The sequence below is a fragment of the Caretta caretta genome, chromosome 9 (assembly GCF_965140235.1).
Source record: "Caretta caretta isolate rCarCar2 chromosome 9, rCarCar1.hap1, whole genome shotgun sequence".
Taxonomy (NCBI): domain Eukaryota; kingdom Metazoa; phylum Chordata; order Testudines; family Cheloniidae; genus Caretta; species Caretta caretta.
In genome coordinates, this window is record NC_134214.1 from 19,183,346 (window position 1) to 19,323,201 (window position 139,856).

The following is a 139,856-nucleotide window of genomic DNA, read 5'->3' on the forward strand; positions in this document are numbered from 1 at the left end:
CTTACATATGCAAGCAGTCCTATGTATTTAATTAATTTAGTTTTTCATGTATTCCTTTTCATGTGTAGACAACTGTTCCATAATTCTCATTGCAGTACAGTAGTTAAAACGCAACAACTCGTAGCTCCAAAATAGAAACAAACATTGATGAAATGGATAGCCAGGACTATACAGTTTCCTATATTTATCCCAAGATAACAATAGTAGTAAGGATAATTTTATCTACATCTGGACAGCAGTTCTGATTAAGGATTACTCACATTCATAAAGGATCGGATCCTAAAAGGACAATGGAAACTCAACGGGATATGAAAGAAGCAAATGCAAATGAGAGTTTGGGAGTAGAGGGGAGAACAAGATATAATCAAAGCAAGGATCTGGCCTCTGTATGTTCACCACAAGGGTAAGCACTATTAGCAATTTTTACCATGAAATGGTTTTATTCAGGATCCCAAAGGCATCCATTGGTGTATTAGATTTAGCAGTTTCTAGTGGAGTTACATTCAATGGCAACCAGCCACAGAGCTGTCACACCCTACCCTGTCACCCCATGTTTTCTCATCATGAAACTAACTCAAATTGTAAAGTACAATATTTGTAATGATATACAGAACTTGGGCAATGTGTGCATGATGCTGATGCTGAATGTGAGGGAAAGATAGAGCAGCCACATGAATAAGGAAATGTGTAATGTGAACAGAAACGTTCAGAGCAGGAGGAATAAAAGACTTTTGTAGTGGTGTAAAAATAATGTATGGCTTCACTGAGAAATATGTGTATTGCATCATTTTGAAATTAATACTTCATAGCCACTTTTTCCATGAAAAAGCCTTCATTTGTAAAAAATAGCAATTATGGTATGCAAAGCTTTCAGAATTGATGTCAACATGGATGAGTGCAGGTTAAAGAGAAAGTTTGTTAGACAGAACCTCATCTGCTATAAATTGGTGTAGCTCCATTGAAGTAACTGGAGGTGTATACAGTAGCTGAAGACCTGGTTTTATAGCTCACCAAGGGCCAGATTCTGCATTCATTGTTTATGTTAAACTCCCGCTGATGTCAATATAGGTTTTAGGCATACAAAGAATGGTATATTTGGTAGGCCCCCAATAAATTTGACTGATTTAGCATTCAGGAAAGAAATAGCCTTGTAGTTCAACATGCTGGGAATTTTTTTCTTATATATGTCACATGAGTACTTAGAAATTATTTTGGAAAGCAAAGAATCTTATTTGTTTCTTAATTTAATTTGCAGGAAGATAGATCTCCTCTGAATATTCAAAATCTGGATAAAATTTGTCGGGTGAGAAATCAATGAAGAACTGTGGGTAGATGAGCTAGAGATGATGATGTTATTGTACATTTGATCAGTTAAGCAGGTAATTTGACATTTTGCCAAGATGAATATTTGGCTGTAAGATGGAGAGGATAAAAATGATCAAGGACTCTATTAGTTGTGAGAATTCAGTTTGCACAAAAACAGAGGTGCTCTCTTTTGGTCTGAGGTTGAAGAAAGCAAACAGCCAACTTTTTGGTACAGTCTCCTATTTGCAGAAGTTTTAAATTTGATTATTACTGAAAAAACTTCAAATTCATTTTCACATTCTGTTATTAATATGCTGTTGAAGACTATTTTAGCACTCTATAAATAATAACCAAATAAATTAAAATTTATTAAGTTCACTAAATTCACTACTTATATAACTACATATGTATAGTAGTGAATTTGGTACACTTTAAATTTTTGATGCATCACAAATATTTTATAAACATAGTACATAGCATTTACCTACTGTTTTATGTTTCTAAAGTGCAGTAGAAATATTACCTAAACCTCACAACATGTAAGTAGGAAACTATTTTGGAGCTAAATTCCATGGGAGTCTTCTTTCCATTGACTTCTATGGGCTTTTGATTATGTCATTATCCCCCTTTTATTACTGCTGAAACTGACACGCAGTTTGCCTAATTTTAGCCTCGCTGTTTTGGTTTCTGTGTAACTCTATTGATGTGACTATATTGATTTATGCCAATGTGAATTAAGAAGATTAAGTAATTTAGGCCCAATTCAAAGCCACTCTCATAGATTTCGATGGACTTTGGATCAGGCCCTACTAGGGCCACACAGTGAATTATTAGACAGAAGCAACATTAAAACCATGGTTACCGATCAGTAAGGAGGTAAGGATAAACTCGCTTCTTGGATTAACTGATGTTGCAAAAGCCTGATTGCTTGCAACTCTCTCATCACTGTGTCATCACTTAGTAAACCTAATCATGTGAGCATGTTAGTCAAATCTGACACCACGATTAGCTACAAAACGTTCCCTGTAGCAGGCATTTCCTCTAAATATACAGCAAAAACATAGAAGTCAGCTGACACATGATTGGCTTTTTCTTCTACTCCTTGCTGAAACACAAAACATAATTTGTATAAAAGAGATGTCAAAAAACAAAACATTGCAAAAACTTTCATCACAATCGTCAATGTATGTCTGTGGTCCCAATCATCATAGTATCTATCTGAGCACCTCACAAATATGAATTAATTTCATAGGGATAGGGAAGTATTATTATCCAATGTTACAAATGGCAAACAGGTGCACAGGCCCCAAAATAAGGAGATAAAAAAAAAATACATGTTGGCTTATTTTTTATTTGCCTTTTGATGTTTGAGCCTTTAGATTACATATAGGTCATGTCTCCAAGCTTTTGTCCACAACCATAAGAGCTAGAAACAATATACTTCTTTAAAAATGAAGGCTGAGATTCTCATCACTTGCCTCCAGGAGCTGGGGCTTTAAGAAAATCACCAAATTGTGCAAGACTTACAATAACGTTGTAAGAATTGGCAACACTAATTAAAACTTCAGCCAATAAATGAATTTTGTCACTCAGGTGCACCCCTTACTCATACTGATCCTTACTCATAAGGAGATTTCAGTGGAAATATGCTGATTGGTGTAAGAGCTATAGCACTTCCTCAGTCCAGAGCTTCTATAGTAGTTATTTCTAAATGCAGGTCCTTTCTTGCTTAATACTCACTAATACTAGAATTTTAAAACAGGAGCAGAAGTTTCTCTAATAGTTCTCTCAATACAGAGACTTCTGTGCTCTATCTCTCTAATAGCCTCACAAAAAAGGGCTTTTCTAACTAGGTTTCCATATAACTTTTGCTCAGCACAAAGTCTTTCAATACTAACTATCTGAGCTTTCCTACTCAGCTGTCCATGTCTCAGTTTTATAGCTGAACCCCTATCAGAGGGAACACCTGGGCCTCACAGGTGCAACCCATAAGGGAAACAGCACACAGCCTTGATAAAGCCTAGGGTATCAATCCTAGCTATACAGAACAGACCTCTCCCTTAGAGCAAATTCACTCTTAAGGCAAGATTCTTGGAGACACTACCAATTTTCCCCCAAGACTACTAAACCATAGTGACTAGGTTACAGGTACTCCAGGAGCATCTGTTTTCCCCTGATTTTTTCAGAATATGGCATGTTTACATAATTTTTAAAATATGATTGTCCTTGTTACAGTAAAATTTATTGCCCAATATTCAGATATGCAAATCATGGCATACTAGTCAACAATATATGTATGACAACAGCACCAATGAAAACATTCATTAATATCTGGATTCAGATTATAAACCCCTATTTTTTAGGTTTTTGACTTGACAATAAAAATGTAAGTGAATTTAATATAGTTACTGTAGAAAGTTGTTGCAATGAAGCCCTGGGGAGAAATGTTCTCTAGAGACCAAATCCATAAAGGTATTTAGGGTCCTAACTTCTACAGTAGACTACAGATTTCAGAGTAGCAGCCGTGTTAGTCTGTATCCGCAAAAAGAAAAGGAGTACTTGTGGCACGTTACAGACTAACGAATTTATTTGAGCTTAAGCTTTCGTGAGCTACAGCATCCGATGAAGTGAGCTACATAGTCATTCTTTCTGTGGACAAACACCAATTTAATTATTTGTAGACAGTAGAACAGCTTCAGCAGGAGAGTTTGAGAGAGCTCCACATCAGAATGTTCCAGAGCCCAGTAGTTAGGACAGTAACCTGAGAAATCCATGTTCAAATCCTGGGAGAGGGAAGGACCTGCAAGAGGGGTGCGGGCTCTGGGAGGGAGTTTGGGTGCAGGAGGGGGTTCAGGCTGTGGGAGAGAGTTTGGGTGCAGGAGGGGTAAAAGGTCAGGATCTGGGAAGGAGTTTGGGTGCGGGCTCTGGGCTGGGGTGTGGGAGGCGGTGAGGCACTTACCTCGGGCGTCTCCCGAAAGCGACCTGCACACCCCTCTGTCAGCAACTTCTAGGTGGGGAGCACCGGGGGTCTCCGTGTGCCACTGCCCACAGGCACCACCACCGCAACTCCCATTGGCTGCAGTTCCTATGGCAGAGTCGGTGCTTGGGGTAGGGGCAGCACATGGAGACACCGCCTCCTCCCCCCCCCCGCCCCGGGGCCGCAGGGACATGCCAGACACTTTTGGGAGTGGCGTGCGGCACGAAGCTAGGGCAGGCAGGAAGCCGTTTTAGACCCGCTGCACTGCAGGTGGTGGCAGCAGGGGCCCCTGGGCCCTTTTAAATCGCCTGGGGGCCGGGAGACGCTCCAGGGAAGGTGCACGGGGATGGCAGGTGGGACCAGGGGAGAGACCTGGCCCCGAACATTGATGGAACTAGGCCTCCATGCTCTGAGTATTCCTGGAGCGTGGGCACCATGGGCCCATACAATTCACCACTCCTGACTGAGGGATTTTGGACATCCACAGGTGTAGCAGTGACTTTGTAACAGTTTTGAGTCTCTCATTGGTGCCTAAATTTTAGATTTAGGTGCCTAAAGAGAGACTTAGGCACCTAAATCTATGTTTTTGGAGCTGGCCTAGATATCTCCGGCACAGACACTGCTTAAGAAGTGCAAGCATAATCACAAGCTTTTCCACATAGTACTGCTCATGCACTCAGTCCTAACTTGGAGAGACAAATCAGAGGCCCTGATCCTGCAATGAGTTCTGTGTGGGCAGAGCTTTACACAAGCATAGAGCCCCATTGACTTAATTAGAGCTCTGTGCAAAGCAGATTCTGCCCACATGGAGCTAATTCCACAAGTAGCTATAGGCACTTGAGGGTAGTTCACACTCCATTTTTTTTCACATTGAAAAATTGTTTTCTTCCATGCTGTGAACTTGGAGATCTCTTTCTGCTTCCAGAATGGCACTGTTAGAGACTCTTTCCATTCTGTCTGTCTCTACTTGTTCATATAATCTATATCTAGATTATAAATTATGGTGTTTCTAAGGTCTTAATCACCACAGAAAGTAGATACCAATTGTCAAAAAAACATAGTGACAGTAGTGCACAGGGCTTTTATCACTATAAATGTTTCTCTTAACAATTTCCATAGTGATACATCAGGAGAGTTTTAGAATTACTTAATATTAATATAATGTAACTATATTCCCTCTTCTGCTTCCTGGTTTTGGGTACAAAATCAGTTTCTCACTATAGTTTCATTCTGTCTGGGGACATGGTACTCATCAAACACCTTTGTGAAAAGTTCCATAATTGTGGGGCATTATTCTTGGCAACAGTTGTCTCATTCACTTCTCATCTTTTCCCCCAGTGAGATAGTGAAAAAGCTTTACCTTCATTTCCTCATCTTTATAGCCCATGGTCAGTTCCGTGTACAGACTCTGTTCTTTCTTCCACTGCTGTACAAGGTTTTTTGTCTGAAAATCTAGCAGTCCCTGTACTCTGAGTCCCTCCATGGTGCTTATTTGCTCTGTTTCTAGGTGCTGCTTTTAATCACGATCTCTTTCTTGCTGTGGGTCTCAGTAGAATGATGACCTCTGTAACCATGTTCATGTATTGGGTGCTGGGACTCCATATTTCTGAAATCAAACTAGCTCTTTATTAAGAGAACACTTGACAGACATACTGCAACTGCAAATAGCATTTTAGCCATGTGCAGGCAGACTGATTTCCTGATGCCCCTTGCAACCTGTGCTTCTCCTGCCGTGTTCCATGCAGGTTGCTATAGTGTATTACATATTGTAAGGCAAGTGATCACTTTAGATAAGCTATTACCAACAGGAGAGTGGGTTGGGGGGGGGGAGAAAACCTGGATTTGTGCTGGAAATGGCCCAACTTGATTATCATACACATTGTAAGGAGAGTGATCACTTTAGATAAGCTATTACCAGCAGGAGAGTGGGGTGGGGAGGAGAAAAAACCTTTTGTAGTGGTAAACACCCATTTTTTCATGCTTTGTGTGTATAAAAAGATCTTCTATACTTTCCACAGTATGCATCCGATGAAGTGAGCTGTAGCTCACGAAAGCTCATGCTCAAATAAATTGGTTAGTCTCTAAGGTGCCACAAGTACTCCCTTTTCTTTTTAGATAATCCATTATGAATAATACATAAAATGTGGCTTACAGTCTCTGTTTTTCATCTTTAATGATAGACACATATTATTGTTAATGGTTTAGTGTGAAAATGACGTATTTTTATTTTAGAGTCTGCTTGTCTTTTTCATTCCAATGAGTCAGGTGGTTTTTAGGTTGGGTTGTTTAGTTTGTTTGTTTTTTCATGTTGCTTTATAAAGAACAGTTGATGCATCTTAAAACAATTGTGCCATTTTGAAATGTTCTTTCTTTTCTATTGGTATTTCCTATTATGGACCAGACTGTAGTGCCCTTACTCACTGAGTAATTACTTGGTCCACAAACAAACCTATTGACTTCAGTGGATCTACTCATGCTAAAAGGTTCTATTCAGCCTCATAAGCAAGGCAATAAAACATATATACAAATATAGGTTTTTACAAAGTAGGTAAATAAAAATGTAAATTACTCCAAGTAAGTCAATTTGCCTTCAATAGATAGGCTATAGCCCTGACAGTAGTAGAACGTTCGTTGCGCTGCACTGTAGATATCTGCCATTGGAATGACTCATTGAATTGTACTGGAGATACATGTATATTCTTTATGGTGACTTTTATTATTTTCACCTCACAATGGAAGAAAAAGTGCCATTAAAATCTTGACATTTACCATTCACCTAGTGAAATGTATCCTGGCATTTTCAGTATTCCCATCCTAAGTACAGCAAATAACATAATATTGGCAAGTTCCATAGGAAAGAAAATATCAAAGGCCAGATTATGTCTTTTGACAAGGAAAGAAAAACAGGGAAGAAATCATCTTGTTGAGGATGGCAAAGCTCAGTATTCATTTGCAACCTGGCCCCAAACCTTATTAAGCGGGATGGATTCACAGGAATCCATTACCATCTATGGGAGTCTGTTAAGTTTATAAGATGCACATAGAATCTTTTTAAAGCGGATATGCTGCGTTTATTGAGAGTACAATTTAAGCATTAAAATCAGCATATGCTTCCATTCACACACACCAAAAGGTTCTGCAGCTGGATCTTATAGTTATCAATCCTTCGTGTTGCTCGGTCAGTTCCAGTGGCCAGCTGAAACTACACATGGGGGAGGGGAGCTGGGTCTCTGTTGAACACGTTCGAAGCTCCAATGTTGATGCAGAATGAACCTAAAGTCCCATGGCAATACACCCTTCTTTTATAGTAATAAGTTCCCATACAAGCCTATGGACTTTGCTGTGTCACACCAGAGCTGTCAATCACAAGTTATTCAAGGTTGTTCTTAATCAGCATTATTTTGAGTTATTACCAGGAGGATCCGCAGCTTTTTCTTCTCTCATCCCTCTGGTTCAACTCCTTATTTTGTCCCTGGGGTGTAGGCCTTTGCTTTAGGGTCGTCAACCTGCCATCTGGGTGATTCTGATAATAAAGTTGGTGCCTCTCGACTCCTCCACTCCTCTCTTGACCATCCGGCCCAGCTGTCTCTTCTCAGTTAATCAGTATACCATACATTCTTCACTCACACACCAAACAGTAAATAAGGCAATAATGACAGCCATAAAACTTCTATCCTAAGAACAATCATTAACACAATCAGCAAAGAAGAAACTCAGAACAATTTTGTCTTACTAATTCAAGGCTACAATTTCTTCTTACTAATTCAAAGCTAGCAAAATGGAGTACAATTTACTGGAGACAATTTCTCTCCACTAGGCTTTTGAACTGGCTCAGTGTCCTCAATAGTGTGCCCCACTCTCTGACAGTCTAGCTTCATTGAAGATATGCTGATATGGACTCCCCCTTTCTGCTGCTGACAGAGGCCAACCCCCTTTTAAAAGAGTGATCACCACCAGGTGGGTTGGGGAACAGATAATTCCCAAGATGCCAATCTGTATTCTCCTAGCCCCCAGCCACTGATTCCTCACCTAGACTACCCTTTCCCTGTGCTAATCCTTGGACCAGTGCATCACCCTCCCTAAGCCTGGGGTTGGGCAGACAGTGACATGGGGAAGCTGAATCTCCCTTCATGCAGAAGAGGTAGATATGTAGGTGGAAAATCTCCTCCTTTGTTTAGATTTAAAGGGATTTAATGGTGCCCACTGAACATAAACTACTTATTGTTACCATCCCCAAATAATAAGAAAATTTTACTTTTTAATTTAAATAACATATTGCCACTTTAAAAGAAGCCTGATTGGCCCTTGCCTTATGATCAAGTAATTTTTCATCCAGCTCCTTCTACTGGAAATTGAACTAACTGGAAGACTGTTCTTTTATAATGCATGATAGCTTTGGAAGATATGGTTGTAAACTTGCCTCAGCTGGTAAAGACTATAAATGAACATGCAGCAGCTTCCCCTGCTGAAAATAGCTGTATGTCTTTTAAAATTTTAGTGGGGATTAGCACTTTGTCATTTCAGTGCATCACTCAATATAACATGTAGAATAATGTGCTGAATGATGCAGCATAATAATATGATGCACCGAAAAGATGAAATGACAAATCCTTGACATAAAAATGCATCCTTGTTTGAACCAGTATTTGCCTTTCTGAAATAAAGAGACATTCTCATGATGGAGTACATTGGACGGCTGCCTATTTACTTGCCCATAGACATATTAATCCAGAAGAGAAAGTTAATTAGCCTATCTGTGTGCAAAGCAGTAGACTGTACTTTAGTTGCTAATGATTTTAATAAAGTTAAACACCTGTTGAGAGTACAACTTATTTTCTTCCATTAGTAGGTAAAACAGATGTTAGTTATGCAATATAAGGGAATACAACAAAGCTGAGACTAACTAGATTACAGGTTTTATTCAGTGTGTTTATTGTTATTACAAAAATATATCATTTTTTTGGTATCAGTTTGATCCCAGTTGGTCCATCATTCTTCATATAATACAGGTATTAATCTAGTGCTGATGGTAAGTCATTCCATTTCTCTTAGTTCTTGTCAACTATAGTTCTTCATATTAGATTTTGTACCCCTGTTCTGCAATCCTTACTCTGAGTAACATTGACTTGCACAAACAGTTACACTGGCAAAGAGGGGTTGAACTGAAAAAGAAAGAATCATATATTATAAGTAGAATGGGCCAGATTCTCAACAAATATAAATGGGATTAGCTCAACTAAAGTCAATGGATCTGTGCCCATTTACAACAACTGAGGATCTGGCCAAATATGTGTGCTATCCCTCATAACCTAGATTGCCTCAGCTCTGCTATTATGGCACCATAATCACAATAATATACTGATTTACACCAGCTATAGCTCTTACACCAGCTGAGGGTAACTAAACATATTTATGCATTTGCAAATGTCCACATATGCTTCCAGCTAGTCCTTTAGACAATTTAGTTTGTACACTTAGACTGTAATATTAGATCCTGAGGTAAAGGTATTTCTCAGCAAGTCAAACACTTGAAACACCACCACGACATATTAGCGTGTTCTACCACAGCCTTGAGCAGTAATGGGTGAAATCATGCAAACACTTTGTGAGTATTTGCTAGAATTTCAAAACAAATTTCTTTCACCAGGCTTATTCTTCTCTTTTCCCAGCCAGTTGAGTGATCAAGTTTTGATCTGACAAATACTTATAGAAAGGATTAAGATATTCAATGGGCTGGTGCAAGGTCTATGACCTACTTAAGTTCCTATGTACAGGGCTTTTGCTGGCTGACCCTCTGCATGAACATGAATGTAATCATAAATAAATTTTAAACTCATTCATGAAGTAAGGTGTATATTTCTATATAGGTTTCAGAGTAGCAGCCGTGTTAGTCTGTATTCGCAAAAAGAAAAGGAGTACTTGCGGCACCTTAGAGACTAACAAATTTATCTGAGCATAAGCTTTTGTGAGCTACAGCTCACTTCATCGGTGAAGTAATATTTATGCTCAAATAAATTTGTTAGTCTCTAAGGTGCCGCAAGTACTCCTTTTCTTATTTCTATATAGATAACACATTATTTGCCAGAACAAGTAGACAGGTCCCAAGATCCTTTCCTAGAGCCCTGGCTCACATGCAATTAAAGGCACAAAAGAATCAGCTCTCATCCTTCACAACTAGAACATACATTTATGTGACTGATGAGAGGAAAATTTAAATTCTGCAATCAGAAAGTAAATCTTACATTAGCTTAATTGGAATGATGCTTCTGTTGAGACCTAGGCATGCCAGAAAAGCTTTAACATTTTCTGCAATTCCCTAACTTCCAAGTCTCCCTCAACTGTGTCTTCTCCCTGACATATTGAAAGCCACAGTGACTTCTTCAAGACTTTTTCCTGGGAAAATTATGCTCATGCAATCAGGAAAGAGAAATAATACCTACTCAATTACATGACTAATCAAAACTAACCAACACGGATCAAATTGAAATACTGAGCACTGCACTCTTGCAATGATCCATACAGTAAAATACATTTACAGAATAGTCAAGTGGGACCAATAATGAATACATTTGAGGAAATCACATTTTCCAAGAGCTGAAAAAAGGCTAAATTTGACAAGTAAATTATTCTCTAGAATTTTTTTCATTTCTAATACTGATCATTTTCATTTTAAGCTTGCTGCTATTTTGTCCCTGGGTTATAATACTATAGCGCTACCTATATTTAGAATTAGGGGGATTTATTCATTCATAATGCGTGATGAAAGAAAACGTAATTGCCTTTTGAATTTAGGAAAGATGATCCAATTTCTTTTTACATGCAATTTAACAAAATCACCTCTCTTAAGAACATAGGAACAGCCATACTGGGTCAGAACAAAGGTCCAGCTAGCCCATTATACTGTCTTCCAGCAGTGGCCAATGCCATGTGCCCCAAAGGGAATGAACAGAACTGGTAATCATCAAGTGATTCATCCCCTGTCGGTTATTCCTAGCTTCTTGCAAACAGGCTAGGGCAGTGGTGGGCAACCTGCGACCCATCACAGTAATCCACTGGCAGGCTGCAATACAATTTGTTTACACTGACCGTCTTCAGGCACGGCCACCCCCAGTTCTCAGTGGCCGTGGTTTGCCATTCCTGGCCAATGGGACCTGTGGGAAATGGCGGCCAGCATGTCCCTACAGTCCACACCACTTTCCCTAGCTCCCATTGGCCAGGAATGGCAAACCGTGACCACTGGGAGCTGCGAGCAGCCATGCCTGAGGATGGTCAGTGGATTATGCTGGCAGACCGCGTGTGGCCCGTGGACCACAGGTTGCCCACCACTGAGCTAGGGAAACCATTCCCGCCCATACTGGCTAATAGCCATTGGTGGACCTATCCTCCATGAACTTATCTAGTTCTTTTTGGAACCCTGTTATAGTCTTGGCCTTCACAATGTCCTCTGGCAGGAAGTTCCACAGGTTGACTGTGAGTTGTGTGGAAAAATACTTCCTTTTGTTTGTTTTAAACCTGCTGCCTCTTAATTTCATTTAGTGACCTAACCCTAACCCTAGTTCTTGTGTTATGTCTAATTTGTGGGGAAACAAGAGATAAGGGCTAAACAGTGGGAAATGTTGGATTCTGGGATTAGTGCTGAGAATTCCTGGAGTTCATTTTGCTTATCTGTTTTAAATAATATTGGGGGGGGGGATGTTGTGTTTGTTTCATCTTCCACAATGCTGCATGTATTCATAAAATAACTGGTTTTAGGTTCCTCCCATGACCACCATTATTTATGGTGATGAAAATTATACCAATGAGAATATCATTATCTATTGGTGCCCTTTTTCACATGAGTTGTAAGCCAATATTCACAGAGACTTACAGGGTTGTTTCCATTAAGATGAGAAATTGGAGGTAGGAGTCTGACATGTTCTTGGTGTAGTTCTGTTCCTATACAAAGAATGTACACAAAGTCCTGTTTTTCTCAACACAGTAGGAACAAACAACAGGAGGTAGTTGCCTTGCTCAGAAATCCTCAGTTCTGCCACTGTTATGAGCTTTGTGCCTAATTAGAATTGATTGTGACCATGGGTGACACAGCTTTCTGCCTTCAATACTCAGTCTACAACCAATATCCTAAGTCTTACCTATACTGTGACTATAGTGATGCAAATTGCAGAGCACACCAAAATGTTGTGCTTTTACTGACATGTGTAAATGCTACTGGTGTAAGTTAAGTTACCAAGTTCATGTTAGCATAGTCCTGTTTGTAACAGAGCTACATTGGGAAGTGGGTCGAACTGGCCCAGAACAAATCATGACAAACCAACCTAATAACTTTTTTTTACAGGGTAATAAGTCTTGTGGATGGGGGGGAAGCGATAGACGTGGTATATCTTGACTTTAGTAAAGCTTTTGGTACTGTCTTGCAAGACCTTCTTAGAAACAAACTAGGGAAATGCAATCTAGATGGAGCTACTATAAGGTGGGTGCATAACTGGTTGGAAAACCATTCCCAGAGAGTAGTTATCAGTGGTTCACAGTCATGCTGGAAGAGCATAATGAGTGGGGTCCCGCAGAGATCAGTTTGGGGTCTGGTTCTGTTCAATATCTTCATCAGTGATTTAAATAATGGCACAGAGTACACTTAAAAAGTTTGTGGACGATACCAAGCTGGGAGGGGTTGCAAGTACTTTGGAAGATAGGATTATAATTCAAAATGATCTGGACAAACTGGAGAAATGGTCTGAAGTAAATAGGATGAAATTCAATAAGGACAACTGCAAAGTACTCCATTTAGGAAGGAACAATCAGTTGCAAACACAAAAAATGTGAAATGACTACCTAGGAAGGAGTACTGTGGAAAGGGATCTGGGGGTCATTGTGGACCACAAGCTAAATAGAGTCAAGAGTGTAACACTATTGCAAAAAAAGCGGACATCATTCTGGGATGTATTAGCAGGAGCATTGTAAGGAAGACACAAGAAGTCAGTCTTCTGCTCTACTCCATGCTGATTAGGTGTCAACTGGAATATTGTGTCCAGTTCTGGGCGCCACATTTCAGGAAAGATGTGGACAAATTGGAGAAAGTCCAGAGAAGAGCAACAAAAATGATTAAAGGTCTAGAAAACATGATCTATGGAGGAAGATTGAAAAAATTGGTTTGTTAACTCTGGAAAAGAGAAGACTGAGAGGTGACACAATAGTTTTCAACTACATAAAAAGCTGCTATAAGGAGGAGGGATAAAATCTGTTCTTCTTAACCTCCTGAGGATAGGACAAGAAGTAGTGGGCTTAAATTGCAGCAAGGGCGGTTTAGGTTGGACATTAGGAAAAACTTTCCAACTGTCAGGGTGGTTAAGCTCTGGAATAAATTGCCTAGGGAGGTTGTGGAATCTCCATCATTGGAGATTTTTAAAAGCAAGTTAGACAAACACCTGTCAGGGATCGTTTAGATAATACTTAGTCCTGCCATGAATGCAGAGGACTGGACTAGATGACCTCTCGAGGTCCCTTCCACTCCTATGATTCTATGATCTAATATGTGCCTTCAGCAACATACAATTCTTTTTGATTCATTTTGTTGACAAAAACATTACAGTGTAATGTTGTATATGAAGAGGGAAATACCTTCTTCAGCATTGCTTATGAGTTTCTTAAAACAAAAGCAATACACTTGAGGGCACTGAATGGCTGTTTTCATCTCTATTTTGTTTTATGTTCTTCTTTGATCTAACATGAAAATCATAACAATGTATGAGATAAGACAGCAGATAGACCCCAGGGAATTCTTAGTTATGTAACACCACATCCAATTCATTATTTTGTGAGCCTCTTCCTCAAATAGCTTTCTGAAAGATCAACTCAGTTGAAGCTACCATGGGTTTTTAGCTTTGCTAAAATCTACTATATTACATGCTCAGTGAATTTCCACAGTTTTTGTTTGAGTATCTGACAGCACCTGTCATTTGCCTTTTTATATCTTGAAAGCTGCTGGTGGTAGCATAATCAAAGATGTTGAGTAAAAAATATATCCTAGAGCAGTGGCCTATAAACCAAGTCTGCATGTATTTTAGCATAGACTGTAGATGTCATAATCTGCAGTTTTGCTTTTCTTGTATATATCAGAATTTATTGTGTAGTCAGGTGTCCAAGGAAGTTACTTAATATTAAAGAAGATGTGTTCTCAAACAGCAATATGAAAAAGACAAGCTTATTAAACTTATACAGAAAAGAAAAAAAATTAGTGAACTCCACCAAAAGGACACATTGCAGGAGAAACAAATAAGCCAAGCTTCACCTTTCTTGACTTCAGCAAAATGTTAACAACCCCAGTGGCCTGTTACTTAGGTCTCAGATCTCAAAAAATTATAGCAGCACCAAAGTTTAAGGGGCTGTTCCGCTACAGCAGAAAAGTAACACTTGCCTGTAAAGACTACCTTGGAACAGAAAATCACAAACTAAGCTTACAATTTTATCCATTTTTTTCACTCCTACAAATGTTGAGGGAAAATAGTACAGTATTGGCTTTTAAATTAAAGGACGGGGGGAACATAGCCATTTCTCATCACCTCTTGATGTTCATACATTATCACTTTAAAAAATAAATAGCTGCAGGCTGGTTTATATCTAGCCCCTCCACGAGTGAGCAAGTGCAGAGCGGACCTGAGGAGCCCTTTCCTCTCACTCATGTACAGAGGCAAGACACAGCCTTAGTTCTTCCGCTCCTGGTTCCCCATAAGTGAAGTAATCTAGTGTGGAGCAGACTCCCCAGAGGATCCAGGGTGGGCTGTTGACCATTTTCTTGCCATTCCTTTCCCTGCACTGGCAATCATGCAGAAGGGAGGAGCAAAAGCACTCAGGCCCATTCTCCTACTTACTATCAGAGAAATTATTCATTCCCTCACTCCATCTCCTCCCCTCCCTACCTCAAATGGACTATGACTTCATGCTGGTTCTCCACTCTGTTACACCAATACGATAGTGTGATGCCATTGATCCCAGTGGGGTCACACCAGCATAGAACTAATGGAGTGAAGTGGAGAATCTGGCCCACTCTTTCTTTTAAAATAAGAAAAAACAATTTATTTTAAAATAAATAACAATTTATTTTAAAATAAATTGTTAACTGGGAAGGCTCCAAGGGTTAATATGAACTGTATACTACCTTTAACCTCTCAGTTATTAGTTCAAATCTAGTCCAAGATGGCCATGGTTGAAAGTCATTAATGGATAATGTTTTTTCAAAAGGCTATGTGAAATAAGCTGCTGGCCTCTGTCCAGTTCCTAGTGATATTATTCAAGGATTTGTCTTCACTGCAACATTTAGCTTGAGTTATTACTCTTGTTGCTCCAGTTAAGCTAACCTAACCTAACTGCAGTGAGAGTGGCCATATTTCATGGCCCACTTCTTGAAAGAATCTGAACTTGAACTCCCTGAGAATTCAAGATGCTTTGTACATCTACCATTAAATGGATACATAATTGGTAAAACAACGGCAAACAAAGAGTAACTATAAATTGAATGATATCAGATTGGAGGGAGGTCTCAAGTGAGGTTTCACAGGGATCTGTTCTGGGTCTGGTGTTATTTAACATCTTTATTAATGACCTGGAACAGAGAGCATACTGATCAAATTTGGGAACAGGAATGTAGGAACAGACAGCATACTGATCAAATTTGCAGATGACACAAAGCTGGTTGTTTATAGCCCAGTTCTCCAATTTATCAAGATCCCTTTGAATTTTATCTCTATCCTCCAAAGTGATCTTGATAAATTTAAGAATTGGGCTACAGAGAACAAAATAAAATTCAACAAAGACAAATGTAAGATGCTACACTTAGTGAAGGAAAACAAAATGCACAAATACAGAATGGGGAATAACTGGCTTGGCACAGCATTGCTGAGAAGGATCTGGGAGTTGTGGTAGATCACAACCTCAACATGAGTCAACAGTGTGATGCTGTTGCACAAAATAGTGCATTTTTGGGTTGCATTAACAAAGGCATAGTGTGCAAGTAACAGGAGGTGGTAGTACTCCTCTACTAGGTGCTTGTTAGACCTGGAATGCTGTGTCCAATTTTGGTCTCCTCCATATAGAAGGGATGCAGAAAAACTGGAAAGGATCCAGAGGTGAGCAACAAAGATGATCAAAGGGCTGGAATATAAGCCATATGAGCAAAAGATGAAGGATGGGTATGATTAGTTTGGAAATGAGGAGATTGAGGGGGAACATGACAGTGGTCTTGAAATACTTGAAAGGCTGCCATAAAAAAAGATGGGGAAACATTTTTCTCTTGCCACAGAAGGCAGCACAAGAGGTAATGCATTCTAACAACAGCATAACAGGTTTAGATTAAATCTCAGGAAAAACAGTAGGACAATGGAACAAACTGACTAGGGAAGTTGTGGAAGCTCCTTCACTGGAGGCTTTCAAAAGAGAGGCTGAATAGCTATCTGTCTTGGATGGTTAGACACAACAAATCCTACATCTTGGCAGGGGGTTAGACTAGATGAGCCTTGTGGTCCATTCTAATCCTAAGGTTCTATGATTCTATCTTTATGAAATCATGACCCTGTGGAACGTAGCTGCCATAGATAACTAAATAGTGTTGCCTCAGAATTTGCATTATTTCCTAGGTGTTCTGTATCGAGGAATAGTTATAAAGATAAAAACCACTGATTGTGTGTTATGTCCCTCTTCTTCTGTCCAGTCCACAGAGGATGTGAGCTTATTACTGTAAAGTATCAGATGTACCTAGAACTTTGTGTAGGAGCCTCGTTCCATATTTTTATAAATAACAAACAATTAAATACTGCTACCAGCTAACTGAGTTATTCTTTCAGCTCATTGGATAGAGGCCTGTTATTCTGGGGCCTAGTCAGATGCAGTGACTGGAATTCCATACTCTAAAAACATAGAATTCAATAGAGAATTATTTTCTTTTGTATAGTTGTTGTTTTATATACCCATCCCACAGATTTCCATAGAAGAGATCTAATTCTCCATTTAAATTCTGGTTCATAAACATTTCCTTTGTTTAACTGAATTCTATAAGCCATTTTCATAAGAGTGTTCATTAGTTTGGCCTCCTGACAGAGTAAAGATCAAAATCATCCTTTCACCTTGTTAGGCCATCAGAATAACAAGAAGAAATTGCTACCCCAGTGAAGCTGTAACATAGGTGTTTGTGTTCACAAAGTACAATAAGTGCTAGACCTCATCTGGATTTAACACCAGCTGAAGCTCTTGTGTGTTTGATTTATGCGTGTATTTGCTTGATTATTTCAAGAAGAAAAACACCCAGGGAACTCCTACAGTATGATGACATTCTGTATCTCAGAAGTACTTTACATGCCAGTATCTTGGGATGTAAAGTACTTCTGAGATACAGAATGTCATCTTAAAGTAATATAGAGTGCTATTTTACAGTTTACTCTTGTACATTTTGATCCATAAGAGAGTAGGTAACCATTCACAGGAGAGACATACTAATTTGCATAACTTTTTTCTACAGATTTTGAGTGTCTTAAAAATTCTTTTTAAAGACTGCCCTATAAAAGTTCAAGCTAATGGAGGGGGTGAAGGGGAACTCTCTGTGCATCAAAGTGATATTCTCAAAGATTTCAGAGTAACAGCCGTGTTAGTCTGTATTCACAAAAAGAAAAGGAGTACTTGTGGCACCTTAGAGACTAACAAATTTATTTGAGCATAAGCTTTTGTGAGCGACAGCTCACTTCATCGGATGCATTCAGTGGAAAATACAGTGGGGAGATTTATATACACAGAGAACATGAAACAATGGGTGTTACCATACACACTGTAAGGAGAGTGATCACTTAAGATGAGATAATACCAGCAGGAGAGCAGGGGCGGGGGAGAAAACCTTTTGTAGTGATAATCAAGGTGGGCCATTTCCAGCAGTTGACAAGAACATCTGAGGAATGCAGGGGGGGGGGGCAGGAGGGGAGGGAATAAACATGGGAAAATAGTCTTACTTTGTGTAATGACCCATCCACTCCCAGTCTCTATTCAAGCCTAAGTTAATTGTATCCAGTTTGCAAATTAATTCCAATTCAGCAGTCTCTCATTGGAGTCTGTTTTTGAAGCCTTTTTGTTGTAATATTGCTACTTTTAGGTCTGTAATCGAGTGACCAAAGAGATTGAAGTGTTCTCCGACTGGTTTATGAATGTTATAATTCTTGACATCTGATTTGTGTCCATTTATTCTTTTACGTAGAGACTGTCAGGTTTGGCCAATGTACATGGCAGAGGGGCATTGCTGGCACATGATGGCATATATCACATTGGTGGATGTGCAGGTGAACGAGCCTCTGATAGAGTGGCAGATGTGATTAGGCCCTGTGATGGTGTCCCCTGAATAGATATGTGGACACAGTTGGCAATGGGCTTTGTTGCAAGGATAGGTTCCTGGGTTAGTGGTTCTGGTGTGTGGTTGCTGGTGAGTATTTGCTTCAGGTTGGGGGGCTGTCTGTAGGCAAGGACTGGCCTGTCCCCCAAGATCTGTGAGAGTGATGGGTCGTCCTTCAGGATAGGTTGTAGATCCTTGATGATGTGTTGGAGAGGTTTTAGTTGGGGGCTGAAGGTGACGGCTAGTGGCGTTCTGTTATATTCTTTGTTGGGCCTGTCCTGTAGTAGGTGACTTCTGGATACTCTTCTGGCTCTGTCAATCTGTTTCTTCACTTCCGCAGGTGGGTATTGTAGTTGTAAGAATGCTTGATAGAGATCTTGTAGGTGTTTGTCTCTGTCTGAGGGGTTGGAGCAAATTCTCGTAGATGTAAAATGTTGCCACTTTATGCAGCAGTTAGAAATGTGTGGCTCTTTTGCAACATTCATAAGGGACCATAGTATAATTCTAGGTGTGGGGGGAGGGAAAAGGAAGGAAAGTAGGTTAGACTTGAAAGTTATGCCATATTCAAAAAAGGTTTTCAAAAATGCAAGCACCTGCATACTTTCAAACTGACACATAATGCAAAAGTGTGTCCTGTTTAACAGAACTTATTGGAAATAAATTGAAGTTACACTAAATCTAAATAGAAAAACGGATAAGAATAAGAACACTGTTTAATAACATGACAAGCTTTTTGTAAAAGCAAAGCCAATAACATCCTTTATTCATATTCTCCTTACACTTTTACCCTCAATAACTCCTAGGCAATGCTCATTTTAATGAATATATTGCTGCAAAAGGTTGCCCTCAGTAAATCTGACTCTTGGCACAAAAGTATTAATTATCTTTGTAATGGCTACCTATGGATTTTTTCGCTTTTTGAGACAGATATAGTTTCATATTTAAAAATTCTTTTTTCTCATTCTTTCTGCTTCTCTATCTATATCTATATATTTTTATTATATTTACTGAACTTTTTCTGAGCTTCCTATTCTTCCTCATTTTAAGTGTGTGCATAGGTAGAAGCTGAGATGACAGCACTGGGTGGTATTTTCAACACCTCTAAGCATTACTCTAACTCTGCTCCCATTTAGGTCAATCAGAGGTTTACCATTGACTTTATTAGGAAAAAATATTAGAACATTGTTCTGAGCTTTTGAAAACACCACTCGTATGTGACTGAATGAATGATTTTAAATGAATGACTAATTTCTGTGTCAAGTCCTATCTATCTCTCCATCTAATTGTGGATTTCACCCAAAATGAGAAATTTAACTATGTATTTCTTGGCTATAAAACAATTACATCATCTAAAAGTTATATTACATAATGAGTTTTCCATCATCTTAAAATGTTATTTTATCAATTACCAATAATCACTCAAAACAACATCAGGTGAAAGCTGATTGCATCCCAGGGAAGTACACATTGTAAAAATTTAAATTATCTTCTGACAAACCAGCAAGAGAAACTACTTTAAATTCTTGCTCCAGTGACCATAAGACTTTAGATATTAGAAATTTCTTAGCTACCTAACACACTGGCCAAGTCTGTCCTTATTCCCCTCTAGTGGCTAGAACCATGTAAAGAGGTTAGAAATCTGCTGCTGCCTCTACATTTCATTTTGACCAAAAAAAAATTCAGATATTTTCATAGAAAAATGAAGGGGGAAAAAAAGAGAAACAAAATAAGTTTTGTTCAATTATTTTTCTCCAAAAATAAAAATAAGAATTCCAAACAGCTCCACTTGATGGGCATCAGATTCCTGTGGTTAACTCTATTTCTAGAGCCATGTAAAGCTGGATCCTACAAGGTGCTGAGCACTCTGGCCCAGATTCAGATATGCACTGCAGGTGGTTGGAAGCTGACACTCAGCTAAGCACAAGCAAGACTCCCACACACTGGTGATCCAGGAAGGATCCAAACATTGGATTTTGTGTTGTACTAAGTTGAGCCTCTTTCCACTTCCCAATAGCATAAGACTGAAATGGATATTTGTCTCAGATAATCTGCAACAATGACTATCAATAGCAGTGACAATTTTACAGCAAATGTATTTAACTAATGCATTTTATTCTATTTCATCACCTTCTTGCATTTGTATGAATAGTGCTTCAAATGTGGAGTTTTTCCATTCAACAGTACACCTCCCATTATAAGTTGAGGATGGGTCTGCTGTTAATTATGAACTTTTCAAAAAAATATGAGAACTCTCACAGCAAATTCACTTTCTTATTCTCTCTCTATACCAGCTTCTGGGGGGTGGGGGTGGGGGGTGGGAGTGTGTCTTAGTGAGCAGCATATGAGAGACACTAAAGTCCCGAAAGGCTGTAACAAAGATTTTTTTTCCTGCTGAATTAGAAAATGTCGTGTGAGGATTACATTATTCTAATCCAGCTCTAGAAATATATGGACCATTCATACAGCCTGAAAATCTCTGGACTCCCAAGTGAAAGCAAAGGCTCAAATTAATATTGCAAACTTGAGAGATTTCCATTAAAAGAACAATCAAGCATGGAAAGCATGATCTAACAAATCCAGGTTCTCTCACTCCCTCACCCCCCTGGATTTGTGCAGGAAATGGCCCACCTTGATTATCATACACATTGTGAAGAGAGGTTTCAGAGTAACAGCCGTGTTAGTCTGTATTCGCAAAAAGAAAAGGAGTACTTGTGGCACCTTAGAGACTAACCAATTTATTTGAGCATGAGCTTTCGTGAGCTACAGCTCACTTCATCGGATGCATACCGTGGAAACTGCAGCAGACTTTATATATACACAGAGAATATGAAACAATACCTCCTCCCACCCCACTGTCCTGCTGGTAATAGAGAGTGGTCACTTTGGATGGGCTATTACCAGCAGGAGAGTGAGTTTGTGGGGGGGGGGGGGGGGCGCAGAGGGTGAGAAAACCTGGATTTGTGCTGGAAATGGCCCAACTTGATGATCACTTTAGATAAGCTATTACCAGCAGGACAGTGGGGTGGGAGGAGGTATTGTTTCATGGTCTCTGTGTGTATATAATGTCTTCTGCAGTTTCCACTGCATGCATCCGATGAAGTGAGCTGTAGCTCACGAAAGCTCATGCTCAAATAAATTGGTTAGTCTCTAAGGTGCCACAAGTACTCCTTTTCTTTTTGCGAATACAGACTAACACGGCTGTTACTCTGAAACCTTTGAAGAAAAAGGCATTAATAAATAAGCTACATCTTCCTATATACATGCCCTAGACTCTTCATATACAGTAAGAGCTATAGCACTTCCTGCAGTGTTTTAGCCGCTCAAGCACTCTCCCCTGAGCTATGCTAGCCCTTACTTCGCACTGCAGGTTAACAATAGGTGTACTCCAATCTCCAAAGCCTTTTGAAGTATTCCCCTGTGATATCCAGCCCCTGACAGTGTATACTCACAGAAAATACCAGGTCTGCCATCCGCGAAGGAACTGTATATACACCAGCTTGTAAGATTCAGCTCAGGACCAGTGCTTTACTTAACACCACAGCACTGAGATATATTTATAGTGAAAATAAGAATAAGTGTATAATCAAAGTCGAGATTCAGGAGATAGTGAGTAAGGATATTGGAAACAAATAGTTACATATAAAACAAAATAATACCACACTTTCTAGAGACTAAACTTAACTATCAGGTTAACCTCCTGTCTAAAGCAGTTCATCTCACCAAAAGTATTTTGTAGCTGTTTCAACTGAGGTTGGCTGAGACTGTTTTCATGAATGTAAATGCACTGCCCATTTATTTCCTCGGTGCAGCATGAGGAGGTGTTTTCTTTACCTTCTATATATACCTCAAGTTTGTTGTCTGTACCTGAAGACAGATTAACCAGCCATGGTTTGTTCTCTCCCCTCCCCCCCCTTCTGTTGCTTCCCTGTTGACTTCACATCTTTTCATTAACAATTGTCTTCATATGCATATGGACAGCCATTGTGTTTCTTTACAAAGCTTAATTTACATCCCAACAGAGAGAGATACATTTCTTACCTCCAGGATGAAGGAAAACCTGTTTTTCACCTCTGTTGGCAACTAATGCTTTGATGCAGACTTTACCAACATATATTTCCAGCACACATACATAACTCCTTACGTGGTATCTATACAAACATTTCACAATGATATTAATGACCAGTGTGACCCACATGACATTCTTTGGTGAACCAGAATGGAAATATCAGAAGATTCTTGGGTCACAGGAACCCATTATGGTTCCCTGATTTGGAAGATCAGCCCCAGCAGTGGTGAAATTTAGAGCTACTGCCATGCAACAGACAGAGGTGGAGAGGTGCAGCCCCAGATATGGCAGAATAATGTGCCACAGACAGGAATTCTCTGCTTCCCATTTGCAGCTAGGTTACAGCTCCATTACAATGCCTAGAGTGGTATAAAGAAACCATGCATATACTAGAGAATCTGCCCCAAAAATGTTTTCATGTAAAAACCTCATGTAGCCAGGTAATGCTATTAGAATACTGATATGAAAATAGCAGGAGTTAGTTTGACAAAATATCAGAATTAATATTAGAGACATGAATATATTAAACAAATCAAAACACTATTTTGTGAATCAAATTTTCCAAATTCATCATGCAAAGACAGGAAAGTGGCAGCCCAAGCAGCAACCAGCACAGTAGTGGATGCATAATGACTAGTCCAATAGCAAGCACACTTCTTGGAGGAGTGAAAAAATACAAGTGTCATCACCAATCAACAGGAGTATTGTAAAACACATATCTTTTCCTAACCTCCCCCCCCAAAAAAAGTTATTTAAAATATAGCATTAAACATGTGATCATTTATTTGGCATTTGATTAAACATGGCATCTGGGAGATGTTGGTATAGCAATTGTCAAAGCATCAATATCAAGAAAAGAATGGAAGCCGAAATAAGTGGCAGCAACATGCACAGATGTGTGTGCCCACTCCCACCTGCTTCAGACTACCACACAGTGCTTTTTTTAGACAGAATTGTTTGTGAGACTGCAAAAAATCTGTCAGCCAACATGACTTATTAGAAAACTTTAAATTCAACTGATGCTTCTGCAAAATAGCTCTTTCAAACTTGACATTTGGAAAAACTTACCTGTGAGAATCGGTATCAGTGATATAGACACAGTAATGTATCATGTGCATGCATGTTTCCCCCAGCCGCTACACTTCTGCCATCCTCCATGCCATCTACTGCTCATTTGAACTGGGCTAGTATAATGATCCAATGAAGAAGAGTCAAATTTGGGCTGCAAATCAAGAAAAATATTTTCATGAGGAATTCTGTTAAACCTTGGAATAATCTTGCAAGGGAAATAGAGGAAACCACATTAGTTGAGACATTAACAAGTAAACTGGGTATAAAGCACTAGGAAATGTGCTAAAGAACTGCACTGAGAGAGGAGAGATGACCTCATCCCTCTCTAATTTTTTATGCTTGCTATCATACCTAGAACACACAGAAGGGGGAAAACTGCCATGGCTTTGAAGATGCAGAAACAAGTAGGAGAGGGATGGGGAGGTTAGAAGTTGTTTGGAGGGGACAGATGAAGAGTGTCTTCTAATCAAGCAGAACCTGAGGATACATGAGAATCTTGCTCACCTACCCTAATGATCTCAGGGCAACTGTACAGAATGCCTGTCATTCCATCCTGCTCTCTGGCACTTCATTCTTGGCAAAAAAGCCAGTGTGACCGTGCTGCTGGGAATCTCAAGCTATGAAAGTGCATACACAGTTTCAAACTCTGCTCCTCCAGTCTTCCAAACCCTCCCAACTCTGACATCTAACAATTCTTATTGCCTCAGCTGCTCTCCTTGAAGGGTGAATCTTCAAGAAACAAATGTAGAGGAAGCCAGCTGGAAGGGCAAGGCAGCAGTCAGCCCCCAGGGTTGGTCAGTTTGGATGAGCTATTACCAGCAGGAGAGTGAGTTTGTGTGTGTATGGGGGTGGGGGGGATGTGAGAAAACCTGGATTTGTGCTGGAAATGGCCCACCTTAATTATCATGCACATTGTAGGGAGAATGGTCACTTTGGATGAGCTATTACCAGCAGGATAGTGAGTTTGTGTGTGTGTTTTTTTAGGAGGGGGGTGAGGGGGTGAGAGAACCTGGATTTGTGCAGGAAATGGCCCAACTTGATTATCATGCACATTGTGTAAAGAGTTGTCACTTTGGATGGGCTATCTCCAGCAGGAGAGTGAATTTGTGTGGGGGGGTGGAGGGTGAGAAAACCTGGATTTGTGCTGGAAATGGCCCAACCTGATGATCACTTTAGATAAGCTATTACCAGCAGGACAGTGGGGTGAGAGGAGGTATTGTTTCATATTCTCTGTGTATATATAAAGTCTGCTGCAGTTTCCACGGTATGCATCCGATGAAGTGAGCTGTAGCTCACGGAAGCTCATGCTCAAATAAATTGGTTAGTCTCTAAGGTGCCACAAGTACTCCTTTTCTTTTTGCGAATACAGACTAACACGGCTGTTACTCTGAAGCCCCCAGGGGCTGGACTACTCAGATCAGCGGTACCTAATTGATGGTAGGCTGGCATTTTATTTACACTAGCAATGAACAGCCCTCAGGATGTTACCCAGTGTTATTAACACCCAGGACAACTTTATAAAACTTGGAAAAATATATGGAAAAAAGAACTATTGGAAGGCACTAATCTACGAACCAGAGGCTTCAATTTGATAGTGAATTGTCTCTTTTCATTTTCATGGAAAGGCCAGAACAGTGTTCTCTCCCTTTCTTCATAGATGAGTACTCTTCCATCCCCTTCTTTTTTTACCCTATCTGGTCTGGGAAGGAAGATTTACATGGATGCTCACTGCCACTGGATCTTTGAGAGCAAGAAGCACTAATTCTCTGTACCATAGCTGGCTGGCAGAGAATAGTGGAGCACCATTCATTGAGTTTCACCTGATTCAGAAAGGAGAACACTTTAGCATGTGCTTGTGTGCTGTTGAAGTCCATACATTTTCATTGGATTGAAAAGCCATTTTTGTCTCCTCCCCCCCCCCCCCAAAAAAAAATTGTCAACCAGCTATTTACTATATTATCCATGATTCCTTTCAAGATTTTTCCTGAAAATGGCACTTCAGGTATGATAACAGAATATATAAAGAATCAATTAACTGACAAAGCTGATAAGATAGGCAATAGAATTACAACATAATTGGGAGAAGTAAATATATCTGTCTATTGTTTTGGAAAGTGAGATAGGAAACTGAGTCATGAGTTCATCCAATTCAGACTTAATCAATTTTTGCCTCTATAAATTTTCAGATAGAATTGTCACTTAGTGTCTGAACATATATTTATGCTAGGCAATAAATAAATAAGATGGAGCAGATAGGGGGCTAAGTTTCTCAGTTCTGGGATGTCTGGAAGCTCTTCTCCACTTCATGATGTTGTCTCAGCCTCTGATCTTTGGTCTGGTCCTTTAACTTCTGATCTGGTATTTCTCCACTTTAGGCTTTATTCATTGGCTTCTTATACATTTCCATGTTACATATTCATTACCATTTCTCCAATCAGATTTAACCATTGTCTTACACAACCTGTAAAATATGAATTCACAAGATTCAATTTACGCTTTTGCTGTTTGCACTATTTTCATGTTATATTTTCATGTCATCTGGCTCTTGTTTTTTCCCAGGAAAGGGACTTTTAGTGTTTAGTGTATGTATTATACTAATTAACTTTCCTTTTTTGTAAATCTGTCAACATAATAACCCAACAGTTGGGATGAACACACATTTCTGGTTAAGGGCTTCCCAATTAGGAACTATCTGCCACTAAGATGATCCTGTTAATTGACTTCTATTGTTCTGACTTGCAGGGACTGTGGGCCAGATCCTTACCAAATGTAAATCATTGACTTCAGTGGAGTTATGCTGATTTTCATTTGAGTGAATGATTTATACCAGCTGAGGATCTGGCCTACCTGTTTTTGTGAGACAAATACAGAGCAGCAAAACTGCAGATTTTTAAGGTCAAAGAGAGTGAATATTTTAATACAAACACAACTGTAATAAGATTAGGTTATTTATGGTTACATAAGCAGTTTGCCTACATGCAGATGCTAATTGCAGTGTTTCTTTTAATGTTGTTTGTTTGCATATTTTTCAGTGTATTATACAGCTTGAAAATTCTTATCTAACATTTGGAAACTATTATACACTATTACTTCCCTATAATCACAACAGTTAAATCAGGTCATCCAGCTGGCTAGCATCTGATAAGATTAAAAGCACTGATTCTGATTATATTCTTTCAATTAGGCTAAAAAACTGGAAGACTTGCAATTTCCCTAACATGACATTTTTCTCCCTAAAAATATATATAAGAATTCCCAAACACATCCATAATTTGCAAGAGGTCTTTTAGGTTCTATTGGTACATTATTCCTCTTAACACTAAACTTTTTTTAGCTTATTATAATTATTATAACTTTTGCACTGTAGATGGTTAATACTGTACTAAGTTTCTGTTATTTAGTATGTTGGAACTGTCTACTTTTTCATTAATTCCATCAATCAAACTTAACTCTCTTCCACCTCTAAGAAGGAATTATAATTATTTTTATGACCACATATATGGTAATGAAAGAACTATTTTATGACATTTTAATTAATTCTCAAAATGCTCATGGACTGCAACACTGACATTATCTTGGAATTACCAGTGCAATAGAGGGGGGGAAAGTCAGATTTTAAAAGTTATGCTGGCTAATTAGGATTTTGCAAAAAAAAAAAAAGAAAAGAAAAGTCATTCGCAAATGCAATCAAAGTCATCTTATTTTGATGCCTCCTTTAAATTCAAATGTTACTTTACATAATTTATGGCAATAAATATATCTTTGTTCTCTTTTGCACTAGTCACTAGTTTAAATCTTCAAAGCTGCAATTTTGGAAAGTTTTGTATTCTAACAACTGCGCTACTTTTTAAAAAACAAATAAATTGATAAATGGCTAGTGAAAATGATTTTTCCCCATTATAAAGGAACATGAGTAGGGAAACAAAACACCTTACAAGACTTGAATGTTCAGTTTCAAAGAGCGAAAAATAATATTAAAGGGAGGGGCAATGCTTCTTTCAATATAAATTGTTTATTAATTTTTACCTGATTTTTCTAATCGGTCAGATAACATTAAATCTGTGAATGCAAAGAATATTCATTCTGCAGTATAGCTGAGATTTTTTTGAAGGTGTCTAAAGGAAATTAGAGGTCCAAAGTAGGATTCTTAAAAATTCATAAGTGATTTGGAGCACAAATAACATTGGAACTCAATGGAATGTGCTCCTAAATCACTTGGGCACTTTTAAAAATCCTACCCTTAATTTCTATTATAATTAATAGGAACTGGGCATCCAAATCTCCTTGGTGGCTTTAAAAATCATAGAATCATAGAATCATAGAATATCAGGGTTGGAAGGGACCCCAGAAGGTCATCTAGTCCAACCCCCTGCTCGAAACAGGACCAATTCCCAGTTAAATCATCCCAGCCAGGGCTTTGTCAAGCCTGACCTTAAAAACCTCTAAGGAAGGAGATTCTACCACCTCCCTAGGTAACGCATTCCAGTATTTCACCACCCTCTTAGTGAAAAAGTTTTTCCTAATATCCAATCTAAACCTCCCCCACTGCAACTTGAGACCATTACTCCTCGTTCTGTCATCTGCTACCATTGAGAACAGTCTAGAGCCATCCTCTTTGGAACCCCCTTTCAGGTAGTTGAAAGCAGCTATCAAATCCCCCCTCATTCTTCTCTTCTGCAGGCTAAACAATCCCAGCTCCCTCAGCCTCTCCTCATAAGTCATGTGTTCTAGACCCCTAATCATTTTTGTTGCCCTTCGCTGGACTCTCTCCAATTTATCCACATCCTTCTTGTAGTGTGGGGCCCAAAACTGGACACAGTACTCCAGATGAGGCCTCACCAATGTCGAATAGAGGGGAACGATCACGTCCCTCGATCTGCTCGCTATGCCCCTACTTATACATCCCAAAATGCCATTGGCCTTCTTGGCAACAAGGGCACACTGCTGACTCATATCCAGCTTCTCGTCCACTGTCACCCCTAGGTCCTTTTCCGCAGAACTGCTGCCTAGCCATTCGGTCCCTAGTCTGTAGCGGTGCATTGGATTCTTCCATCCTAAGTGCAGGACCCTGCACTTATCCTTATTGAACCTCATCAGATTTCTTTTGGCCCAATCCTCCAATTTGTCTAGGTCCTTCTGTATCCTATCCCTCCCCTCCAGCGTATCTACCACTCCTCCCAGTTTAGTATCATCCACAAATTTGCTGAGAGTGCAATCCACACCATCCTCCAGATCATTTATGAAGATATTGAACAAAACCGGCCCCAGGACCAACCCTTGGGGCACTCCACTTGACACCGGCTGCCAACTAGACATGGAGCCACTGATCACTACCTGTTGAGCCCGACAATCTAGCCAGCTTTCTACCCACCTTATAGTGCATTCATCCAGCCCATACTTCCTTAACTTGCTGACAAGAATACTGTGGGAGACCGTGTCAAAAGCTTTGCTAAAGTCAAGAAACAATACATCCACTGCTTTCCCTTCATCCACAGAACCAGTAATCTCATCATAAAAGGCAATTAGATTAGTCAGGCATGACTTTCCCTTGGTGAATCCATGCTGGCTGTTCCTGATCACTTTCCTCTCATGCAAGTGCATCAGGATTGATTCTTTGAGGACTTGCTCCATGATTTTTCCAGGGACTGAGGTGAGGCTGACTGGCCTGTAGTTCCCAGGATCCTCCTTCTTCCCTTTTTTAAAGATTGGCACTACATTAGCCTTTTTCCAGTCATCCGGGACTTCCCCGGTTCACCACGAGTTTTCAAAGATAATGGCCAATGGCTCTGCAATCACAGCCGCCAATTCCTTCAGCACTCTCGGATGCAACTCGTCCGGCCCCATGGACTTGTGCACGTCCAGCTTTTCTAAGTAGTCCCTAACCACCTCTATCTCCACAGAGGGCTGGCCATCCCTTCCCCATTTTGTGATGCACAGCGCAGCAGTCTGGGAGCTGACCTTGTTAGTGAAAACAGAGGCAAAAAAAGCATTGAGTACATTAGCTTTTTCCACATCCTCTGTCACTAGGTTGCCTCCCTCATTCAGTAAGGGGCCCACACTTTCCTTGGCTTTCTTCTTGTTGCCAACATACCTGAAGAAACCCTTCTTGTTACTCTTGACATCTCTTGCTAGCTGCAGCTCCAGGTGCGATTTGGTCCTCCTGATATCATTCCTACATGCCCGAGCAATATTTTTATACTCTTCCCTGGTCATATGTCCACTTCTTGTAAGCTTCTTTTTTATGTTTAAGATCCGCTAGGATTTCACCATTAAGCCAAGCAGGTCGCCTGCCATATTTACTATTCTTTCGACTCATTGGGATGGTTTGTCCCTGTAACCTCTACAGGGATTCCTTGAAATACAGCCAGCTCTCCTGGACTCCTTTCCCCTTCAAGTTAGTCCCCCAGGGGATCCTGGCCATCCGTTCCCTGAGGGAGTCGAAGTCTGCTTTCCTGAAGTCCAGGGTCCGTATCCTGCTGCTTACCTTTCTTCCCTGCATCAGGATCCTGAACTCAACCAACTCATGGTCACTGCCTCCCAGATTCCCATCCACTTTTGCTTCCCCCACTAATTCTACCCGGTTTGTGAGCAGCAGGTCAAGAAAAGCGCCCCCACTAGTTGGCTCCTCTAGCACTTGCGCCAGGAAATTGTCCCCTACGCTTTCCAAAAACTTCCTGGATTGTCTATGCACCGCTGTATTGCTCTCCCAGCAGATATCAGAAAAATTAAAGTCACCCATGAGAATCAGGGCATGCGATCTAGTAGCTTCCGTGAGCTGCCGGAAGAAAACCTCATCTACCTCATCCCCCTGGTCCGGTGGTCTATAGCAGACTCCCACCACTACATCACTCTTGTTGCACACACTTCTAAACTTAATCCAGAGACACTCAGGTTTTCCTACAGTTTTGTACCGGAGCTCTGAGCAGTCATACTGCTCCCTTACATACAGTGCTACTCCCCCACCTTTTCTGCCCTGCCTGTCCTTCCTGAACAGTTTATAACCATCCATGACAGTACTCCAGTCATGTGAGTTATCCCACCAAGTCTCTGTTATTCCAATCACGTCATAGTTCCTTGACATCACCAGGACCTCCAGTTCTCCCTGCTTGTTTCCAAGGCTTTGTGCATTTGTATATAAGCACTTGAGATAACCTGTTGATCGCCCCTCATTCCCAGTATGAGGCAGGAGCCCTCCCCTCACAGACATTCCTGCCTGTGCTTCCTCCCGGTATCCCGCTTTCCCACTTACCTCAGGGCTTTGGTCTCCTTCCCCCGGTGAACCTAGTTTAAAGCCCTCCTCACTAGGTTAGCCAGCCTGCTGGCAAAGATGCTCTTCCCTCTCTTCGTAAGATGGATCCCGTCTCTGCCCAGCACTCCTCCTTCATGGAACACCATCCCATGGTCAAAGAATCCAAAGCCTTCTCTCCGACACCACCTGCGTAGCCATTCGTTGACTTCCACGATTCGACGGTCCCTACCCAGGCCTTTTCCTTCCAAGGGGAGGATGGACGAGAACACCACTTGAGCCTCCAACTCCTTTATCCTTCTTCCCAGAGCCACGTAGTCCGCAGTGATCCGCTCAAGGTCATTCTTGGCAGTATCATTGGTGCCCACGTGGAGAAGCAGGAAGGGGTAGCAATCCGAGGGCTTGATGAGTCTCGGCAGTCTCTCCGTCACATCGCGAATCTTAGCCCCTGGCAAGCAGCAGACTTCTCGGTTTTCCCGGTCAGGGCGGCAGATAGATGACTCAGTCCCCCGGAGGAGAGAGTCCCCGACCACCACCACCCGCCTTCTCCTCTTGGGAGTGGTGGTCGTGGAACCCCCAACCTCAGGACATCGCATCTCATGCCTTCCAACCAGCGGAGTCTCCTTCTGCTTTCTCGCCCCAGACATATCATCTGGTCCACTCTCCGCAATGGTACCTGTGGAGAGAACATGAAAGCGGTTAGTTACCTGTGTCTGTGTTACTGGAACCCGGACATTCCGCTTACCTCTTCTGGAGGTCACATGTTGCCAAGCTTCTTCACTGGCCTCTTGCTCTTGCACAACCTGCTCTATATCTTTAGAGCTTTGTGCCCCTAGAAGCCTATCCTGAGTTTTGTCCAGAAAATCCTCAGTTTCTCGTATGCAACGCAGGGTCGTTATCTGTTGCTCCAGACCTTCAATCTTCTCTTCCAATATGGAGACCAGCTTGCACTTTGTACAGACAAAGTCGCTTCTGTCCTGTGGAAGAAAGACAAACATGGCACATCCAGTGCAGGTCACAACAGCTGAACCCCCCCCTTCCATATCACCTTCCTACTATGAGCTTCCTCAGAATCCTTTGCTATATGTTCTGAAATTCTAAGACTCAGTCATCCATACTTAGATGGTTCTTCTTTCATTTGATCACTTAGACACATCTGGCTCCACTGTGGGTGGTGGATCTATTGTGATTCTGCTATGCAAAATAGAGATGGATGAGGAAAAGGAGGGGGCTGTCTGTGAGATTGTGGATCTCTGCTCACCATGACTTCCCAGTGTGACCATCAGGTGGGCTGGTAGCAGTACCAGAGCATCTTCTCTTGATTAGATCCTCTCATCCTATCCACCTACCATGTAGGCCATTGACCAGCTCTGAACCCTCAGGGGGAAAGTCTTCCATTGCTGCCTCTTCAAGCACAGTCCCTGACCTGTTTACTCACGCTGGGTGCTGGGATGTGGGTCTGGCTGATGCTCTTTAGATTTGTTTGTCTTTTGGTCCTTCCTTTCTTTATCCAGTGCCTTGCTTCCCTGTCTTTCCACGTCATCTGCCCTGACATCCCATGGGCGCTCTCTCACAGTTTGATATCCAAGAGACTAGAGGAATTTCTATCCAAAGCACAGTGGAAACCTGAAGTGTCTCAGATACCGCTGCACTGTAATTTGGCAAATGTTTACTTTCTAAAAGCAGCCACTCTAAAGTAGTAAGTGGTATAAAATCTATGTCAAGATTGGCACAAATATTTTTGAATTGAAGAATACCACAGAATATCCTTTCTACTTCTCCTGGTTTTGTCACAGTGTTGCTTTCTGAACTTAGCAAATTCTCACATGGAGAATTTTTCTCACTTGGCCTCTCATCTTGAGTAACCAGATGTATACTATTGGTGGGCAATTTTTTCAGGGTTTTTGGCCACCCACAGCTCCAACCAACTTCACTGTTGGGTGCTTAGCAACTCTAAAAATTAAGCCATAACAATCCAATTTTGGCCACTAAAAGTGTAGGCATCCATTTAATAATTAGCATCTCTCTGTGTTTTTCTCAGTGAGTAGTTTGTGATTTTTTTAAAATTCCAGCCAAATTGATCCATAGACTGTTTGTTTGTCCAGAAGTAGTTTGTTGGGAACAGGGGGGGAATTAAAGAAGGATCTATATATCCAAGGATTCAGAAGTTGGGCTGGATAGCAATCAGGTTTGGATTAAATATGTTAGTTTAAACAAAGTTTGGACAAAAGTATTTGTGGAAGGGATATCAGAGAATGGCAGGGTTCATCATGAGGAGACAATGAAAATATCTTTTATGGATTAGACCTATGTCCCAATTAGTATTAATTCATCACTGGTTATGGTAATGTAGTCTAGACTAGCTAGGATACAGTATCATTTTTGTTCCCTGAGTGGATGAGTATAACTTTTAGAATCAGGTTTATGGTCTGAATTCTTGTGTGTACTTAATTTAAAGCTCACTTTGTTTGAATATTCACTGTTTGTGCAAACATTTTTCCATTACTAGAATATTCATAGACAACTAAACAAACTATAATGATATAGCTGTATCTACAATAAAGAAGCAACTATCTCACTTACAGTACTACAGAGCAGATAATAATAAAGAAGAGCTAATCTGGTCTTTTGCTGTCCGTCTTTTTATTATCTTAAGTGTCAGTGTCCATGGGAAAGAGATAATCCAAGCCCGTTATATGCGTTTGTGAATATTGGTAAGATAAAAATGTGGCGCTAGACTGGTACTTGAGTAAATGGTACTACCTCGTCCAAAATGACTTCTTTGCTCTGTGGGGGAAGTAAGATGCATGAGCCTTTCTCATGGTGCAACTTCCCATTCCACTCTGACTCAGCTGTGCTGGATGGCACCCTCATGGGGAGAAGGGCAGATTCTGCTCCCTTACAATGCTACTCCCTGCCTTCTTTGATGGCAGTGAGGGCCACCAGGAAGGTTGCTTTCCCAACATGTTGTGACTTGTGTGACTTGTGTGGATAGACTGTACAGGGGATTAAGGGGACATTTTACACCTCTTTATGTCCCTGTGCAGGAACAAAGACAGACTCATGATTGATTCCATGGGTAAAATTTAGCGGGAGAATGAGTGACAAGGAAAGCTGAATTTCACTTCCCCTCCCACTGTAAAACTGACCCTGAAGCCCCAATGCAGGCAAACATCATACAGAACTTTAAATAGAGCATATATATTTTCATTTATAACCAGAATTCAACAGGCAATAATCATTCCTCTCCTCTCCTCTTCATAAACCCTTGACCAATAAGTGCCAAACATTTTAGATGTCTCCTTCTCTGCCACTTTCATATCCTTTAATATAGAGAAGAGTTTGATGAAAATCCTTGCAAGAGGTGTTACCCGGGGTTCTTTCAACCCAAAGCTCTTGGCAACTTAAAGAACCCAGCTCCCAGACTGCTGCGCTGGGCATCACAAAATGGGGAAGAGATGGCCAGCCCTCAGTGGAGATAGAGGTGGTTAGGGACTATTTAGAAAAGCTGGACGTGCACAAGTCCATGGGGCCGGACGAGTTGCATCTGAGAGTGCTGAAGGAATTGGCGGCTGTGATTGCAGAGCCATTGGCCATTATCTTTGAAAACTCGTGGCGAACGGGGGAATGCCCGGATGACTGGAAAAAGGCTAATATAGTGCCAATCTTTAAAAAAGGGAAGAAGGAGGATCCTGGGAACTACAGGCCAGTCAGCCTCACCTCAGTCCCTGGAAAAATCATGGAGCAAGTCCTCAAAGAATCAATCCTGATGCACTTGCATGAGAGGAAAGTGATCAGGAACAGCCAGCATGGATTCACCAAGGGAAGGTCATGCCTGACTAATCTAATTGCCTTTTATGATGAGATTACTGGTTCTGTGGATGAAGGGAAAGCAGTGGATGTATTGTTTCTTGACTTTAGCAAAGCTTTTGACACGGTCTCCCACAGTATTCTTGTCAGCAAGTTAAGGAAGTATGGGCTGGATGAATGCACTATAAGGTGGGTAGAAAGCTGGCTAGATTGTCGGGCTCAACAGGTAGTGATCAATGGCTCCATGTCTAGTTGGCAGCCGGTGTCAAGTGGAGTGCCCCAAGGGTCGGTCCTGGGCCGGTTTTGTTCAATATCTTCATAAATGATCTGGAGGATGGTGTGGATTGCACTCTCAGCAAATTTGCGGATGATACTAAACTGGGAGGAGTGGTAGATACGCTGGAGGGGAGGGATAGGATACAGAAGGACCTAGACAAATTGGAGGATTGGGCCAAAAGAAATCTGATGAGGTTCAATAAGGATAAGTGCAGGGTCCTGCACTTAGGATGGAAGAATCCAATGCACCGCTACAGACTAGGGACCGAATGGCTAGGCAGCAGTTCTGCGGAAAAGGACCTAGGGGTGACAGTGGACGAGAAGCTGGATATGAGTCAGCAGTGTGCCCTTGTTGCCAAGAAGGCCAATGGCATTTTGGGGTGTATAAGTAGGGGCATAGCGAGCAGATCGAGGGACGTGATCGTTCCCCTCTATTCGACATTGGTGAGGCCTCATCTGGAGTACTGTGTCCAGTTTTGGGCCCCACACTACAAGAAGGATGTGGATAAATTGGAGAGAGTCCAGCGAAGGGCAACAAAAATGATTAGGGGTCTAGAACACATGACTTATGAGGAGAGGCTGAGGGAGCTGGGATTGTTTAGCCTGCAGAAGAGAAGAATGAGGGGGGATTTGATAGCTGCTTTCAACTACCTGAAAGGGGGTTCCAAAGAGGATGGCTCTAGACTGTTCTCAATGGTAGCAGATGACAGAACGAGGAGTAATGGTCTCAAGTTGCAGTGGGGGAGGTTTAGATTGGATATTAGGAAAAACTTTTTCACTGAGAGAGTGGTGAAACACTGGAATGCGTTACCTAGGGAGGTGGTAGAATCTCCTTCCTTAGAGGTTTTTAAGGTCAGGCTTGACAAAGCCCTGGCTGGGATGATTTAACTGGGAATTGGTCCTGCTTCGAGCAGGGGGTTGGACTAGATGACCTTCAGGGGTCCCTTCCAACCCTGATATTCTATGATTCTATGATTCTAACCCCGGGTAACACAGGGAAAAAAATCTTATTCAGAAGACACTCAAGCTTTTTCAAAAATAACTTCCTGCTCAGCTGCTTTAAAGCTCGTTATCACCACAAAAACTCCTACACAATCAAATAAGAACTGTTAAAAACATTTCAAGAAAAAAAAATCTCGCTCTCCAGCAACCGCAGTAGCTTAATGATCTGGTAAAAGACCAAAACAAACTGATATAATTACCATAGAAAAGCTATTACATAGCTCCTCACATTCCGCTTGTTTATAGGATAAACATTAAAATAGTTACATTGTTTTAACATTTCTTCCAAGTTTTTCAATTTCTACTCCCATTTTCATTCACTGAGCTCATTTCAAAGTCTTTTTACTCAGAATGCATCAGATAATGAAATCCATGCTTTGCTGTCAGTAAAACACAGAGCTGTGTGCTAAAGTGACTGACAACATTACTATGTGTATGTATATGAGATGCAAGTATATATACTCATATACCAGAATCTATCTGTCTTAGAGTTATATTACTACCAGTCATCACTTTAGTATCTGATTGCCTTCCATGTAAAATCAATAGCAATAGACAAGTTCCTAGTGGACTGTATGAAGAGTCTAGCACTCCTCTCTATTCAGAGTGAAAACTCGGCTTGGGATAGGGAGGTTGTGTTTACAATTATTTAGATTTTATTAAAGAACATTTGGTTGGGTTCAGGTTGATTTTGTGTCAGGGTTTGGGTATTTTACTTTATTGGGTTTGATTGGTTGGGGATTTGGTGTGGGAGGGGTGTCAGTCATCATTCTTATGATGGAAAAGGGCTTTTTCAAAGAGGAAAGGTTTGCAGAGGAAGGTATTAATGTGCGAGAACACTGTGGCATTTGTCAGTTAAGGATGGGCCACAGAATATACATGACACACAACCTGAAATCAAGGAAATGAAAATTTACGATAACCAACAGTACATTTCCTCCTCCCATTTGCCTAGAGTTGCTCGCCTCCCTACTATTAAAACAACCATACGCTATATAAAATTCACTCCAACCTTAGCTCTGCTGTAGTTGAGATGCCAGCCTTATGGCACTCCCTTCTCCAATTCCACTCCACAAACAAGACGATGTATGTGCCATAATTTGTGTGTGTGTTGGAGGACAATTTTGTTGTTGTTGTGGTTTTTATTATTATTTAAATTCTTTGGGTGAGGTTTAGTGAGAAGAAGATTAGCTACATGGAAAGATAAAAACAGGGAGATGGAACACTGAAGGAATGGGGCAAGGAGAATAGGGAAGATCAGAAGATAGAAAGGAGGGAGAAGGGAGGAGTCTACTTACTCAGCAAGTAGCTGCATTGCTTTCAGAGGGACGACCTGAGGAGTAAGGTACTATTCAGCGTGCAGAACTAGGATCCTTTGAAAGAACAGTTGGCTCCAGCTCTTGATACCTACTGTTGTCCCAGTAACATAAGGATTAGTCAGTAGCGCTAATAAGTTCTAACAATAGAGGAATTATGTTTGTTTAAACTTCATGAAAAGTGAGAGCGTAATCAAACCATAGCATGCAGAGTAGAACATTAATCTCATTAATGATCTTTATAAGTCTATCAACCCCCCCCCCAACATATTTTACAATTATATTCCCGTACATTACTTTGAAAAGCAAAATTGGGGCATTTTTTAAACAACAAAATGTGATGCAAAAATCAAAAAGCCTCTTCTAGCTCAAACCTTATGTGATGACCACTACTATGTGACTGACACAATAGGGATCGAATGGAGGAGTGGGGGACCTCCAGAGCAAAAAAACCAAGAGCTATAGATTGAGCCAAAAGTCAGGAGATGCTAAATTCTAGCATCTCCACTGTGACTTTCTGACCTTGGATGAAGCACCATGTCAACATCTTCAAAACTAACACATTATCCTCCTCCAAAACCCTCATCAGAACCCTCCTTTTTTATCATGTCTAATAACACTTGACAATGACAAGGATGCTGGTGTGTTGAGATCACTGCCTGTCATGATGAGCAATATTGGCTCATTGTTTTCATGTATTCCCACATCTGTCTGTCTGCATCCATCTGTTGTCACTTGTTTTATATTTTAAGTTTCTTGGGGCAGGGACTGTCTTTTTGTTCTGGCTTTGTACAGCACCTACCACAATGGGATTCTAGTTCACGACTGGGCTCATAGGTGCTACAGCAATATAAATAATAACAACAATAATAGGTGCAATGTTGTTTACCTTGCATCTTAACATTTCAACACCCCAAAGGTCTCGTATTTTACATAAGAGAATTTCCCTCCCAGAAGTTTAATCCTTTAAAATGTGTCCCTGTTTCACGATTTCTTTTCAATTAAAAAAAAACAAAACAAAAAACAGTAAGATAGAACTGATTTTGTTCCTTCACAACACGGAAGAATCCCCCCCTTTCCCCTCAGTTATTTTACGGATGAAAATTACCCAAAGGTCAAATAAAAGGTTTGTGTCCTATGATATTACTATTGTGGATCTTGTGTTTATTTCTCGAGTTACAATATTTAAATGTCAAGCATCCCTAGGAGAAATAAATTATTCATTATAATTAGAACTGTAATTTTAAAAAAATCATTTATTGGTGAGCAAGCAGTGTATTCAGTGAGGTGGGTTTTTTTCTTCTTCCGTACAATAGCTATGTACCTTGAGATAATGTTCTAATTAACCTAATTGCAACCACTGTATTGAACTGTAGGTTGAGATCCAAAGTGTCATGGCAACCAGCAGAAAAGCTTTGCTAGCCTTTGTTTTTTTTAGTATAGTCTCAGAAATAGTTCTTTATTACAGGAAATAAAGAGGTAAATCCTCTTAACAAGATCAAGCTTGAACCAAGAAAGAATTTTTTCCCCTTTACGTAAATTAAGCATTCTGCTACAATTTAATTAGCATAAGCCATCATAATAATGTACCCCATAAGTGTTTGCTTTTCCTGTCTAGAGCAAATCTCCTGTGCTCAGGAGATTTACAGTAAATCATTGAATATTAATTTATTTGATTTTACTGAAGTACATTTTACATAGTCAGCTTATGTGAGAGAACAATCATTTTCTCTCTCTTGCAGGAAAAATCATATTCAATGCCACAGTATGAGCTAAAAGGAACTCTATGAAATGCTGCTCCAGTTTTATGATCTCAGTGAACTCTAGAGACCACTGGAAGTTGATATTTCAGAACGTGGGAAGTCTGTTGGAGAACGCTCTTAATTATGATTTTTATGTGACTGCAAATTAAAAAATACATGTTGCATTTCAATGAACAGTGAAATGTAATATTACTTTATGTTGTAGATGGGTTCTCCCCTGGCTGAGAAAAGACTTTAAAACTCCCATAAAATGCAATGGGGGTACTGCCTGGATAAAGACTGCAGGATGGATCAAACAATGGTAAGGTTTTAATGAATTGGATGGTGCTTTGTTTGATGGTGCTCCTGCCTAATGCATCACTGTGTAAGTAATGTGTTTTATTTTATACATTGTCCCTCATAAATTAGTAATCACATCTAATATATGCTGTTTTTGCTTCCTATCTGTTTTTCCTGTAGATAAAAATTCATTTATATCAAGATTTTTTAAATTGACTTTTATCATGATGAAGCATATGTACCGTCTGAAGATGCCAAAACAACAACACATTAAATTTGTAATTTCATGAGATTTTTTTTCCTTATTAGATGATACCAGAAACAAATCTTGGAACCTTTCATTTATTTTTGTACAGATTATTAGTATCTTTGGCTTTTTTTCAGATAATGTGCTATGCAATACCTGTCCCTTTATCAATATGTGTGTTTTCTTTCAATCAATGAATAGAAGAGACAGACATATTAAGATGTGTACTATAAATATATGAGAAAGTGTTTTTTAAATGGTTTTGCTGAATTTCACCTACTTCCAGATCATTTGTCCATTAGATATGCTCTATGTCTGGTGCTTTCTTCTTTTCATGCTCTAAACATCATTTATTATAAATATGTTTAACTGAAGGTGAACTCCTGCTGGTGTGCTGAGACCACAGTTTATCATGCTGACCATAGGCGCAAACTCCGTGGGTGCTCTGGGGCTGGAGCACCCACAGGGAAAAAATGGCAGTGACAGCCCCCTTAGCAGCACCTCCCCCTTCCTCCCCACGCCTCCTGCCTGCCACAATCAGCTGTTTTGCTGGGAGGGGGGAAAGTAGTGGGGATGTGGCATGCTTGGGGGAGGGGGTGGAACTGGGCGGGAAGAGGTGTGGTGGGGATGGAGCAGGGGCAGGAAGAGGAAGGGGTGGAGCGGGGGTGGGGCAAGGTGGGGCCTTGGGGGAAGGAATTGGGCCTGGGGCACAGGCGGGGGTCAAGCACCCCTGGGCACTTTGGAAAGTTGGATCCAATATTGTGTAATAGTTTCCTTGTACTCTGTCTCTCTCTTTGTTGTATCTGTTTTATCTTATACTTATATTGTAAGCTGTTTGGGGCAGGAACTGTTTGTTTTGCTCTGTGGTTGCACAGCATCTAGTACAGTGGGGTGCTAGTCCATGACTAGAGTTTCCTAGGTGCTACAATAATACAAATAATAAATTACAAATACCTCCCCCAATACAGTTATCACTGCTTCTGGCTTCTCAGGAAGGACAAAGTTGAATTGCATAGAAAATATTTTCTTCTTGATTCATGAAATGGACTGTAGTAATATCACTAGGAGTGCTGTGTGTAGCAAGATAAGGATAATGTCCATCACTATGGTAGCCCTTGGGCTAATTAAGAACCAAATATTTATCCATAGACTCCAATATTATTCACACAAAAAATGTTCATACAAGACTTGTCAGTAGAACTGCCTGTGTAATCATTTGCGTAATACTATCAAGGGTTTGCTCAAGAAAGTCTGATGAATTCTCAGCTACCAAAACTGCGCACATAAATGTAGATTGCATATACAATTTTGTGGGCGCAAACACTTACAAATGCAAATCAGAGTTCAATTTGGGGTCTTCTGAAAACTTGGGCAGAATACTAACATAACTTTGAAAGCACATGCTAAATATTAATTGGACCTTTGCACTTTAGTTATTGCATGAAATTTCACTGATGATTTAATACAGTTAAAAGAATCCCAGACAGAAAGCTCACTATTGTTATTCAATTGTTAGAGGGGATGTAATAGCCAAGTCAGCTGTCATAATACTCAATATAAATCTCATTGAAATCCCTCATTTGAACAGGACTGCAATATCTGTAACATTCTAATTATATCCATTAATATTCCTACAAGGATATCTTGTTCTGGTGGATTAAATTATGAGACTAGCATCTGCTTATACACTCTTTTTCATACGTATTTAGGTATTACCTTTCTCCCATCACAATAATATCTGAGTGCTCAATGTAAATACAGATCTATTCTCACAAACCGTCCTATGAGGTAGGTAACTATTATTACCTCCATTCACAAATGTGGAACTGAGGCAGAGAGAGACTAAGGGCCTGTTCCAAAGTATAGCTGAAGTCCGTGGAAACCCCACTGTTTCCTTGTACTCTGCCTTACAGACTTCCCCACTAACTTAAATTGGATTTAGATCAGGTCCCAAGGTTACACATGAAGTCTGTGACAGTGATGAAAATTGAACTCAGATCTGTGGAGTCCAAGCTCACTCTGTCGAGGCCACAAGACCAGCCATCATCTCTTCTATGCATTTGATGATTCTGCTTAGGAAGCTTTCATGCTTTTACTGCACAGTGTGTTCTGGAAGTTCCTCTGCCTGATTAAGCTCCAATTTGCACAGAATTTGAAATCAGAGGTTCAAAAGTCAGAGGACAGTCTGCCCTGAAAAATTACCATGAAGACAAGAGTTCATTACAGTAGAGGGGTTCCTATGAACTCAGGAACTTCTAGCCTACTGAAGGCAGTAGAATTTTGGAGATCTAGGTCTTCTTACATTATCTCTTTTTCCTAGTGGAGAGGTGTAATGGAGCTTATATTTTCATGGATGGGTTGAGATATGTGAATGAAACCTTTCACTACTCATGCTTTTCATTGAACTTCTAATATGAAATCATTGTAACTGTATACGATAAAAACTTTCCTCAATTTACATTGGGTTTAAATGCTTCTCACCCAATAGCTACCACAATAGGTATCAATGTCCTTTTGTTGTCTTCATGTGTCGTGTAAAAGTACAGTAGACAACTTTACAACAAATGATGAAGTTTGGCTACTTGCTTGGTTGACCGTTGAACTTTTTCTTAAAATAAAATTGTAATACCTTTTGTTAACAAAAAACCCTCTATCCATTACCAGCCAAGGTTGATGAATCTTTAACTTCTGAAGAAGTGGGTTTTTTACCCAAGAAAGCTTATGCCCAAATAAATCTGTTAGTCTTTAAGGTGCCACCGGACTCCTCGGGTTTCTTTTTTCGCTTCTTTTACTTAATTGTGTTGAAGAATTATACCATTATTGCAGTTTGCTGACACCCTTTTCTTCCTAATAAATGTCACAAATTGTTTTGTTAATTGTTATCCTACACGTCGTCATCCATCATTTATTCTCACAATGGCAGGTTTCAGAGTAACAGCCGTGTTAGTCTGTATTCGCAAAAAGAAAACGAGTACTTGTGGCACCTTAGAGACTAACCAATTTATTTGAGCATAAGCTTTCGTGAGCTACAGCTCACTTCATCGGATGCATGTTGTGGAAAGTGTAGAAGATCTTTTTATACACACAAAGCATGAAAAAATACCCCCCCCACCCCACTCTCCTGCTGGTAATAGCTTATCTAAAATGATCACTCTCCTTACAATGTGTATGATGATCAAGTTGGGCCATTTCCAGCACAAATCCAGGTTTTCTCTCCCCCCCCCATGCAAACCCACTCTCCTGTTGGTAATAGCTTATCTAAAGTGACCACATGCCAACATTTTTATGGCTGACTTAGAACAACGCTTCCTCAGCTCTCGTCCCCTAACGCCCCTACTCTACTTGCGCTATATTGATGACATCTTCATCATCTGGACCCATGGAAAAGAAGCCCTTGAGGAATTCCATCATGATTTCAACAATTTCCATCCCACCATCAACCTCAGCCTGGTCCAGTCCACACAAGAGATTCACTTCCTGGACACTACAGTGCTAATAAGCGATGGTCACATAAACACCACCCTATACCGGAAACCTACTGACCGCTATTCCTACCTACATGCCTCCAGCTTTCACTCTGCCCACACCACACGATCCATTGTCTACAGCCAAGCTCTGCGATACAACCGCATTTGCTCCAACCCTTCAGACAGAGACAAACACCTACAAGATCTCTATCAAGCATTCTTACAACTACAATACCCACCTGCGGAAGTGAAGAAACAGATTGATAGAGCCAGAGGAGTTCCCAGAAGTCACCTACTACAGGACAAGCCTAACAAAGAAAATAACAGAACACCACTACCCGTCACCTTCAGCCCCCAACTAAAACCCCTCCAACGCATTATTAAGGATCTACAACCTATCCTGAAGGAAGACCCAGCACTCTCACAAATCTTGGGAGACAGGCCAGTCCTTGCCTACAGACAGCCCCCAACCTGAAACAAATACTCACCAGCAACCACATACCACACAACAGAACCACTAACCCAGGAACCTACCCTTGCAACAAAGCCCATTGCCAACTGTGCCCACATATCTATTCAGGGGACACCATCACAGGGCCTAATCACATCAGCCACACTATCAGAGGCTCGTTCACCTGCACATCCACCAATGTGATATATGCCATCATGTGCCAGCAATGCCCCTCTGCCATGTACATTGGTCAAACTGGACAGTCTCTACGTAAAAGAATAAATGGACACAAATCAGATGTCAAGAATTATAACATTCATAAACCAGTCAGAGAACACTTCAATCTCTCTGGTCACGCGATTACAGACATGAAAGTTGCGATATTACAACAGAAAAACTTCAAATCCAGACTCCAGCGAGAGACTGCTGAATTGCAATTCATTTGCAAATTGGATACGATTAACTTAGGCTTGAATAGAGACTGGGAGTGGTTAAGTCATTATGCAAGGTAACCTATTTCCCCTTGTTTTTTCCTACCCCCCCCCGACGTTCTTGTTAAACCCTGGATTTGTGTTGGAAATGGCCCACCTTGATTATCATACACATTGAAAGAGAGTGGTCACTTTAGATAAGCTATTACCAACAGGAGAGTGGGTTTGTGTGTTGGCGGGGGGGGGGGGGGAGAGAAAACCTGGATTTGTGCTGGAAATGGCCCAACTTGATTATCATACACATTGTAAGGAGAGTGATCACTTTAGATAAGCTATTACCAGCAGGAGAGTGGGGTGGGGGAAGGTATTTTTTCATGCTTTGTGTGTATAAAAAGATCTTCTACACTTTCCACAGTATGCATCCGATGAAGTGAGCTGTAGCTCACGAAAGCTTATGCTCAAATAAATTGGTTAGTCTCTAAGGTGCCACAAGTACTCTTTTTCTTTTTGCGTATTCTCACAATGACAATTCTATCTTCTCCAGAATCTCTTTGCCCCCAGTTGTCACCTCATTCATTTCTTGCTCTGCCTCTCCTCTTAGCCCATGGTAAATATCTGGAAAGCGTTGATGAACTGTCATATTCATGTAGATGCTTTTTTCTGAATACTGGGCCTGTCAGTATTTAATACTATGTGAGATGTTATTTTATCATCACTTAGTATTTACTCATTTTAGTAAAGATTCTGTCTCCCCCACAAAACCCCATATGTGCATACCTCACCTTAATATATTTCCTGATCTGGTTAGTGATACTTTTCCTCATAGAATCACAGAATTTAATAAATTATGATATACTGCTTGATTTGGTTTGTTGTGTTTTGTTCTCCACCATCCTACAGAATTCTAAAGTATGGATATATTTTATTAAATGAATAGAATGATCTTAAGGCTAGCAAAACAATTGTGATGATCTAATCTGACCTTCTGCATTACACAAGCTAGAGAGTTTCATTCGATGGTTCCTACACCAAGCCCTTCAGTTCTGGTTGGCTTACAGCATTGCTGTTAGAAAGGCATCCAATATTGATTTAAAGACTTCAAATGATAGGTAATCCATGACATACTCAGGTAATTGTTCAAGTAGAGAATTACCCTCACTGTTAGTGATGTATTCCTCGTTTCTAGCCTAAATTTCATTGGATTGTTTTAAAAACTGACAAAGTTTATCATTTTCTATTCAATTCTGTCTTCTGATCATGTGTATGCATATTCTTTTTCTATATTTCTTAGTGAAATATTCTCTGCCACTTTGTCAGTGGCTATGACTGTTGTCTGTAATCCTCCTTATATATATTGTTCTGTCTTGCAAAGGATGGCATTTATTATTTGATCTGTGACTCTATTCAGCTATTTTAAGTAAACATTTGCAATTTTTCTCTCATTGATATCTGAAGTACTGTAATAATAGTAGCAATATTAATATAGAACGTTTTCCATTGGTACATAAAATAAAGCAAAGAATAAAGCACATTCAAATTAAGACAAGATCACTCTCTAAAAGCAGATCAAGAACCCTTTTGAAAGATGAGATTTATGTGCCTCCTTTGAAAATCCCAATTTGAAAACATTATCAATTCGATTATAGTAGAACAAGCCACGCTCTTTCCAACCACACAGGAAGACATTGTTGCTGCTCAAGAGACCATGCACCATAGTAAGAACAGAAAAAAATAAGGGGTATGAGAAAGGGATGCAGAATGCAAGCAAAAACAAATAAAAACAAAAACACAAAAACTCCATAAAGGACCAAATGGGCACAGGTTCATTGAAGTTTCTGGACCATCAGTGATTTACAACGGATGAGAATCTGCCCCAAAATTTAAAAAGAGTTAAGCAAAGAGTACTCAGACTTCATAATACACAATTCTATTATACCCTTGACATATAAATTCAGATTCCAAAGACAGAAGGGTTTATGATGATTCTGTACTTTGATATTCTGTATAATACAAAACATAGAACTTTCCCACAATAGTTCCTAGGCCTAGAGCAGATCTTTTAGAAAAAAACATCCAATCTTGATGTTAAGATTGTCAGTCATGAAGAATCCACCACAGCCTTTGGTAAGTTGTTCCAATAGTTAATTACTCTCACTGTTTAAAAAGTTACACTTCAGTTTCCAGCACTTGTATCATGTTAACATTTCTCCACTAGACTGAGAATCCCATTATCCAATATTTTCCTCGTGTAGGTATTTATAGACTGTAACCAAGTCACCCCCTTAAACTTCTATTTGTTAAACTAAATAGATTAAACTTCTTGAGTCTATCGCCATAAGGTAGGTTTTCTCCTCCTGTAATAGTTTTTATGTCTCTTCTCCAAACTCTCTCCAATGTTTCAACATCCTTCAAGGACTGTAAACACCAGAATTGGACACAGTATTCCAACAGTGGGTGCACCAGTACCAAATACAGAGATAGAGTAACCTCTTTTCTCCTACTCAGGATTCCTCTGTTTATGCATTATCCCTGTTTTGCCACAGTATTGCACTGAGAGCTCATGTTCAGCTGATTATCCAGCATGACTCGTCCCCCACCCATTTTCAGGGTCACTGCTTCCCAGGATAGAGTCCCCAATCCTCAAAGTATGATCTACATTCTTTTTTCATAGAAGTATACGTTTACATTTAACCATATTAAAACACACAAGTTTGCCTGAGCCCAGCTTACCAAGTACTCCAGGTCACTCTGTATCAGTAATCTGTCCTCTTCATTATTTACCATCCCCCCAGTTTTTGTATCCTCTCCAAATTCATCAGTAATTATGTCAAGTTTTCTTCCAAGTCATTGATAAAAATGTTAACTAGCACAGGGCCAAGAACCGATATGTAAAATTAAATAATTCTTCACAAAGAAAAAGTGGTCTGAGCATAATTAAGAAAGAAAGAAATTTAGGAAAAGAATTAGAGATAGAAAGAGGAAAAGAAAAGAAAAGAGAGAACGTATCTCTTGAACGTATCTCCTACTCAGTCATGAACACAGTTTTAATTTATGTCCTCATCTATCCTGTTGTTATTGGTAAGAAATACTTCCAAATCTCCAGAAATTTAGCAAAACCATCCTTTGTTTGTTATATAAGCTTCTCAAAAGCTACTGTTTTGCCCATACATTTCAACTAGACATGTAGTTTCTACCCTCTTTAAAAAAAATAAATAAAAAAAAATCACACATAATATCACTTATTTCTAGTGAACTGGAAAGTTTCTTAATTTGTTTAATGATTTTGGGGCACCAGGGGGATGTTTTGGGGCCATACTCTAAACCATTAGTTACTAAAAATGAAACCAAACAGAACAAAGAGCTGAGCTACGCTAACATGTATGCTCAAATAAATTTGTTAGTCTTTAAGGTGCCACAAGTACTCCTTTTCTTTTTACTAACATGTAAGTATCCCTAGTGGCAGAGAATAGACAGGACTCGGATATTGGACTGCTGGATTGTGATAGGACCCTTGAGGTCACCCTGGACTCTGAGCTCACTGCCTAAGTAAATAGTCTTTACAGCCTCTTATCTACACACATTCCTAAAACCTGGCTTGAATTTACTGTGATAGAAGAGACTGCTGATTTCATTACCTCAAACCAATGGATATCCTTAACTCAAATCAAAGACAAATGGGACAGCTGGTACATTTGCTGTTGCTGATGAGTCAACTGTAGACCACTAGCAAATCAAAATACTTTATATGATTTGTTTTATTTTGTTTTGAATGTAAATCTCTGGTGTAACTAAAAGGCTGTAAACACATGTTAATTTCAGATTAGGTTAGGAAATTTTCATATGTTAGACTCGGGGAAAAAAAGCAAACAGTAAAAGCTAGATGGCATTTTTCTTCTAATGTCCACCATTGACACCAGTTAGTAACACACTAATCATTCAAAAATTCAGTACTGTGGAGGCTGTTAATAGCAATACTAGGGGAACTCATGAGACTTCAAGAGACTTCCCTCCTCCACAGGTACAGCTAATACTAATGAAAAAGAAAGACTTTCCCCCCTTTATATTCCTTCTAGATTCAATTGGGGTTAATATTCTGCCTTCACACTGTCTTAAACTACTATGTAGTGTTGTTTTATGCTGTGAAACATATGCTGCATTCAACTCCAGAGATAGCACTATGACGGTGCCCCCCATTAGGCTTTATAGAAATACACTTATTAATGTATATATGACATAACTGGAATATGTTTATGCTACATATGTCATGTAACATATCTCTGTAAAAGTTATGATCAACTGAATACATTCCTCCTATTTGTATGTATGTATCATTTTTGTACTTGAAGTTATGAATATTGGCTGTATACTTACTTGATTTCGAAGTAAGCTTTGTAAGGCATTTGGTCAGCTTCTTTAGAAAGGAATTTGCAAAGTTAAGTGCCCAATCAAGAAGCACTTAAGGAACAATGGATCTTGGAATGCTCCAATCCACAGAAGAAGTCTACCTGAGGTCGTTCAAGGTAGCATGTGAACCATGGCTGCTATCTGTAGTTCTGAGTCATGCAGGGACATGTGACTGGCCCATGTGACTCAAAAACTCCATCTTGGAGCTGGACTTTGCATAGGAGAGAGGAGGGGGTCTCCACCCAGGAGAGAGTCTATTTAAGCCCATGGGAGATTCCTCCATTTTGTCTTCAGCTGGCTAAGGAGATAGCCTCTCCACCCCCAAGGATACCTGAAAGAAACTGGAACAAAGGACAGTAACTATAAGTGATTGTTGGACCCAGATTAGAAGGAGTCTGTAAAAGGAAGCTTACTGAATGAGGTTTTTATCTGTGTTCAGTTTCTTACTGTATTAGACATAGACTTGCGTCTTCTATTTTATTTTACTTGGTAATTCACTTTGTTCTGTCGGTTACTACTTGGAACCACTTGAATCCTACTTTCTGTATTTAATAAAATCACTTTTTACCTATGAACCTAGAGTATATATTAATACCTGGGGGGGCAAACAGCTGTTCATACCTCTCTATCAGTGTTATAGAGCGCAAACAATTTATGAGTTCACTTTATACAGGGTAAAATGGATTTATTTGGGGTTTGGACCCCATTGGGAGTTGGGCATCTGATTGTTAAAGACAGGAACACTTCTTAAGTTGCTTTCAGCTAAATCCTCAGCTTTGGGGCACGTGGTTCAGATCCTGGGTCTGTGTTGGAGCAGACTGGTGTGTCTGGCTCAGCAAGACAGGGTGCTGGAGTCTCAAGCTGGCAGGGGCAGAAGTAGTCTTGGTACATCAATTGGCAGTCCCAAGGAGGTTTCTGTGATCCAACCCTTCACAAGCACCCTTTTCACTGGCTGGCAAAATGATTCCAGTAGGAACCCTTTTTTTTTTTTTCCTTTTCTTACCTCCTTCTTTATTTATTTGAGAATTTATTAGTAATAATGCCTCTTGCTTGAGGGTAGTCTTAACCCTCCAGTGAACATTAATAATGGTAATATTCAGTCAAGGTTCTTACAATGCAGCAAATAAATAAACCTTTTGTGCATACTCCAGGAGAGGATTCATTTTCAGCATGCTGGCCAACAAATACGCTATAGCAGCATCATTAGCAGTCTTAAAGTATTTTTGCATAAGGCTCTTTGTTTGTTTGTCTTCATAAGGTAAGTGAAAGGGATGATCCATTTGAGACCAGCTTCATTATTACCATTTATTTTTGTGGCTGCCTCAAAAGGTCTTATGATGGTGCTCAGGGTTTTGATAGGACTCTGCTAAGATGGTATCAGATGCACATTAGCTTGACTCACTCCTTTGCAGCATGAGCTCAAATTGCTCAAGGCGATGTTCAACATTTTCATTCCATAAAACATATCATGTATTATATAGAGGATAGGTTTATTAAAGGAATTTTCACACTGTATAGAAAAATAACTAATATTGTAAGGAGAGCATTCAGTTGCTCCAAGGACTGGTAAGAGACCAGGTCTAATTCCCATCTTACTTGCATAAATGAGAGTAAAATCAGATCTTTAGCCCAAGTTGCTAATGATTAAGAGCCAGAATCTCCTGGGATGGTGTGGGTGATGAGTAACCAGCTCCCTGATGCCCACAGCATGGTCTTCTGTGGCAAGTGGAGCTCTGGTGCTGAAGAAAATCAAACAGTTCTCCAAGTCCAAAAGGTTATGTGATGGCCTACAGAAAACGTATATTTATCAATATGGTTTTAGATTTCTAAAATGCACCCAGTTACATGTATATTATTTAATAAAACACAAAACACTTTTTTCATCAACAGCCCCTTCCCCCCCCAATACATTTTCCAAAAGAAACATCCAGGGCTGAATGTTCAGAAGGTGTTAGGCTCCTAACTATTTTTAAATTACTAGAAGTCAGGAGCCTAAAAAGAAGAAAGTAGCCTATCTCCTTTTGAACACTGAGCCTTACGTCACCTAATCTAACATTTTCATTTCTTTTAGTGGAAATTTGAATACCAAAATATTTTAGCCAGAAACATAACCAAGATACTCTAGAGAGAGATTTTCATTTTAGGGGATTTTTTTTTAATGACAATTCATTTTTTTTTCGTTGGAAATCAGATTTTTTTTTCTGAAAAAAAACCAAAAAAGTTATGTAGTCAAAACACCATTTTTCTTTCTTTCAAAAATGTTTTTCAATTGTTTTCAAGCAGCCCTTCACAGGCCCTAGATAATTCAGAGCAGAGTTAGAGGTCTGAATCCATTTACTAGTGTATTAATGTTGTGACATACCCAAAACAACTCTCAAAATTGGTACCCTGGCTAGCAGATTCAGTAGAGGTCAAGAAGTGCAGTGGAATAATGTTTGAAGTACCCACTGATCCATAAAGGGATTACTCCAAAACAGGGTTGCAGTACATTAGTGGGAAAATATGAAAACACTTATGCCATTTTACTACAACCCATATTGTACCCTGTCCTTGAGATTAATAATAAAGGTTTTCATCTGCACATTTTATGAGTACTGTACAGTATGAAGGCCACCTTTAGAAAGTAAATTCTAAAAGAACATCTGAAAAACTAGTCAATAATGTGGCTTCTCCATATTTCTGTACAAAGAACCCAGACTTATTTTACTGAGCTCTAGATTTCCACAACAATTAAGAAAAAAAGAATGAAATGAAGGACCCTGAAGTGCTGAAATATTTACAATTAGGAGAGATGTCTAAAACTTTAATTGACCTATGACATGCTGTCACTGCAAGTTTAAATGCAATCCAGTTTAAATGCCATAAACCATGTCAAAATGAAAAATATGTGTAAGCTGCCCTTTGGAATGTTTGAGATTTCTGTTCTGATGACAGATATCACCTACATCAGCAAAGCAATTGAAAGAAAACCAAGCTTCAGGAATGTTTACCCAGTAATTAATTGAAGAAATAATGGGTCCAGAAATGCTTACCCATGAACTATGGGGTTGCACATATTTTGCCGCAATAGTTTTGCTGAGAGAAAAATCTACCTTCTCCTCCAAGGTTTATGTACAACAGTAATAGCCAACTGGTGTCTCTGCTGTCAGATTTTTGTGCATTGTCATTATTCTGGGATCACTTCTAAGTTTTCCATTACCCTGTATTTTCTCTGCTTTCTACATTACATATGTGCTTATACTTCAGTGGCAACTGTGGTGTACCCCAGTGCAGCATCTTCTGAGTTATTCCATATTTTAGCGAACTCCAATCAAGGTCTTGCATGCTCCAGAATTTGTAGCTTTTCCTGATTTCATTGTAAGAAGAAACACACACCAGTTTAACAAGAATCTGTAACACTGGGGCTCAGCACAGATGAAGCTAGGCCTCAGGTTTATATTCAATGTAGGCGAAAGATACTAGAAGAAAAGGATGAGTCATTATCCAAGAAGCCTGAGGAGAAGAAAATCATGTCTGAAGATAAAAGTAAGTTCCAAATTTCTCTGGGGCCCAGCATCTTCCACTTCAAGTCATAGGAATCTAAACCAGTGGTTCTCAAGTTTTTTGTTTTTTGTTTTTATTTGCAGATCCCTAATAAATTTCAAATGGAGGGGTGGACCCCTTTGGAACTTTCAAATGGAGGGGTGGACCCTTTGTAAATATATTGTCTATATATATATAATTGAATTCTGTTCAGTCAGTTTTCAGTCTGTCTTTCACAGACCCCTTAAACGTAGACTGCAGACTCTCAGGAGTCCATGGACCACTTGTTGACACCACTTGTCTAAACAGTAGAGAAGGCCCATCTTTTCTCTAACATTCATTGTCCTGCATTAAAAGTGGACATGTTATGAATTCAAGTTTTAATAGTGATGTAGGAAACTTTGAGTTTCACCATTAAAGTACACTCGAGGTGTACTAAAAAGGTTCATCAAGACTAACACATAAAGCCTAAACCTACTATTTAGCTAATAAGTATTTGTCATTGTTACGTTTGTTGACAGGTAATAATTAGAAGTGGCCATTTCAAATAACATTAATTGAGAATTTTTACATTAATATAATCAAATATATTTTTATATTATTCAGCCATCTCTAGTAACAATTCTAAGAAGCCCAGAACAAGTAATACCAACAGTAAATAGTTCACCCTACATTTTCTAATGAATGCAGTAGATCCTCATTAATATGCACTTTGTTAATCCTTACAATTTATAATTCACACACATAACTGTCTCTCTCTGCCCGACTTCTTGGCAAAAATTTAATATCAGGCTGTTGCTGTAAATTCTCAGATTAGTGTGATCTAATTTTACAAAAATACTATGGCACATTGTGAAGTATTAGTATACATAATTAAGATAGACCACTGTTGTCTAAATTAAATGAGTTAAATATATTTTGTGATCCATCTACCTTATTTTTAAATTTGGCCAATTGCTGACCCTATCTTACACATAAGTAAGGGGCTCATTAGCTTCTTACTCCCGTGTCTGGGAGCTCCACAGTGAGCTGTGCAAAGCCAGGCCATGTGCAAAGAAGCATTGGCAGCTCCATAGCTGTTCCATGACTAAGTTCTGGAAGAAGTCATGCAACCCAAGACCACTTCTTGACTGGCACTCTGAAGAGCCCGGTTCTCTCTTCTCCAAGCAGAGTCTCAACAGGAGGTACTGCAATGCTGAACTTCCATAACTCCTCACAGAAATTCCATGGAGAAAGATGGGAAAGGCAGAGAGGCTTGGGGGAGCTGAAGCAGGCTGTATTCTTTCTTTCTCATTCCCCAGGAAAAGAAGGGAGAAAGTCTTTGGCCTTCATGAATCAGTTCTCTCCAATGTCAACTCAGTTTTGGAACTATCAGCTGGTTCTACAGCCCACTCAGTCACTCGCTATTTCCCCAGTTTTCTCACAGCTGGGAAACTCCTAGCCTGCACACTGGGATGTCACGGGAGGTACTGTTTTTTCCTCAACAACACTTCGCCATGCTCTGGTCACCACTATGACAAAGAGGAGAGGCATAGTCATTGAATTAGCCTCCAGGGGAGTAGGTGGGAGTGGTTCAGTAGGCAAGTAGCAGCTATATGAATGCTGCTGAGTGTGAAACGGATCCTTTCCAAGGCCTCAATACCATGGAGGGGGTCTGGATACAATATAACTCCCTGTGTGTTCGCTTGCTTGCTAATTTGGAAAAAATTGCTAATTCTCAGTATCAGTGAAATCATTTCCATGTATACAATTTTACTCAAATACAGAATAAGAGTGTACCTTTCATGAGAGTTAGTGAGATCCTACAGTATCTCCAGAAGGGCAGTGGAGCCCTTCAAGTATGGAGGTTGTTTTGTTATGCATGGGAAGCAGATAATTCAGATGCCTGGCTTGTTCTGAGTTACCTGAATAAATCTGTGCTTAATCCCTGGGTGATAACAATCAAAATTTCTTGAATCTAAGCTTTCTACCTTAACACTTACTATTTGAAAATCCTGATTAGCAACTCCAAGTAGGGGAACAACACACATGACAATTTGTGGAAGGTTAAGACCATATTTATTTGTTTAGACAAATACATAAATAAATCAGGATTACCAATGGCCACAACCCAATTAGTTCAGTGACTTGGGGCTTGAACATACAAGCTGCTGAGAAACTCTTGTAAAATTCTGAAAAGATTCAACTGTTCTGAAGTTCAACAGCTTACAGGACTGGACATTAACCAAGCATATTACACGTGTGAGTCTGCTTTACTTGCACAGAAAAAACTCCCACTGAATTCAGTTTGAGTTACGTTCATGTAATTTCAACAGGATTGGACCCCTTTACGAATGTGTTAGCTGAAAACAAATGAGATTTATCTGATGTTTCACATTCTCACCGTGGATGAAAGCTCTGTGATAAATAACAATCTCATTACATTGCTCTCACATTGAAACACATGAATGTAGAATAAAGTCTTGATCCCTCTCCTAGTTACAGGTAAACACATTTCTTTATCACGTTAGCTGAAATCTGAAGAAAGTTTTTAAATCTTGGCTTTAAATAAAAATATGTAAAGAAAAGAATGTTCTCCTCTCAAGAATAAATTACTAGCTTGCACCATAATCAGCAATGCATTTTCTCTCTACTGGATTGGTCCTGTTTTGAGCAGGGGTTTGGACTAGATGACCTCCTGAGGTCCCTTCCAACCCTGATAGTCTATGATTCTATGATCCTGTCAAGAAAATAATTGAAGTCTATCAAACAAACAAACACAAGCCTAGACACAACACAACAAAGAGTGAAGGTTAGAAGAAAAAACCCTCACTGTTCTCTTCTGCAGATGGCAAAATTGACTTAACCATATAAACACTGACACATTTCGAATTCTACATAAGTGAAAACACACACTGAAAGCTTTCCCTTTTGGTGGCATTCCAAATCTCCAGAATCCAGAGGCCGTGGAGGTTTTTCACCTTCCTCTGTAGCATGGGGCACGGGTCACTTGCTGGAGGATTCTCTGCTCCTTGAAGTCTTTAAACTACGATTTGAGGACTTCAATAGCACAGATATAGGTGTGAGGTTTTTTTTTGTAGAACTGGTGGGTGAAATTCTGTGGCCTGCGTTGTGCAGGAGGTCAGACTAGATGATCATAATGGTCCCTTCTGACCTAAATATCTATGAATCTATGAATAACAGTACACTCCTTAGAATGCAAAGTTAATATACCCTAAAATCAGTTAATAAAGTCTGCATCAACTTTTTTATTATTGGAAAAGCACTGACAGAAAGAAACCAGCTAGAAGGGAACCCATTTTATTTTATTTTGTACTGATTTCTATAGGAGCAAGATAAAGCCATGTGCTGCAGTAAGCAATTGCAATTACTGAATACTGAGTGTGGGGGAAATATATAATAAAGAACATAAAAATAAGGATGGATAAAAGCATTTGCTGTGCACTTAAAACAGAGAAGAAGTAACACCCTAGTTAGACGGAGAATAAATACTTGTTGTCTTCTCTAATTTAGCTCAATGATTGTATGAAAATGTCAAAAGGCATCCAAGTCAGTATGACCTAATTAAATTAGTGTTCACTTTGGGAGATCAGTGGTGATTTCCTCCATAACATAGTTAATTGTTTTAGCCACCAAAGATAACTGGAGAATCTACTTTTTTTCTGAGCAGAAAGGAAAATCAGATACAAGAATAAGAAAATCAAGAGTTCAAAGAAATTCAATTCTAGAGTATACATCCATCATCAAGTTTTCCGTATTGAAAGAACCCCTGGAATTTGGGTGTGAAATCAATGGAACTTTTGCTACAGATTTCAAAGGGGCCAGGATTTCACTTAGGGTGATTTTTTTTTATGAATCTATACCCAGCACTGATAAGGAAAGCAAGAATTGTCCAGGTTGTGGTTCAGAACATGTGATGAAGCAACAATAATTTTCTGTAGGCTGAAAAAGATGTAAGTGAAAACAGAGCATTTTAGTATTAGCACAATTATAATTTCAGTATAAATTAAGAACATAAGAATGGCATACTCGGTCACTACAATGGTCTATCTAGCCTAGTATCCTGTCTTCCAATAGTGGTTGGTGCCCGATGCTTCAAAAGGTCAATTAAGCCCTGATCATTCAAACTATTATTTGCATGGGTAGTATCTCTGAGTAAAGACTTTGCACATGAGTAAGAGTTTGCAGGATCATAGAATCATAGAAGATTAGGCTTGGAAGAGACTCAGGAGGTCATCTAGTCCAACCCCCTACTCAAAGCAGCACCAACCCCAATTAAATCATCCCAACCAGGGCTTTCTCAAGAGTCCTATCAAGAGGCTTTGTCAAGGATTGAGTCGTAAAGTGAAAAATAGTTGTAAATTCTTATTAAAATGAATAGGGAGCCCAGTTCTCCCAGAGTTGCATCTTCACCTGTCCCTCTGTCATTTTCCTTCTGTGCAACTTTATAGTTTGTTTAAAAGATGCATTCATTTTCTCTTCCTGACATAGCTCTAAATCTACTAATGAGCAAGAATATGGAAGGGAAAGAAAGAAAGAAAGAAAGAAAGAAAGAAAGAAAGAAAGAAAGAAAGAAAGAGCATTATAAGGCTCTAGTCTCAATCTTTTCAAATATGCATGGAGATATATCATGTCCACATTGCTAACAAAGTTTCATAGCTGCACCTGCTGGTCCTCTTGTGAGAAGCATATCTGAAGTATGCAGAGCTACAGCCAAAGCAAATTAGTTCATGTGAGATAGCTATTACAAACCCTTTGCAACCTATTGCTTGAAGGGAGACATGATTGTGGTCCAACCAATGCAATAGAGAATGGAATAGTGAAGTAGCACATGCTTGTATAAAATACATGCTCATCTGTGGCAGCTATGCTATGCTAACCCAGTCTTGCCTGAACACTGGGAAGCAGGGGGTGGCACAATTTACTGCCACAGGAAATAGCTTTCATGTTTGCTATGCTGTAGATGGGATAAGATGGTTCTTTACTCTTAACAAGGGTGCACATTGATTTATGTATTATCTTTAATATGCCCATGGTACATTTACTTGTGGCAGAACACACCTCTCTGTTTTTTTCTCAGTTAACTCTATAGTCTGTTTTTATCCAAAATTTTGTTACAAATGCTCTGTTCTTCCCTCACACTTAATGGGTCAGTTCCTCAGCTGGTGTAAATCTATGTAGCTCTGTTACACTGAATTGTAGCATGCTATGCCATTTTCCACTGGCTGAAGATCTGCCTACATATACTTAAATGTACAACAGGTGCACGACTTTGCCTAGGGATGATGGATGAGAGACAGAAGCATCCTCTCTACTGATTACCATTTTAAAGCATTCTAGGAGGAAAAAAGGATTAGGTCATTCTCTTTGGAATAAGGTGTTCCAGCTGTTGCAATAGTAATTTTTACTGGGATTTTCTTTTTAGCAGTTATTTACTGAGTGACATGGGGTTAGAAATCCAGCTGTTCTTGCCTTGGGGTGCCTTGCCAGCTTCTGTTTGTTCCCTCCTGATATTTTTATTTTAGGGAAAAAAAACAAATCTGTAATTTAAAAAAAAAGTCAAAATGGTTGATTAATTACAAATCAGGAATATTTTGAAGGCATGAAAGAAAATAAACAGCTCGGGTAAAGTGAACAGATGGGATTATAAACTAAACTGCTATCATTAGCATTATGAGTCCTATAATTAGTTATTAGAATAACAATACATATCTAATATTAACATGAGATAACAACTGTTATTGTGGTAAGGATGCAGGCAGGGAGAAGAGGAAGCTGATTTCAATGTTGATAAATGCAAAGTAATGCACATTGGAAAACATAATCCCAACTATACATATAAAATGATGGGGTCTAAATTAGCTATTACCACTCAAGAAAGAGATCTTGGAGTCATTTTGGATAGTTGTCTGAAAACAGCCAGTCAATGTGCAGCGGCAATCAAAAAAGTGAACAGAATGTTGGGAATTATTAAGAAAGGGATAGAAAATAAGACAGAAAATATCACATTGCCTCTATATAAATCCATGGTATGCCCACATCTTGAATACTGCATGCAGAGGTGGTGGCCCCATCTCAAAAAAGATATAGTGGAATTGGAAAAGGCTCAGAAAAGTGCAATATGAAGACTTTCTGGATAGAAGGCAGTATTTGGTACTGAAGGCACAGCATGCTGAAGTATCAGAGAGGGCGGTGCAAAAGGAGAAGAAAATTGGCAGCATGTGACCTCCATAAGAAGAAAGAGGAGAACCCATGTACCCTCAATGCAGATAAAGGTAAGAAACTATTTTCAGGCTCTCTCCACAGGTGCTATGACAGAGAATGGTTTGGAAGAGTTATCTGAGAGAAGGGCTCAGAAGGAGACCCCCGTCAACCAAAAGACAGGGAATGCATTATCCTAGGGATGGGGGTTCCATGACCATCACTCCCAAGAGGAGGAGATGGGTAGTGGTTGTCATGGACTCCCTTCCAAAAGGGATGGAGTCATCCATCTGCTGTCCAGATTGGGAAACTCGAGAAGTGTGCTGCTTGCCTGGAGCTAGAATTCAGGACATGATGGAGTGTCTACCAAGACTTATCAAGCCCTTGGACCGCTACTCCTTCCTACTTCTCCACATGAATACCAATGACACTGCCAAGAATGACTTTGAGCCTGTCACTACAGACTATGTGGCTCTGGGAAGAAAGATAAAGGAGTTTGAGGTGCAAGTCGTGTTCTCATCCATCCTCCCTGTTGAAGGAAAAGGCCCAGGTAGGAGCCATCAAATTGTGGAACGAAAAGTGTGATTATGCAGGTGGTGTCAGAGAGAGGGCTTTGGATTCTTCGACCATAGGATGTTGTTCCAGGAAAAAGGATTGCTAGGAAGAGATGGGATCCACCTAATGAAGAGAGGGAAGAGCATCTTCGCAGGCAGGCTTGATAACCTAGTGAGGAGGGCTTTAAACTAGGTTGGCCGGGGGATGGAGACCTAAGCCCTGACGTAAGTGGGGAAATGGGATACCAGGAGGAAACACAAAGAGGGTGCAACAGCGGAGGCCTTCTGATTCATACTGAGAAAGTAGGGCAATTGGCTAGTTACCTTAGGTGAATGTACATGAACACAAGAAGCCTGGGAAACAAGCAGGAAGAATTGGAAGTCCTGGCACAGTCAAGGAACTATTATGTAATTGGAATACAGAGGTTGGTGGGGTACCTCACATGACTGGAGCACTGTCAGGGATGGGTATAAACTGTTCAAGAAGGACAGGTGGTGGAGAAAAGGTGGAGGAGTTGCAAGTGAGCAGTATGATGGCTCAGAGCTCCAGTATGAAACTGGAGAAAAGCCTGTTGAGAGTCTTTGGGTTAAGTTTAGAGGTGAAAGCAACAAGGGTGATGTCATGGTGGGGTGTCTCTTATAGACCACCAGACCAGGAGAATGAGGTAGATGAGGCTTTCTTCGGACAACTAACAGAAGTTTCCAGATCACAGGCCCTGATTCTCCTGCTGGACTTCAATCACCCTGACATCTGCTGAGATAGCAGTATAGCAGTGCACAGACAATCCAGAAAGTTTTTGGAGAGTGTTGGGGACAACTTCCTGGTGCAAGTGCTGGAGGAACCAACTGGGGGCTCCTCTTGACCTGCTGCTCACAAACAGGGAAGAATTGGTAGGGAAAGTAGAAAAGGGTAGAGTTCAGGTTGAATTGAGTTGAGCAGCAGAATACGGACCCTGGACTTCAAAAAAAGCAGACTTTGACTCCATTAGGGAACTGATGGGCAGGATCCACTGGGGGCTAATATGAGGAGGAAGGGAGTCCAGGAGAGCTGGCTGTATTTTAAAGAAGCCTTTATTGAGGGCGCAGGAACAAACCATCCTGATGTGCAGAAAGAATAGCAAATATGGGAGGCGACAAGCTTAGCTTAACAGAGAAATCTTTGGTGATCTTAAACATAAAAAGTAAGCTTACAAGAAGTGGAAACTTGGACAGATGACAAGGGAGGAGTATAAAAATATTGCTTGAGCATGCAGGGGTGTAATCAGGAAGGCCAAAGCACAATTGGAGTTACAAGGGATGTGAAAGGTAACAAGAAGGGTTTCTACAGGTATGCTAGCAACAAGAAGGTGGTCAGGGAAAGTGTGGGACCCTTACTGAATGGGGGAGAGAACCTAATGACAGATGATGTGGAAAAAGCTGAAGTACTCAAAGCTTTTTTTACCTTGGTCTTCACAGATAAGGTCAGCTCCCAGACTGCTGCACTGGGTAGCACAGTATGGGGAAGAGGTGAGGAGCCCTCAGTGATGAAAGAACAGGTTAAGGACTATTTACAAAAGCTGGACATGCACAAGTCTCTGGAGCCAGATGCAGCGCATCCAAGGGTGCTGATGGAGTTGGCTGATGTGATTGCAGAGCCATTGGCCATTATCTTTGAAAACTCACGGCGATCGGGGGAGGTCCCAGATAATTGGAAAAAGACAAATATAGTGCCCATCTTTAAAATAGGGAAGAAGGAGAATCCAGGGAACTCCAGACCTGTCAGCCTCTCCACAGTCTCCAGAAAAATCATGGAACAGGTCCACAAGGAATCCATTTTGAAGCACTTGAAGGAGAGGAAGGTGATCAGGAACAATCAACATGGATTCACCAAGGGCAAGTCATGCCTGACCAACCTTATTTCTTTCTATGATGAGATAACTGACTCTGTGGATATGGGGAAAGCGGTGGACGTGATATACCTTGACTTTAGCAAAGCTTTTGATATGGTCTCCCACAGTATTCTAGCCAGCAAATTAAAGTAGTATGGATTGGATGAATGGACTATAAGGTGGTTAGAAAGCTGGCTAGATTGTCGGGCTCAATGAGTAGTGATCAACGGCTCGATGTCTAGTTGGCAGCTGGTATCAAGCAGAGTGCCCCAGGGGTCGATCCTGAGGCTGGTTTTGTTCAACATATTTGTTAATGATCTGGAAGATGGGATGGATTGCACCCTCAGCACATTCATGGATGACATTAAGATGGAAGCAGAGGTAGATACACTGGTGGGTAGGACCTAGACATATTGGAGGATTGAGCCAAAAGAAATCTGATGAGGCTCAACAAGGTCAAGTACAGAGTCCTGCACTTAGGATGAAAGAATCCCATGCACTGCTGCAGTTTGGGGACCAACTGGCTAAGCAGCCATTCTGCAGAAAAGGACCTTGGGATTACAGTGGACAAGAAGGTAGATATGAGTCAACAGTGTGCCCTTGTTGCCAAGAAGGCTAACAGCATATTGGGCTGTGTTAATAGTAGGAGCATTGCCAGCAGATTGAGGGAAGTGATTATTCCCCTTTATTTGGCACTGGTGAGGCCACATTGGAGTACTGCATCCAGTTTTGGGCCCCTCACTACAGAAAGGATGCGGACAAATTGGAGAGTCCAGTGGAGGGCAATGAAAATTATTAGCAGGCTGGGGCACATGAGTTATGAGGAGAGGCTGAGGGAATTTGGCTTATTTAATCTACAAAAGAGAAGAGTGAGGGGGGATTTGATAGCAGCCTTCAACTATCCGAAGGGGGTTTCGAAAGAGGATGAATCTAGGCTGTTCTCAGCGGTGACAGCAATGTCTCAAGTTGCAGTGGGGAGGTCTAGGTTGAATATTCAGAAAAACTATTTCACTAGGAGGGTGGTGAAGCACTATAATGTGTTACCTAGGGAGGTGGTGGAAACTTCATCCTTAGAGGTTTTTAAGGCCCAGCTTGACAAAGCCCTGGCTGGGATGATTTAGTTGGGGTTGGTCCTGCTTTGAGCAGGGGGTTGGAGTAGATGACCTCCTGAGGTCTCTTCCAATCCTAATCTTCTATGATTCTACCAAAAATGATTAGGGGTATGAAACGGCTTCCATATGAGGAGAGATTAATAAGACTGAGACTTTTCATACAAAGAGATTACTAAGGGGGGATATGATAGAGGTCAACAAAATCATGACTGGTGTTGAAAAAGTAAATAAGGAAGTGTTATTTACTCCTTTTCATAACACAAGATCTAATTAAATGAAATTAATTGGCAGCAAGTTTAAAGCAAACAAAAGAAAGTATTTTTTTCATACCATGCACAGTCAACCTGTGGAACTCCTTTCCAGAGGATGTTGTGAAGGCCAAGACTATAACAGCGTTCAAAAAAGTACTAGATAAGTTCATGGAGGATAGATTCATCAATGGCTATTAGCCAGGATGCGCAGGGATGGTGCCCCTAGCCTCTGTTTGCAAGAAGCTGGGAATGGGCGACAGAGGATAGATCAATTGATACTGGGCTAGATGGATCTTTGTTCTGACCCCGTATGGCTGTTCTTATATTCTTATGATTTAGAAATGTTGTAGTCAAGGACACATGGTGCCTGATTCCTTTTTCAGACACTGCTGTAACTCCATTCACTGTAGTGGAGCTACCCTCTAAAGTACGTTGGTGTAAGAAGAGAATCGGGCCTCCATAATTGCTGCCTGTTATTGCTTCCATAGTTACCTTATAGCTTAGCCACATGTTTTAACTCTTTTCCTAATTATAAAGTATTTAAGACTTTGTTCACTTTCCATAAAATTCAAAGGAAATTCTTTCAGTAACTTCAAGGAGGGTTGGTTCATCACCTCCACTCTGAGGGTATTTCCATTTTCTCATGAAGTCAAAGTTCAGCCAGAGCCCTGTGCTGGCTGTGCTATGGGGTACAGCACCCTAGGAGGAGCTCTGAGAGGAATTCTGCCTCAAAATTTCTTTTTGAACTTCCCAGCACATCCACTGCTACCTACTTCAGGATGTGCACTGCATTTCTCCCACTACATCCAGCCACCTCCATCTGCCTGTGTGTTGAGGAGAGATCCATGGGCCCTTCTTCTTATGGCTCCTCCTTTCCAATTTGGGGCATATTATACTCGATGGGACTCCTGGAAGAAAAAGTCTCTATGCCCCAGGAGCACATGAACTGCTAGTATATCTCAGTTGTTCAGTGGGACTAATCAGTGCTTAAGGGCCTTGTTGAATTGGAGCCTCTAAGGATATGTCTACATAGCACACTAAGCCTGGACTCTGAATCAGGTTTAAGCCCAAGTCCCTTTTCCATCCACACAGAAATTAGCCTGAGCCAGGCCAGCCACCCCTCTGGACTCAAGCCCACAGACCCTGCTTGGGGATAGGGTGGTGTCAGAATCCATGTCTTAGGGTTACATGGGTTAGGGCCCTGACATTTTGCAGCTCAAGAATTCTTGCTGTATATATATAGAAATAGCTGACAAGAGTGGCATATGAATTAGGCATGGACTACATGGATCAGGATCTAAAAGAAAGGGACTCATTCTTGCATCTCTAGAGAGATGCTGGTATCCTTATCTCCCACTGAAAGCAGTGGAGTTGAAAGTACTCAGAATAATGCCCCAGTACCTTGTATGCTAAAGACGCTGATACTTTTCCCTGGATCAGATCTTCAATTAAGCTAGGCTGGTTAACACCAGCTGAGGCTCTGGCCTCATACGTTTAAAAGAATTTGCCAAATAACAGTATGTAGTGGAGTGTAAATTAGATAGCTAAATTATAGTGAACTCTCATGTTCTACAAAGGAAAACTGAGGCTGAATGTTAAATATCAACATAATTAAAAGAGTACTTAAGTCAGTACCGAAATGTATTTTTTCTTTTCACTCTTAGGTATTTTTCTTGAATTAAAGAATTAGAAAGTCTAATTGAAAAATTAGAACGTTTCATTTTATTTATTGACATTTATAAAGTTAAATGTGTAAGTTAAAAGGAAAATGTTTCTTGCTGATTTTTTTTACTGTATTGTTGCTATTTATTTGAGAAGAGCCATCATTTTGAATGTCTGCTTTTCTCTCCCTCTTCCTCAAATGTATTCAATAAATACTATAGATGATTTAAACAAATCTTAAGTTTAAAGATCAGCATTAAGAACATGCTTAACTTTAAGCACATGCTTAAATCTGTTGACTCCAATGAGCCTAAAGCACGTGCCAAGTGCTTTATTGAAAACAGTTGCTTTTCTGAATGGGGCCTAAATTCTGCTACCCTTACTAATACTGAGTAGTGACTTACTTAGCACCAAGTCCCATTAAGTTCAGTGATGCTATTTACAGAATAAAGAAGCTATTCAGTAAGAGAATGGGCGTGAGAATCTGGCCTTGATTTTGAATATGTGAATTATTTTTCTGGTTAATATCTCTGACATTTTTATATTGCAGCTGACTGTGGACACCAAAATAGGACCTAGCTATCTAGTCACAATGCCTGATGGGTGGTGCAGTCAGGTAGGAAATTAAATATAATTTGTGCCTGCAATTAATTGTGAACAAAAATTGGATGTTGCCTTTGAAAACCAGGTCCCCAGACCTTTTGGGAATCCCAGAATGTAACAGCAGATGCAAAGTTAATGTAATACAGTGGGTGTTCCGTTTTATTTTGTTTCCTCAAGAAAGAAAATGTTGGAAACATCCAGGCTGAAAAGATGGACGTCAGTGCTTAAACCTGCACTAGAAAAAATGCCACTCGGCTGGAGGCTGGGAGACACCTAAAAGGTTATGATTTACTTCTGAACAATTAGTATGCATGCGCATAAGGGAGGCCATGTGTACTAAATTTCTTGGATATTTCTTTCCATAAACAAAATGTTTAACTACCTCAGTAGGTCAGACCTAGTCCAGAAGCAGTTTATCAGGAAGAAAGCTGGCTAGCAACACACCAAAAGGTCCTAGATGAAGGAACATGTAATAAGGTGGTGAAATCTGTTGATGTAAAAAAAAAAAAAAATCCCGGTACAATCAATAAACTTTTGAATGACTTAGGTTAACGAAGTGTATGAACAGATAAGTAGTGTATGCATTTCATTGTAGGAAAATAAAAGATAATGAGGCTGAGACAAAAAACATGAAGAAGATAACATTCTGAATGGCCATGTGCCATAAAACACTGAGCAGAAAAAGGGCTATAGTGGATAAAATTTATAAAGCCTTTGGCACAGTACTTACCAGCAGTAAAAATACCAATACAAGGCTTGGATTCATAAAATGTTTTAATAATTACATTACAGAGAAGTACTCTTCTTTCCGAGTGTAAGCATCAAGTGAAACCAAGTTCTGTCCAATGTTCTGGCCATTATAGCTATGGGAAAGATGATGGTAGGGCCACGCACTGATACATGGAGTGAAGGACCCAATTTATACAATGGGCTCATCGGCTGGGCAGCCATGGGTAGATTTAACACTAAGGTTGCAGTTTTTGTATACAAATTCAAGACAATAATATGTACAGAGGGGTGCAAAATTTTAAAGGGATCACAGAGGATAATTTGTCATGTGATTATCCAATATAAACGAAGGGATGTAAGTGCTTGGAAAATCACTGCTACCATGTTGCAAAATCCACTATTTTTGCCATATGTAGTTTATAGATCAGTGCAGCCAACCTTCTTTTTCTGACAGCCTGTAAGGAAGTTGTCCAGACTGCTCAAGACAGCTCTATGGGGAATCATTCAATGCTTCACTGATATCTGAACCAGTACAGATCCATCCACGTCTAAATGACTTTTGCAATTCATTCATAGCACAAGAGCTGCTGCTATCAGACTACTTGCTGCCTCTCTTCCGACCCCCGATTCCCTTGCTCTCTCTTCTACTATTGCTCTCCAAGTTAAGACTTGTATTGGTAACACTACCAGAAAGAATCCATGAACCTTGGATTATGTGGCCGTCTTCACTAAAGACTCAATATCCATTAACATATTCGGAAATCTGTAGAAAATCCTGGATAAGTGGCAAGAAGATGGCAGCTTAAAGTCTATGTCTTTGGAAATTTCAGTCAACATGTTCAAGGAAATTATGGATGATGAGCAATAGGGTAGTATTTCTTGTTTTGTTCATACCTTGACCCTCTCAGTCACTGGTGTAGCCATAAAAGTCATGTATGTTATGAAACTGGTCACTCTTTTGGTGATCTCAGAGCTCTTCTCTGGTTCTGGGTTCACACTCCCTCTATTTTTTTTATTTTCAGCATCAGTTACTTTTTTGAATCCTTCGAATATTCTGCATGGCCCAGCACCAACACAAGCCTTCCTACGTTTTTCTGTTACTGCTAATATATATATATATATATATATATATATATATATATATATATATATATATATATATATATATATATATATATTACTGTATTACAAATAAATTATATATATATATATATAATTATCATTATTTGTAAAACAGTAGTGCCTAGAGAATAATTTAGGAATAATTATCCTAAGTACTCTACAGACACAAGAAGAAACAAAGCTTTTCCACCAGAACCACAATGACATTGATAACAACCATCAACCTCTTGCACAAGAAAGAAAGAACCCCCCCACAAACCTGCTCCAGGTAATTTTTCCTATAGCATGAACAGAGAAGAATGAAATTCCACTATATCAACTTGAAGACTTGGCTCTTCCAATCTAACTGATAAACTGGGAGGTTTTCAAATCCTGTGCTGATGGGTGACAGTACAAAGCCCCAAAATAGGTAGATGAATAATGTAATTATGTGATTAGGCCAGCTGCAAACAGGAGTGACCTCAAAATTGCAGGTGTAATTGATTTGCACTGGCCATCACTTATTAAATGAGACATCACTTATTAAAATCTCTTAATACAATATACCATCCAAGCAAAATTTCTGCAGGTGAATGCAAGTTCTACCTACTCAGTGCACTTAATAGAAATGTTTGTTCAATATTATGGAAGGCTTATTTCCTCCCAAGACTCATAGAGGGTGTCAAGCAATATTCTGATAAAGATTCTCAAGTGTTATATCTCTTACTTTGGTATTCTGTTCACTATAAAAGGTTTAATAAATGCTATGTCATGCCTAGGCATTGGTAGAGAAAACATTCCTGTACAACATAAGTAATTCACTCCTTCCTAGTCCTAACACTCCTTCTTGTGTTACATTTGAGCTCAGTATACATACCTTAATATTGTGAGATTTGGAAGATAAATTTAACATTAGAAACAAGAAGAAAGATGCAACCACATATCTTCTAACTTTTTATATGTATTTTAATTCTTAGTTTATGTATGTGTGTATATATTGGGAGGGAAGAACTAACAGCAGTGGCCAGAACCCAGGCGGTCACTGTGCAAGATTCCCATTCCATATGCCTCTGTCCTCAGTTGTAACTTGTTATTCCAAGAGTTCTGGACTCTTGAATAGAGAATTCCAATTGTGATCAATTGTGGCAGACTCTGTGGTCATTTTCAAGTTGTGCATAAATGTAGAATGGGATAAGTACATCAAACTCATTCCCACTAAGTAGAATACATTCCTGGTTGACAAAGGTCAGAGCAGTAGTCTCCTGCATTACTTAGAATCCCCTCTAATGAATACTGAGGCTTGTGTATATCACTGAGGAAAAAATGATGTTAACAGTGAAAAGACAAAAAGAAAAGGAGTATTTGTGGCACCTTAGAGACAAACCAATTTATTTGAGCATAAGCTTTCATGAGCTACAGCTCACTTCATCGGATGCATAAAGTGGAAAGTACAGTGAGGAGATTTTATATATACACAGACCATGAAAAAATATACATTGTAAGGAGAGCGATCACTTAAGATGAGCTATTACCAGCAGGAGAGTGGGGTGGGGGGGAGAGAAAACTTTTCAAAGTGATAATCAAGGTGGGCCATTTCCAGCACATTTCCAGGAGTTAACAAGAACGTCTGAGGAACAGTGGCGGGGGGGAGGAATAAACAAGGGGAAATAGTTTCACTTAGTATAATGACTCAACCACTCCCAGTCTCTATTCAAGCCTAAGTTAATTGTATCCAATTTGCAAATTAATTCCAATTCGGCAGTCTCTCGTTGGAGTCTGTTTTCAAAATTTTTTTGTTGAAGGATAGTCACTTTGAGATCAGAAATCGAGTGACCAGAGAGATTGAAGTGTTCTCCGACTGGTTTATGAATATTATAATTCTTGACATCTGATTTGTGTCCATTTATTCTTTTATGTAGAGACTGTCCAGTTTGACCAATGTACATGGCAGAGGGGCATTGCTGGCACATGATGGCATATATCACATTGGTGGATGTGCAGGTGAATGAGCCTCTGATAGTGTGGCTGATGTGATTAGGCCCTATGATGGTGTCCCCTGAATAGATATAGGTGCACAGTTGGCAACAGGCTTTGTTACAAGGATAGGTTCCTGGGTTAGTGGTTCTGGTGTGTGGTGTGTGGTTGCTGGTGAGTATTTGCTTCAGGTTGGGGGGCTGTCTGTAAGCAAGGACTGGCCTGTCTCCCAAGATCTGTGAGAGTGATGGGTCGTCCTTCAGGATAGGCTGTAGATCCTTGATGATGCCTTGGAGAGGTATTAGTTGGGGGCTGAAGGTGACGGCTAGTGGCGTTCTGTTACTTTCTTTGTTGGGCCTGTCCTGTAGTAGGTGATTTCTGGGTACTCTTCTTGCTCTATCAATCTGTTTCTTCACTTCCACAGGTGGGTATTGTAGTTGTAAGAATGCTTGATAGAGATCTTGTAGGTGTTTGTCTCTGTCTGAGGGGTTGGAGCAAATGCATTGTATCGTAGAGCTTGGCTGTAGACAATGGTTCGTGTGGTGTGGTCAGGGTGAAAGCTGGAGGCATGTAGGTAGGAATAGCAGTCAGTAGGTTTCCGGTATGGGGTGGTGTTTATGTGACCATCGCTTATTAGCACTGTAGTGTCCAGGAAGTGGATCTCTTGTGTGGACTGGTCCAGGCTGAGGTTGATGGTGGGATGGAAATTGTTGAAATCATGGTGGAATTCCTCAAGGGCTTCTTTTCCATGGGTCCAAATGATGAAGGTGTCATCAATATAGTACAAGTAGAGTAGGGGCATTAGGGGACGAGAGCTGAGGAAGCGTTGTTCTAAGCTCACGAAAGCTTATGCTCAAATAAATTGATTAGTCTCTAAGGTGCCACAAGTACTCCTTTTCTTTTTGCGAATACAGACTAACACGGCTGCTACTCTGAAACCAGTGAAAAGACAAATTCACTGACAAAGCCAGAACAGAAGCATCAAAAATGTCATGAGGTTTAAACCTTGGGAGTGAGACAAGTGGTTTGGTTTCCTATTTATATCTAAGAAAGTTAGAATGTTCAGAAAATAATGTATCTATTTCTCAACCGGCTAGTACTACAAAAGCTACTATTGGTATTAGAGACAGAAATCTAACTACTAGTTTGAAATAGCCCTGAAGGAATTTCACATGAAGTAAAGAATCAGCTACCTTTACTAACATACCTTATGAAGTGAAGAGCACTATTAATCTGAGTTAGTGAGTATTCTATGTAAGGGATACAAAATCAAACTATATAAGTATATGTTTCCTTTTGCATCAGATACCACTTCCCTACACCAAAAGCCTGATTATAATCCTTCCATTGATTTCACTGTGCTTTGGATCAAGTCCAGACACAGTTCAGTTTGTCTGTATCAGACAAACTACATCATGACAGGAGAACTGAATAGAAAATCAACCAAAACCATAACCAAGTTTATGACATTTAATACAAAAGGTTGTATATTTAACCATATATATTTGTTATTTCTAACACATTCGGAAGGGCTTTAGAGTTTTCACTAAGGAAGACAAAATGGCTGCCAGAGTTACCAGTTGTCTAGGTGACAGGATGCCTTTGTATACTTTCCTAATGCCAGGTTCCCCATCCATTGTGCAACTCTGGACCACTCCCAACATAAGGGCATGCCTTGATGGCATGACTGATTCCTTTATGATCATCTCAATATATGCATCTGCATAGCTGTTTTAAGAAGAAAAGAATGATCAAAGAAAAGGAAAAAAATGAATATAAAATATATATAGATAGAAGATAGATTTGAGATGTTATGGCTTTGTAGATAGCACCTAGAAAATAGATCAAAATAGATCAACATAGTAGTGATTGCCCAGTAATATCTGTATCCTTCTTTCTCAGTATGAGCAGAGAGTTTTGTTTGCCAGCTGACAATCTGTCTGTACCTCTTTTTTTTTTTTTCATGGAACAAAGTGTTTAAAAAAGCTAAGAGAAGTTGCGATACACATGACAAGTGCTAAGACTCATAGCAAGTGTAACACGACGCAACAGCTGCCTTGCTTAGTCTGAATCTACAGCATATATCTTCAGCCAGAACAATCTGCATAACACAAAGATACTAGGCGAGAAGATAAAATACATACTGCTGAGCCCTCCAAAGGAGGAAACATTCTGAATTCTGAGAGTAAAATGAATAGGGAATGTGTGCTTCACCTCCTGGTCCACCTAATACTCTGCTACACAAAATGGCAAAGGTCCCAAAAGTTGTCAGCATCTGATGTGTGGGACGGTTCTCGTTTAGGACTGCACAAATACCACTGGCTGCTTACAATACCATAATAATTAACATTATAAAGCTGATTTCCACAATCCAAATCCTGTTTGGGAACCATCTACCAGCAGTTGATCCAGTTCATTATTCAGCATATGCAATATAAGGATCCAATCCAAAGTGCAATGAAGTCAACACAAATATTTTAATTAACTTCAATGAACTTTGGATCAAGCCAGTGATGTACAGTGTCAAGGGCCAACTGACCATTCCTCCTCCTCCAGTGAATGAACTGTTAAGAGAGGAAATCTGTGCAAGGTAGAGTCAATAAAATTTAGAAGCAAAGGGTATCAATTGTGACTGCAACGGTGGTAGAGAAAGTTTGAGTGGGTGCAAGTGACTCAGTAGCGTGGGGTAAGGGAGAAGGAGGAGATTAGTGGCTACTTAGGAATTCATAGTCATTTGGAATTTCATACAGAGAGAAAGCTGTTCCAAATAGAGATGGATGAACAGGTTTTACTAAAATAAGGACAACCTTCCAACTGGGAATCTTCAATAATTTTTAGAAGCCAGCTAGAAACAAACATTTGGAGGCCATACATAGATAACTATTTTCCTGCTTTGTAGTTCTAGGTCCTTAAGGTATTTCCTGCCTGGATCAAAATGAGACATGATATAATTCCTGTGAGGGAGCCTGTTATTGCTAAATGTCCAGCCTCATTTACAAAGAGGCTAGAATTATTTGGTTTGCTGCTTAGGCTGAATAAACCTTAACCCATGCTAAAATGGTTTTCTGGGAAGAATTTCTCAGGATCTAAGCAGGGTCTTGACTCTACCTGGTTTACATGATAACACAGAAAGTATGGGAAATTGGTTTGGTTTTGGAAACCAGTTTTTGTATGTTTATCCAGTTGACTAAAAATTACACTTTTGGTTGAATGGTAGGACCCTGTAAGGTGCTGTGTGCCTCGTGCAAAGTATTGAATGCTGCTTATTCCTACTGAGATCATTATCCTGAACATTCCCAACAAATTAAAGCATCAGGCTCTAACTGGAATCTATTGATATATTTTTATTTTTATTTAAAAACAGACAATTGTTTTTAATTAGAAGAATAATCTCTGACCATGGGGCCAATTCTGCCATCCCGACTCAGGCAAAACTCCCATTATGTACAGTGGAACTACTCACTTGAGGAAGAATTATTCACATGAGTAAAGTCTGCAGGACCAGGTCCATAACCCTGGATAATAGTTTAACTATTTAACAAATTACTGTATAGCTGTTGTGCTGGGTTTACTTCTTCAAATTGATTTTCAGAGAGAGAGTAACTTTTATGTGCATTTTTTCAGGAACTGATTTTTGTTTTATTGGAAGTTTTACTTATTTAATAAATGAGGTTTGCATTTTTGGAAGACGGCACATCCATCTGACGCATCTCTCAGCTCCTTGCTGGTTGGAGATGGATAATAGAGCTGAGATTTTTTTAATATCTTGCCCAAAGGGCCAGATCCTCAATGGGTGCAAATCAGAGTAGTTCCACTGACTTCAGTGCAGATATGCTGATGTTCATTCACCAGCTGAGGATCTGACCCAAAAGTTTTTATGAGCTTTTGGAGACATCCCTTGTCCAACTGTCTTCTTTTTAAGTTTTCTCCACTTGAACAACAGAATAACTATAACACCTGAGAGTATACCAGGGGAAGTTTGTAATTGCAACAGTGTGCTTGGAGGAAAAAAAGTCCAGATGATGTTTGTTTGAGTAAAGCACATGAAATGAAATCAGTGTGTAAATGGACCACAACATAAGTACTTTTAGAGCTGGGCCTTAGGGTTGTTAAAGTATTTTTCTGCAGTGAAGTTCACTTTTAAGCACCACTTTTGGGTAATGGGCTGTTTTTGCTTGCTTGCTTTGAATGCTCAAATTTTATGTAATCCAGGTGTTCCAATCATAATTTAAATCTTATTGCATATGTGATTAAAATATATTGTGGTTTTATACCTAACAAAATAATATTAACCCATAAATAAAATGTTCCAGATAGCTGAGGGAAATAAAACTTTGCCATTCAAATTGATGGATACATTCAATGAGATAGATGCTGCAAATTATCATTAAATAGTTTGACTTTATTAAATATATTCTCTACTCCTTGCAGATGGCACTGAATGTTCTAATTCCTCGCTGGGGAATGAATCAAATTGGCATCCAAGGTGTGTATGAAAGAAGGGCAAATATTTTTTGTTACCTGTATAGTTCAATACTGGCTCCACAGCAATTAGATTGACATTGGTAGTAGTGAAATGCTGTGGTATCAGCATGAGTGCAGGATGATATACAATTATTGATGGACACTTATTAGCATAATATGCCATCACCTAGGCCAATCAGAGTGCAAGATGATATATAATTATTGATACACAGCTGTAAAGTTATGTATTTCTCCCCCTCAGTTACGCATTTTCCTGTGCCCATGAAATCATTAGGACTATTCCTATGAGCATTTTCATATTTGTTTACAGGACCAGGGAATTACATGTTGTTTTGTAAAAAATAAATTAGTTGTTATTGTAATAGGAGTCTGTAAAGTGTTACCTTCTGTAGATAGTGTTGAATTTGGTAGAGGGCTGAGGCTTTTTTGCAAATGTTAGGGGGCTCACTCTCACGAGTCAGAAAATATTTTTCACAGAAATGATTGTGGGGGGGAAAAAAGGCCTATTTTTCACTGATATTTTCAAAAATTTCCAGCCAGCTCTAGTTCATGCCCATAGGTGCTGGAACTACAGGTGCTGGGGGTGCAGCTGCATCCCCTGGCTTGAAGTGGTTTCCATTATATACAGGGTTTGCAGTTTGGTTCAATGGTTCTCAGCACCCCCACTATAAAAATTGTTGCAGCGGCCCTGTTCGTACCTCTTTATTTCTAACCACTTGAAAAGACTGTCACAGTGCAGGACAACTGCACCTGTATTCCTGTCCACGGTCCAGCAAGGGCACCCACTCAAGACTCCTCAACTGTCACCTTTCTTGGGGCGTGACCCACCTCTCTCTCCCTTCTCATTGGATTTTTCCAGGCTGCACATTTCCCTGCCTACACTGTTGTATCCACAGGCCAGTGCCTGCACCTTGCTTTTTCTTCTAATGCTATGAACAGATGCAATTGCCCACAGTTATAAGTTTATATTTAAGGTTAAAGCATTACTGTTAAAATTTATTAAAGACTAAAAGAACCCATGTGCATGCTAACAAAGCTTTCCAGAGATCACCACAATCCCAACAAGGGCTCTGGAGTTAGTCTGTCAAACCCCACTAAGGCCATGTCTACACTACAAAATTATGTCAACCTACGGTAAGTTATGTCGGCATATAGCCATCTCAGTTATTAAATCGCTTTTGTGTGTGCACACTTGGCTCCTTCTGTTGGACGTTTTTCTGTGGTTATGAGTTCATAACAGTCTTAGAACTAGCATCCCCCATGAATAGCTCAGTCTTTCCTTTATACAGCTTGGGCCTTTGATCTTGAGACTCCTGGAACAGGTAATCAGAAGACAATGATCCCCTTCTCAAGGGGTTGCTTGAAAAGGCCGGGCTTTGCAAAACCAGAAGTGGGAAATTGTCATTCATCTCCCCTTAGAAATTCCCAAGGCAAACCACTTGACACTTTGTACCAAAAGTCCATTCTTTACTGGCACATTGCTCAATACAGTCCTTTCAAGTTCATAACACTTCACAGGGTTCACATCAGACATCACCTCCAGAAAGGCTATGTACAATTACAGCCCGTAATAATACATAACCTTTGCATTAATACAATAGTCTCCAAAGCTACTTAAACTTAATTCAGTATGGTTTTCCAGGGATACTGCAGGAAATTGCCACATCTGTCACAATGACATACTTGAATATCAATATTTGAATTTGAAATTCCAGTCTTTGGGGCATCTAATTGAATCTACTACAATCACTGATCACTGCTTTTTCCAATAAATTAAAAAGGAAAATATAGGGTATAATAAGTATATCCTTTTGAGTTGTGTAGAATGTCCATGGATGAAATGAAAGATGTTTAAACTGGAAAATCAAATCATGGCTTTATATTTTCTCGGTATCATATGAGTTAATTTTCACGGTTTATGAGTTAATTTTCAGTATAGTGCAGTGGAATTTAGCTGCATAAGTTCCATTAACATGAAAGAGAGCTAAATGGCAAATCCCCTTTCACTATGCTTAAAATATATACCTTTTTATTGAGTTCTGCATTTTCATTCTCTTAAGTAGGCTCTAGGGTATAGTGAGTCCTTTTAGTTAATTATAAGTATATATTTGCCAAATATGTCTCTACTGAGATGAGGTTCTTTCTATCTCCAGTTCTATCAACCTATTTCTTTATTGTGGTTCATGGTTTCCAAATACGATGTTTATCTGAGAGGAATTTTTGAATTCCATCAGTTGTATTAGTTTATGGCCCATTTTTAAAGTGAATAAATACATCTGCATTGAAGCATAGTAGATAAGAGCCCTTAGCCCTGTGTTATTTGTGTCCTGCTGTTGCTTAGTTTGCCCCTGTGTCATGGAATATTTTTGCCTTTTCTGCCTCCTGATTTTTCTCTTTCTAAATAGGATCTTACTGATATATAAATAGTGGATGACAACAAATGCTCGTGAAGATGATTCCGAATACAGAAAACAATCGTCATCACAGCTGGCACTTCTCTCGCACTTTTTTCAGTGGAAAGTATATTCATTTGCAATGTGATCAATGAGGCAGCAGAATGCAGTGAGATAACCCCAGACGCCATAGAAGGTGAAAGATGAGGCTGAATGTGTGGCTCTTACTATCTCACTTAACAAACTTCCACACTTGTGAGATCCATATGTGTAAAACATATTTATCCCATTGCAGAAGGAAAAAGAAACACGTTATGCACAAGGAACAAAAAACAATTGGGAAGATGCTGTCTAAGGTCAAAGTTAGGTTAACTTCCAAACCTGGTGGTTGGTTATTTATTTATTTTGCTCACTGTTTGGTTCTGTTCATGTTTTTCGGTAGCATATAAGGAACTGAGTGATCTAGCTTTGACTTTAGACCAGTATTTGAAGTGATGTTTAACAAGGAAATCAAGTGTTGGGAGAGCACAAGTGAGGAACTTTTAGTCACTCACAGTCAAGTTATTTTTAAGCCCTTTGATTTCCTTAAATACTTATAAAAAAACATGCACTTAAGAAAATAATTAAGCTTTTTTTCTTGTTCAAGTCCTGCAGGAAAAAGTATAACATGATAGTGACTAGATTGTGCTCTCATTAAATGATTGTTGTTGGGGCAGGTTCTTTAAGAGTTAATCCAGAAGACATCTGCACATGCAGAGTATTGCTTACTATTCTTTGTCTCTTCAAGTTCATTATTAATAAATCACTGTGTTGCCACAAATGTCTCTCAGTTCTCCTTGTGTCTGCCTGCATCACAACATTACAATCATTAGGATAAACTGACATGTTTGTGATGGGACACTCATGTTAATTTATGATAATCCGGATTAAGATAATGAATACTGTGGGCCAAATTTGACCCTTGGTTATACCTATACTATCCCAAGGACTGCAGTGGGGAGGCTCAGAGATAAATGAGGGGAAAATGTGGTCCTTCTGCAATGAAATATTTTATAAACCTGCAGATGCACAGAAGAATATGATGGCCTGAACATGAATTTACAGTAAGGGAGATGAGATGTCTCTTGAATGTTGAAATGTGTACCTGTGCATACTAAATAAATGTGAATGCTAAACTATTTAGGTACACAATCTGAATGCATAAATAAGTATTAATATTTGATATGCAAGAAGGGTGTTTGTCAACAGAGGAAGGTTTATTTAGAGATGCAATATAAATATGCAGGAGGTAAACTTTAGACCTATACTAAACTCTATAGTTCAGCATTTTTTTTGCAGTTGTTGGAAAAAAGGGATTACTTGCAATGTGAGCAGTGAGACACCAGAACCCAGTGAGATAGCCCCAGACTTTGTAGAAGTTGAAAGACGAGGCTAAATATGTGGTTCTTATTAGCCCACTTAACATCCTCCAGCAAAAGATCATCTCCTGAAGTAACTCACTTAGAAGGGATTCTGGTGAAGGAAATTGCTGCTTGGATGCATCCACATCATCCTGTTTGGTGGAGAGAAGAAAGGGAGATGTTTTTCCAACTCCAGAAAAGTCCACGGAGCCTGATTTGAAAGCCAGTAGATTCTGCAAGATCTATATAGATTCACAATAGGCCAGATCATCCACACATATGCCCATTACACCACTAACTCTGTTCCCCCACAGCATTTCTCCTTGCTCCCAAGCAGTACATGAACCCCAGGAGCCATATGACAAAGAACTCCCCCTGACATTTGCTTCCTACAGAATCACCAAGAGAAAGCTCAGGAAAAAAAAGATCCCAGGGCTGCTCACCCCTGGCAAATCTGATTTCCACCCCCTTCCCCAACATGTGGTCTAGATCAAGGAAGATTGTCCCCTCTGAGAGTCATGCCTGGAGGGGCCCTCCATGTGCACCACTCTCTTCTCCCATGAATAAGGGGGGCTCAGTGGCCCCTGTGGCACCCTCTGGGCCTAAATCAGAGCCAAACACAATTCCCAGTCTCTCATGGTAGTGATCAGTGGGAAATGTGGATGCAGCTGGAAGGTGACAGAATTGAAACTATTTACTAAACTGACACAGAAAGGTTTAACATGTCCTGCCCTTTTTGTACTTCTTTCAGCTTGTATGCTTGGATGCTGTGTAATTTATTTAGAGATGGACCCTGGATCCAAAATTGGGAACATATGTAATGTTCTCATTAACATACATAATTACTGCATTTCCATGTTGTGGCCCACTTGAGCCCATGTGCCCCCTACATTGATCACTGGATAAGGCTGAAATTGTCAATGAGAAAGAAATCCCACAGTCACAACTCAGGAGAAATCCATCCTGGTGTCTTGATAGCCAGCACTATGAATTTCCCATGGAGGGCATGGAGGTTAGGACCAAGAAGGAAATGACTTTTTGTTTCAGCCCACTGGAATCAGTGCGATTTTTGCCAGTGATCATAATGGGAGCAAGATCAACACTTTTATTTTGTAAATAAATCTGGAGTAATGTCATTGACTTCCATGTTGTCACCCTAGACTAGCAGAATCTTTCTTTCTTTCTCTATTTCTCTCTTTCTTTCTTTCACTGTAGTGAATAAGCATGGCAAAAGGATCTCACAGACAGAGCAGATGTAGGGGAAAAGTCATGAATTATAGGACCCAGTTCTTTAAACCCTTACTCCTTTGCCCCAGTGGAACCTCACTATGGATGTGAGTATGAGTTACATAGCCTATGGCTCACACCCCTTTTTTGCTAAGGGTTGGGGGAAGGGAGAACTACAGCGCAAGTCACATCTCGTATGATATCACAACTCACTTCCTTCCAAGATCTTCACGATGTCTTCCAGGAAAGAGAGGAAAGTGAAGATCTGATCTTTCTCATTTTTTTAAAGGAATAATAAAGCCTGTTTAAAATAAAATAAAATACATTTCCACCTGAAGATACCGTTTATACATTAGTCAGAAGCATTAAAAGAGAAACAAAATTATTTTGGTTTGCTCTGCGGATCACTTTTAACTTGCAAACTGTACTCCAGGACTTCTGCTGCTGTCATTAGTGACACTGGTGAACAAACAAGGATAAAAAGAAAATTGGTAATTTCCTATTCTGCTATAAATACAAGTACAGAACTATTTGCTAACTAGCAAGGAGAAGCATGGTATTGGTTAAGACACTGCACTAATAGAATTCTTCAAGTTTCAGACAATGGAAAGTACAAAGTTCAAAGCATAAAATATTATTGCTCTGAACTGTGCATCATCATTTACTTTTAGTTTGTGCTTATTTATATTTGTAAGTCTGACATTGCTAAAGATGTTGCAGAACACTTCTTTTCCCTATTCAAATATGTGTCCATTTGGTCCTAAAGCTTTATTATACTCTTGGAAAAGAAAGATCAGTTTGTAAAACCTCCATAGCAAGCTGTGCATATCTTTATAGCAATTGTGCTAGATCTCTCAGTCATTCTTGACACCTACTTCTTTCCTTCGGTCATCATAAAAATGCAGCATCCAACAAGAGGTAATTCTCTATTACACATTGTCTTGACAGATAAAGAGGAACTGATCATAGAACTAACAATTAATAGTAGTTTAGGTACAAAATGATCATCTCCTGATCACATTTGCAATGTGCAAACAGAATAAAGTCCAGACCATACATACATACACACACACACACATGCATACTTGGTGCTTTAAAAGGGCCAGTTTCACAAAGCTGAAAACAATTTTCAACCAAATCTGCTGAAAGAAAGAATTATAGTTAGAAAAATGTGAATGATAAGTGGAAATTGTTTAAGAACACTTTACATGATGCCCAGAAATCCATGATCCCACAGTCAAGGAAGAAGGTCATATTGGCTAAAAAAACCCCAATCTGGTTTAGTGAAGGCATCTATTGTGTAGGTGGGTGGGTGGGCGTGTAATAAAGCAACAGCAAGAAATGGTAATGAATATAAATGAGAAACTAAGAATTTTAGAAAATTGATAGGGAAAGCCAAGGGACACAAAGAGAAATCTATGGAAAGCACTGCTAAGGACAATAAGGAGTTTTTAAAAGTATATTAGAAACAAAATAAAACTTAACAATGATTTTGGTCCATTACTAGATGGAAATCATAGCATTATCAATAATAATACAGAAAAGGCAGAAGTGTTCAATATATAGTTCTGTTCTGTATTTGTGGGAAAAAAACAGATGATGTAGTCATTCTTATATGACAATGATAAAGTCTTTCCATTCCATTAGTACCTCAGCAGGATGTTAAAGAGCAGCCGCTAAAGTTAGACATTTTTAATTGATCTAATCCAGATAATTTGCATACAAGAGTTTCAAAAGAGCAGGCTAGGAAAATACTGGAGCATTAATGTTATTTTCAATAAGTCTTGAAACACAGAGGAAGTTCCAAAAGATTTGGGGGGGGGGCGGTGGAGGAAGCTAATATTGTGATATCTATTTTTTATGAGATTAGAAGTTTGGCTGCTAAAAGTAATGGTATTGAAGCAATATACTTAGACTTCTGTATGTTGTTTGACTTGTACTACATGATCTTTTGATTAAAAAACTAGAATGATATAAAAATAATATAGCACTCAATGAATGGATTAAAAACTGGATAACTGATAAGTCTGAAAATATAATTTTAAATGGAGACTCTTCATCAAGTAGATGTAGTTCTAGTGTCGTCCTCAGGGATGGGTAATCAACTACTGAACATTTTTATCAAAGACATACAGGAAAAGATAAAATCATCACTGTTAAATTTTGCAGATGACACAAAAATTGGGGGAGTGATAAATAATGAAAAGCACAGGTCACTGATTCAGAGTGTTCTGGAGTACTCAATCAGCTGGGCAGAAGTAAACAATATGCATTTTAATGTGGCTAAATGTACATGTGAACAGCTAGGAACAAGAAGTGTAGGCCAAACTTACAGGACTGGGGACTCCATCCTGGGAAGCAGTGAATCTGAAAAAGATCTGGAGGTCATGGTGAGTAATCTGCTGAATATGAGCTCCCAGTGAGATACTGAGACCATATGGTTTAATGCTATCCATGGATGCATAAACAGAGCAATCTAGAGCAAAAATAGAGAGGTTATTCTACCACTGTATTTGACACTGGTATGCCCACTGCTGGAATACTCTGTCCAATTCTCAATTCAATGAGAACGTTGTTAAATTGGAGAGGGTTCTGAGAAGATCCATGAGAATGATTAAAGGATAGAAACCCTGCCTCATAATGATAGACTCAAAAAGTTCAATCTATTTAGCTTAATAAAGATAAGGTTAAGGAGTGACTTGATTACAATTGAGAAGCACCTACATGGTGAAAAAATATTTGATAATGAATTCTTCAGTCTAGGAGAGAAAGGTGTAACATGATCCACTGGTTGAAAGTTGCACCTAGACACATTCAGATTGAAAATAAAGTAAATTTTTAACAGTGAGAGTAATTAGCCACTGGAACAATGTCTCAAGGATCATGGTGGACTCCCCATCACTGGCAATTTTTAAATCAAGATTGGATTTTTTTTTGAATGATATATTCTTGGAATTATTTGGTGGATATTCTATGGCCTGAATTAGACTAGATGATCACAACCATCCTTTCTGGCCTTGGAATCTATGAGTCTATGAATAACAGGAGGATGATCTTCAAAGGGCATATCCACTTGTGTCTTCTATGACTCTATAATGTTATTAATTATGGACCTTTGTAGGAGGAATGGAGCATTAATCCGAAGAGGAAATTTTGCGGAGGAGAGTAATCCCATGAAGGGGGATAGTGTCCTCAAACATATCTGGAAAGAATATAAAACTAAAACAGAAAAGAAAAAGCTACCAGCAGAGGGTAAATGTCAACCAGGAAATTGGTCAACTGACAGAAAGCTCCATGGGGGACAGTGGGACATGTGTTTTTAAGATTCAAACCTTGTTTCCTTAAGAGGCATTCCTTTGATTCTCCTTCACTGTCCTACACTGACTTTAAAGCCTACAATATAGTTCCTAGTAATTTCCCAGCAAAATAAGTGCTTGATATATATTTGTATTCATTCATCATGTTGGTTGTTTGATCAAAATAGTGACAGGGTATTTGAAGCATCAGTTCTATCAGAAGATTTTTAAAATATTAATCTTTTATTTTCCTTGATCATTCAGCACAAATTAATTTCAATTCTTAAATGTCTAAGTATTATATTTCGATTAACAGCCAATACATTCTAGTAACACTAACGATCCATTTTAAAAATCAGTCAAATTGATAATTAATTTAATCTCTCTGGATAGACTTGGAAGACAAAATCATGCAATATTTATTAACTGACCTTTAGGGGCAAACTGAACAAACAAAGATTTTTGTCACATTTAAGAGGAAACATAATGTATAAACAGCCATAGCAAAGTTCAAAATATCATGTAATTTATCCTCCATCAGATGTCAGAAATTTATAATTTTAAAATGCATGAAGAAAATATTAATCAGGAGTAGGATACAGCTGGCCATGCTCTGTATCTGGACTGCAACTTGAAATGGATTGATATTAGTAGTCATCTAGGTGCCCAAAACATGCACCATTTTGGCAATTGACCATAATGTGATAGATGTGACAATTTAAAGAACTATATATTTTGGAAGATGAAAAACATGATATGGAAGTTGCTGTCAGCCATTCAATATGTCCTGGGCCAAATTTCAAAAATTCACATGCAAACTTAAGGGGAAAATCTGGCTACACCTTAATAGTGTTTCACACTTTAAAAGACATGATCAAAAGGCTTTCATTTTGTCAGAAGGAAAACTCATTGAAACACCAGGAGCACACTTCTGAGGGTGACCATAGAGGGGATGTTGTTCGATATCCTTCCAAATGGAGAAGAAATGTGTTTACGGTTACCTATATATCATGCTGATTTCTCTACATAATTTAGTAAGCAAATGTGTTCCTGCTGCTTCTATTTGGTTAGCTTTTCTAATACACCAATTTGCATGACATTCATCACAAGGACTTTTCGCTAAAGTTTTGTTCCTAAATTGTCTACAAGATTTTTGAAGATCTCTTCTGTTTTTAACGTTGTTTCTTTTCTTTAATATCTGTTTTACTCTGTACTACTATTCACTCTACAGTCTAGAAATTTAACTTGCTGAAACATTTAAAAATGAATCATTTTCTGCATTAGAAATCTCTTCTGGCATGTCAAAAAAGAAAAACTGAGGGTCTTGATTCTCACTTATCTCATTCCTGGACTTGGGGCAGGGAAGAGGTGGGTAAAAGGCAAAAGTGTTTATTTAAGTTGCCTTTGTGCTTTCTCCTGGCATAACTGTGTCACAGCTCCATTATCTTCAACTGAGCTAGGACAATTTACATGAATTTAAATTCTGTATTCTAGGGCTATGAAGGAGCCTGCTTAGTTTGTGGTATAACTTGGAGCAGCCTCAAAGCTGCTGTAAATTATGCTTTGCTTTCCATGGCCCCTTATGAAGTCTGGAAAGCAGAGAATAACCATAGTGAAGTGCACTCTGGCCAAGTCCTCTGACTGTTTTACACCAGTTCTGCACCAGCCAGGGAAGCCCGAAATATAGAGGAGGGCATTGTCACTGGCCTAAAGGTTCCTTTATACTTCTAGAGTAGTGTAAAACAGCCTTCAAATATCTGCAAATCAAGCCCAATATCTCCTATAGAAATCCAGCTGTGCTAGTCGTATGCTGGTAAAACACGTAGGCCAACGGGTGGTGCAGCAGTACAACAGCTGTCTCTGTTTTTCAGTGGTGTTCAAACAATCTTACGTTCTGCTCCAGAATTAATTATTCATCAACTGCTGGGGTGAACAAGCCATGGACAGCTGCAGATGCTGGCTGAGTGGTAGATGATATATGCAGGGTGAAGGTCACCCACTGTAGATAGCCTGGTTATGGCTGATGCTGCAGGTTTTGACATGCTTCTTTGGGCATAGTTTAAAATGTCCATTCTGATTTTTGAGATCTAGCCAGTTACTGGGAAATCCTTCTAAATAAAATGGAGACTACCATTAATATTAATAATAATTACCTGTTATACAGCATTTTTCATCAATGGATCTCAAAGCATTTTACAAAAGGGGTCAGTATCATTATCTTCATTATACAGATAGGAAAACTGAGGAATGAGGAAGTAAAGTGACTTTCCCAAACCCACCCAGCATGCCAGTAGTGGAGCCAGGAATAGAAATCAGTTCTTCTGAGTCCCAGTCTCTGTCCACTAGGTCACTAGCATTGGAATGAGCTTTTTAAGTGTGCCCACTGTAGCTGCATAAATAGATTTGTTTGTCAGTATAAAATACATAATATATTCAAATTATTGATTAAAAAGTTCACAACTTTTTCTTCTATTCTGGAGCACTTTGCCAGTTTTCCTTGCTGCAGTGTATCTAGCATGTAAGTCTGCACTGGAACGTCCACCTAAAATAGAGGATAATATGTTCAAATTAATGTTTCTTTTCTAAGCATTGGTCATACATTCCATATAGTCTTGCATTAATTTTCTCATTATGTGGAATATATAGGTATATTAGAACTGCCACTTAAAATGAAGTGTAACAAAATGCTTTGCCTCTGTTCTCACAAATCAATCATGTGTTGCATTGACTCAAAAGGAAAGGAATGTGAAAAAAGACAAATTCGACAGTAACTTATGAGCTGATTTTGTAGAAAATGTTGCAATGTTATAGACGTAATAGTGGTGCTGTATGTAATAGCTATATAAAAGGCATCACTTCTAATTATGAATGATACAGGTCATAAAATAAAACTGTTCTGGATACACACCAGTATCTGTAAAATTAACATGAAATATTTTGAAATGATCAAAGCAGAATGTTTTGATTGAACCAATTAAGTTTGGTTTATCAATTCAAACATTTTTTGAGACTTTGACTTTTTAATCCTCATTTGGAATGGGATTTTTTTCTGAAATCTCAAAATTTTTTGTGGGACTGGAAAACAATTTCCCATCCAGCCCTACTGCTAGAGACATTTGGCACATCAAAACATCGAGAAATATGTTCAACCCATTCAAGGCGGAGGGAATGTAAGTATCCCTTTCAGGGTTTGTTTTTTTTTGGTAGGACTATGGACTTATTTTGATAAGAAGATTGACATATGGATAAGTCTGTTAAGAGTCAACTGTAGATCAGATCAAAAATGAAAAGTGAAGAGTAAACTTGACCTCTTGGAAGAATAGACCTGATAAAGAATAACATTTTAGCACAAAATAATTTTCCATATAGCACATTTCTGTTGAACAATGTAATATTTAATTGTTGTGATTTATGAGATGTTTAAATGCTAATTTTTATTATTGAAATTACAAAATGTTATTCCTCTAAATATATCTATTTTAATTACACTTTTGTTGATTATGTAAGGAATTTCCATAAGTCAGTGACAATATAATGCTCATAGTACACAATATGAAATTTCAACTTTCCTTTTCTAGCACTTGATGTTATAACTCTTCAGTGAGCAATTGTAACATCAACAGATCCCAGTCGTCGGTGGGTGGGATTGAACCTGAGACATCTGGAGCTAAATGCATGCACCTCTACTGCAGGAGTTAAAAGCCACATGACTCTTAGCCATGGCTGTAGCAGGCCCATCAATCTGGCGCTTGTGTCAGTGTAATTTTGATGCTCGGGGGATGGTTTATTCACACCCCAAATGACATAAATTATGCCAACATAAGCTGTAGTGTGGACATAGCTTCAGTCAACATCAGACACAAAAGCTCTTTTGGTTTTTCAAGGGTGTCACTGTGCTTACAGGCTTCTGCTTGGCTTTTTCTTGTCTCTTTTAACTCTGCCTCTTTCTCTTTTTTTGTCTGTGACCTCAAATATCTGTGCGTTCTTTCACATTCCAACACACAGCTACCCAAAATAATACTCAGCACAAAAGCTCTTTGGTAGGTTCACACACACTTTTCTCTTAGGTGGGATTTATGTTTACAATTAGGTATGAACTCATCTTTCAATTAACCTATCAACCTCAATAGGGTTTTAACCCAACCCATAACAAGATTCCACCCAGCTCACAACAACATTCCAGTACCTCAGATTTAGTCAACAGTACTTATTTTACAAAGATATGAAGAAAGATATCTAGTGAAATCACTTTTAAAGAAAGGGAAAGGGTCAAATGAGTAATATCCTCCTACCCTTGCAATATTCAGGGGAAATTGTGCTATTAATGTGGGGAAAAATGTTTGGCGTAATGTACAATCTATATATTATTTTCATTTGAGTTTTCTTGTACAAATAGAAAATGAAGCACCTATGCATGTAATTCTTCACTGCATAAATCTCTTCTGGGGAAAGGTTAAAGATTCAGAGACATTATTTTATTAGACAATTTCATAGTGAATTAGCAATTAAAATATAGGAAAATCTGCCCTGGTGAGATCTGACTTCTCATCTAGTATGAACAATAGGACATTTAAGAAAAACAATATTGGGATAGTATGACCCTGATTTTTAGAAGTGTCCAGGACCTAGAGTCTCCACTGATTTCGCTTTAGACTGTGCTCTTGGAACAGAGACTGTGATTTATGTGTTGGAATAATGCTCAAAAATGTGAGGGCTCAACTGTGACATTTTTAGGCATAGCCATGAACATGGGGAGGTGCATAAACTGTGTAACACCAAGAGTAGCCCTGAGAGGCCTTTTGACTTGGAGACATGCCCCTGAGTCACAATTCCTCTTTGCTGTGAGGAGACAGTACATTGCTGTTGATCTATACCAACAGCAAATTGAACTTTACTCAATTTGCCCAGTTAGCTGTGCTAGTTAGCGAGTCAGGGAGGGGGAGGAAGCAAGGTGTGAAAGATCTGTCAGTTTTCAGCAATGTCCTTGGGGAAAAAAAAACCTTATTGAATTAAATTAATTATCCTGGGAGTCCATTGCATTAAATGAAAAGATTTTGTGTTCTTTTGGGACTGAATGATCAAAGTACTCTATTGAACAATGTTGCAGACAAGAATGTGTTTTGGGACAATACATGTGAAGTGGAATTCCTGGAAATATCTAGGAGGGAGGTGCAAAACCCCAGCCTGTCACTTATGCGAAAACTCATCCTTTTGAAACTATGCCTTGAGGAAGGGGCCTTTGTCTACTGATCACCTCTCCTGGAAACTATCATAGGTCCAAACTATATAAAGAAACAGGCTGGTCTGCCCAGCTGGTGTGCTTGTGCTGAGCTAAAGCTGCTACCACAGAAAAACTCCTTCATAGGATTTGAAAGACTGACTCCTACCAGAGCACCTGCTGGAGTTGGGCTGTGGAATGATCTCTGGTAAGCTTATTAGTATTTGTGTAGGTTTTACTGTTTTTAATGTTTTCTCTGTAAGGCTTTCACCTTACGAATAGATGTGTTTTCTTAGAAAGAACTATGTGGTAACTTATAATTGCAGACAATTATGTTGTTCATAGTCTCTGAAGAAAGAGCAAAGCACAGAGGCTGACCTGTTTAGGCTATCTGTCTTGCTGGTAATAACACAGTATAGACAGGGAACTGTGGAGCCTGGAAAACCCCCGTCAGGAGAGAGAGAGATGGGTCTCCCCAGGCAAGGGAAAGAGAGATGACAGCTAGGAAGTCAGAAGTTTAGAATGGGTGCCCCTGCTGGACCCATTCCCTGCCCCTCCCTTCCCACTCCCCTTTCACCTGTTGCTTGGGAGAGTAAGTGGCCATGCAATGTCAGTTTATTCCTACAAACCCAATCTCTGTAGCCAATGTGGGAGTCAAAGAAGAGTTCTTATTCCTGCCCATGCTCCCTTTTATGACAGTCAATATTAATAAAAACATTGAAACTGAGAGTTCTCTGAGCCTCTGGAAATCAGTCTTTAGGTCTATATCATCATCAGATCTTTCACTGAGATGCTTCTGGCTAAAGTGCCATTGGCTACGAAAGTACAGCATATGGCAAAAAGGCCAGGAAAAATGTCAGAGCATCTGCATACTTCATCAAATGAAAAAGGAATTTCAGTGAATGGATGGGTTTCTAATTTGGCAGGATCAAGGGTCTTGCCTGGATTAGGTAAATGAAGAGCTACTTTTTTCAGAATCAGAATGGAAATCCAAAATATATCATGGATATGAGGAACAATGCATGCTAATAAAATTTGAAATTAGAATATGTTAAAATATGACTTTCTGTCATGGGTAGCATAGATGATCACATCATTTTAGGATTTTTCAAATGCAGATGAAATTAATTATTATTATTATACATAGTATGTATTGTTGATCTGGAGAACCAGTTTGGAGCTCTCTCTGGTTACTAGGAGAAGTGTTGTTTCATCTGGAAAGACAAACTTTAATATATATTCAAGAGACACAATAAAGTAATAACCCTTTAATTCTCAGACAGTGCAAAAAACCATTACTTCTGTTGTAACTATATCTTTGCATTAATGCTAAACTACATCCTACACTCATAGCCCTCTTTCCTTTTGGTCTAAAACACAATTACTACCAGGACCGGCTCTAGGCACCAGCAAGCAGGCACATGCTTGGGATGGCACCATTCCAGGGGCAGCATTCCGGCCACCATTTTTTTTTTTTTTTTGCGTGGGCAGTTGTGCTCTCAGAGCCTGAGGTGGCAAATTTTTTGCGTGGGGCGGCAAAAAACACCAGAGCCGGCTCTGATTATTACTACTGCTCATGTAAATACTATAATAACGTCTTTTGGGGTTTAAAAATTTGTTTCTATTTCCTATTCCAGGAGGTTTGAAAGTTCAGGATGACAGCATCAGAATTCAATGTTTGTTTATTGGCAATAAATCATACTTGCTTAATATGTACCAAAACGATTGACAGGTGATGCTCAAATATAATGCTGCAATTATATTAAAAAGAGAAGGTCAGCAATGATTTGTGATACTTTATTTACCTCTGGACCTAGGATGACTCAGGGATCTAATGGTATAGGTAGAATGGGTGGAATATTGGACCCAGGCTCAGGATGAATATCTGTACCAGGAGATGAAGTAAAATTCTGCAAAGTAAACCCTGGATTTAAATGGACTGTGGATTGTTCATCCCAGAATAACTATGCATACCTGAAATTTTGAGAATAAATCATTTACTGTTTGTGAGGTGTCCAGACACTACTAGATCAATAGCACAATAGTGATACCACCATCACATTTAACCACAATGACAGTTTGGGGAACTGCACGAGGTGTGAGTTGCACTCCTAGGCAAACTCAGGGGTACATGACACAAGTAGCAAACTTAATGAGTACATAAAATCTAGTACAAAGAAATATGAAGCTTAATTGATTCACTCTTGGGTGGGAGTGGAAACATCCTAAAGGAAAGTTAAACAGGGACTGATTTTTTAGCATACAGAAGATGATCCATAATACTGAATTATCAGGTCTCTTCCAGCTGCACAATAACTCTGTCTACCCATACTTACTCCTTGGTGTTTTTATCTAAATGCTACCAGTGAGTTGAAGGACTATTAGTTAGGGCTGAGCCAAATTCTTGATGACAAATTCAGATGAAAGATGGCAGTTTCTCCAATTCATTCCATGCAATGCACAAAAGAACTGCCATCTGGAAACACCTATCAGTCACCGGTGCTTTGAATGGGATTTAAACCAATCACTTCTCATCGACCTATTGAATAATCTTATAACTAGCTCCCATATCAACATCCTTTCAGCTGGAAATAAATTAATAGTTAAGGAGAGCAAAGGGGCAGAATTTTGTTTTTTTCAGATGTAATTTTCAAATTGTAATTTCCCTGCTTTTCTTTTATCTGAATGTTGGGTCTGTCCAAGTTTTGAAAACATTTGAACTGTATTTCTTTAGTGGACATGCCCATAAAGGTAGGTGAGCAAAATTTTATTTTAAAACTTCAGCTTAAATTAAAATCAAGTCTTGCTTAGGAGATAGTTGACAGCACTGTGCATCAGGTGTGACTTCCTTGTGCTCTTCATATGCTGGCCAGATAGGTGAGTTGCAATAGTCCAATGTGAGGTGATGAACACATAGGTCAACATGCTGGAGATGTCTTGCTAGTCAGGAATGGAAAATGACGATTTGGTGATGGCTGCAGTTTGTTTTACCAAAATCTTGTTTTAAAGGGCAAATTCTGTACTCAGTCACAAGGCTGAAATTCCCATTGATTTCAGGTTTCAGAGTGGTAGCCGTGTTATCAGCAAAAACAAAGAGGAGTACAAAAAGGAGTGGCACCTTAGAGACTAACACATTTATTTGGGCATAAGATTTCATGGGCTAAAACCCACTTCATCAGATGCATTGAGTGGAAAATACATGGATGCATGGAGTAGGAAGATATATATGTATTTCAGTACATGAAAAGATGGGAGTTGCCTCACCAAGTGGGGGGTCGAAAAAATTCAATTAAAGTGGGCTACCCTACTTGTACTACATTGATGTCATCTTCATTATCTGGACCCATGGGATTGCAGAGCCATTGGCCATTATCTTTGAAAACTCATGGTGATCAGGGTAGGTCCCGGACGACTAGAAAAAGGCTAATGTAGTGCCCATCTTTAAAAAAGGGAAGGAGGAGGATCCGGGGAACTACAGGCCAGTGACCCTCACCTCAGTCCCTCAAAAAATCATGGAGCAGGTCCTCAAGGAATCAATTCTGAAGCACTTAGAGGAGAGGAGAGTGATCAGAAATAGTCAGCATGGATTTACCAAGGTCAAGTCATGCCTGACTAACATAATTACCTTCTATGATGAGATAACTGGCTCTGTGGATGAGGGGAAAGCAGTGGACGTGTTGTTCCTTGACTTTAGCAAAGCTTTTGACATGGTCTTCCACAGTATTCTTGCCAGCAAGTTAAAGAAGTATGGGCTGGATGAATGGACTATAAGGTGGGTAGAAAGTTGGCTAGATTGTTGGGCTCAATGGGTAGTGATCAATGGCTCCACGTCTAGTTGGCAGCCGGTATCAAGTGAAGTGACCCAGGGGTCGGTCCTGGGGCCGGTTTTGTTCAATATCTTCATTAATGATCTGAAGGATGGTGTGGATTGCACCCTCAGCAAGTTTGCAGATGACACTAAACTGGGAGGAGAGGTAGATATGCTGGAGGGTAGGGATAGGATACAGAGGGGCCTAGACAAATTAGAGGATTGGGCCAAAAGAAATCTGATGAGGTTCAGCAAGGACAAGTGCAGAGTCCTGCACTTAGGACGGAAGAATCCCATGCACCGCTACAGACTAGGGACCAAATGGCTAGGCAGCAGCTCTGCAGAAAAGGACCTAGGGGTTACAGTGGACGAGAAGCTGGATATGAGTTAACAGTGTGCCCTTGTTGCCAAGAAGGCCAATGGCATTTTGGGGTGTATAAGTTGGGGCATTGCCAGCAGATCGAGGGATGTGATCGTTCCCCTCTATTCGACATTGGTGAGGCCTCATCTGGAGTACTGTGTCCAGTATGGGCCCCATACTGCAAGAAGGATGTGGATAAATTGGAAAGTGTCCAGCGGAGGGCAACAAAAATGATTAGGGGACTGGAACACATGATTTATGAGGAGAAGCTGAGGGAACTGGGATTGTTTAGTCTGTGGAAGAGAAGAATGAGGGGGGGATTTGATAGCTGCTTTCCACTACCTGAAAGGGGGTTCCAAAGAGGATGGATCTAGACTGTTCTTAGTGGTAGCAGATGACAGAACGAGGAGTAATGGTCTTAAGTTATAGTGGGGGAGGTTTAGGTTGGATAGTAGGAAAAACTTTTTCACTAGGAGGGTGGTGAAACACTGGAATGCGTTACCTAGGGAGGTGGTGGAATCTCCTTCCATAGAAGTTTTTAAGGTCCGGCTTGACAAAGCCCTGGCTGGGATGATTTAGTTGGGGATTGGTCCTGCTTTGAGGAGGAGGTTGGACTAGATGACCTCCTAAGGTCCCTTCCAACCCTGATATTCTATGATTCTATGAAAGAGGCCCTTGAGGAATTCCACTAGGTTTTCAACAATTTCCACCCCACCATCAACCTCAGCCTGGACCAGTCCAAACAAGAGATCCACTTCCTGGACACTACAGTGCAAATAAGCAATGGTCACCGGAAACCTACTGACCACTATACTTACCTACATGCCTCCAGCTTTCATCCAGACCATATCACACAACCCATTATCTACAGCCGAGCTCTAAGATACAACTGCATCAGTTGCTCCAATCCTTCAGACAGAGACAAACACCTACAGGATCTCTATCAAGCGTTCTTAAAACTACAATACACACCTGGTGAAGTGAAGAAACAGATTGACAGAGCCAGAAGGGTATCCAGAAGTCACCTACTACAGGAAAGGACCAACAAAGAAAGTAACAGAACGCCACCAGCCGTCACCTTCAACCCCCAACTAAAACCGCTCCAGTGCATCATCAAGTGTCTACAACAGGGGTCGGCAACCTATGGCACACGTGCCAAAGATGGCATGTGAGCCCATTTTTAATGGCACACTGCTGCCTGTCGGGGTCCCAGCAGGCAGCAGCATGCCATTAAAAATCCAGCCCGGCCCGGCCCCCTCTTCTCAGCTCCCTGCCCCCTCCCGCGGGGGCAGGGGGCAAGGGGCAGAAGCTTGGTCCTGCCGGCTTCCCTGCCTCTTCCCGCAGTGTGCTGGGTTCCTGTCCCCCTCCTCCTCCTCTTCATCCCTCCCTCCCTGCCAGCCCTTGCGAGGGTGAGGGTGGGGGAGGAGCGGAGTCAGCATGCTCAATGCTCCTGGTGGAGGCAGAGAAGAAGTGGGGGCAGGGCCTTGGGGAAGCAGGGCACATCCCCTCCAGCACCCTGCCGTGAGCACCCCATGACCCCAGGCCACACCCCCAGCCCTCTGCCCTGACCCCCTCACACACACCGAGCCCTCTGCCCTGAGCCCTGCAACCCCACACACCCCCAAGGCCCCTGCCTTGAGCCCTGTTCCCCCCCCACACACACCCCTCTGCTTGACTCCTTCACCCCCTCCCCACGACCCCAGCCCTGACTCTTGCACCACTCCCCACATACCGAGCCCCCCCACGCCCCATGCACACCCACATCCCCACCCCCACCCTGAGCACCAAACGGGAGCTTCTGCACACACACACCCACATTCCCACCTGCACCCCTCCCACCAAATGGGAGCTGCCCAGGTAAGCGCTCCAAACCCAAACCTCCTTCCCCAACCCTGAGCCCCCTCCTTCATTCTAGCTCCTGGCCAGACTCTACACCCCAACCCCCAGCCTGCTCCTTCACCCCCAGCCCTGTGCTCAGTGCACTCTCACCCTCAGCTCAGTGCAGAGAGAGAGGAAGAGAATGGGCCAGAACCAGGGAGAAGGTAGGTACCCTCTCTATGTGGGCAGGGCCAGGACCCCAGACCGGCATCGGGCCGAGCGGCTCCGGCAGCTGGGATCCCGGCTGGCAGGAGCCAGCAGATGGAACCCCTGAGTGGCAGCGGGCTGAGCCACTCAGCCCACTGCCGGTCTGGGGTTCTGGCTGCCGGCCCCTTGCCAGCTGGGGTCCCGGCCACAGGCCCCGCTCAGCCCTCTGCCAGACTAGGTGAACGGAACCCCAGACCAGCAGCGGGCTGAGCGGACCGGCAGTGTAAGATCAACATTTTAATTTAATTTTAAATGAAGCTTCTTAAACATTTTGAAAACCTTGTTTATTTTACAATACAACAATAGTTTAGTTATATAATATATAGACTTATAGAGAGAGAGACCTTCTAAAAAACATTAAAATGTATTACCGGCGCGTGAAACCTTGAATTAAAGTGAATAAATGAAGACTCGGCACATCACTTCTGAAAGGTTGCCGACCCCTGGTCGACAACCTGTCCTGAAGGACAATCCCTCACTCTCACAGGTCTTGGGAGAAAGGCCAGTCCTCACTTACAGACAGTCCTCAACCTGAAGCAAATACTCACCAGCAACTCACACCACACAACAAAAACACTAATCCAGGAACTTATCCCTGCAACAAACCCTGTCCACATATCTATTCAAGGGACACCATCATAGGACCTAGCCACATCAGCCACACTATCAGAGGCTCGTTCACCTGCACATCCACCAATGTGATATATGCCATCATATGCCAGCAATGCCCCTCTTCCGTGTACATTGGCCAAACTGGACAGTCTCTATGCAAAAGAATAAATGGACACAAATCAGATGTCAAGAATTATAACATTCAAAAACCATTCGGAGAACACTTCAACCTCCCTGGACAGTCAATAACAGACTTAAAAGTGGCAATTCTTCAACAACAAAAAAACTTCAAAAACAGACTCCAATGAGAAACTACAGAACTGGAATTAATTTGCACACTGGACACCATCAGATTAGGCCTGAATAAAGACTGGGAGTGGATGGGTCACTACAAGAACTAAAAACTAATTTCCCCATGCTAATTTCCGCCTACTGTTACTCACACCTTCTTGTCAACTGTTTGAAATGAACCACCCTGATTACCACTACAAAAGTGATTTTTCCTCCTATTGATAATAGCACACTTTAAATTGAATTGTCTCAACCCCCCAACTTGGTAAGGCAACTCCCATCTTTCATGTACTGTTATATATCTTCCTACTGTATTTTCCACTCCATGCATCTGATGAAGTGGGTTTTAACCCACAAATGCTTATGCCAAAATAAATGTGTTAGCCTCTAAGGTGCCACAAGTACTCCTCATTGTTTCCATTGATTTCAGTGGATTCAACAGCTCCAATTATGCAAGGTCTGCCAAATAATCTGAACATTTTTGTGTACAGGTTAACATTTATTTTTTAACCAGTTTAGCCATGTTTTAATCTGGACCTATGGCAACTGCATTTGCTACCCCAGGAAATATGATGAGTTTTCTTTGCATCCAAATTTCAGTGTTTCTTCTGAATTGAAATGGATGACAGACATGTTTGTCAGTTCCTTTTAGAACAAGAAAATAGTAACAAAGAAGACTGCTATTTTTCTCATTACAATAAATTCAGGGTTTCATATCATTAGTTTAGGAATAAAAAAATGAGAAATAGCTACCCAAGTAAAAACATGATGTAGTACACTCAAAATTGCTGTTACTGTAAAAGTGGAAATGGCTGCTCTTGATTAAACCTCACTGTATTTGCTAATTTGAAAAACAGGGAAATAGAGGAAAAATTACTTTCTTTGTAAACATGTATTTTTATTACAAAACTTAATTTAATTTAACAGTAATTACTCCAAGTTTTACAGTAATTTTAAGGGATAGCTGATAACTTTTTTTTTAACTGCAGCATCTGTTGGAGTTATTCTTTTTAAAGGTACTTACTTGCAAGTCATTTTATATCTAATATTAAATAAAATGTTACGTTATGATAATTTCTCTGTTAGCAACTTTTACTTGCAACTTTATTCATGCAAGCACAGTAGCTCTAATTTTACTCCTGCAAGTAGTCTCACAGATGTCAATGGGACTCCTTGCAGGAGTGAGGATTGTGGCCTGGGTCCTGTCATCATCATTCTTATTCACTGTCTATTCTTCTGTTTAGTTTGGGAAAACATGAATAGTGCAATCAGGCCCTAGAACCCAAGCAATAACAGTTACTGGATTTAAAATGTATTTCCTTTTCCACACTGAATAAAAAATTCTATTCTATAATAAATGAAAATAAAATGTTGTTGAAGAGCCAAAGCCATGTAAGAGAGCAGAATGTTGTAACAATATTTAGGGGTGGGGAATGTCTTGGGTTTATCTTCTGGCCCATCCTTAGGCATCAATTGCCCCTCAACCATGCTGATTCTGTCCATAGATGGTGGAGCCATTGCTATGCTCTGCACACTGATTTCTTCAATGACACCGCTCCAAAACGAACATCATAAGCACATAAGACTGGCCATACTGGGTCAGACCAATGGTCCATCTCACCCAGGATCCTCCCTTCCAACACTATCCAAATGCTTCAGAGGGAATTAACAGAACAGGGCAATTATCAAGTGTTCTGTCCCAAGTCGTCCAGTCCCAGATTCTGGCAACCTGAGGTTTAAGGACACTCAGAGTATACGATTGTGTCCCTGACCATCTTGGCTAATAGCCATTGATACACCTGTCCTCCACATACTTATCTAATTCTTTTTCGAGCCCCGTTATATTTTTAGCCTTTACAACATCTCCTGGCAACAAGTTCCACAGGTTGACTGTGAAGAAGTTCTTCTTTATGAAATGAATAAACAGCAGGTTTAAAACAAACATAGAGTGACCACTGGTTCTCGTGTTATGTGAAGGGGTAAGTAAAAAGTCCCTATTCACTTTCCCCACATGACTTATGATTTTATAGACCTCTATCACAACCTCATTGGCCATTTCTTTCCTGAAATTAACAGTCCCAATCTTTTTAATCTCTCCTCATATGGAAACTGTTCCATATGCCTAATCGTTTTTGTTGCCCTTCTCTGACCTTTTGCAATTCTAATGTATCTTGGAGATGGGGAAACCAGAACTACACACTGTATTCAAGATGTGGGTGTACCATGGACTAATATGGTGGCATTGTGATATTTTTCTGTCTTATCTATCCCTTTCCTACTGGTTCCTAATATTTTGGTGTGTTTATATTGCCTTTACTTATAAATGAGAACCCTATAGTTAGCCAGCATCAATGCACAAAAATGATTATGTGAAAAGCAATTTAGAATCCAGAATGGAAGTAAAATAACATGTTTTATAAAAATTAATTCATCCATCTCACCCCTACCACTGTAATGGATCTTAGTAGGCTACTGTGTATGGTTGGTCTTACTGATGAGCCATAATCAGAACAAAAGGAGCACTTAAAGACGATAAAGTCATCGCGGAGAAACTAAATGAATTCTTTGCTTCAGTCTTCACGGCTGAGGATGTTAGGGAGATTCCCAAACCTGAGCCGTCTTTTGTAGGTGACAAATCTGAGGAATTGTCACAGATTGAAGTGACGCTAGAGGAGGTTTTGGAATTAATTGAGAAACTTAACAGTAACAAGTCACCGGGACCAGCTGGCATTCACCCAAGTGTTCTGAAAGAACTCAAATGTGAAATTGCAGAACTATTAACTATGGTTAATAGGGATGTTAGGAATCATTAAAAAGGGGATAGAGAATAAGACAGAGAATATCTTATTGCCCTTATGTAAATCCATGGTACGCCCACAACTTGAATACTGTGTACAGACGTGGTCCCCTCATCTCAAAAAAGATATACTGGCATTAGAAAAGGTTCAGAAAAGGGTAACTAAAATGATTAGGGGTTTGGAACGGATCCCATGTAAGGAGAGATTAAAGAGGCTAGGTCTTTTTCAGCTTGGAAAAGAGGAGACTAAGGAGGGATATGATAGAGGTATATAAAATCATGAGTGGTATGGAGAAAGTGAATAAGGAAAAGTTATTTACTTGTTCCCATAATATAAGAACTAGGGGCCACCAAATGAAATTAATGGATAGCAGATATAAAGAAAGTTCTTCTTCACTCAGCGCACAGTCAACCTGCAGAACTCCTTGCCTGAGGAGGTTGTGAAGGCTAGGACTATAACAGGGTTTAAAAGAGAACTGGATAAATTCATGGAGGTTAAGTCCATTAATGGCTATTAGCCAGGATGGGGAAGGAATGGTGTCCCTAGCCTCTGTTTGTCAAAGGGTGGAAATGGATGGCAGGAGAGAGATCACTTGATCATTACCTGTTAGGTTCACTCCCTCTGGGGCACCTGGCATTGACCACTGTCGGTAGACAGGATACTGGGCTGGATGGACCTTTGGTTTGACTCAGTATGGCCATTCTCATGTTCTTATGTAACTCCACACCTAACTCTCATTCACAGATATAACTGACTCTCTCTCATCCTCTCTCTCTCAGGTGTGAGTGTGTGTGTCTTGGTTGAATCCCAAAATCAAAGAAGCCTATTTTTGGAGGAGACTGAAACCAAAGCCTCATACAGCATTTTTGAAAGATTAAACCCACGGCTGGGGGAATTTTATGAAAATATCTGATCTTGACATTCCTACCATTTTGAGACCCTTCTCACATGAGGTCCTGATTTGGATTAGAACCCAAACCTTGAACCCCAATCATGAACCTAATCCAGATTTGTATACCATCTACTTGATTTTCCTCTGGTCTTTAATGAAAAATTAACATGGCTTTGTTTTTTTCCATTATCTGAAATTTCCAGTAAAGATATGGCTTAGATCCATTCACAATTCATTTTTAAAACGAGAACTTGTCTAACAGTGGAGTAGTGCACACTATAGGGGTGTGATTTCTAAAGTGCACTGACATGTTGCACAATAATTGCTCTGCGTAGCCCTTGCTGGTGTGCACTCAAAGTTCTCTAGTGGACTTTAACATTTAATGTGCAACAGCAGGGGCTTCATGGACGAATCAATGCACAGCCCATTAGTATACTTTAGAAATCATATCCCTGGCATGTGCATTGGTGCTCCATGTACACAAGCCCTGCGGTATCCTAAAACACTTTCAAATCATGTTTCCACAGTTTCACGTAACCTGAGTTCTGGATCAGTGTAGATGAATCCTGGTAGAGTTTACTAAACCAGCAGAAAACCTCGTAATGGCCTGCAAAGGACCTTCCAAGCATTTGAAAGTATTTAACAGAAGCACTAACTATAACTACTGAAGGTAAAGCAAGCCAAAAAAATGTTTGCAATTTGCTGAGCAGCAATATGTTTAGACATATCTGATAGTCTCTGTGTAGCAATTTATGCTACAGCAGCTACAGCATAGAAAATGCTTTTGTATCCAATTTAAAAACATGAATGTTCTTGTCTTCACCCTAGAGCTCAAAGACAATTTACGGAAGTAGGACAGTATGAAGTATTGCCACAATAAACTGTTGTTTTACTTCCCTTTTATAGCAAAAATTAGGGGAACACTGCACTGCAACTGCTGTCAAGCCTTAAAATATGTCTGCAATAAAAAAAGAAGCTGTTGCCTTTATTTAATGTCAATGGTTTTCTTCATTATTCAAAGGCCTTTTTAAATCTTTCATAGATTCAAATGTGATTATTTGTGAAAATTATCATAAACCTTGACCAATTAATGTAAATTTCCAGTTCATGCAACTATAGAAAAGCATGGTCCTATTGTACTTTAAGTCATAAGAGAATGAGAAAGGATTTTAATTCCATAATTTCCTTCAAATACATAGTTTTGGATGCCCTGGCAGCACTTTGAATAGAATGTAAAACCATGGGCAGTGTATTTCGGTCCATGAGGAGAAATATGCCTTATAGCCACAGCAATGGGTGTGAATGTCTTCCAAAGTCAATGGGAAATCATTTTAATGCCCGGAGACCTTCATTTTTATTGTTGGCTTGGTTACAAATGACACACATTCTGGTTTATGCTCATCTGCTTTCTCTTCAATCACATGGACAGTTGGAAACATCAAGTGCTTTTGTCTGAGATTCTGAGATGGATAAAGTAGAAATACGGCCTGGATCAATCCCCTTCCTAACTGCTTTCAGGGAATGAAGGTGATTAAGTGAACGGGGGAAAATAGTTGAGGGGCCCTCTTTTGGAGAGTTTGATTATATCCCTATAACTCATTGGTGAGACTACTCAACTGCTAACTAGAGAGAAGTTACCAAGTGCGGAGTAGGAAGTTTGTGTAACGTTTATGATCTTAAACCGAGAATATTGTATTTTTCTTTTTACTGCAGAGAGACTGTCCTCTGACAAGGAGGATTCAGGAGCACCATGTTTAGCATAACAGTCTGAAATATATTTCTAGTCCTCAGAGATGGAGTAATCTCTGATGAAACAAGGGAAACTATACAGTGGGACTTGATTTTAATCTCACACTGATTTTATAGTGGAACATACCATTTACCTCAAGGGGTTAATTTTAGTTTACACCAGGGTAACTGAGATCAGACTCGGACCCATACGAAAGAAAACTAAAGACTGGAAAGAAGTTACAATGTGTATGATTAAATCTAAATTTAATTTAAATTCACAGCCCAAGATACTGAGTAATCAATAGTGTCTTTCTATATTTAAAACAGAAGATACCACAGTCAGTAGAAAATGACAAATGTTGTTTTTTAATAGTGCCCACTATCAGACTATTAGCATCATAGAATCATAGAATATAAGGGTTGGAAGGGACCCCAGAAGGTCATCTAGTCCAACCCCCTGCTATTTTCATCAATCAAGGATTGGTGAAAAAGGAGCTCATATATGAAAACACATGAGAGGGAATAAAACGTAACTGATCTGCAAAGACCATTCCTGTACTTGCACTTGTGAATATAGAACTCAGCCAATCAATGCAAAGATTTACTCAAGCAAAAGGAAAGATTGGCCCTGGTTCTGGTGTAGCCATGGAAGGTGCACAGGTCAGTGGCCCTGCTTTCTCCCCTCTCCCTTCCTGTCTCCTTTGTGGCAAGTTGCTTCCAGTATGGGCAAAAAACTCAGAAGTAGCCCCTGTGCTATTCTGCACTTCCCTTATGTGGGGTTCTGCAAGGAAGGGGGTGGGGGCTTCTCAGCAGCGTGTGGGGGGGCTTCTCAGCCCTGAATATAATGGGTCTGATTTAGCTCCCTTTAAATCAACAGGAATGCCTGAGAAGTAAGGTACTACTCAGTGAAAATGAGGATGACAGAATCAAATCCTTAGGGCTTGGCTACACTTGCAAGTTAGAGCGCATTAAAGCAGCCCTGGGCGCCCTAACTCTTGAGGTGTCCACACTGGCAAGGCACGTAGAGCGCCTGGACTCTGCAGCTGGAGCGCTCCTGGTAATCCACCTCTACGAGAAGAATAATGCTTACTGCGCTCTGGCTGAAACGCCCAGACATCAGTGTGGACGAGCTGTTGCATTATTGCGCTGTGATTGGCCTCCGGAAACCTCCCATAATCCCCTGAAGTCAAGTGGCCACTCTTCTCATTGTTTTGAAATCGGCAGGAAGCATGCGGATATCCCCTTTCAAATCTCCGTTTCTGACATCCGGCATGCTTATCTGCTCCAGGAAAAAGCAACCATTACTGTGGAATGTTGCTGTTGTGAGTGTGTGGTGGGGAGCGGGGACTGCTGCAGTCTGAACTTACAAGAAAACATGCTGACGCGCTCTCAGCTCCCCAAAACACACTGTCTCTCCCCCCACATACACAGAAAACACTCCCTGTCACACTCCACCACTCCCCCTTTGAAAAGCATGTTGCAGCCACTTGCACACTGGGATAGCTACCACAATGCACTGCTTTTTGTGGTGTTGCAAAAACTGCTAATGTGGCCACGCCAGTGCGCTTGCAGCTAACAGTGTAAACACACAGCAGCATTTTCCCTGCTGCGGTCTCTAAAGGCTGGTTTAACTCCCAGCGCTCTACATCTGCAAGTGTAGTGGCCTTCCATAGTAAGGGAACCATGAACAATGAGAAGTATGGGTTTAGAAAGCCTGTGGGCCAGATTTTCAGTTCTAGGCTCAAGCACTACAAAGTAGCTGTTTGATGGTTTCAAGTGGAGGGGAGCTCCCCATTGACATAAAACCAATGGAGCAGACTATTATGCCAACTTCACCTCCTACCTCCAGCATAGAGGGCATATGGGTGTGTGTAAGGGGGGGCAGGTTTCCAGAGCTCTGGCAACCCTCACTGGCATAGGGCCACTTAAGGACCTGGTAAAATGGAAGTGAGGTAAGCTTCTCTAACTCATAGGAGGGTTGCCCAGTACAGCATGAGGCAGGGGTTCTGGAACAATTTGTCCAGTGTGGGTGCTGAGAGCCATTGAACCAAACTGTAAACCCTGGAAACCACTTCAATCCAGGGGCTGTTGCAGTACGCTCAGCACCCCTAGTTCCAGCACCTATGGCATCAGGGAGCCATAATTGCCTCCTGAAAGGCCCCACATCCCTTGCACCAAATCATGCTCAGACACAAAGAACAATCAGTATTGACAAATACAGTTGATTGTGGTGTTGATTTACTTTGTTTGTTTGGGCTTTATTGCAAAACAAAGTCCTGATACATAAAGTGCTGTACCTAGGGAACAGCTACAATATCCCTGGGAGATCTAACTGCAGAGCACTTACAGGATTGTATCTTGAATTGGGGGGTGGGGATGGGGAGGCGCGGAAATGCAGTAGCGGGAAAATATTTGGACTTTAGGAAAGCATTTGATACTGTGTCTCCTGAAATCTTAATTGAAAATTTAATTTAAATTGGCTTGGTCAGGGTCACTTTCATATGGACTGAAAATTTGCTGAAAGGCAGGAAAAAAAAATATGATAAACAATGTTGTAGTAAATTGGTGGGAATGTGTCCAGTGGGGGGTACTACAGAGGTCAGTGTTAGGTCTGGGATCATTTTCATCTTCATTAATTATCTGGAAGAGAGTGTAAACAGGATGTTAATGAAATACACACATTATACCAATCCAGAAGACCTTGGAAACACCAGTGAGGGTAGAAAAATAAATAAATAGATTAGGAAAATGGGCAGAATATGGCAAAACAAGATTCAGCTAGGGAAGAAAGCATGCTAATGCAAATGGAAGGAAAACAGCCCAAAACTCCCACATTCTGTGGGAAGAAGAAACCTATGAATTAGGAATACTGCATAGTAGTGGACAGAAGTTTAGACATGTGCATGCAATGCATTATGGTAAAAAGTGCAATGAAACTTTGGGATCCAGTGCCCTTTGAAGTCAATGTAGGTTGACCAGATAGCAAGTGTGAAAAATCGGGACAGGGTGGAGGGTAATAGACACCTATATAAGAAAAAGCCCCATATATTGGGACTGTCCCTATAAAATCGGGACATCCGGTCACCCTAAGTCAATGGGTAGACATCCGTTGACTTTAATAGGCTTTGGATCGGTGCTAAATGCAGAGGGTATAATGAAGCAGGGAAGCAATAGTCTCCCTATATAGGACTCCAGTGTGATGTCACTGAACACATTGCACTTAGTGCTGGACAATACCTTACCAATTAGCAGAGGAAGTTTTGTCACCATAAGCCTTGAACGAACTGACTCAGTCAGTTTCCATTCCAATGCATCCTGATATTTCACATGACATGGGGCTTCTTGTTTTTTATCTCAGATCATCTTCTCTGACCATTCCTTAATATATGTAGCTTCTCTAGCCTTTTAGCTAATAAAAAATATTTATTGCCCTACAAACTTGTAGATATTTCTACCTAGGCAGATCACAGCCATACTTCCTTAACATCTAATGAACCACTTTAGAAAATGGTATTAGGTACATAAGCCCCCGAGAACACAGATAACCTGTTAAGTATTCTGTATAAATATCAGGTTTCAGAGTAGCGGCCGTGTTAGTCTGTATTCGCAAAAAGAAAAGGAGTACTTGTGGCACCTTAGAGACTAACAAATTTATTTGAGCATAAGCTTTCGTGAGCTACAGTACTCCTTTTCTTTTTGTATAAATATCATTTCTCCAACTCCTCTGAAACTCCAAAATAGTATACTTTTCCACTTTATGTAGCCTCCCACAGGACTACATAAAACAACATTCCAGTGCAATTCACGCTAAAAAGTTAAAGCATCTCTAAAATAATCATCAGAGGATAAATGTTCACAATTCATTTTTCTTCCAAAACAAAATTAATATTCATGACTGGGAGAGTAATTGGTCACAATTAATAAACTGTTCCATTTTCCCCGTTTTATTTTTTTCTTCCAGTTCTTTGGGTTCAAATGCAAATGTGGGGGTAGAGAGGCATGGAGGAAGGCAATTTCAGGTTCAGATACACATTTGTATCTTTGAAAATAAATAAATTTGACAATTTGATTTCAATGAAGCCATGAAAATACACAGCACCTGTGTTGGTCTCCACAGTGTTGGTCTTCTTGGCTTATAGTATGTATTGGTGTGTTCAAAAGATATAGAGGGCTTGAGTTTTATTCACAATGGATAAAATCTGGCCCTGTGCCAAGGACCATCTATAGGCATATGTAACACTTAAACCCTATCTTTAGAGCTTAAATGCCAAATGTAGCCCATATTAAATGGATTAAAAACTGATTTCCTTTGGGGTCCTGCAAGGATCTGTCACAGCTCATTCTCTTCCTTATGTTAATAAATGATTACAAAAAAAATAAAAAATCCCTGGTGGTAATACTTGAAGATGATAGAAAAATTGGTGGAGTGGTCAGTAATGATGGGTAAGGCTACGTTTTAGTCATAGGTATTTTTAGTAAAAGTCATGGACAGGTTCATGGGCAGTGTCATAAATATAAAGGGAAGGGTAAACCCCTTTGAAATCCCTCCTGGCCAGGGGAAAGCTCCTCTCACCTGTAAAGGGTTAAGAAGCTAAAGGTAACCTCGCTGGCACCTGACCAAAATGACCAATGAGGAGACAAGATACTTTCAAAAGCTGGGAGGAGGGAGAGAAACAAAGGGTCTGTGGGTCTGTCTATATGCTGGTTTCTGCCGGGGATAGACCAGGAATGGAGTCTTAGAACTTTTAGTAAGTAATCTAGCTAGGTATGTGTTAGATTATGATTTCTTTAAATGGCTGAGAAAAGGATTGTGCTGAATAGAATAACTATTTCTGTCTGTGTATCTTTTTTGTAACTTAAGGTTTTGCCTAGAGGGGTTCTCTATGTTTTTTAATCTAATTACCCTGTAAGATATCTACCATCCTGATTTTACAGGGGGGATTTCTTTATTTCTATTTACTTCTATTTTTATTAAAAGTCTTCTTGTAAGAAACTGAATGCTTTTTCATTGTTCTCAGATCCAAGGGTTTGGGTCTGTGGTCACCTATGCAAATTGGTGAGGCTTTTTATCCAACATTTCCCAGGAAAGCGGGGGTGCAAGTGTTGGGAGGATTGTTCATTGTTCTTAAGATCCAAGGGTCTGGGTCTGTAGTCACCTAGGCAAATTGGTGAGGCTTTTTACCAAACCTTGTCCAGGAAGTGGGGTGCAAGGTTTTGGGAAGTATTTTGGGGGGAAGGACGCGTCCAAACAGCTCTTCCCCAGTAACCAGTATTAGTTTGGTGGTGGTAGTGGCCAGTCCAAGGACAACGGGTGGAATATTTTGTACCTTGGGGAAGTTTTGACCTAAGCTGGTAAAGATAAGCTTAGGAGGTTTTTCATGCAGGTCCCCACATCTGTACCCTAGAGTTCAGAGTGGGGGAGGAACCTTGACAGGCAGTAAACAAAAAATCATGTCCCGTGACCTCTCCATGACTTTTATTATATACCCCTGACTAAAACTTGGGGGGGCCCTCAGGAGGACGTCCTGGGGGGTGCGATGGGAGCTGAGGGGGAATGGCTCGGGAGGGTGCCACGGCTGCTCGAGGGGGTGCCGTGGCTGCTTGACGGGGGATGTGGGCCCGGGGCAGGCGTCCTACCAGGCTCCTGGGAAGAGAGGACCCCAGTTCCTAGCTCCACATGTTGCCTCTGCTCCTCCCCAAGCCCCAGTTCTGCAGCTCCCATTGGCTGGGAACTGCAGCGAATGGGAACTGTGGGGGCGGTGCCTGTGGGCAAGGCAGCATGTGGAGCTAGGAGCTGAGGGAGGGGAGTTGCCATCGCCCTTCCAGGGAGCCCCCCCTCCCAGGGAAGCACCGCCCCGCACCCCAACCCCCAGCCCTGAGCCCCCCCATCGAAACACTTCCTGATGGGAGCCAGGGGTCCTGAGACTGCCCCAGCAGTGGCTGATGCTCCTGGCCCAAGCTGCTCAGGTCACCCCCAGGCCAGGTCACTGGCTGCTGCAGAAGTCACAGAGGTCACGGAAAGTCATGTAATCCGTGACGTCCATGACAAACACAGAGCCTTAATGATGGGTACTGGCCAATAAGATGGGGTCATTTGATCAACATGTATTTTAATACAATCAAATGCAAGGTCATATTTCTCAGAACAAAGAATGAGAGACAGTATCCTGGAATGCTGTGACACTGAAAAGGACTTGCATTGGTGGTAGATAATCATTTGAACATCTGCTGCCAGTACAATGCCGTACCTTAGGGGGCAAATGTGATCCTCATCGGCATAAGCAGAGAAGTAGAAAGAAAGTAGGAAGGTGAAATCACCTCTGTATACAGCATTAGTGAGACTATTTCTGGACTGCTATGTCCAGTTCTAGCACTCACACTTCAAAATGGATATTGAAAAATTTGAATGGGTTCAGAAAGAAGGGGAGAGTTGACAAACCTGTCTTACACTGAAAGACTTAAGAAGCTTGGTATATTTAGTTTATCTCAGAGATGGTTAAAAGATAACTGGATGATCGTCTACAAGTACCTACATGAGGAAGAGATATGATAGCAGATGGCTCTTTAACTTATCAGAAAAAAGGCATACTGCGATCCAGTGCTGGACGCTGAAGCTGGACTAATTTAGGCTGGGGAAACGAACAAATTGTTAACAGAGAGGATAAGTAATTTTTGGAACAACTTACCTAGTAATGTGGCAAAGTCAGGAAGTCAGACTAGATTATATTATTGTCCATTCTGGCATTAATATCAATGAACCTACTAAATCCTCGGCTGATGTAAATCATGATAGTTGCAGTGGAATCAGTGGAGCTATGCCAATTTACATCAACAGAGGATCAGGCCCTAAGTCAGACTTAACTGGTGCTAAATGCAAAAGCCTGGAATTTACGCTCAGCTCAGGGCTCAATTTCACCTACAATGTTTTAAAATCATTGACTTTACTGAAGTTACTTCTGATCTGCAGACACCAGAATGCAGTCTAGATATATATATTTTAAGTGGCATATACCTGAAATTCAGGCACGTGAAAAGTAGATGAGAGAGAGAAACGCAAAAATGAAAACTGCAAAATGTAGTGACATTCCATCCGGAATAAAATTCTGTGCTTCTGCATATCTCTAGTAATACATACTTAAGAGAATGGCATATATTGTATTCTTTTGTTCATTTATTTTAGGAAAACATTGATTCTGTTCCCTATTTTCACTGGAGCTAAAATTAACCTGGCTGTTTTTGTTCAAAAAAACAACTTGACTCACAATATGCATCATTTTATCATGCCAAAATATCTTTGTGCAGAAGCATGATGCTAGCAAACAGCTAGGAATAGTTTGTTGATAGTTGTTGCAGAGCCAGCACAAAGATCAAAACTGTTATTGTAACTTCTTTGGAATATACCTTTTCTATCTCTGCATATTTGATCTATCTAAATATGTACATCCAAAACTTTAATATTCGGTAGTTCAGATGTTGTGCCTTTTTAGTGTCCCTTAATAATGTCACTTCTTTTTGGCCTGAGCAGTTAGCCAATATTTAGGGCCTTGCCAGTTGTTTCCTTTAGAAATGCTAATTGTTGATATGAGTTATATATTTCTTTGTTGCAATCCTGTGTATTTACAATGTCTGCACACAAAGCCCTGTTTCCCTGAACACAGTACAAGCAAACAACAACAGGTGGAATATCTTTATAATGTACAGATTCAAGTCTGCCTTTCCAGGGAGAAGTGCACCCAAAAGAACCTCTGTTTCTCAGCTCCCTCCCAGGCCCACACTCACCATTGCTTCTCGCACTTTCTGCAGCGTTCTGTCTCTCATGCACACAAGGCATGGCTACACTTGCAGCTGTAGAGCGCTTTGAGTTAAACCCGCCTTCGGAGAGCGCAGTAGGGAAAGCGCTGCAGTCTGTCCACACTGAGAGCTGCAAGTGCACTGGCGTGGCCACATTTGTGGCACTTGCAGCGGCATTGGGAGCGGTGCATTATGGGCAGCTGTCCCACAGAGCACCTCTTCCCATTCTGGCGCTGTGGCTTGTGGGAAGGGGACGGCGGGGCATTCTGGGTCCTGTCCCAACCCCCCATGATGCATCAGTTTGCATCCCAGCAATTCCTGTGCTTCCGTCCCCATTTGGCGCCATCTTTCAACGCTTTTTGTACTGCGCGCTCTGTCTTCCCTTTCGGTCTGCGGGGATGGAGCCTGAACTGCTGAGGAATATGCTGACGAGACTCGCCAGCATGTCATGTTTGGCAGTCGAGTTATTCCTTATGATCCAAAGTGACAGTGAGGGCTCCGACAACGATATTGATTCGAGTAACGCATATGACGCGAGATTGCTTGTGGCATTCACGGGCATGCTCACCACCGTGGAACGCCACTTTGGGGCTCAGGAAACAAGCACTGAATGGAGGGATCACGTCGTCATGCAAGTCTGGGACGACGAGCAGTGGCGGCAGAACTTTCGGATGAGAAAAGCCACTGTCATGGGACTGTGTGATGAGTTCGCCCCGACCCTGTGGGGCAAGGACACAAGATTGAGAGCTGCCCTGACGGTGAAGAAGCGGGTGGCTATTGCAGTCTGAAAGCTGGCAACTCCAGACAGCTACTGATCGGTCACTAACCAGTTTGGAGTGGGAAAATCAACCGATGGAATCATGTTGATGCAAGTTTGCAGGGCTATTAATCGCATCCTGCTCAAAAGAACTCTGACTCTGGGTAACGTGCATGACATTGTGGCTGGCTTTGCACAAATGGGTTTCCCTAACTGCAGAGCGGTGATAGATGGCACACACATTCCAATTCTGGCACCAGCCCACTTAGCCTCCAAGTATGTTAATCGGAAGGGATATTTCTCTATGGTTCTCCAAGCACTTGTGGATCACCGTGGGCGTTTCATTGACATTAACGCAGGCTGGTCCGGAAAGGTGCATGACGCACACATCTTTCGGAACACTGGCCTGTTCAGGAAGCTGTAAGCTGGGACCTTTTTCCCAGACCAGAACATCACTGTAAGGTAAGTTGAAATGCCCACTGTGATCCTTGCAGACTGCACTTGCCCTTTAATGCTGTGGCTTATGAAAGCGTACACAGGGAGCCTTGACAGCAGCAAGGAGCAGTTCAACAACAGGCTGAGCCGGTGCAGAATGACTGTGGAGTGTGCTTTTGGCCGTTTAAAGGGCTGCTGGCGCTCTCTGTAAGGAAGCTGGACTTGGCCAATGACAGCATCCCCACGATTATATCCACATGCTGTACCCTCCATAACTTTTTTGAAGGGAAAGGTGAATGATTCACTCAGGCATGGAACTCAGAGGTTCAACACCTGGAGGCTGAATTTGAACAGCCAGAGAGCAGGGCTATTAGAGGGGCCCAGCGCAGGGCTGCAAGGATTAGGGATGCCTTGAGGGAGCAATTTGAGGCTGAAAGCCACCAGTAATGTCTCGTGCCCTGCATGGGAGTGAAGTGCAGTGGTTCCAAAGTTAGTAGGAATCTGTGTTTGCTATGCTGACTTGCAGTGCCTGTTTCTTTCCTGGGCTAAGGTATCTTTTACTTTATGCAATAATAAAGAATGTTTTCAAAGCCAAAAAATCCATTTATTGAAAAGGAACACAACTGTTTGGGAAACAGAAAGGGCAAGGGGGTGGGGTGGGGAACGGTACAATCACAGATTTGTGTATGTCCTGTCATCATACTCAGCCTTCCTGTCTGGAGTGCTGTGCAATGAGTTCTGCACTTCAGGATGGCTATACTGCATGGTGATGGGAGTTGAATGCAGAGGGTAAGGGTTGTAGTTTTCAGGGCCAGGTGGTGAAGCTACAGGTGTTGGAGGCAGCTGGTGGCTGTAAGAACCCAGATGTTGGGGAAAGTGGGTTGGAGGTGACATGGGGGCACAAGGGAAAGAGTTTTGGGACAAGTGCTGTGGGGGGAAGGGAGGCAGGCACGGTAGTGTGCTACCTGCATGGCTATGAGTGCCTGGATAGAGTCTGCTTGGTGCCCCATTATGCTTATCAACCGATCCGTGCTTTGCTGCCAGAGCACCGCGCTTTTGTGCCGGCGCTCCTCATTCTGCTGGTGGATCCTCCTTTCACTGTCCCGCCACTCCTGCACTTTTTGATTTTCGTTACTTGAATGCTGCATTACTTCATGCAACATGTCTTCCTTGCTTCTACATGGCCTCTTTCTGATTCTTTGAAGTCTTTCGGTCAGTGATAACATGGACGGCTGAGATCTCAAGATTGCATCTGTAAAGGCAAAATGCAACACTTAACAGAGGCAGCATTGTTCACACCAGACAGAGCAATGATTCCCCCATACTTAAGGGCAAGCACAATCTACACAATAGCATAATTTGCCCATCCCAAAGCGAGTGCACATAACCCACGGAAGCCCCAAAATGGTGAGTAAGCACAGGGTCAAGCATGACTGATTGTTTCACGGCTGTACTGTCCTCTGGGTTTCTGTGCCTTGGGGAGAGCCAACAGTGGCAGGAGGCCCCTACACTGAACACTGTCCCCACATTTTCCACAGGAGTTCGTCCTGGAAGATATCTTGCTGCTGAGGGTTACCCTGGAAGCAAGGGAGGGTCTTCTACTGCAATGCGGATTCCGCCCTGGCCCATATGCAGCTTGCCTGTGTGCAGCAATGGTCCCCCTGCCCCTCACGGTACAGTGGAGCGGACAAGTTAGCCTTACTGGAACCAGGACCACAGTGGCTCTCCCGAGAAACCTGTACAAGCGCATTGCCATGTTCTGGATGAAACCTTTCAAGAGATCACTGAGGCTGCTTACCACGATGTGAGAGAGCACATCAATGCCCTATTCCGCATCTAGGCATGCATGCAGCCCTAATCCTCCTCACCCCAAGAGCCTGCACTGAATAACTTCCTTCCCAAAATAAAAGCCACTTACTGGGAAACTCCTCTGGTGTTTATCCTTCCCCAAGCACCGGCCACCGTGACTGGCTACCTTCCTCCGGGCTTGAGAACAGCTCCTGGCTGCATGCATCGAGGGATGCCGGAGTGTATTCCTCTGCCTCAGCACCCTCGCTCCCACTTTGCTCCTCCTCCTCCTGCCTTGTTGAACTGGGCTCTGAAGTGTCCATGGTGGTACTCGTAGTGGAGGTGGGGTCGGCCCCAAGTATCACGTCCAGCTCTTTTAGAAATGGCAGGTTTGGACCTTTGTGGTAGGCATTCCGCAGCTCCTTCACTTTAATCCTCCACTGCAGTGCCTCCCGGTCATGGCTCCTTTCCATCATGTCCCTTGATATCCACCCGAAGATATTGTAATTCCTGGGGCTGGAGCGCAGCTGGGACTGGACAGCTTTCTCCCCCTAAACACTGATGAGGTCCAGCACCTCACCATTGCTCCGTACGATCGCCTGGCACGTGGAGGCATGGTCACCTAGAAAGATTCACTGAGCACTCCATGCCTGGCTGAGCAAACAGGAAGGGGATTTTCAGAATTCCCAGTGAATTTAAAGGGTGGGTCTGACGATTGGTCACCTGAGGGCAGGGCAGTAGAGTTCAAAGTGATGACCAGAGTGGCTAGCACTGGCATTGTGGGACACTTCTGGAGGCCGATCAGAGCGCACTATAGGGCCAGGGCGTCCACACTGGTGCTGCGGTGCTCCAGCAGGAGCTCAGCAAACATTATTTTACTCGCCAAGATGGAGTACCAGCAGCGCTGTAGCTGCAGAGTCAGAGCGCTCTACGTGCCTTGCCAGTGTGGACGGGTAGTGAGCTAGTGCGCCCAGGGCTCCTTTAATGCATTCTACCTCGCAAGTGTAGCCAAGCCCACAGACACACACAGCCGCAGCCAGGCAATCCCATAGTGCCCTGCATTTTACAATCACTCTCAGGAATCCCTAAGCCCACAAACCCCAGCTGACAGTCAGTTCTACCACAGCATCCATTGCCTTGGGCAGTGGCTTCTTATTCTTTCTAGCTATCACTACACAAAGGGGCATCCAATTGTTCCTTCCATTTAGCTGGAAAGAAAGGTTCTGAGCACATCCATCAGCTTCAGTGAGGTCTGTGATTGTCTATAGATCAAAGACCCACGGGATGGCATCCACCAACACCTTCAGCATAAAAATACAATTGAAATCTACAAGACAATTACACTGTTTGGGTCTTACATCATTTAGGCTCGATAGTTCAAATCTCTCCAAAGACAAAATTCCCACTGGATTCTAGGGGAGCCCTCGCTTCAGTCCTTGTGCAGTACAGCAACTTCCATGGGTGAGCAGAGCCAATTAGGCACCCAGCGGAGAGTTTGCTCTAGTATGTCAACTCCATTCATAAAGCCTCCACACCTAGTTGGCCGGTGCACATCTTTCTTTCAGCGCTCAGGCTCTTTCAGTCACAACTGAGCCTTTTATTATGTTTATGCTTTGTCTAAGCAGAGATGCCTGATTATAATACCATCTACAAGCCTAGGCATGCTTTTGCATGCATTTCACACTGTGGTCTTTCTTTTGAAGCTCTGCCTTTAGACTAGGTTTTGCTCTGAAAATTTTGGGCTTGATTCCCCTGCAGATCTGATGAAATACAGGTTTATTCTTATTTGTTCTATGTTACTGTGGCAGGGTGAAACAGCAAGGAAAGGGTTATACGATGCAGCCAGGGGATTGACAAAATGGGCATGTCCACTTTCTGGGGCTGAGACAGGCAAGGAGAAAGGTCTCTGGGGACTGCAGCCTGCTGTGGTCAGAAGAATCCCTTTATTTTTTGTTTCTTCATGACTTTTTGTGTTTGGATAATAAATGCTGTCCTAGAACAGACGCAGGAAAGGCACTGATCCTTTCTTGGGCTGGTGAGATAGCCCACCAGTTTTCAGTCACTTTCTTAGATTCTCAGTGTGTATTTGTAATTGAGAATCTAACTGTAATCTAGAGGGTCTAGTTGTCACAGTTCAGGGCAACCGCTCCTGTGTTTCCATTCTGTGGTCCAGCCAGGGCACCTACTCTAGGCTCCAGGCTCCTCAGTCATCACCTCTCTTGGGTGTGATATCTGCAGCAACAGATAGACTGCCTATGTTGACCTGTTTTGCTTCTCTCCAGTGAACAGTCCTTCAAACCTCACCCATGTTTTTTTTTCCTTTGATCACAACTTCATAACAGCTTTTGGTCAGAACAAGTCCCCTCAGTCTTATGGCGCCTTACTATGTCAAAATCCTGCTAACCTTTCCTTAAGGACTGGGACCCTCTTGGATCAGAGGTCTTATCTTGCTGGATCAGAAAGAAGGCTCTGAGTCAATTTAAACTCAGGCTATTTAACCAAAAATGCTTTTTTTTATTTGTTGGTCCCTGGAGAATCTAGTCAGAACCAGTACATGCAAGCCTTTCTCCAGGAGGTGGTAGCTCTTTGGAGGTGTTACAACTTGAGTGAATTTGCCTAACTGCCCCCCACTGTTCTTAGTTCCTGGAGGGGTATGGCAGCCTTTCCCCATGGAGTTACAGGCAGTCTCTCAATAGTACAATGACATTTGCATTGTTAATACAATTAGCTCCTAACATATTTAAACTTAATTCAATAACGTCTCTCTAGGATGTTGCAGGATATTTTCTTATCTGTCACAGTGGTTATGGCTAAAATCTCACTTACAGACATCGTCATCTTCAGCACTGCTTACCTGTCTGTCTCACAGTGACCTTGAGCTCTGTTCTTGTCCTGTATTTAATACTGCAATTATCCATTAGCTGGCCTCTCTTTCTGCTCTATGTCAAAATTGCAATATTTCAGAACAGCACATCAAACAGCCTCTTCAGTGACTTTCCTCAGTTGAAGCTATTTATGGGCTTGTCTCCGAAGCTTATTCACACAATGAAGTTCTGTTATTTTTTCTGCATCATGTCACACGCTGGCAGAAAAATTATGGACCTGGTAAGAACCATATGGGATTCTACTGAAGTCATAAAAGAGGAATGTCAAAATAGCTTTAATTGTTGTATTTCTTATGTCATTTTCTTCAGCTACTGCTAATATAATAAAAAATACCTTGCACTTTACCCGCAGTTCTCAGCACACTTTACCAATATTCACTAAGTCCCATGACACCACCGTGAAATTCATCCTGCTGTGGAGAGCTCTCACAAGGAATTATGTATTGCTTTCTCTTCCCTGAGACTGGGGAAGTCTCATAGGGGGCCTCTGTCTCCCATCCATGCTGGACCCAAATATGTGAGCATGGAAGCAATGATTGGTGGGTGGCCAAAGACATTAGTGTCCCAAAAACCCACACAAGGAATGCAGACGGACTGCAGCCACCATTCCAACCCATGGGCTAGATCAGCGACCACAGAGGGACTGTGTTCCAATACTGCAACCTGGCAGAGGCTTGTGGGTGGTGATTCCCATACCCCAACCCTCACAGACAAGACTGGTTGGAAAATTTCGGTCAATGACTAAATGAAAATGTTCACAGAAACTATCGGCTTGCCTCAAAAAAATTAGATTTTTATCTCAGAAATCTGAAAATTCAAAAACTGACACATTTTCAGCTGAAAAGCAAAATAATTTTGGTTTGGGGGGATTTTTTTTAATTCAAAATTTCCCACAGACACCCCTCCCTCTCTCCCTCCTCCCCCCCCCCTGCCATTTTTCTCACTAGCTCTATCTCAGAGTTTTCTGCAAAAAGTCTAATTATTCAGTCTGGGGGTGGGGGAGACAGATATGTCAGATTCAGTCAGCAGGACAGTGCTAGACACAAGAATTGAGTCTAGGAGTTCTGAAATCCAGTCCAGCGCTATAAAGCAGGGGTGGAAATCTAGGAAATGGAGTAAAAAGACATCCATGCCAAATAAAGCAATCACATGATGTGCATCTAAGGGGGAAAAAAGGAGGGGGGAACCAAAATTCTGGAGCTGCAAAGAAGATTGAAAATTCATAAAAACGAGTTTGTAATATGAACCCCAATGATAAAGTAACACAAAACACAATGGTTCACAGCAAAGAGAGAAAGTAACAAGCAAACACAGAAAGTGCAGGACAGCTATTTGAATCTTGTACCACAGCTTGATATAGAGAGAGTCATACCACATTGCTTAAAAAGTAAATAAATAGGCTTATCTCACTGGTCACTTGTTAAGCCATCACTGACCTACCTAGCTCCTTGCCCTGATGTTCATCTGATTGTTTATGCCAGGTCAAACAGAAATTGTTGATATTACTAGCTTGTACCTCTGGTCTGGAGAAAACAGCTCTGGTAAGTGTTATGGAGAAATAGTCTGGAAAGTCAGTGGGAGAGGTATGTGGGTTTTTTTTTCCTTAATGAACTATTTCTGTAAAGCAGGGCTAAAAGCAGGGATGAAGGTGTCAATCTAGAGTCGGGTGGGGGATGCCAGAAGAAGCACGCGGGGAGATGATTGTCTGTTGCTGGGTATGTGAAGTTTTAGTGCTTAAGAAACTGATGGTTATACCAAGAGCTAAAGCCAGAGACAGTGTGGACAGGAGCTGGATAATCTGTCCCATACAGCTCAATGTACTTCCAGATCGCCTTCCTTTTAGGGCCTGATCCAAAGTCCATTGCAGGTCAAAGACTCCCACTGACTTTAGTTTGGCCCCTCAGTCTTAAACTGTTCTGACCAAAGAACACTGATCATGCCACGCTGGAGATAGTTTTGTAAGGTGGACCAATTTACGCTAAGGAAGTGAATGACAACAGGATCTAGATCCTGCCATGAGAAGTGCTAAGAGGACAGAGAAAACTGTCTAAATGAGAAGTTGGTCAGTTCCTCATTGTGCGGAATCCCCACATAGTATAAAACCAATACAGATGGCTACACTCCTCCCTTTGTTGTCCCCTATTTATGTCCCTCTCTCCCCAGCTTTTTCAGTTTGTGGGCAATTCCTAAAAATCAACAAAGAATTAGCTACAGGTTGATGCAAAACAAATTTTAAAAAAAAAGATGAAAACTTCTGTGAAATGAAATATTTTGAGGAACCCGAAATGAAACATTTCATTTAGTTTTTGAGCCTTTCTTTACATTTATAAATTTTTTATAAAATTAAAGGAAATTTCTGAACAAAAACTCATTTTGAATAAAAAAGTTTTTATTTCAAAAATGTCTCTGTGGAAAAATTTTGCCCAGCTCTAATGTTAATAACACTGTCAACTGTGGTGCGTGTTATAAACAAAATAAATGGAATAAACATTTTTGTCTGTTGATTTTTTGTTATACCATGTGAGTGTATCAGTTAGCAGTGCCATCAAATGAGCACATCCTGAGCACTTGAGTTTTACAGCAACTAATATTATGGTGCTTCATATGCTGCACTAATGTATTACTCTTCATTTATATTTGGGGGTGGGGGAGCTTGGTGGGGATTGAGTTTGTGTGTGTGATGACGGCTGGTTGCTGCTAATCCATGGACATGGCTCATCAATGCACAGCCTGCTGTCCTGGAGTTTTCACTATTACTAATTCAGTTATTTATTTCACATGCCTAACACTTTACTGCTTGGAAATGAACACTCATAGAAAAGCCTCTTCTAAGTCCTCCGGAGATACATTCAGTTTGTTCCCACTCCTCTGTTTCCTTCCCTCCCTTTCCAGTAAACTAAAAGAGCTATGATCAGTTCTATTCTATGAAACAGTATTGGACAAACACACAAGGATGCTTAGCACCAGGATGAGCAGGTTCAAGACTGAAGCATACTGCAGACTAAAACATACTTTAGGTAATAGTGTTTATTAGCATGAGATAATGTGTGAAAACGTAGAATCCTGTGTTAAAACATCCATTTGAGTAATACCAATCATGCCACAGATGATGCACCTGTATGTATAACCATGCTCCATAACAGCTTGATCATAAGAAAGAACAAGGAGTACTTGTGGCACCTTAGAGACTAACAAATTTATTTGAGCATAAGCTTTCACGGGCTAAAGCCCATCATGAGATGCAGGCAGTGGAAATTCAGTAGGAAGATTTTATATATATATATATATATATATATATATACAGAGAACATGAAAAAATGGGGGTTGTCATACCAACTCTTATTGAGACCAATCAATTAAGGTGGGCTATTATCAGCAGGAGAAAAAAAACTTTTGTAATGATAATCAGGATGGCCTATTTCAGACAGTTGACAAGAAGGTGTGAGTAACAGTAGGGGGAAAATTAGCATGGGGAAATAGTTTTTAGTTAGTGTAATGACTCATCCACTCCCAGTCTTTATTCAAGCTTAATTTAATGGTGTCCAGTTTGCAGATTAATTCCAGTTCTGCTGTTTTCTTGTTGGAGTCTCTTTTGTTAAATAATTGCGACTTTTAGGCCTGTAACTGAGTGTCCAGGGAGGTTGAAGTGTTCTCCGACTGGTTTTTGAATGTTGCCTTTTATGTATTCATTAGTCCAAGGGCTGGCAAATGAGGAAAACACTGGCAAAGGACTCTAACAAATGACTTATAGGTTGTGTTGATGAAGACAACCTGAATGATACTACAGACCCTAATGCCCTCTATCTACAGTTGTAGATGTTCATTGGAGACATAAAAAGCACTATGTCATGATAGGGGAAATCACTATTCCCAAAAACAAGCTTATATTTCTGGTGTTAGAAGAAAATCAAATTTAAATGCCCCACCAAGTGCGATCTCAGATGGATGGGTGTTTAGCTAAATCCTCAGCTGCTTTCGTAAGCCATTGTGGCCAAGTAAGAGTCATGTGGTTCTGGTAATCAGGCACTTGCTTCCCAGATCTTTGTATGAGGTACTGGATGGTATAGCTTGTGTCTCAGGTCCCCACAGCTGGTCAACCTGGTCACTATTTGCACAAAACCCTGCCTTGCCTCTGTTACACAAATAAACTGTTTGGACTCAGGACAGGTACCTGTTGGGTGCATTATGGCATTGAATCTTTACCTTTCCATAAATTATAAAAATAAGTTTCTAGCCTTCCTGGATTGTAGAACTGTTGCCTTTCCAATACCTGATCTCTCAAAATCACAGCTATGGTGGGTATGAACTTTTAACATTAACTTTTCTTCCAGAATTCCTAAACATCAGGCCCTAACTATGATTAATTTTAGTTTCCTGTTACACATTTTCTCTCTCTTTCTGTCTCTTTAAGTTAGACTTGATATTCTGACTTTAATAACTCTCCTTCTCCTTTCTTTCTTTTCTGACGGCTTTTGCCTAATTTCACATTCTCTTGATTTTGCCCTGTATCATAAATATAAAGGGAAGGGTAACCACCTTTCTGTATACAGTGCTATAAAATCCCTCCTGGCCAGAGGCAAAATCCTTTCACCTGTAAAGGGTTAAGAAGCTAAGGTGACCCTGCTGTCACCTGACCCAAAATGGCCAATGAGGGGACAAGATTCTTTCAAATCTGGAAGGGGGGGGACAAAGGGTTTGGGCTGTCTGTGTGATGCTTTTGCCGGGAACAGATCAGGAATGCAAGCCTTACAACTCCTGTAAAGTTAGTAAGTAATCTAGCTAGAAAATGCATTAGATTTTCTTTTGTTTAATGGCTTGTAAAATAAGCTGTGCTGGAGGGAATGTGTATTCCTGTTTTTGTGTCTTTTTGTAACTTAAGGTTTTGCCTGGAGAGATTCTCTATGTTTTGAATCTGATTACCCTGTAAGGTATTTACCATCCTGATTTTACAGAGGTGATTCTTTTATCTTTTCTTTAATTAAAATTCTTCTTTTAAGAACCTGATTGACTTTTCATTGTTTTTAAGATCCAAGGGTTTGGTCTGTGTTCACCTGTACCAATTGGTGAGGATTATTATCAAACCTTCCCCAGGAAAGGGAGCGTAGGGCTTGGGGGGGTGGGGATATTTTGGGGGAAGATGTCTCCAAGTGGTCTCTTTCCCTGTTCTTTGTTTAAAACACTTGGTGGTGGCAGCATACTGTTCAAGGACAAGGCAAAGTTTGTACCTAGGGGAAGTTTAAGAATAAGCTTAGGGGGTCTTTCCTGCAGATCCCCACATCTGTACCCTAGAGTTCAGAGTGGGGAAGGAACTTTGACACTCTGTGATGGTTCGACTTTATGGTTTCTTCTACCTTTTGAACCTCGTCTTAGGGCCTGTTTCACACTGGTATAAATTTATTGTCATCAGTGGAGCTACTCCTAATTTACAGCAATGGAACTACAACCAGAATTTGGCCGTTTAGAGCATCCTGTTAAGGATTACAGTTCTTTAGGTCTGAATAACTGGTATGATTTGTACTAGTCTGGACCAATAGATTGTCTTGTTTTTCATTTACACCAGTGGAATCCAGAGTAACTCTGAAGTCAATGGTGTGACATTGGTGTAAAACTGATGTTAGTGGAAAATCAAATCAGTGTGAAACTAGACACTGGGGATGGAATTCATTCCTGAACTAGTGCTGTGCCTTGCGCAAGGACAGAATTTTGCACTGCACTCAATCTATCTTCTTTCCTCCATTACTGTGAGTGAAGGTAGAAGGACCTGTGTGGGGTGCCTGATGTCTTACCCGCTGTCAGCAGCAGTCAGATTGTAAGGGTACTATAGCATCAGGGAAGGTATCCTAAAAGGAAAGGGAAAAGCTGGGAGATAACAAAAATGAGCCAGATGTTTACTAGGCAAGGGGGATTTGCAACCTGCCAAAACAACCTCCTTAGGGCTACAGAGGGCTATTTTATCTGGATTTAGAGGCCAATTAACAAATAATAATATTTTTCAACATTATCCACTTCCAATGATCAAGGTTTGCCACCAAATCCTCACAACTGGTCTTCCTGGTATCAATATATTTTTAAATAGTACCACTAAAGGGAAAAGGATGGCTTCATCAAAGTATCCCCTTGTAAGCCAGGACAACTTCCACTGAGGTAATATTCTGCCTCTTCTGCCAAACTCTAAACTCTCAAACATTGGTCTTCTCTAATGGTTCAGTGTTTTGACGCAACATAAGAGGGATCAATCCTGAGTCCCCACCATAGCCTCCTTTGCTCCATCACATTTCTGATACTACTTTATCTTGTGGAACTGAGGCCTGTTCTACACTACAGTGTTGGGTCAGTGTAAGGCAGCTTACCTCGACCTAACTCTGTAAGTGTCTACACTACAGTGTTGCTCCTGCCCATGTAAGTCGCCCACTACACAAACTTAATAACTCCACCTCAGCGAGGGGCATACTGCTTAGGTTGATGTAGTTAGCTTGATGCAGTGTCAATGTAGATGCTGTGTTGATTATAGCAGACTATCCCAGCTGTCAGTCCCTGAGTTGCCTGCAGAACATTCAAAAATTCAGTGGGATATATGCTTACTAAACATGTCACTATCTCCATTATCAGACTTCTCTTTAACCAGACATACTGAGGAACACACTGGATAGTGAAAAATTTCAGAACTTTCAATATCTAATTACCATCAGACCAGATCTTGAAGTGATCGGCACTCCGGCAGGTTCCCCTGGTTACTTCTGATGTTTCCTTCACCTTAGAAACCACACAGCAGGGAGTCAGCCAGAGAGCCTGCAGGAAATTGCCACAAGTAACTGAAAGAAACAGATACACTTTAAAAGACTAACAAGTAGAGAAATAGCATGGGGAATGTCAGGAAAGTGAAAACAGGACCACGCTAAAGAATTACTCTGAAAAAATAACAAGGAATACTTGTGACATCTTGGAGACTAACACATTTATTTGAGCATAAGCTTTCATGGGCTAAAATCCACTTCATTGGATGCATGCAGTGGAAAATACAGTATATATATATATATATATATATATATATATATATACAGTAAATGGGTGTTGTCATACCCACTATAATGAGAGTGATCAGTTAAGATGAGCTATTATCAGCAGGAGAAAAAAAACCTTTTGTAGTGATAATCAGGATGGCCTATTTCCAACACCTGACAAGAAGGTGTGAGTAACAGTAGGGGGGAAAAATAAGCATGGGGAAATAGTTTTACTTTGTGTAATGACCCATCCACTCCCAGTCTTTATTCAAGCCTAATTTAATGGTGTCCAGTTTGCAAATTAATTCCAATTCAGCAGTTTCTTGTTGGAGTCTGTTTTTGAAGTTTTTGTTGTTGCACTATTGCGACACTAAACTATCTAAACTATTACATGCCTTAAGGGGCCACAACAGTGGTTCCCTTAACCCACCCAGCAATATTGTTAATCTATCCAGCTATACTCTTAGCCCAGCAGAAGAATCTGCCTATCTCGGGGCCTCTCCTTCTGCCCCCTCCACCCCCACGAACACAACACAGTTCTGTGGTGACCTAGAAACCTATTTTCGATGTCTCCGACTCAAGGAATATTTCCAACACACCTCTGAACAGCATACTAAGCCACAGAATCCTGGGTGGACTCCTCCTGAAGGTCAAAACAACAGACAGGACTTCTACATAGAGTGCTTTTGTTGGATCATATTAAAGACGTTCTGTATTAAAATCACAAATGAGTTTGATTCCCCAGAGTTTAAATTCCAGTGTATTACTAATTAAGAGGTCTCTTGGTTTTTGGTACTGTTTCTCTCCCTCTATGTGTGAAACTTGCAAGCTGCTAATTGTGTTAGTACATTCTAAGACAGAGTCTGTTCTCAGGGCAATTCTTTGTAACAACAACTACTCACACAGAGAGAGACTCAAAGCAATACTCTGTAACAACAGAAACAGCACCCAGAGACTCCCCGCCCTTTTGTTGTATTCGTCTTGCTTTGTTAACAATTGTGATTAAAATAGAGATAGAGGATGTATGTGGATGGATGCTTGGTGTGGATAATAACTGAATGATCAGGGACGTGCCAGCCTAAGAATCCAGTGTCCATCGGCTGAAGAAGGCGTCAAGTGGAAATAACTAGAGGACCCCCTGGAGGGCAGACTGGAATCCACCCAACAGCCTCAAGAATGGGAGAACCAAAGAACAAGATAATATCTGGCAGCACAGAGCTGGCAGGAATGTGCCATCTGCTGATTGATTCAGCAACAGCATGATGAAGCAATTCCCATAGACTGGCATAGGAAGAAATTCCTATAAAAATGGACTCTAGAAAGTGAGAACTTTGGGGTCTGATTCTGCAAACCAACTTCCAGGAGCATCAGATGAGCATCTGACAAGGCCCTGCTCCCTCCTCATGTCCAGACCACCTGGCCAGTGGCTTGGCATGAGTAACTCTAAGGCTGGTAACTATGATAACAACCTTGCAGAACCTGTGTGTGTGTGTGTGTATGAATGAATGTGTGAATAAATATGAAATTGAATAGAATGTTATAGCTATAACTAACTGCTTACTATGATTCTTTCTGTATTCACAATAAATGTGGCATTTTGCCTTTTCCCCTTTAATAAGATCCTGCTGGTTTTTATTTTATTGGTATGACACTTCCGCCAACATGCATGGGCTGAAATTATGGAAAAGCATCACTTGCCCCATAACCTCAGCCATGCAGAACACAATACCATCCACAGCCTCAGAAACAACTCTGACATCATAATCAACAAGGCTGACAAAGGAGGTGCTGTAGTCATCATGAATAGGTCGGAATATGAACGAGGGGCTGCTAAGAGCTCTCTAACCCACATTCTACAAGCCATTACCCTCTGATCCCACTGAGGATTACCAAAAGAAACTACCCCATTTGCTCAAGAAACTTCCTGAAACAGGACAAGAACAAATCTGCACAGACACACCCCTAGAAACCCGACCAGGGGTATTCTGTCTGCTACCCAAGATCCATAAACCTGGAAATCCTGGACGTCCCATCATCTCAGGCATTGGCACCCTGACAGCAGGATTGTCTGGCTATGTAGACTCCCTCCTCAGGCCCTATGCTACCAGCACTCCTAGCTATCTTTGAGACACCACTGACTTCCTGAGGAAACTACAATCCGTTGGTGATCTTTCTGAAAACACCATCCTGGCCACTATGGATGTATAAGCCCTCTACACCAACATTCCACACAAAGATGGACTACAAGCCATCAGGAACAGTATCCCCGATAATGTCACGGCAAACCTGGTGGCTGAATTTTGTGACTTTGTCCTCACCCATTACTATTTCACATTTGGGGACAATGTCTACCTTCAAGTCAGTGGCACTGCTATGGGTACCTGCATGGCCCGCATAGTATGCCAACATTTTTATGGCTGACTTAGAACAAAGCTTCCTCAGCTCTCGTCCCCTAATGCCCCTACTCTACTTGCGCTACACTGATGACATCGTCATCATCTGGACCCATGGAAAAGAAGCCCTTGAGGAATTCCACCATGATTTCAACAATTTCCATCCCACCATCAACCTCAGCCTGGACCAGTCCACACAAGAGATCCATTTCCTGGACACTACAGTGCTAATAAGTGATGGTCACATAAAAACCACCCCATACTGGAAACCTACTGACCACTATACTTACCTACATGCCTCCAGCTTTCATCCAGACCACACCACACAATCCATTGTCTACAGCCATGCTCTAAGATACAACTGCATCAGTTGCTCCAACCCCTCAGACAGAGACAAACACCTACAAGATCTCTATCAAGTGTTCTTACATCTATAATAGTCACCTGCTGAAGTGAAGAAACAGATTGACAGAGCCAGAAGAGTGACCAGAAGTCACCTACTACAGGACAAGTCCAACAAAGAAAGTAACAGAATGAACTGGCCATCACCTTCAGCCCCCAACTAAAACCTCTCCAGCACATCATCAAGGATCTACAACCTATGCTGAAGGACAATCCCTCACTCTCACAGATCTTGGGAGACAGGTCAGTCCTTGCTTACAGACAGCCCTCCAACCTGAAGCAAATACTCACCAGCAACTACACACCACACAACAAAAACACTAACCCAGGAACCTATCCTTGCAAGAAAGCCTGTTGCCAACTGTGTCCACATATCTATTCAGGGGACACCATCATAGGACCTAATCACATCAGCCACACTATCAGAGGCTCATTCACCTGCACATCTACCAATGTGATATATGCCATCATGTGCCAGCAAAGCCCCTCTGCCATGTACATTGGCCACATCACACAGTCTGTACATAAACGAATAAATGGACACAGATCAGATGTCAAGAATTATTACATTCAAAAACCAGTCGGAGAACACTTCAATCTCCTTGGTCGCTCGATTACAGACCTAAAAGTCTCAATACTACAATAAAAAAACTTCAAAAACAGACTCCAATGAGAAACTGCTGAATTGGAATTAATTTGTAAACTGGAGACCATTAAATTAGGCTTGAACAAAGACTGGGAGTGGATGGGTCATTACACAAAGTAAAACTATTTCCCCATGCTTATTTTTCCCCCTACTGTTCCTCACACCTTCTTGTCAACTGTTGGAAATGGGCCATCCTGATTATCACTACAAAAGTTTTTTTTTCTCCTGCTAATAATAGCCCACCTTAACTGATCACTCTCGTTATAGTGGGTATGTCTCTCTCTATATATCTTCCTATTGTATTTTCTACTGCATGCATCCGATGAAGCGGGTTTTAGCCCATGAAAGCTTATGCCCAAATAAATTTTTTAGTCTCTAAGGTGCCACAAGTCCTCCGCATTATTTTTGCTGATACAGACTAACATGGCTACCACTCTGAAATCTGAAAAAATGATGTGCCAGTAAGTGTACACCAGAAACACACTGGGGCAAAATAATGATGTGCAGCAAGCAGCAGTGCTCTACAGCGTCATAACAAAGAGGCTCCTTTATTGTCACCCTTTCAAATGCAAGTTTGGGTTTCGTTGGCTTGGTTGTTTGTTCCTCCTAATATACATATTGGAGGTGGTGTTTATACTCAGTCCTCGGTGTGCTTCAGATTTTGCATATAGTATATGGCTTTAAAAAAGCTGCAAAAGGGCCATTTCCAAAAAGGAAAAAAGAAAGTAAGGCAATGAACTTAATGGATGGTTTGCTGGAAACTGCACTAAATGTTACATCAATCTACAGCTCGGCTTTGCAGTGTTTGCATCCTAAGCCCGTGCAGATGGGTATTCTATTTTGTACCTGAATTTCATGGCCCAGAAACACTGCCAGTGGTTTACAAAACAAGCCAAAGATCTCTGAGAAAAAAAATGAGCAGTAAAACCAGGAAGAAAATGAGTCTGAAAGACTTCTTTTTCTGGTTTTAAGGGTTTGAGGCTCCTCCCAGATAAATAATGTCCACAGGCTGAACATAGTAGCACAATTCCATTGTAATGTATCCTGCATAAGGGCAACAGCACAACCTCGTGGTATATGGTTGTTATGATACCTCAATCCAGATTTCTACACAGGAAAATGCAGGACTTTCAAATGTCACACAAACTATCTAATTGCCTGTGCAAGTTTGAAACTATGTTTTGTTTTGTTTTATTAGCTTGTTTGCAGAATACACATTTTACGCAGGTTTGCCTGATAAACAAAAAGGACCTGCAAATGCTGGGAGATTAAAGGGAGTTTTACAAACTAGATTGGACTGCAGGGTTTTTTGCAAAGAGACAGATTAATAGGTCTTTTCCATTTCTAATGTATCTCATTCCAAAACCTGTAGGTGTAGCTGTGGCCAACTATTTCATGTGATTTTATGCTGGATACGTTTGGAGTTAAGCTTTGTTCCAAAATAATAGCCCGAGGCGGCTAGCTAAAAAGAAAAGCTTGCAACGAGTTACAGAATGCACTATGCAAAATAAGAACATGTGTGAAGTGTTTGGGGAAAAAAAGTTTATCTTGCTTGCTTTTTCCATGATGATGAAGCTGAGCAAAGTATAATACATTTGCATAGACTGACTATGCAAACACAAAAAAATAATATTTTTTCTCTTTCTTCTGTTTCTTCGGGATACGTGACATTACACAGAGTGTATCTTGTGATGAAGATGCAATGAAACAGGCAGAAAAGTGCTCAGACAGGATTTTCAAATAAAATTCATTATATGTTCTATTTTGCTTTGTACTGAGGAATGGGCTATGTTACTATTATGAATGCAGCTGGGCAAGTGATGCGGTATTTGAATGAAATTCCTGCCAACTATAATTGATTTCCAGTAAAGTACTTATTTAGCATACAGTGGTTCAAACACTGCTCACCTTGCTCAGATGAGTAGTCCGACTAAATGAGTAGTCCTAATACACTGGTGGCACTACTCTCAGGAGAAAGCCAGTGGAGTCTCCGGTTTACATACGAAACACAGGGAGTCCAATCCACCTCCCACTGAAATCAGTAGGAATACTCCCACTTATTCCAATGTGAGCTAGATTGTGACAGGAGAGAAAAGACTCTCAAGAGATGGTTATTAATAATCGACTGAGAGAGAAACTCTACACACACTTAGAATAAGTCACATGGATGGTGCCTACAGCTGAAAAGTAATTGTTTGTTATACTGTATAAATCTTATAGGAAGGTCACTATAAATAAATGCTATAATTTATTTCTCACATATCAATCTTTCTGTGCTCTTAGGCACCCGACCTTTCAGCACTGAACTCAATGGGAGCTTTGCTACTGACTTCAAAGCACGCAGGTAGACTCTACGGCCCTACTTCAGGAAAGCACTTAACCATGTGCATAAGCCCTTCCATAGTCAGCAAAGCATTTAAGCTTTGACTTCAGTGGGACTTAAATATGCACTTAAATGTAAGCATGTGCTTAAGTGCCTTTCTTGAATAGATCTGGTCTCCTGAACTGAGGAATTACAGGGGAAATGTTAACACACAAGCTGTGAAAAATATTCTCTGCATCAGTGAAGCCAGGAAAAATCACATTTTTGAGAAACTGCAAAAGATTATGGCAGATTTTGCTTCTTTTTTCCCGTTGATAGTATTTTTGAGGATAATTCTTTATTCTTTCCCTAGGGGCAGGGATGTGAGAGGCAAAATATCCTAAAAATGGTAAAAAAATTTCCATACTGCAATTCATTACCTTTCTCCAAAATGTAGCCAAGGGCATGTAAGGTGATACCATTTCATCATACTCAATTCAAACACTTGGGAGAAATGTACAAAATTTTGCCCTTTGCACATGTAACCCCCAAGGAGATTACCTAGATGCCTGGGACTCTGTCTGCCGGCAGCTCAGGGAGAGGCATGTTGTCCCTGGTAGGGATGGGGAGCCAAGGCAGACTCAGAGTCCGCTCAGCAACCAATAGGGAGTGAGAGGCCCTCACAGGGAGAAGCCATTTGGGAGGCAGTCTGGAGCTGGCCAGGAAAAGGGCAGGACTGGCCGTGTGGGGAGCTGGTGAGGCCTGCATGCAGGGTTCCTTCTGAGAACAGGCCTCTAGGGACCTGACAGCAGATCTTGCAGCTGGGTTTTTTCCTTCCCCACTGATGATTCCCAATTTGTAGCATTTGCTGGGAAACTTCCCAGCCAGGCTGAGTTCACCCTCCAGCTCCCTAGATGAGACCAGTCACCACATGGCCAGCTCTGCTCTGTCTGCTAGTCCAGGGAAGCTGTCTGCTGAGCGTGTGACTGGAGGCTGGGCTAGGAGCCTAACGTTTGGATGTTAGTGTAGTTGTGTAATCTACACCTTGAGCCCTGCACCCCTTTGTGGTGAGGGGAAATCCTGGGACTGATGCAGCCGGATTCCTGCCTGAGGAGGATCCCTGCCAGCAGAAAGCAGCCCCTCTGCAGTGACTGAGGAGTCCAGAGTCATCTTCAAACCTGAGGATCATTCATGGAGTTTGTGAGTGCACCATCGTTTAGTTAGTTAGTCAGGGAATTAGTTCTGGGGACCCCCTACTCCCTGAACTGTGTCCTCAAGCCAGGGAGTAAGGGTTTGAGCATTTTATAACCTGCTGCATATTGCACCTGTGGACGGATTTACCACCTTCTCCCACTTGTGAGTCCTTTGGACTGTCCTGAACCCAGTCAGCCACGATGCTAAACCACTGCAGAGAAGAATTTTGTGGTTATAGGTCATCAAGGGCCCCAGCAAAGTACGCATACAAATGGAACCCTAATTTTACATTTGCTACATCAAGTCATGGGTATTTGCAGTGTGGGCACCGGTGACCCTAAAAGTAGTGTTTTACCGTGTTGTGTTGATTTGTCTCCTGTTTAATATAATTATTGTGTTGAATATATTTTTATGTGCTTGTGTTATGTCTTGGAAGTCTCCAACTATCTGGCAAGTAAGTGGGGATTACTCTGTAGTTAGAGTTTTCTGCCCAAGCTGCCCTGGTGACTCTGCCAGGAAGGAATGAGGGGGGTGAAGGCACCGCCAAATAATTTCATAGGAAAAAATGAAAGGAAATACACCCCGCTGAGTGGGTGGCGGGATCCAAAAGAACCCAGACCTGTCCATCAAAACCTGTAAGTGGATTGGCATTAAAGGAGGTAACCAGGTGGAGAGGGGGCGCTACACACAAATGTCATTAACAATTCAAGGAATCATAGAGTCATAGAATCATAGAATATCAGGGTTGGAAGGGACCTCAGGAGGTCATCTAGTCCAACCCCCTGCTCAAAGCAGGACCAATCCCCAATTAAATCATCCCAGCCAGGGCTTTGTCAAGCCTGACCTTAAAAACTTCTAAGGAAGGAGATTCTACCACCTCCCAGCTTCTTGCAAGTAAATATATGTGAAACCAAATGTGCTGTCCACAGTGCTTTCCCACACCTCTGTCCTCTTAGTATTTGTCAATAACACCAGAAAAATACCTTGGCATTAGCTGACTAAATGAGAATTACTGATGTGTACATTGACTTTAGGTTTACCAAGATAACACTTAATATATTTTCTTTCTAACACATATTAGTTATTATCCATCACTCTAGATAATAGCAAATAGCTTTGAAGTTTTGTTTCTATCACACTGTAAGTGACAATGCTAATTATTAGTTTGGCAGTGTAAAACTCTGTAGGTTAGATCTGATGAGTCAATCAACATTTGCTATTGTAACTTTCTGCCAGTGTCTGAAGGAGTATGGCCATCATAATCATTGACATGATCATTCCTCCACTCGGCTCCCCCTCCTGCTTCCTGACACCACTTGGCATTGTTACATTATGCAAAATGAATTATGCTGCAACAATTTGACATACCATTTGGGGACGTCTGTCAATCTGGGCAAACAATGATAATTGACTTTTAGCATCAAACACCTACTCAGTGAATAAGCGTGAAACCAATTTTTGTGTTCTGAGAAGGAGGAACCTATCCTCCTTTGCTAGCTAAATTAAGTAAACATTCATAGATACTGTATTATTATAAAGGTGCCAGTTATGCCATAAAAGTTCATACTGTGTCAGCATCTACCATACACTCAGAGAAATGTACTTTGTTTCTCACAGTAGTAACAATTATATCATACCCATTCAACTTGCTGTCTTGAATTGTTTTCAGACACATTTTGTTGTTGCAAGTTTTGAATCATATTATTTTGACCACTTTGTAGTTAAAGAAGAACAAAATAAACATGAATGTTTGGACTCAATTATGTCTGTGTAACGGTAATAATGAAGTTTAATTCCTAAATTGAAAAGGATGCAAGCGGTTTGCCAGGAATGTGAATTGGATTGTTCTGCTTGTTCTGTTTTTGGAAGGCTGGTAGTACCAAGATATTAACATTAGAAAAGGCCTCTGCATGGAAAGTAACAACTGTCCATTACATATTTAGCCTGCACTGAATGTGATGGCATCTCAATTATGACAATGCACAATTTCCCTTTGATTTAATGATTTTCTGAATATTCACTTAATGGCTTCATAATATGCTATTGCAAATATGGTTATAGCACTTTGACACTATACTTCTTAATGGCTGCTTCAGAGCCATTAGGGTTGGCATATCAATGACAGGGATACAATGATTAAGGGTTGCCTAATAGCATGCATTGTCGTGATATGGTATATTGCATTAAATGTCTGCTAGTTAAGAGCTCTATAGTATGCATTGACATGATATATTGTAACGGCTGTCCTGTGAAGAAGCTCTTAAAAGGCATCCTGTCAAAGAAAGACACGTTAATGATCCTATAGCACACATTGGCACAGTGCATCAGGAGAGCTTTAAAACCCTACTTGTTAAGGGCTCCATAGTAATTATTGACACAATATATAGTGTTAAATATCCATGTAATGACTCTATTTTATGCACTGTCATGGTACTCTATATACCGTCAAAGATCTAGAGTAGAAGAGCTGAGGTAATCCAAGCCATGATTTATTTCAGCACACTTTGAAAATGTTTAAATGAAACATTTTTACTATTTTGGATTTTTTTATCACACAAAATATGACAAAATCAACACAAATTCATGAACTGTTTCAAGGTTGCCAAATATGCATTTTTTCCTTTCCAAAAAAAGTTTCAGGTGAAAAATTTTGCTGAGCTGTACACCCCATAAACTTTCACAAAGCCACCTCTTTGTCCTCCTTCTAATCCCTCCTTTACCATAATGCCTATATCAAAGTTGAGTGCTGAGACTACTGCTGATCATGCAGACCAACATTGTCTCATTGTTTCCTTGTTCTTCTCTGTCTGCCTCCACTATTGTCTTATATTTGGACTGTAAGATCTTTGAGGCAGGGACCATCTTTTTATTCTCTGTTTGTACAACACCTAGCACAGTGGAGTACTTGTCTATGACTGGGGCTCCAAGGTACTACCGCAATATAAATAATAATAGTCACAAGCAGAAATCATAGTTCTGCAATGGTTGAGCTTTTAGGGGGAGGGCATTTTTCTGTTAGTAAAAGTCAACTTTCAAATTAAATGAGGTGATGTCAAAAGTGGTGTCCTGTCTCTGTGCTAGGAGTTTACTAGTCCCCCGTCACTGTAAAGTATCTGCTCTGGGGTCTCCACTGCATCCTCTAACCACAAGACCCTTCCAGTAAAGGTCACCACAGGCTCCACCATTGGACAAGTTTTATTAGAGTATGTTGTCCCTTATCATGGTCATCAGGTGACAGTACTAGTAGACATGGCCCATGGTGGTTTATTTCAGTATGTGTCTAGCTTAGATAAAGCAGGTATAGGAAGTACTTATGCATCCTGTAGAATCATGTCCCTGCCTGCAATTGGACAGTGAAAAGCATGAAACTCTCTACTCAGCTGCTCACCACTCCCTTGGTTCCTCACTGGTATTTGGAGTGAAAAAAATGACATTCAATATATTTTATTTGAAATCAAGATATAATAGTTCGCCTACATTATCAATACAATGGTTGGGCTCAAGAACAGCAAACCATATGGTCCGGACCCCTCTCCTTCTTCTTCTCCTCTGTGCAATAGCCCTTTCATAGTTACAAAATTCCACAGCACAGATAGAATCCTGTGATTTAAGAGGTAATGCTTAGAATTGGCTTAATGATAGCCAAGATAATTGAGGGATGACAGGGCCTTAGTCCACCATAGCCATGTGGACATGTTAGAAAATGGGGCAGAACCCAGTTAGTTACTTGCTTGTAAATCCTGTTATTTGCTGTTCAGATGATAGTCTAACCCAGTAGACTGCACTGAGGCCAACATCCCATTAGCTTAAATTTGGAGATTGCCTGGGCTGGCTTTAGACAGTGCCATTTTCTGTCTAAGAGTTTCTTTTTCCTATTTCCTTGTGAGGACCAGACGGCCACAATTAGAGCAGGCTCCAGCCATAGTAGATTCCTCAGGGAGTGGCCTATTGAACAATCAGCCTAAACCCCAGCATCACTATCACTTGCGTAGTGATACTTTGGGACCACCTGATGCCAAGAGGACAGCAGCCTGGGAGGGAGGGGAAACAATCTACTGAGTTGTTTCTTCTTACACACAGCCTCCAGCATGCAGTTCACTCCTAGTTATATTGTATGAGTGCTGCAGCCAGCCAGTCTTGAATTACATTACAGAGCAACACTACTCCCAGTCTTTCTCTTCTTTGAGAAGCATCTCCAGCTGAGGTTCAGGAGACAGAAAGTTTGTGTGGACGGAAACCCGAAACTGTTTCTTTTGTCAAGATGTAGATTTTTCACCCACACCCTCTTTCCTGCCAAAGAGTGGCCACTTACTCAGGTGATGGTCCATTTGTATTTGATGACACCTGTCTGAGGTGTCAGCTTGCCTTTTGTTTCTGGGGAACTGGTTTATAGCCACTCCCCAGACTTGAAACATGTCTTACTAATACCATATGGTAGAATCTTCTAACCTTACAATGTTGCCACATGTATTTTACCAGGACAATAATGGTCAGCAAATTCTGAGTTTTCAGTCATACTCACAAGTCATACTTTGTACAAAATTTATCATAATCTTTTAAAAGGTGTGAACACGGGTACAGATCATCACAGGAACATATAAAGTTCTGCTTTTCCAAATGCAAGAAAACCAAAGACAAAAGGAGTAGTTTCTTAGCTTACAAGCCCAAGGCTTCTTTTCAGCCAATCCTTGACCCAAAACCTCTCTCTAAGTTTCTCTTGGGGTCACGTTGTGCTTAAGGCTTCTGCTTGGATTTGTTTCCTCTGCTCTCATCTCTCTCAGTTGTTTGTGTTCTGCATACACACATCCCATTAGCCAAAACAATACTCAGCAGAAGCATCCACTTACACAGTCCAAATCTCCTGGGTTCACATTGCCCTTTTGTCTGAGGTTGGGGATTTTGATTAACTTACCTACAGTTATGTAAATGAAGGGTGGGTTCATACCCGTCAGACTCAACAAGGTTTTAACTCAACCCACAGCAAGGTTTCACCCAGTTCATAACATTAAGTTGCAGCTTCAATCACTGAACACAGCATCTTGAGGTAGCTGCCAGGCCCATATTAAGTAAATGTGAACTCTGTCTGTCTGGGTCTATATTTTCTACATATTTCTCCATATTTTATATGCTATTTACTTAGTAAGAAATTTATTCAGGTATTGTTTATTGTTTTTCTTACTATGTGGTTTTTCTTATACTTGTTCCTACTGTTATTCTTGTTAATATTTACTGGTAAAATTATCTTCCTCACATTGGTTAGAATGTTCCATTCTATGCATCTGATGAAGTGAGCTGTAGCCCATGAAAGCTTATGCTCTAATAAATATGTTAGTCTCTAATGTGCCACAAGTACTCCTGTCCTTTTCACACTGGTTTGTGTGCATTCAAGGGCTGCACTTGTACACTGGTTTTACTTTCAACAGTGCCAAGAGCTGTCTGCTAAATACGAGAACCTCTTTGGCCTCATGCAAGGGAGGAGAAGGTGAGCAAGAGGCTGTGAGCACAAAGCAACTGCTGATTTACATGGCTGAGTGCGAACCACTGTTAAATATTTTCTCATTGGGGAGGACAGTTTGGAAGTACAAGTGTCTCCAGAGTACAAACTCAGACTACATTTGCACTACTTTGTGGTCCATGTCAAAATCTTAGTTCGCTTTCATCAGCTGGTGTCACAGCTTTATGTGTGCACATGAAAATTAGAAGCACTCTAATGTTCTCATTATCATTCAATCCTTAACCATTCCTATTTGTGCCTCCAATGACATTAGAGAATATTCTTACCCCCACATTTTCACACAGGAAACACAAGGCTTGAGCTGCTGAAGTGCAAAGTCGGCAACAAATGGTGCAAAATGACTGCCTATTTGTCTCTGGCTGCAATGCAAGCCAGTTGGGGCAGCATTTGTGTAGTACAAGCATACTCATGTGCAAACTATTGTGCAAACATTTCTCATTTGGCCCTTTGGTCTGGGGGCTCATTTTTCAGGCCATGCTCTCACTACACCTCTTATTAATAAATATTATGTATTGCATAATAGCTCCTCCTGGCTGCTGCTTTTGGAAAATTTACCAAGCACAATTCCCTATATCCCTAGTTTGATCTCCATGGACAGTGGTCGTTAGGAGCAAACACCACTATTGCCTATTAACTGCAGATCCAAAAATTTTTTTTTAATGTGGCATATTAAAAATGCAACCCTATTTATTATATTTACAGAACTAAGAAGGAATTAAAATAAGCAATGGTCTTGTGATTAAAGCTCTGGAGATCTGAATACAAGTCAAACTTCTTGAGTGACCTTGGGCAAGTCTCTTCACCTCTGTGCCTCAATTCTCCATCTGTAAAAAGGGGGTAATAGCACTCTCTTTCCCTAATCTTTGTCTGTCTCATTAATTTCTTCCAGGCAGGGACTGTCCTCACTGTGTGTTTGTAAAGACCCCCACCCAATGGGCAAAAGTAAGGGAATGGGTGGAGTGCCTCCCTTCATTGCTGAAAACAGAGGGAGAGCTACTCTCTTCTCCCTGGCTAGGCAGTGCTCCCCTTCCTCCTTGGCTGATGCAACAAGAGCTCCCCCTCCTTGTTCAATCTATTTTAACCACTGATAACCCCCAATCACAGATGGGGTCTCTAGGTGTTACCATAAAACAATAACAAGCAGCCGGTGATGCAGGGTAAAGAAATATTGAGCTAAGTGCCTGCATTCCATCCTTAATTTTTATTCTTGTACCTATGTACTGAGTATATTTTGGAAAGATGCCACCATCTTTCTGAGAATGCTACTTCTTAAAAGTAAATTAACTTGGGATTTTTAGAGTTAATTGACAGAAAAACGCAAACAGAGGGAGGGGGAAAACACGTCCATAGCAAACACGTCCGTCATCCCACCTGATGATCACTTTAGATAAGTTATTACCAGCAGGACAGTGGGATCGGAGGAGGTATTGTTTCATATTCTCTGTGTATACATAAAGTCTGCTGCAGTTTCCACGGTATGCATCCGATGAAGTGAGCTGTAGCTCACGAAAGCTCATGCTCAAATAAATTGGTTAGTCTCTAAGGTGCCACAAGTACTCCTTTTCTTTTTGTCCATAGCAATGTTATTTCAGACTTGAATGATTTCATCAGCCCATGTCAAAGTGAGAGGAAAAAAAGAAAACTAACTGTGTACCATTCATGGAGTGAGTTAATAAGGAAAATGATCATTAGCAAGTTATATGCTTAAGAAATTAATGAAAGTGACTGAACCAATCCCTTTATCCCTACGCAAAATAGGTTGGAATATTTAGGAATGATTCATGGTTTAAGGTCTTTGTGAGACAGCAACTCAAAATTCCCTTTGTAGGGTTATAATCATAGAGTTTAAGGCCAGAAGGGACCACCAGATCATCTAGTCTGACCTTCTGTATATTACAATTTGTGTTCCCCTCATTGTATTAAAAATAAATAAAAAATCCTTTTTATTTTAATGTTCTGCGCTTTATATATGTACTTTATATAACCTGAAGGAGTTTACTGTACTTTACCAATAAACCACCTGTCCTGACAGCTCAGTTTTTCAAACAGATGGTACTGTGATGAATTACCTAATATGTAGGAATGATGGCATGTTTCTGGGAAATTTGCACAGATGCTTATAATGAGATGTTCATGGTCACACACTGCTTGCCCATTCACAGAATGACGCTACCTCCTGTTACGAAAGGCTCTCCTACTGCCTTTATGCTTTTATGACTACATTATAACAGCCTGTATCATCAGAGGTCTGATAGGCTTTTACGACATAAGTGATGTCAGTGGTTCAAAACATGAATGTAATTTTTCCCTATTTGTAGAAACTGGACAAAGAACAAATCAGCTCAGAGTAATCTTGTTTTTACAAAATGAAATCAATTTAATAAAATTTGGTGGAGGGGAAGAGCTAAATCAGTTTTGAATGATTGGAACTAAATAAAAAGATACTATGGATTGAAGAACAGTTTTTAGTTTTGTCCTAGTGCACTTGAAAAAGCCTTGAGAAACCTGCACTTGATGCTAACAATTTAATGTCATTGTGGCCTCCTATCTCTTGAGCAAGGTTACTGAGGAAATAGTAGAACTAAGATGCTGTTGAAGATAGCTAGTCACTAAGACCTTCTCTTGTTCAAGCTTCTGACTTGGTTGTACCAATAAGATGGTATTGGTTGATCTGATAATAGACCTCATGACTAGGAACAAACATCTGAACTAATGTTATTAGTAATTTTCAGCATCATCACAAGGTAATGCTGCCCTGTTCACTAGACCTTACAAGAGTGGACTAAGTTGGACTGAACTGGTTTTACTTATTCCTCCAGAGAGATCCCAGAGGATCATGATTCTATTCTGCAAGCATTTAAATTTCAATTATTTTGAAAAATTTACTCTTATCACCCTTCTTTCTAAAAGCCTGTGTCAAACCTTTGGGGGAGATGGGAAAATGCTATAAAAATGCAATGTCATTTAATTCTGAGGTCATCTAGCTGCACATCTCTTTCCAACCAGATCTGAAAATTGCTGTTTCTCCACTGTTCCAGTGTCAGACGTAACTCAGAATGTGGATAAAATATTGGATTCAACTGATTTGAGGTAGATGGTGTGACTTATTTACATAGTGCTTTATATTTCAAAGTGCTGTACAAAAATTTACTACTTCAATCTTACAACAACCCTATGAAATAGGTCATTAAAAATTGTTATATCTCTTTTACTGTTAGAGAAACTGAAATATGGAGAGGTTAGTTCACAAATTGGCTAAAACCACACAGAGAGAAGCAGAATTAGGTCTCAGGAGTTCCTGGCTTCCAGCCCCATGCTCACCCTCTTAGATCCAAACATACTCACTTGTCTGTATCCCAGTCAGGGTCTTATCATTGACCACAGAGTCTGTTCAAGAGTCTGTTTGCTTGTAGTACTTATAAATTGTCAGAAAATGTGAAAATAATTGATGTCCCAAATTATTTCAAAGTGATCTTTGAACAAACACCTGGATCTACTTTTGTGCCAAGTCAGAACAGCTTGGATACCTACCCAGTGGAGTGGTTGCTACCTGTTGGACGCAAATCTATTTCCCAGATGGACAAAAACTTAACTAGTAGAAGTGGAAAACAGCACAGCTGTAACATCTATGCAAAGACTGAATCTCTTGCAGAATGCACTGGAACCTAGACTATAATTTAATTAGCCCCAACACATTAACATAACATTTCAACTGTGTGCTGACACTTAATTTTGTCTGTTTTCTTATAAGCCAAAGACGGGAAATGTAAAAGTGTTTTGCAAGCCATTTTGTGTATATATTAATCTTGTTTTAAATTCTGTTTATTGAAACAGGTCCCCATAAAAAGACAGAAAATATTAGATTATTGAATGATACCATCGGGAACTAAGACTAAATAAACAAACAAAATGAATAAAAATAAAAAATGTATCTTACAATTAGCAATATTTTTTTTCATTTACACTGATTTCCCCAGAATTTTTGTAAAACAGCCACCGATAATTGTACTAACAAGGAGAAAATTATAGCAGCCTATAATTAGAGTAATAGGGAGAAAATTATAGCACCATATAATTGTACCAATAATGAGAACGAATAAGAACGCAATGGTTTTTATAAAGTGCAGTGACGTCCATTTTCAAGATATTCACCATAGGTATCTTTTCTAATATTAGCCAATTTCTCCAAGGATAATGTGGCTCCATGTGACTTTTTAAACCATTTATTAATGGAAATATTATTGGGGAATTTCTATTTAGCAGCTCTCACTGATTAATAGCTAATAATAAATAACGTAGACAGGGCAAGAAGGATCAGTGTTAAGATTGTTGTCACATTCCAAAAGTGCTAGACATGTTGTTAGGTTGATTTGAGATTCAAAAATATTTGAAGAGTGGAATGGTATTCGTCTCTGGAAGATTTTCATTATGTGGTGGACACAGCTATGTGATCAATGTCACCAATACACACCACATCCTCTTCAGTATAAGGCCTCAGTTCTGCATCACACTGAGAGATTTTCTGCATCCTCACCAAGCCTCACTGAAATCCATTTATAGAAATAATTCTATAGAGAACATTTTGAGCTGTAGGTTTTGAATCCTAGATTTACAATTGAGTACGTTACTATGGTGAGTGTCACTTTTGTGAGTGTGTTGGCTAGTCCATCTATTTTCACACTGCTGGCTGCCCTCTTAAATTTCATCATTCTTGGAATTACCACCATCAAAGGAATAGCTTTGGAATTGGACTAGGAGAGCTTTGGAATAGGAAAAAGGAATGAGAAAAATTATTGCAGTGTTGGTCCAACCACTGGCCACCAATCACCTTTATAGCCTTAAACTCTATTAAAGGAAAACTGTATCTGCAGTGATATTGGTTTACATTCACTGCAATGTGGAAGAGTTAAATTAAACATATGAGAGTCCTTAAATGCAATTCAACATGCTGAGAATTCCAAAAAATGTATGGCAGAAGAGGCAATAGAAGAGCTAGAGAATTTAAACAAAACGTTCACTTCTTCAGACCCAGGGCAACAATTCATACAAATCAGTCATAATTTACTGTGCATTTTTGTTCCTCACTGATGAAGTAAGATGAAGAGAGAGAATATAGGTTTTCTACTTTTTAACTACATTTAAATGTAAGTATACATTTCTCCATAAATAAGGCACTTATTAAAATAACACTTTCTATATGGTTCTTTAAGAGTTCTTTTGAAGGGCCTTATCAAAAGCCTTTTGAAAAAGTTAAGTAAATGTTGTCCACCCTGTTACCTTCATCATGTAATTTTCCACAGAGCTGCAAACGGTTGAAGTAGAACAATTTTTGCTTAAAGCTGTGCTGTTTACATCCTATGAATAAGGAAATATCTTGACATGGAGGCATGTAAGTCAGATAAAATGTGTTTCCTCCTCTCTTCCACCCCCGAACACTTTCTGTGTGATATTTCCATTGATGATGGTGGTGGCTATGAGTGCGACTTGAAAAAATATGACCCCCATTGTTCTATAGATCAGAGCAGCCAAAAAGCAGGATTGAGTCAGGGATGGGATGAAAGGAGGAGGGTGTTTAAGTCAGAGAGTATCCTTAAAGTTCAGAGCAACACCTAGTGAGTGAAATATTCTTACTGGTGTGATATAGTCATATCTGTTGTAAAACAATCAAGTCTATCACTTGTAATAACTTCCACTGGCATATTGGCCACTGTGGGCTACTCCCTGATTCATCCAGGTATTCAAGCATATGTATAATTTAAGGCTACTCACATGCTAAAAATTATACATATGCTTAGGTAATTTGCTGATCTGGGGCCTCAGTTATGAAATAATAATACATAATAATATTTTGCACTCCTGTAGTATCTTCCTTTGAGGATCTCCAAGTCCTTGGCATACTTCAAGTAGTTCCTCTGAGTATTTTGGTATTTACATTAGAGACTGTCTAGATACAGAGGTAAGATCACTCAAACAACCGTAATTCTGCCCTAATAGTGCCTGAGGTAACTTACCAACACACAAGACTGGTCTTAAAGTAATCTCCTTATTAGGAAGGAAACTGCACAGAAATAAGGTAAAAAACACTTCCTAATGTTCCTAACTTCCTAATGATCTCAAGCAGCAGGCTGTGCTGTGCTTCTTCTTTATTTCTATTACCCATCAAACAGTGCCTCACCAAAAAAACAAATCACAGCATCTAGAATCTACAGTAGGTGTGACATCTCTACAGTTCCTGGAGGACTTACTCATAGCACACACAGTGACTCCTGCTAAGAGAGTCTGAGACAGCTTGATCTGTCAGTCACACAGGTTCACAAAGACCTTATACCTTGAGTTTAATAAATCCCTGTGTTGGACAGAATTTATAGTTATTTTCAGGGTGGTCGCATCGGGACACATTAAGGGTGTTTGATTGACCTTAGCATTGTATAGTTTATTTGTGACGTGTAAATGTTACTGTTTTTCTGTGTCAGAACCAGTGATAGGGCAGATCCAGGGGACAGATGTTTACGGGATGGTGGTGACCCATCTTGCTGGGCCTCAAAACTATCAGTTACAAAGCAGCTGAATGTGAAGTAATGCATAAATCCATCTTCTTGTTATTTCAGCATATTCAAAATAAAAGTTTACTATCCGCTCTCCCTTACTCCAGTGTAAATCTATTGCAATACTTGGGATTTATACTTGTGTAACTGAGCTCAGAATCTAGGTTGAGAAGCTTTAATCGAAAATGAGTGTGCATCTTTGACACTTTCACACTAAAGTTCCAGGGATATATAACAGAGATTTGGGTTCAGATTGACGATACATTATCACAAGGGCATGTCCCAAGAGTATGCCTAACAGACATGTGAACCTGAACGATACATGGTAAATCCTCACTATGAAAAATCCCATTGATCATGATTTTTTTCTAGAATTTTCTCTGTCTTCACATTAAAGAGTATAAGCTTAATATTTTAACTTTTTATTTGTGCTTTCTATCTGTTCTGTAATTGCCAATATTGTATTTTTTTCTAATCAAAATAGAACTCTAGTTTAATCATTATATCCAGAGAAATGTATTGCCTTGAGCTCTCAAAGGCAACAAAGTTCTGTGCTGTCCAGGATGAAGCTGGTTGTCTTTGTAGTAGTTGACGGCATGTAAAAGTCTGAGGTCTTCCTTCAGAGCAGTGCCAGAGAAAGTTGGGTGAGATAGTAGCATGGACCCAGAGCCAAAGGATGGTGTTGTGGTTAAGGCACTGGAGTGGTACTCAGGAGATCTGGCTTTAATTTTTGGCTCTGCCATAGGTTCACTGTGTGACCTTAGGTTAATCCCTTAATCGCTGTGTGCCTCTGTTTCCCATCTGTAAAATGGGATTAATAATGTATAATCCTTCCTTCTCGCCATGCCGTGTCTGTCTTATTTATTTAGACTGATATAGGGACTGCCTCTTATTCTGTGTCTGTACAGTGCCTAGCACAAAAGGATCCTGAAACTCCTGATCTCAGTTGATGTTTTTAGGTGCCGTCCATAATATAAATAATAATAAATTTAAAAGTGACAAACAAGCAAAAGACGGATGGCCCCTCCATAAATACCTCCCAGTCCTGTTAATGTCTTATTTCTCCAGTTGAAACAGTGATACTGTGTAGAATAAGGCCAGGCAAATATACATTTTTTAAAAACTAAAATTAGAATGAGAAGATACAGTATTGTACAACGGGCATTTGACAGCAGAGCCAATCAAAACTCAGAACTTCCATTTCACAGGAAATTCCAGCATTTCAGAATTTGCTTGTATTCCAAATCAGAATGGAAACAATTTTGTCTAACTCCATTTTTGTCAAAATAAACACAATTTTGTGAAATATTTTCATTTTGATTAAACTGCATTTTCTGATGGAAAACTGTTTTGTAGAAAATTTTATGACTAGCTCTATTAGACAATCAAATTCAGTTAATACTATGGATTGTTGTTGCTTGCTAGTATATCTGTATAAAATGTTCTCATTTTCTCTCCTTCCACTATTTGTAGTGGAAAATAGCCAATTGACCTGGGCTGGAAAGATATTTTCAATATTTTGCCAGATCATTATAGAAATCTTGAACTTTTGCAAAAG

At 40.5% G+C, this 139,856-nt stretch overlaps 1 long non-coding RNA gene across 2 annotated transcripts; it reads left to right on the forward strand.

The window, feature by feature from the left end:
* The first annotated feature begins 39,052 nt into the window (after positions 1-39,052).
* LOC142073265 (uncharacterized) lies at positions 39,053-75,745 on the forward strand. Of its 2 annotated transcripts, none has more exons than XR_012670065.1 (5): positions 39,053-39,492; positions 64,191-64,256; positions 64,421-64,523; positions 72,479-72,533; positions 74,938-75,745. It is a non-coding gene; the product is annotated as an uncharacterized LOC142073265 (long non-coding RNA). The 2 variants fall into 2 exon arrangements; XR_012670066.1 differs by having other exon boundaries at positions 39,483-39,555.
* Positions 75,746-139,856: the final 64,111 nt, after the last annotated feature.